At 37.9% G+C, this 137469-nt stretch overlaps 24 protein-coding genes and 2 pseudogenes across 41 annotated transcripts; 16 read left to right on the top strand and 10 right to left on the bottom strand.

Moving 5' to 3' along the window:
- The window catches only part of LOC121769104, a 5637-nt pseudogene extending 2268 nt beyond the window's left edge, over positions 1–3369 (bottom strand).
- Positions 3370–3556: 187 nt separating this feature from the next.
- Positions 3557–5750, bottom strand: LOC121769102 (probable prefoldin subunit 2). The gene is made up of 2 exons (XM_042165790.1): positions 5498–5750; positions 3557–4152 (listed from the first exon to the last, which is right to left on the bottom strand). The coding sequence occupies exon 2, from the start codon at positions 4141–4143 to the stop codon at positions 3706–3708; it is 438 nt and encodes a 145-aa protein (XP_042021724.1). The 5' UTR covers positions 4144–4152; positions 5498–5750; the 3' UTR covers positions 3557–3705.
- A 132-nt stretch (positions 5751–5882) lies between these two features.
- On the bottom strand, positions 5883–9169 carry LOC121769101 (putative late blight resistance protein homolog R1B-16). The gene has a single exon (XM_042165789.1). It carries the CDS (start codon positions 9004–9006, stop codon positions 6388–6390), a length of 2619 nt encoding a protein of 872 aa, XP_042021723.1. The 5' UTR covers positions 9007–9169; the 3' UTR covers positions 5883–6387.
- Positions 9170–14810: 5641 nt separating this feature from the next.
- LOC121769103 (EPIDERMAL PATTERNING FACTOR-like protein 6) lies at positions 14811–15671 on the top strand. The gene is made up of 3 exons (XM_042165791.1): positions 14811–15080; positions 15184–15224; positions 15310–15671. Exons 1-3 carry the CDS (start codon positions 14894–14896, stop codon positions 15508–15510), a joined length of 429 nt encoding a protein of 142 aa, XP_042021725.1. The 5' UTR covers positions 14811–14893; the 3' UTR covers positions 15511–15671.
- A 2074-nt stretch (positions 15672–17745) lies between these two features.
- Positions 17746–25208, top strand: LOC121767134 (probable phospholipid-transporting ATPase 4). Of its 2 annotated transcripts, none has more exons than XM_042163330.1 (12): positions 17746–17966; positions 18492–20438; positions 20540–20650; positions 20745–21021; positions 21108–21196; positions 21289–21367; positions 21461–21673; positions 21781–21906; positions 21998–22096; positions 22169–22360; positions 22710–23401; positions 23993–25208. In XM_042163330.1, the coding sequence occupies exons 2-11, from the start codon at positions 18634–18636 to the stop codon at positions 23388–23390; spliced, it is 3672 nt and encodes a 1223-aa protein (XP_042019264.1). In that variant the 5' UTR covers positions 17746–17966; positions 18492–18633; the 3' UTR covers positions 23391–23401; positions 23993–25208. The 2 variants fall into 2 exon arrangements, with proteins under 2 accessions (XP_042019264.1, XP_042019263.1); XM_042163329.1 differs by having other exon boundaries at positions 18431–20438.
- LOC121767135 (casein kinase I-like) lies at positions 25078–28268 on the top strand. Of its 2 annotated transcripts, none has more exons than XM_042163333.1 (15): positions 25078–25219; positions 25394–25434; positions 25602–25671; positions 25761–25909; positions 25988–26083; positions 26185–26255; positions 26343–26404; positions 26487–26550; positions 26632–26716; positions 26797–26923; positions 27019–27101; positions 27181–27235; positions 27381–27505; positions 27599–27889; positions 27979–28268. In XM_042163333.1, exons 1-15 carry the CDS (start codon positions 25144–25146, stop codon positions 28108–28110), a joined length of 1527 nt encoding a protein of 508 aa, XP_042019267.1. In that variant the 5' UTR covers positions 25078–25143; the 3' UTR covers positions 28111–28268. The 2 variants fall into 2 exon arrangements, with proteins under 2 accessions (XP_042019267.1, XP_042019265.1); XM_042163331.1 differs by having other exon boundaries at positions 27596–27889.
- A 2435-nt stretch (positions 28269–30703) lies between these two features.
- LOC121768596 lies at positions 30704–31021 on the bottom strand. The gene has a single exon (XM_042165127.1). The coding sequence runs from the start codon at positions 31019–31021 to the stop codon at positions 30704–30706; it is 318 nt and encodes a 105-aa protein (XP_042021061.1).
- Positions 31022–31563: 542 nt separating this feature from the next.
- Positions 31564–34292, bottom strand: LOC121766343 (eukaryotic initiation factor 4A-10-like). The gene is made up of 5 exons (XM_042162608.1): positions 34147–34292; positions 33330–33398; positions 33132–33241; positions 32564–32994; positions 31564–32454 (listed from the first exon to the last, which is right to left on the bottom strand). The coding sequence occupies exons 2-5, from the start codon at positions 33395–33397 to the stop codon at positions 31819–31821; spliced, it is 1245 nt and encodes a 414-aa protein (XP_042018542.1). The 5' UTR covers position 33398; positions 34147–34292; the 3' UTR covers positions 31564–31818.
- A 1422-nt stretch (positions 34293–35714) lies between these two features.
- On the top strand, positions 35715–38016 carry LOC121768949 (glycylpeptide N-tetradecanoyltransferase 1-like). Its single transcript, XM_042165566.1, has 2 exons — positions 35715–35874; positions 36519–38016. The coding sequence occupies exon 2, from the start codon at positions 36530–36532 to the stop codon at positions 37823–37825; it is 1296 nt and encodes a 431-aa protein (XP_042021500.1). The 5' UTR covers positions 35715–35874; positions 36519–36529; the 3' UTR covers positions 37826–38016.
- A 1045-nt stretch (positions 38017–39061) lies between these two features.
- Positions 39062–45138, top strand: LOC121769472 (dihydrolipoyllysine-residue acetyltransferase component 2 of pyruvate dehydrogenase complex, mitochondrial-like). Its single transcript, XM_042166289.1, has 18 exons — positions 39062–39205; positions 39878–39965; positions 40423–40591; positions 40676–40716; positions 41431–41486; positions 41568–41642; positions 41744–41836; positions 42216–42461; positions 42568–42640; positions 42797–42894; positions 43243–43328; positions 43411–43486; positions 43789–43856; positions 43928–43994; positions 44097–44192; positions 44278–44380; positions 44470–44565; positions 44653–45138. The coding sequence occupies exons 1-18, from the start codon at positions 39170–39172 to the stop codon at positions 44721–44723; spliced, it is 1638 nt and encodes a 545-aa protein (XP_042022223.1). The 5' UTR covers positions 39062–39169; the 3' UTR covers positions 44724–45138.
- Positions 45139–46493: 1355 nt separating this feature from the next.
- On the bottom strand, positions 46494–47475 carry LOC121769482 (mitochondrial import inner membrane translocase subunit TIM23-1-like). The gene has a single exon (XM_042166301.1). It carries the CDS (start codon positions 47384–47386, stop codon positions 46811–46813), a length of 576 nt encoding a protein of 191 aa, XP_042022235.1. The 5' UTR covers positions 47387–47475; the 3' UTR covers positions 46494–46810.
- An 886-nt stretch (positions 47476–48361) lies between these two features.
- Positions 48362–50470, top strand: LOC121768960 (uncharacterized methyltransferase C3H7.11-like). 2 transcript variants are annotated; one of them, XM_042165575.1, is made up of 10 exons: positions 48362–48668; positions 48743–48838; positions 49016–49120; positions 49206–49313; positions 49418–49489; positions 49591–49641; positions 49763–49825; positions 49906–50030; positions 50125–50243; positions 50331–50470. In XM_042165575.1, exons 1-9 carry the CDS (start codon positions 48375–48377, stop codon positions 50162–50164), a joined length of 954 nt encoding a protein of 317 aa, XP_042021509.1. In that variant the 5' UTR covers positions 48362–48374; the 3' UTR covers positions 50165–50243; positions 50331–50470. The 2 variants fall into 2 exon arrangements, with proteins under 2 accessions (XP_042021509.1, XP_042021510.1); XM_042165576.1 differs by having other exon boundaries at positions 49206–49317; positions 49437–49489.
- On the bottom strand, positions 50376–54200 carry LOC121768959 (U-box domain-containing protein 52-like). Its single transcript, XM_042165574.1, has 7 exons — positions 53970–54200; positions 53659–53747; positions 53229–53350; positions 52977–53156; positions 52492–52912; positions 52322–52420; positions 50376–51948 (listed from the first exon to the last, which is right to left on the bottom strand). Exons 1-7 carry the CDS (start codon positions 54127–54129, stop codon positions 50848–50850), a joined length of 2172 nt encoding a protein of 723 aa, XP_042021508.1. The 5' UTR covers positions 54130–54200; the 3' UTR covers positions 50376–50847.
- A 10562-nt stretch (positions 54201–64762) lies between these two features.
- Positions 64763–68437, top strand: LOC121768673 (annotated as a pseudogene).
- Positions 68438–71230: 2793 nt separating this feature from the next.
- LOC121768595 lies at positions 71231–72652 on the top strand. Its single transcript, XM_042165126.1, has one exon. It carries the CDS (start codon positions 71231–71233, stop codon positions 72650–72652), a length of 1422 nt encoding a protein of 473 aa, XP_042021060.1.
- A 1038-nt stretch (positions 72653–73690) lies between these two features.
- Positions 73691–77904, bottom strand: LOC121768394 (aminopeptidase M1-like). Its single transcript, XM_042164893.1, is given in 18 exon segments — positions 73691–74030; positions 74115–74176; positions 74266–74343; positions 74411–74478; positions 74550–74664; positions 74735–74769; positions 74771–75080; positions 75164–75346; positions 75449–75562; positions 75629–75745; positions 75828–75932; positions 76069–76223; positions 76305–76397; positions 76479–76668; positions 76867–76969; positions 77208–77292; positions 77524–77690; positions 77801–77904. Coding segments are annotated over 17 exon segments (1962 nt in total). The 5' UTR covers positions 77597–77690; positions 77801–77904; the 3' UTR covers positions 73691–73954.
- On the top strand, positions 77844–80152 carry LOC121768392 (glycylpeptide N-tetradecanoyltransferase 1-like). Of its 2 annotated transcripts, none has more exons than XM_042164890.1 (2): positions 77844–77950; positions 78682–80152. In XM_042164890.1, exon 2 carries the CDS (start codon positions 78708–78710, stop codon positions 80001–80003), a length of 1296 nt encoding a protein of 431 aa, XP_042020824.1. In that variant the 5' UTR covers positions 77844–77950; positions 78682–78707; the 3' UTR covers positions 80004–80152. The 2 variants fall into 2 exon arrangements, with proteins under 2 accessions (XP_042020824.1, XP_042020825.1); XM_042164891.1 differs by having other exon boundaries at positions 77912–78046.
- A 456-nt stretch (positions 80153–80608) lies between these two features.
- Positions 80609–82808, top strand: LOC121768393 (glycylpeptide N-tetradecanoyltransferase 1-like). Its single transcript, XM_042164892.1, has 2 exons — positions 80609–80746; positions 81330–82808. The coding sequence occupies exon 2, from the start codon at positions 81340–81342 to the stop codon at positions 82603–82605; it is 1266 nt and encodes a 421-aa protein (XP_042020826.1). The 5' UTR covers positions 80609–80746; positions 81330–81339; the 3' UTR covers positions 82606–82808.
- Positions 82809–83627: 819 nt separating this feature from the next.
- On the top strand, positions 83628–88604 carry LOC121768167 (putative late blight resistance protein homolog R1A-10). The gene is made up of 4 exons (XM_042164547.1): positions 83628–83979; positions 84518–86812; positions 87433–88248; positions 88361–88604. The coding sequence occupies exons 1-2, from the start codon at positions 83670–83672 to the stop codon at positions 86809–86811; spliced, it is 2604 nt and encodes an 867-aa protein (XP_042020481.1). The 5' UTR covers positions 83628–83669; the 3' UTR covers position 86812; positions 87433–88248; positions 88361–88604.
- A 903-nt stretch (positions 88605–89507) lies between these two features.
- On the bottom strand, positions 89508–92595 carry LOC121768168 (glycylpeptide N-tetradecanoyltransferase 1-like). Its single transcript, XM_042164548.1, has 2 exons — positions 92442–92595; positions 89508–91594 (listed from the first exon to the last, which is right to left on the bottom strand). The coding sequence occupies exon 2, from the start codon at positions 91582–91584 to the stop codon at positions 90301–90303; it is 1284 nt and encodes a 427-aa protein (XP_042020482.1). The 5' UTR covers positions 91585–91594; positions 92442–92595; the 3' UTR covers positions 89508–90300.
- Positions 92596–96452: 3857 nt separating this feature from the next.
- LOC121767540 lies at positions 96453–101366 on the top strand. 3 transcript variants are annotated; one of them, XM_042163826.1, is made up of 3 exons: positions 96453–96621; positions 96982–97780; positions 100872–101366. In XM_042163826.1, exons 2-3 carry the CDS (start codon positions 97026–97028, stop codon positions 101344–101346), a joined length of 1230 nt encoding a protein of 409 aa, XP_042019760.1. In that variant the 5' UTR covers positions 96453–96621; positions 96982–97025; the 3' UTR covers positions 101347–101366. The 3 variants fall into 3 exon arrangements, with proteins under 3 accessions (XP_042019760.1, XP_042019761.1, XP_042019762.1); XM_042163827.1 differs by lacking the exon at positions 96453–96621 and adding an exon at positions 96783–96871; XM_042163828.1 differs by lacking the exon at positions 96453–96621 and adding an exon at positions 96815–96871 and having other exon boundaries at positions 97016–97780.
- A 1879-nt stretch (positions 101367–103245) lies between these two features.
- LOC121769425 lies at positions 103246–105917 on the top strand. The gene is made up of 4 exons (XM_042166227.1): positions 103246–103338; positions 103609–103633; positions 103721–104515; positions 104592–105917. The coding sequence occupies exons 3-4, from the start codon at positions 103764–103766 to the stop codon at positions 105787–105789; spliced, it is 1950 nt and encodes a 649-aa protein (XP_042022161.1). The 5' UTR covers positions 103246–103338; positions 103609–103633; positions 103721–103763; the 3' UTR covers positions 105790–105917.
- A 2094-nt stretch (positions 105918–108011) lies between these two features.
- Positions 108012–110585, top strand: LOC121769424. The gene is made up of 4 exons (XM_042166226.1): positions 108012–108071; positions 108350–108374; positions 108462–109246; positions 109324–110585. Exons 3-4 carry the CDS (start codon positions 108492–108494, stop codon positions 110510–110512), a joined length of 1944 nt encoding a protein of 647 aa, XP_042022160.1. The 5' UTR covers positions 108012–108071; positions 108350–108374; positions 108462–108491; the 3' UTR covers positions 110513–110585.
- Positions 110586–111109: 524 nt separating this feature from the next.
- LOC121767553 lies at positions 111110–115581 on the top strand. Of its 11 annotated transcripts, none has more exons than XM_042163852.1 (6): positions 111110–111398; positions 112212–112300; positions 112750–112775; positions 113160–113221; positions 113878–113925; positions 114192–114255. In XM_042163852.1, exons 1-5 carry the CDS (start codon positions 111321–111323, stop codon positions 113899–113901), a joined length of 279 nt encoding a protein of 92 aa, XP_042019786.1. In that variant the 5' UTR covers positions 111110–111320; the 3' UTR covers positions 113902–113925; positions 114192–114255. The 11 variants fall into 11 exon arrangements, with proteins under 11 accessions (XP_042019786.1, XP_042019785.1, XP_042019782.1 ...); XM_042163851.1 differs by having other exon boundaries at positions 113860–113925; positions 114192–114247; XM_042163848.1 differs by adding an exon at positions 115191–115581 and having other exon boundaries at positions 111112–111398; positions 112750–112799; positions 113160–113925; positions 114192–115095.
- Positions 115582–116424: 843 nt separating this feature from the next.
- On the bottom strand, positions 116425–128266 carry LOC121768593 (pectin acetylesterase 7-like). The gene is made up of 15 exons (XM_042165122.1): positions 128178–128266; positions 127098–127228; positions 126336–126418; positions 126131–126257; positions 125964–126043; positions 125800–125886; positions 125581–125705; positions 125445–125505; positions 125297–125350; positions 125133–125210; positions 119633–119738; positions 119406–119551; positions 119277–119330; positions 116969–117053; positions 116425–116519 (listed from the first exon to the last, which is right to left on the bottom strand). The coding sequence occupies exons 1-15, from the start codon at positions 128264–128266 to the stop codon at positions 116425–116427; spliced, it is 1401 nt and encodes a 466-aa protein (XP_042021056.1).
- A 3690-nt stretch (positions 128267–131956) lies between these two features.
- LOC121767363 (pectin acetylesterase 11-like) lies at positions 131957–133947 on the top strand. 2 transcript variants are annotated; one of them, XM_042163622.1, is made up of 10 exons: positions 131960–132145; positions 132227–132309; positions 132390–132516; positions 132605–132684; positions 132760–132846; positions 132941–133065; positions 133141–133201; positions 133296–133349; positions 133436–133513; positions 133618–133947. In XM_042163622.1, the coding sequence occupies exons 1-10, from the start codon at positions 132025–132027 to the stop codon at positions 133843–133845; spliced, it is 1044 nt and encodes a 347-aa protein (XP_042019556.1). In that variant the 5' UTR covers positions 131960–132024; the 3' UTR covers positions 133846–133947. The 2 variants fall into 2 exon arrangements, with proteins under 2 accessions (XP_042019557.1, XP_042019556.1); XM_042163623.1 differs by lacking the exon at positions 133436–133513 and having other exon boundaries at positions 131957–132145; positions 133514–133760.
- The last annotated feature ends 3522 nt before the right edge of the window (positions 133948–137469 follow it).

The following is a 137469-nucleotide window of genomic DNA, read 5'->3' as shown; positions in this document are numbered from 1 at the left end:
TACATATATAATTGTTGGTCAAGAAATCCATTAAAATCCACCAAATTATTTTCTTTCAGGAACTATAACAGACATGTTTAAAAAGCCCTTTTCCTGTTGCCCAACAGGCAACAGATAGAGTTCATATAGGCATGATACCCAAGTTTGGGCTAATAGCATTCCTGAACTTTATACCGTAAAATTAAAATACATACCTTGCTTTGGTAATATGATGAAAACTGTTTGTTTTGATTCCTTTGCGCCAGAACTAGACTGTCATACGCCCATGGTTTGTTTATTTGATCTTCTACCTGAATTTGAAGGTCATTATTACCATAGTACTCTTGTTGATCTTCTACCTGAATTTGAAGGCCACCATTCCCATAGTACTATTGTTGATCTTCTATCTGAATTTGAAGGTCATCATTCCCATAGTTCTCTTGTTGATCTTCTCGTATTTTTGTAGCAGAGGCGACAGCAGAAGTGCAGCAATCAACCAACTTGATTGACTGAAGCGTTGGTATTTCACCAATAGATAAAGGGATCTCCTTCAATATCAAATGTTCAAGTTGAAGGTGCTCAAGGCATGGAAAGTGGGTGCTTTCTGTTGTCCAGTACACCAAGTCACAACGATCAATCTGCAAGTATTTGAGTTGGCAGAACTGCCTTTCAACTGTTTCCCATTCAGATCCAATGAAAGAATCTCGTTTCAGTTTGAGAACTTGAAGATGGGGTAGCCAGCCTATCGTTGCTGGCATGTCTTCCCAACGGATTTGAGTGCCCAACAAAGTTAACTTCTTAAGAGAATAAGGGAGGCCGAGGTTGCTCCAAAACTCCAATAGAGTTGAGTGCTGAAAAAAGTCAGCAAATGAAGTGATTTCAAGAGATTCAAGTTTATGCAAACAGGTAAGATTGTTGAGATAGGTTACAGACGAACTCTCCAGTTTGCACAGATGAATCTTGAGTTTCTTTATATTGGGAATTCTTTTCAACACCTTTTTGCGGCAGTCCCAAATAGTGACTGTACAGAGAGTCTGTAGGCTCTCCAAAACAAAACCCTCAATGGGACAATCTGGTAAAGAGATGCTGTAGAATTCCACATGCCTAAGTAGAGGCATTTTCCATATTTCAGGTGGAGCAACCGCTGTGGTATTCCTAGCAGTCAATGTATGCAAATTCCAGAGGCGGCACATTGGAGGGGAAAAAGTGTGCCCTGTCGGTGGGTAAGAAATGTACCTCAAGTTCAGCAGCTTAGATACACTATCTTGGAAATATGCGCATTTCATTTCGTCCGTAGAAGATGAATATCTATGTTTAAGATCAAATATTTTAAACACCCTCAACAGTCTGAGATTTAGTGACTCTGAAAGTCCTTCAAAATATCCCTCAAGCTCCCCTTTTGAAGAAGTATAAGAACGATGCCCAAAAGAATCCCATATCAAAGAACGAGCAGGTGCCACATACGCGGAAGCATCTAGGAAAGGATAAAGATGATAATTATAAGAAAGATCGTCGTAAAATCCAATATAAAAGAGAGCTCAGCAGGTGACATATTGGAGGCATTATATCTCTCTTTTGATCTGTGTCGACGATGAACAAGAATGCGGCATTGGGTAATTCTGGCATCGGGATTCCTCTGCCTTACAACACCAACAAACTTTTGTTTAACAGCTTCTTTCAAACAAATATCCCTCAGGAGATCGTGAATTTTGCAAGATTTTACCTTTCCATTGGATCCCCACTTGTGAACTAAAATAAGATTCCTCTCAACAAGTTCTTTCAAGTACTCTTTTGCAACTTCAACCAAGCTTTTCCCATCAATTGGCCGAAGAAATCCTTCTGCAACCTATAGTTTGATAAGCTCAGATGCATTGATCACACTGTCCTCTGGAAAAACTCCTATGTAAAGAAAACATGGCTTTAGATGAACTGGTAAATGATTATAACTTGTGTATAGTATTTTTAAGCAGCGCTCATCTGCTTCCAAATTCACAGTTGCAATTAGATCTATTGCAATGCGTTCCCAATATTCTAGGATCTTCTCATACATTGTCAAGAGCCCTCCAATTACAACAATAAACAGAGGCAGCCCTTCACAATTTCTTGCAATTTCCTTCCCGATACCCTCCAACTCACATGGGCAACTTTCATTTCCAAACACATACTTGCAGAGCAAATTCCAACTGTCCTTCTCATCAAGAAAATTCATCTCGTAACTGTGAGAACCGCTTAATTGTACCGCCAAGTTTGCTAGTCTAGTGGTGATCATGATTCTACTTTGGTTCCTATTATTTGGAAAGATATGTTGTAATCCATCCCACACCTCAACATCCCAAAGATCATCTATCACAATCAAATACCTCATACCACAAACTTTTGTATAAAGTTTCTCCTAATTCATCCTCACTCATCTCACTCAAACTTTCCCTACTCATCCCTTGGCTCTTTCTCAGACAAAGAACAAGTTGTAAAAGTATATCTTCCATTGTGTATTCTTGAGGTATTGTAACCCAACCCAGAATATCAAAATGATGCTCAATCATCTGATTTTCATAAATACTTCTAGCAAGAGTGGTCTTACCAATCCCACCCATACCTGTTATCGAGATGGTCTGTCGACCGGACTTTCCACTGGTAAGCGTATCCATCAATTTCACCAATATCTCGTCAACTCCTATCATCGCAACGTCAAGCCCTGAGCCAGCCGGCACTGATGAGAGTCTTCGTAGCTGGCCTTGATTTCCCCCTTTCTGCTTAACCAACATCGCTTCCTTCTCAATCAAATCCATCTCCCCTAAGACTCTCTCCAGATTTCGACCGAACTCAATACAACTGATTTCCTCACCATCACTCGACGTTCCCGAACTAGCGAGAATCCGATCGACTATATGCCCCTCAATTACATCTTCAGCGGCATGAGCTGCATCAGCAATTCGACACTCCAATTCGTCAGCTTCGTCGCTGATTGATTATTCTAGTGAGTGATTGAGCGTGTTGATTGTGGATAGAAATTGGAGGGTGGGGATGGAGGCGGAGCTGATCTAGAACATGGTTAACGGAACTCAGAGCTGCATAAGCTGCTGCCATGATCCCTAACTTGCGTATATTTCAGCGAGTGGTGGAGAAGAGAGATTAAAGCTAGGTTTAGTCCTACTTTCCACCGATCAAACGAAAATTAAGTTGACAAATCACTAACCTTAGCTAGCAACCTCTACCACCACCGGCGCCTCTTTTGAGAGATTCGAGCTGCGAATGAGTGATTATGAAAGCGGTAGTGAGAATTGATTTGATCATCGTTTCATCGCTTGAACGTTGACTGGATAGTAAGGATCACGTTGATTTCTTTTTATCAATTATTGTAGGCCCCACGTGAAATTTTGATTTTATTCATCAATTCATGATGAAAATTACCAAGTTAGTTCGCAGAAGAGCGGGGAAGCTTGAAATGCTAGCTAGCATGAACGAATGTTCGGTAATTCATTGAAACTTGATTGTTTCTAAATTTAGATGTTAACTTGTTAAGGTGTATTTTATTTACATGGACATATTATTGATATTTTTTTTAAAAAGGGGAAAATAAGAATAAGAAGTGTAGTAATTTTGATAAACTACTCAACCCATGATCATGACCCAACCACAAGTCCAAAACACCAGAAAAAAAAACCCAAGAAAAGCATCAAGATTTTTAACAAGCAGCACACCCATAGATATAACCTTCAACTGCTATTAATTCGATCCGGCAGGGCCAACGAGGACGCCCTGCGCGTTCCCTTCCTTCTTACTTTCATCCTTCATTTCACCATCGCCCTTCCGGATTCTGATTTTGTACTTGGACTCGAATTCGGCCAGGTCCTTTTTCTTCTTCTCGGACGCTTCATTGAGCCGAGCAATCACCTCTTCAAGACCCTCCTTGTTCCTCTGCACAGCTGGTAGAACTTCTCTGATTGTTCTTTCAACAAGGACACCTCCAATCATCCGGTAGCATCGCCTTGATGGATCAAGTGGTTTTATGGCGTTGACCACGAGGGAGTGCTCGCTGACCTCCATTTCAAGCTCGGTGATCTTGGAGTAGATTTGGTTGATTTCGTTCCTCATGGAAGCATACACATTTGCAATGGCTTGCTCATTCATCGGTTCTTTGATATCACCTTCAGCCCTGGCCATACTATTAATCTGAAGATAAAAGAAACGTTGGTAACAATCAGGGATCTTCCACAGGATCACAATATAGCCATTACTTTTTTCAAGGAAAGATGAAAGGGAATCATTTAGTATTACAAACATGAAATTGTTTAGTTCGATTAAATACCCGTAGGCACAGCTCAATAAGGAGTTGGTACAGGGCCTACAGATCTTTCTTTTATATGCTTATCCCACCTCAACCTCTAAGTTTCTAACCACCATAATAAAAATCAAAGTGATCTAAGTTCCACACTAGAATGCTACGTTGAGACAGTATTGCACAGTAGTCGAAGCAAAGACAAGGTTCAGTTACTTGTAAAGAGGTGTGAATGGTTCGTTAGCCAAGAACTATGGCAAGGTCTTTTAATAAAACAATCGCTAGTTCTTATCAAGCAAGCCCGAATGTGATAAACCTGAATGAACTTACAATCATCTATTTTGTTTCAAAAAAGAAAACAGTTTGAATATGTGATAACCAGAACAAAGAGAGCTAGATTCTCAAGATGACAAGAAACAAAAACAATGCTTGCTATCAATCATACCAATAGATTCAAACAATCCAATAATTTATACCTGAACCATAAAAAAAAACACAAGAATAAACTACTGTCTGCAACCAGATCGAAAAGACAACCACGTGTGCCATATTTGGGCTAGGAAGTCGTAGCTGATTTCTGGTCAGGCTCAGGTTCAGGAGTCCAGTTTCAACCAACGAAATATATTGACGCCTAGAACACACAGCCACTAGCTCAATCAATCAAAGCTTCAAAAAGCCAATTTCATCACAACTCCTCTTTTAATTTCTGAAGATCTCACTCGATCATATTCATCCATATCCAAAAACGTAGGCATACTCAAACTCAGACAATCTAGGTTTCATTAATCCTCATCAGAACTCTATGGTAACTAAACTCTAAGCAAATGCTCCTATTCCTATCCATCACTAACAGTTTCCAGAAAATCAACTGCTACACTAAACTTGCATCACAGCTCATCTCTGAATAAATGAATAATTCGTATATTTCTCATTCACAAAGGATTTCAGCATACAATGAATATTCAATTGTTTAATTTTCTGGTAGTTTCAATTAAATCTGTGCGCTTTACTAACCTAGATAATTACCCTTCCATTTTGATCGTTCTTAAAAGTTACAGCATAAAGTAGTGGCGAATCTTCCTCGGAGATTTGCAAACTATCTACGGACTACGGTTATTCAATTCATTATAACCTCCAAACACAGTAAACGCCATTTTTACTCGAAGTTCCGCATTCCACAAACCCATATTAGTAGGAACGATCATTTGAAAGAGGTGAAAGTTAACCGACAATACTCACCTTGAGTTTAAAATCGAGATACAGCCTACTTCTTCCGAAACACGGCGGCGGAGGAGGAGGCGGGCGGCAGCGAGGTGGAGACGACGTAACACAGGGGTTCGGGAGGAAGGAGAGGGTTTAAGCTGAGAAGTACTAATATTGCCCTTTTAAATTCGAAAAAGGAAATTAAAATATTAATTGAAAAAAAATAGAAGTTGTAAAATTGTGTTTATTGAAAACGATATAATCGTGTGTGTTTAGAAATATGAATTGATTTTCAATTTTTTCTTCTATTTTCTCATTTCGCACAGTTTCTTTCATCAACTATAATATTGTGATCTTATTGTTATGTATAGTAGTATAAAAAATAGTACTACTAATACTATTCTCTTGTAATTTTGGTTCATTTGAAAAAAATAGTTTCACTTTAAAAAAAAAACCTTTTCCACCTGAGATTGCACACTGATACATTTTGCATTAAAATTGTATCGATTGTAATGACGTCCTAAAAATGAAAATGTGTCATGATCAATCTGGCCCTCAGCTAGCGCCACCGATGCTGATCGATGAAGGGATGAAGCGTGCAGCCACCGGCCGAGAGGCTTCTGTTGTCGCTCACGAGCTCAATGAAAGCCCCTGCGTATCAGTTCTCCAAAGTAGTCAACCGCTTCTTTTTCTCAGTTGATGCAAAGCCTTCAACAACCCACCATTGCAGCATCAGCCTCTTCTTGATCACGGCTCCTTGGGGGATGATAGAGAAGCACAGCAACCATAGCTTCACATAATCGCCAAGGTCAACGTAACGAGCCTCAAAGTCTTTGAACTCCATGCTTGTCTCAAAAAACAACACTTTTTTGCAGCTGAGGCATGATGTTCATTTTGAAAAGGAGACAAATTCGATCCTGGCAGTATCAGGTTTCCACTTGGATGTTGGGGCTTGCTAAGCTCTCCACCAACTTGTTCTTCCCCAAGAGCAAAACTCGAACTCGAAGGACATCATTTCCAAGCTCCTCTTGTTCATCCAGTAATGTTTTAGCAGAGATGACAGCAGAAATGGTGCAACATTCCAACTCAATTGATCCAAGTGTTGGTATATCTCCTATAACCGAATCAATCTCTTTCAACAACCGTAACTCTCTCAAAACAATGTGCTCAAGGCGAGGAAAGTGGGTGCTTTCTGTCATCCACTGCTCCAGATCACAGAACTCAACCAACAAGAATTTCAAACTGCGGAATTTCCCTTCAACTGTTTCCCACTTGCGCCCGACGAAGGATTTCCATTTCAGTTTGAGGACTTCAAGAAGTGGCAACGAGCCTATCTTGGTATTCAGGTCGTCCCAGTGTAGACGAATGTGGCCTATCGTTAATTTCTTGAGTGATTGTGGGAAGGTGAGGTTCTGCACCAAGTGCCTCCGAGTTTCCACCACATTGGGGAAGGGATCAATGACTATGCCAAGTGATTCGAGTTTATGGAGACGGACAAGATTGTCAATGCAGCTTCGAGGAGGCCCTTCTGTGAAGTCCTCATAGTATATCTTCAACTTCTTGATGTTCGGAATTCTCCTAACCACCTCTTCAGTACAGTTGAAATTATGTATCTTCATGAGCGTCCGTAGATTTTCCAACACAATGCCGCCATCTTCTACAGGAGGATCTGGGAGCTCAGCTTTGCTGAAAATGACATGCTTGATTAGAGGCATCTCCCAAATCTCAGATGGTACAGTTGCATTAGTATCCCAAATTAGTATCTGTAGATTCCAGAGGAGGGAGATTAAAGAAGGAATACTTCTAGGTAACAGATTTGATACTTGATCAGTGAGAGAGAGATAACTCAAATTAACTTTCCCGAAAATAGCCACAGGGAAACTTTCAACAACTGATGAGCATACCCTCAGCAATCTAAGATTGAGTGACAGCAAGGGTTCTTGAGACTTCGATATCAAAGACCGGGCAAACTTTGCAGATCCCAGGGCATCAAAGACTTCATCAGGGGAATTTTCTTCCTCTGATTTATGTTTATTAACAACAATACGGCGTTCAGAGCTCAAATCTAGTGGAAAACCCAGACTCTTCTCTGTTAGGGTACGAAAAAACTTCTGCTTTTCGACTTCTCTCAAGCACAAGTCCCTTAGCAGATCATGCATCTTACACACTTTCACTTTTCCATCATGACCATATGAACTTGCTAAAATGAGATTCCTATCAATAAGTTCCTTAACATAGTCTTCTGCAACCTTTTCATGGCTTTTCCCAGTAACTGGTTTCAAAATTCCTTCTCCAACCAACAGCTTGACGAGGGTTGAGACACGAATAACACTATCTTCATGAAACACGGCCATATAGAGAAAGCACGGCTTCAGGTGCACCGGCAACTCCCTATAACTCAGATGCAATATTTTCAAGCAGTGCTCGTCATCCTCTGAATTCACAACTGAACTCAAGTCTCCCAAAATATACTCCCAATATTCTTGTGTTGGTTCGGACTTAGCTAGATGCCCTCCAACAACAACAATTGACAGAGGAATTCCACTGCAATTTTTAGCAATTCTCTTTCCAACTTCCACCAATTCAACAGGGCAATTTCCCTCTCCAAATACATTCTCACGACGTAGATCCCAACTTGCATCCTCATCTAAGAATTTCACCACATGCATATAACAGTTACTTAGCTCATATGCCAAGTTTGATTGCCTAGTGGTGATCACAATTCTACTCCCATTTCTGTTATTTGGGAAGAAGATTCTAAGCTGTTTCAAAACCTCAATATTCCAAATATCATCCATCACTATCAAATACCTCCCTCTCCACGAACTTCTATATATAATTTCTCCTAATTCATCTTCATTCATATCTTTCAAGGGTTCCCAATCTGTCGTAATTTTGACACAGAGAAGATGTAAAAGAGACCACACACTGTATTCCTGAGATACTGTAATCCAAGCTAAAATGTCGAAATGGTAATCAATTAGCTCATTCTCAAACAGAGTTCTAGCAAGTGCGCTCTTACCAATACCGCCCATGCCAACAATGGAGATGATCAGGCAATCAGAGCTGTTTCCTCCAGTGAGCTTATCCAGCAATTCGTACAATGCATCATCTATCCCCACCGCGACGAATTTCTGCTCCGTGTAAGCAGATCTCGTCGATCCAACGGCAATCGAAGTCGAGCAGCTTCTCCCTAACTTCTTCTCCTTAATCTGGATCGCCTCTTTCGCGATCGAATTCATGCGTTGTATCGCACCTTCGAAACTGCGGTGGAAGTCGGCGGAATTTGTTTGATTGAGAATTCGATCCGCGATTGCTGATTCGATAACATCTTCGGCAAAGTGAGCAGCGGTCGCGATGCGCATCTCCAAGAGCTGAGCCGCTTCTTCGCTGTATCCGGCGAGAGAGGTGTAGGTTTCGAGAAATTGTTGCAGGAAATTGAGGCTCTGAGTGAGGGCATCGACTTGTTGCTTGTCGAGAGAGAGCGGAGGGCGGATGGTGCTCGATTTGGTGTATGATATGAGTGAGGGAAACCAGAGCAGCATACGCCGCCGCCATCTTCAATTCCTTGCTTCAATTTTGCACAGAATTTGATTTTTGTTTGAGAAGTTGATTGGGGAGTGGATCCCCTGCTGTGGTGGGAACACAGCAGTCAGCAAGGATGCTGTGCTACAAAACGTCGACGTTTCTCCCAGCTTTTGCAAACTCTATCCAAATATACATGCAATGCAACTCAATGCACCAATAAAATATTAGTAATGCATATTCCAGCGATTTTACGTAGTCAATAATGTTATTTGAAGGATTAATTAGTAATGAACTACTCATTTCGTGGGTTATTTATTTTACTAATTAACATTTCATAATTTTATAAATCCCATACCATGCTCATTTAAATTTTACGTATTTAACTATTAATATTATGATAAATTAATGTAATCTCAAGAGATTATTAGTATTTAAAATTATATTTTTATCTTATCGATTTCAATTGGGAGTTATCAGTTCTACTTATACTTTATTTCAACTGAAAATATCAAATTTGAAAAATCATTTTTATATTTAAATTTATTAATCTCAATTAGTATAATATATTAATATCACACTACAAATTCATTTAAAAAAATAATTGAAACTCCCTTAGTTTTATTATTTAAGGTATTTTTTAGTGTAATACTAAAGGATAATTTTATTTTAAATCATAATTTTGTGTTGACTTCTTGTCGATCTCATAAATTGAAATATAAAATCATAAAATACCCTAAATAAAACTAATATAACAAAATCAAATACGATAAGACAACAATCAACAATCTGACGTTGTGTTTTGACAAATTGGTGTCATTGTATTCAGTGGCGGATCTAGGGGGCAGGAGGGGGCGGTCGCCCCCTCCCGGCCATTCGGAGAGCCTAAACTTTCCCTTGAATCGAGCCGAAAATAGCATATCCGCCCCCTCCATGGAGTGTAGAAATATACTTTGATTTCAATAAATGGAGTAGTCTAATGGTTTGAGTTTTAGTTTTTTTCTAAGAGGTCTAGGGATCAACTCTTAACAAGAGCATATTTTTTTTCATTTTTTACTCTTTTAGTTTATCAATTCATATTTCTTTCTTATCATCAAAATAATACCTTTAAATACTTTATAAAATCTAAACTTTTACTAATTTACATATATTTTACCGTTATATTTATTCTTTAGTTAAAATTATTTTTAATCTTGTGTTAATATTTTTTTTCCTAAAGTACTTATAATTTGTGATCCATGCATCTTAATTATTCTCGATGTAACAAAATAAACATTTAAATATTTTTGAAATCTAAATATTTACTGCTCTACTTATATCACTTTTGTATATAATATTTACGATGATTTTGAATGTATATAATATTTACAATAATTTTATATTTTTAAATGAGTAATACATATTTGCAAGCTAATGCATGTTTATATTTTATTAACGAAGCTAGTGCTACTTAAATATTAATATAATTTTATTTATTTTATTATTAAAAATAATATTAAATTAAATATTTAATATTTAAATATTAAATTTTCGCCCCTGCCATTTTCGAGGTCCGGATCCGCCACTGATTGTATTTACAGTATAAATCAAAATATGTTGATATAAAAATGACAGTTTTATTGGCATATCATTTTTTATTTTGTTATAGTATTAGTTTCAATTTTAACCATCATAGGCCAATTGAGTAAATTGAAAATAAATTATAATTAAAATTAATAACTATCTATTGCAGTCAATAAGCTATAATTGGGATTTTAAATAATAACGTATTAATATCACATTAATTTATAATAATATTAGTTAAAATGTTTTTAAATGAAAATTTTAATTGCTAAAGATTACTCCCCAATCAACAAAGTATTACTACTATATAAATATAATCACTATTCAACAAATTAATAATTAATTCTATTTCATTAACGGTGGTGTGGACATTAGAGTAGTGCAAATGTATTAACTCAAATCATTGATCAAATCAATTATGGATACTACCACCACAAGTGTTATTAAAAAAAGTAAGCAAATGTAAGTTTAATTGATAAAGAAAGGGCTGCAGTAACTGGATCAAAACGTTGCTGTTTTAATTAGTGCAGCAGGCGATGTCGTTATTTGATGGGAGAGGATCTCCTGCGGTGCACAAATCACAGCAGGGCCCTGCTGCCCCATACAATACAATTTTTTATTATTATTTTATTTATTAAAAAAATATATAATTTAATATTTAAAGAATGTTTGTGAGGGGCCGCAGGGCCTGCTGTGATTTGTGCACAGCAGGGGATCCTCTCCCTTATTTGATAGAGTTTGCAAAAGCTGGGAGAAAACGTCGACGTTTTGTAGCACAACATCCCCTGCAGTGTTTCCATTCCACCACAGCAGGGGATCCACTCCCGTTGGATTGTTGATACTGTGATCACTCTACCAATTCTATATTTTTTTAAATAAAAGAAAAGAAATGAGTGGTGGTTATTCAGTTGATCATTTAAAAAAAACTAAAGAAGTTTCTAGTAAACTTTTGGTGAAACGTTTCTCCTTCAGTCATTCAGTTGCGGATCAAACAAGTCACTTAATATTATCATTGTTAGAGATAATTCATCGAAGGAGTGTGGCTCGGTCACGTCACGATTTAGATTTGAGAAACGAGCTGCAATAAAAGTCACGTGATTCATGTAAAAAGGAATGGCATAAAATCATTGCCAATGTATAAAAACTTCAATGTTATAGAGGTTTCGGCACATTGTGCTTATGCATATGTCATGCATGCATCCGACTCGACCAATGGCATCAATGACCTTCATCTTCCATTGTTTTTTTATCATCTTATCTTCAAATTTGAGCCTCGACCGCAACGGCACCAATCACCTCGGCTGTGATAGGATCATTTGATATTTCTCTTTGTCAACCTTTAATCGACTTCTTTTTATTTTAACAAATTCAACATTTGTAAAACACACTAAGAAAATATATACTCACAAATTTTATTATTGGAATATGTTTTAAAGTGGTAATTAATCTTCACAATATGACAAATCTACTCGTATGCTTATTCATAAATTATCTCTTAATTTACTTTTTTTGATAAAAGCAAAAGTGCTCATATAATTCAAATTCTCGACTGAAAAATAGCATGACAATATGTTGAATGTAAATAAACTCATTTTAACTGCTTTAGAAAAATAACAAGTACTCGTACGCAGCCTTTGACTATCTGTCTTATCTGCTACTACCAATTTAAATTACTTTGCATTCAACATTCTTATTGAACTTTCTTCTATTGCAAATTTGTAGTTCAAAGAACAAAAGTAGGAGTATTCATTTTTTATATATCAAATTCTATCTAAAATCTTAACAATATCGAATTCAAAAAATATAAATTACGCGATCGAGGACAACAGAAAAGGTTGTAGCCTCTATTTGATATTAAAGCAGTAGAGATGGTGCAACGGCTATCACCGGTAATAGAGGAGAATAACATAAATGAACCTCAACCCTGATGGTTGGCACTAGAGATGCCCAAGGTTTTCGATTCCGGCGGTTAACCGTGACTTTTTCTTGAACCGGAACCGCCATATTTTGAACCGCCGGTTCCGGTTCCAAATTTTACGAGCCGAAACCGTGCCGGAACCGCCGGTTCTGGACGGTTCCAAACCAGAACCGTGAAAACCGTGAAATCTAGCCGGAACCGCTAAGATTCGCCGGAAACCGGCCGTTCGGTACCGTGAAAAACCGTAAAAAATCGCTGGAAAACCGGCAGTTCGGAACCGAAATCGGAACTGTGAAATAGCCTCACGGTTCGTTTCCGGTTCTACATTTCTCAAAATCGGAACCGGCGGTTCAAATGAAGAAGAAAATGGAGTAGTATTATTTAGTATTTTTTTAATAAGAATGTGTTAGAAATTGTATGACTAAATTTGAAAATTTTATATAATCTTGTTTTTAAGATAATAACATACTATCAGTCCCAGAACCTTAATAGGGTAATTGATAAACTAATTTACTAGTGGTAATTTTCCTTCTAAAACTCATGAAATAGAAAACACTGTACACTCTTCAAAGTACAATTAATGTTACTGTATGGGGTAAAATATTTTATTCAAAATTAGATATGCTTTAATCACTCTCGGTTCCAACACTAGTCAATTCAATTATTTCATTTTTATGCATATAGTATCTGTCATCTGCCACCTCAGGATTTAACCTTTAAATCTTTTTGTCAGAAACATTCTGATTACTTTCGCATGGAGCATGACCAAAACAGTGCTTCAACTATTAAAATATTTAATTACTACTTTATCATCCATCAAATTGCATAATTTTTTCATATATTCATTTGATTTATGTTTGATCACAAATTCGTATGATCGTATCCCAATCTTTTACTACTTGAATCTCTATTATGTCATTATGTGAGGAGATATATGGTAAATTGGAGGGGCCATATATGCCCACCCAAATAATTTTGAATTTATAGAAATATTTAATAATATGTGTTATAAATATACTCTTAAGTCTAATTAATTTTTTTCTTGAAAACCAGACAAAAATTGGGTTCTTGAAATTGAAGTGAAACGATAGAGACAGAGAGTCAAAGTGTACGATGCATGCATTTTTTCAGTGTATCATCAAATCCCTGTGACTTAACAAAAAAAAAGCACACCATTTATCACCGATAGACAATTGAGAGACTTACACATTTGCTCTGCTGTATACCAATTTACTTGTATTTATTTAGTACTCCCTCCGTAACTGGCTACTCGCCCCTTTCCTTTTCGGCACGGAGATTAAGGAATGAGTGTATAGGAAAGTCAAAAATGACGGCTGAAGGTGAAAATTTTTACTAAAAATTGAAAGAGTGCAAGTAACTTGGGACGCCCAAAAAGGAAATAAGTGTGAGTAGCCTGGGACGGAGGGAGTATTTTCTGTAATATTTCAATCTACAGTCCATCAAATATTTGGGGGACCCTTTTTGGGTAATTTCAAATGTCAATCACACATCTCAAATATGATAGAATTAATTCTGTGAACTAATTTCACTAATCCCAAGACCCTAATTTACAGCCTATTTTGCTCAGGGCTGATTGCAAAGATTGAGATGATGTGGTTTGTTAATTAGCTGTTTTTTTCATGAAAAAAATTGAAATAAAATTCTAGCTAGAGTGTTAAATGCTGCTTAACAGATTTGATCTTGTCAAAATTCTTACATGACAAGTGAGTGATCATTGGCTCTTAATTCTCTCATTATAAATGCTGTCTTTCATTTCCAACAAAGTGATTATAAAAAGATGGGAATTTTTTTTCTTGGATTTTGATTTATCACAATTTTGCCAAATTTTATACGGGTGATAGGATTAATTGACCTTTAAACAAATAATTACACTTTTATTATCATCACATGCATGACTAATTCAACCTCAACAATAAAAAGCTCAATTTATAGATTATTCATTAAAGGAAGTCACTATTTACCCATAGTGTGTCAAGTGGTAATCATCTACTAATGATTAACCTTATCCCAAAATATGGTTAAAATTGTAGCTTCTCCTATTTCAAAACCTCTTGTAACTCATACTTATGGAAACGTGACAAGTCCCATAAATAAAAATTGCGGCTCTACATTCCATGCATTCTGCTTCAATTCCAAATTAGTATTCCCCATTTCATTATTTTGTCATTTATGGAATGACTTGTATTGATGATTCAAGCAATTTAAGATAAAAGGTTGGGTTGATTCCTGTGTCATGTGTCAGCTATATTTGTCAAACTATATAGGATAGAAAGAAAAAAAAAGTCTCCACTCAGAATTTAGAATCACTTGTTTCTAAAGCAACCCCTTCCCTTCAGCCTACCACCACTCTATACACATAGAGGAGAGAGAGTATTGGGAGTGGTGATCAATTTTCCTACTTATATATGCTTGCCATCTTAAATATTCAAGAATTGGCACTCCTTTCTCTTGAGGGTTTTGAAAAGATGAAGAGGGCAAGAAGAATCTATGGTTTTGTTTTCTTGTTTGTGATGTTGCTCAATTTGGATGGAGCAACAAGTAGGAATTTCCCACTAAGGAATACTACTACTACTACTACTAATAATATTCAAGGTTTCTTTTCATTGCATTTTCCAATTTCTTCTCGTTTCTTACTACAAGAAGTGAAAATCTATTCATTCTTGCAATAATTTTGTTTGCATTTGTGATGTGGCAGGCTATGTCAAAATCCAAGCCAACTCTTCAACCCCTATTGAGGTGCATAAATTAGCATAATGTGTTACTATAGTATAGTGCTGATTATTAAATTGGTTTTGATTTATTTGTGTTTTTGAATGTGAAGGGGGTGGTGGAGAGAGAAGGGAAGTACAAGCAATTGAAGAAATTGGGGTCAAAGCCACCAAGTTGTGAGCACAAGTGCTATGGGTGTAAGCCATGTGAAGCAATCCAAGTTCCAACCACAACACATTTTGGGGTTTTATACACTAATTATGAGCCAGAGGGTTGGAAATGTAAGTGTGGGCCCACCTTCTACAGCCCTTGATTCAATTTGAGAGAGAGAGAGGGAGAGAGAGTGTATCATCAATTTCCAATTTTATTTCATCTTTGTGAAATTAAGATGGTAGAAGTAAGTAGCTAGTTAGCTCTAGTAGTTGTATTAGTTTGTATAATGATATGCTTTCATTCTAATCTACAATTTAAAAATAAAATAGCCCATTTTATGTTTCAATTTACCGATAGCTCGAAGCCCGAGTTATTGAGTAGAGAGAAATAGTCTTAACAACTAAGTTACGCTTCATCGACAACGGCCCATTTAAGTTGCAAAGCTAAACTCATAGCAATGGAGTAGTAAAATTTTTTTTTACAAAAAGTGTCTTTGCATGTCTTGGTTTTTGTAGCATAAACGAAATATATATGCAATTATAAAAATTGTCTGGCATTTAAATCCTAAAAGGATTATACAATGTCCAAAATCCAAATTGTTTTGCTACTGGGCCCAAAAGCCCATTAACCTCTCTTTTGATTTTATTTGTAGCTTATATTTTCAACGAATACCAAACAATGGAATTTAGTAAAATTGTGTATAATATTTATATTTTGATGATATTTCTATATAGGAAAACAATAAAACCATGAATTTGTTTGGATTTGTCGGTGGATATTTTTTTATACCATGTTTACATCGTGGGCCCAAAAAACCAGCATTTCCATACAAAAATGTGGGCCCAATAAACATGAGAATATATAAACCATATGGAGGCTGCGAGATGGGTGCACTTTGGATTTGCGACTAATTATTTTTTATAATATTATAAATAAATAGTAAACGAATTTAAAATGTGCATATCTTCCATAATTAAAATAGTCACTTTTAACTTTTAGTTAGTTCAATTTCATTAAAAATATAATACCAGACATACATGATAGAATTTAAGTAAAAATGAATTCAATATCTCTTACTAAAAAGAACTTTGTGATGTTTCAATTTTGTTAATTAGTTAATATTCATTAAAAATATAACACCAAATATATAGATGGGAAATAACTATATCCAAGTAAAATTAATCTCTTTAAAAGGACTTTTGTGTTATGCCATCTAGTTATAATGAAAGTAAATTTAATTTGTTTTATATGAATTCGTTAGAATATAGTAATTTTATGAACACATGTGTGGTTCAACGTTCAACAGAATGATGAGCTCTATCAATATAGGAGTATTACTTTTATTTCTTCTTTATCTGAATTAATTGATTTAGAAGAACTCTTTTGTTTTTGAAACTATTATAGGAGACAAATATATTATGATTAAAGATTATGATTTCAATACCAAATCAGAACGTCAATCATTGCTTGTTAATTTCATTAACGCGTCAGAATAGTATTAAATGTATTTTAAACCAAATTAAGAAAATTAATTATCTAAATTTTATACATCTAAGTTACATGTTCTGGTTGAAATTTGATGTATCTAAGATTAATTTGTCCCAACTAGGAAAATAATCAACGATAGATGACTCAATCACTTTAGATTATGTTCCATACTGTTATAATGAAAATAAATTTAATTTGTTTTATATGAATTCGTTTGCCCCATTCATCATAAAATTTCTTAAATTTTAAATGTTGGCATGCTTAACTTGGACATATTTACACCCATCAATAATAAATGTGGGTTGTTACTTGTTAGTTTAGTGGTAGAGCAGTTAATGTTTGAGATTAAAAATTTTATATTCGAGTTTCCCATGCAGCTTTTACATTATCAAACTTATCTATAAACACAATGTAAAATTATTGTCACACTCGACTCGAGTAGTATATACTCATAACTAATTATTGTCACCCTAATTAATAGAGTAACTAATTAGCTTAAAATTAGGGTGATTACAATAAATAAACTCGTAAAATTATGTTTCTCGCGTTATTTCATAAGGCGTCTAACGTGCTCATGGAGCGTACCAAAGACCTCCCGCTACTTTTCTATATTTTCGTAGTGGTAATAGGAACTTTTGCAACGATTCGCGTAAAAGTATTAAAGTTTTGTAACTATAATACCATTAAATATTTTTCTCATTAGTCATAAATAATTTTTTAAAAAAACTTATTTTCCAAGAACTACTTAAATTAACATCATTAATTATGCCAGCTAATGCAATCTCTAATTAATATCGAATTATAATAGTACTAATAAATAAATAAGGAAAATAACATTTAATAAATAAATAAGGAAAATAACATTTATTCTCTATTTTCCATTTACATTTTGTGATGAAAACTCAGGCAATTTAGAGAGAGAAACAGGAAGAACTTTAGAGAGAGAAACGACGTCTTCAACAGAACACAGAAGACACTATTTTTCCGCATCTCTCTAAAAACTCTCCCACTCTCTCTTTTCCGACCCACCTCTTCTCCTCCTCTTCGTTTTCGCTATCTTTCTCTTCTCCTCAGCTGATATTCCATCTGAGTTTGCCCCACATTTCCGTTTCATCATTTTCTGCTCAGGTAAAACCACATCAATTTGCCGACGATACCGTTTAATTATGCGCGAATTGTGTTTTGTTTTTGATGGATTTGTTTCGGCGAGAAAAAAAACAGTGAATGTGAAATGCCGCTTTACCTTTTGTTAATCTGTATTTTGGAGCTGCAGATATAGAAATTTTAGCTGGCATTTTGCCTAATTGAATTGCGGTCTGTTTTTGTTAATTCTGCCGAATTCTGTGATTAATTTGTTGTTTGGAGGAATAATCGTCGTCAATTTATTGCATTCGAGCTGATTTTGTTTCTGTATTGAGATCCATGCTTAAATTTGGTTCGGCGATTTTGTGATTATATATGCATTAATCATGTTGTTTAATTGAATTTATGTGTGGATGCTAATTTATACGATTGTGTTGGCTATGCAGTAATGCAAATGATGGTGTGATTTTGAATTGTTTTTTAAGGAGTATGATTTAATTTTGTTCTAGGTGGTGGTACATTTTTAGGATTCTTCGATTCAAATATTCAAGGGTTTGGGAAAATTTTCAGGAGGGCAAGTCAAGTTTCCATGGAGAAATGATGGTTGCATAAGCAAGCCTTTCACTTGCCTTGACCGGGCAAGTGCTGCGGGTTTTGTTTGCTTGATTCTCTCAGAAAGCTACGTGGAATTGAACTCCGTGTTAGTTAGGAAATGGCCGGAGGAAGAATAAGGGAAAAGTTCCGCAGGAGCAGCCTGTACACGTTTGCTACGTGCCACAGGCCGCACACTTCTGAGGAAGAAGAATTCAGCCTTCCTGTCGAAGGGCCTGGTTACTCGCGAGTTGTTCAGTGCAACAAACCGGATCTGCACGATCATAGACCTCTCAAGTACTGCAAAAATTACATATCCACAACCAAATACAATTTCATTACATTTCTTCCAAAGGCAATATTTGAGCAATTCAGACGCGTTGCCAATATGTACTTTCTCCTGGCTGCAGCCTTGTCGCTGACTCCCGTGACACCTTTTTCTCCTCTGAGCATGATTGCTCCTTTGGTCTTTGTTGTGGGGTTGAGTATGGCTAAGGAAGCTATGGAAGATTGGCGCCGGTTTATGCAGGATATGAATGTTAACTTACGGAAAGCGTCTGTGCACAAGCAAGACGGTACTTTTGGTCCTAAGCCGTGGATGAAGATTCGGGTAGGAGATATAGTGAAAGTAGAAAAGGATCAGTTTTTCCCTGCTGATCTGCTTTTTTTATCTTCTAGTTACGAAGATGGGATTTGTTATGTCGAGACTATGAATCTAGACGGGGAGACTAATTTGAAGGTGAAACGAGCGATGGAGGTGACACAAAACATTGAGGATGATTCTTCTTTGAAGGATTTTAGTGGAACCATCAAATGTGAGGATCCAAACTCCAGTCTTTACACTTTTGTGGGGAAAATGGAATATGATTGCAAGGTATATCCCATTGATCCAAGTCAAATACTCCTTCGAGACTCGAAGCTTCGGAATACGGCCTATGCATATGGAGTAGTTGTATTCACTGGTCATGATAGCAAAGTTATGCAGAACTCCACGAAATCTCCTTCTAAGAGGAGTACGATCGAGAAACAAATGGACAAGATAATTTACATTCTTTTCATTGTTCTAGTGGTCATTTCACTTCTAAGTTCCATCGGTTTTATTCTGAAGACGAAATACGATCTGCCAAACTGGTGGTATTTACAGGTTCCGGACGAAAAACATCTTTATGATCCTCAGCAGCCGCTGCAATCGGGGTTCTATCATCTGGTTACTGCTCTTATGCTGTATGGCTACTTGATACCGATATCCCTCTATGTGTCGATTGAGGTCGTAAAAGTCCTCCAAGCACTATTCATAAACAAGGATATTCAAATGTATGATGAAGAGACCGGAACTCCAGCTCAGGCTCGGACATCAAACTTGAATGAGGAATTGGGGCAGGTTGATACGATCCTATCAGATAAAACTGGCACTTTAACATGCAACCAAATGGATTTCCTTAAATGCTCGATTGCTGGCACTGCATATGGCACTCGTCCTAGTGATGTAGAACTTGCTGCTGCGGAGCAGATGGTGAGGGATATGGATGGTCAGGGTCAAAGCGGAATGCCCCAATCGACGGACAAAAGTCAAGAATTTGTGAAATCGGAGATCCAATTGGAGACTGTCGTTACTGCGAAAGATGACATGCTTAGGCTACCGATAAAGGGGTTTAGCTTTGAGGATAACCGCCTCATGTCCGGGAATTGGTTTAACGAGTCGACTGCTGATGACATCTTGCTATTTTTCCGAATACTATCGGTTTGTCACAGTGCAATTCCAGAGCAAAACGAAGAGACTGGAATCTGTACCTATGAAGCAGAATCACCTGATGAAGGTGCATTTCTTGTTGCTGCCAGAGAATTTGGTTTTGAGTTATGTAAAAGAACACAATCGGGTGTACATGTACGCGAGAGATATCCTTCCTATAAAGAGCCAGTTGAAAGGTTAGGCGACGAGCAATTAGCTTTAACTTCTGCGTGGAAGAGTTGCTCTGTATTTAACCATGTTGTGACATGTGTCTTGTACTATTTACCTCTGATTTCAGGGAGTACAAACTTCTAAATTTGTTGGACTTCACTAGCAAGAGGAAGCGAATGTCTGTAATCGTTAGGGATGAAAATGATCAGATTCTTCTCTTCTGCAAAGGAGCTGACAGGTGCGATTCTTTTTGCAAATTCTGTTTTGTGTTTATTTGACTACCACTTTCAAGATCTCCCAACTCTTGTATCTAAAGCATTTGTGTGATACAGCATCATTTTCGAACGCTTAGCAAATGGCGGGAAAAAGTATTTGGATGTTACCACAAAGCATTTGAACGATTACGGGGAGGCTGGATTGCGAACTCTTGCACTTGCTTACAAGAAACTCGATGAGGCGGAGTATAATGCTTGGAATGATGAGTTCACCAGAGCAAAAACCTCATTTGGTGGTGATAGGGAGGCGAATCTAGAGCGGGTGTCTGATATGATGGAAAGGGACTTGATACTTGTTGGTGCGACTGCTGTGGAGGACAAATTACAGAAAGGAGTACGTCTTATAACCTATCAATGCTTATGCTCGTTACATTGCAATATCTGAAAGTCGTTTGCTTATTCTTTATTGGTGCTCTATAGGTGCCTCAGTGCATAGACAAACTTGCACAAGCTGGTTTGAAGATTTGGGTTCTGACAGGTGATAAGATGGAAACTGCAATTAATATAGGGTCTGTTGGCTGTACCTATTTATGGTAATTCCGTAAGTCTATTGTAAAATAATTTTAAAGCTTGAACTAAAATTAGTATTGCTGCAATGCAGATTTTCTTGTAGTTTGCTTCGGCAAGGGATGAAGCAAATTTGTATAACGATCAATCCTGAAATGTTCGAGTCCACCGAGGTACTTTCCTGTAGGAATGAATGGATGCTGAATTATATTTCGCGAAGCTAATCTAATTATGCTGTCTTGCTCTTCTTATTAATTTTTTCCCAGAGTTCTGCAAGGGATGGAATCTTAAAGCAAATTATTGATGGATTCCAAATGGTGAAGCAAGAAAAAGATCCTAATGCTGCGTTTGCATTGATCATTGATGGAAAGACTCTGGCATATGCACTGGAGGATGACATGAAGCATAAATTTCTGAGTTTAGCTGTTGAATGTGCTTCGGTCATATGCTGCCGAGTCTCCCCTAAGCAGAAAGCTCTTGTAAGATGCTTTAGTTATGCTCTCGAAATTTTAGGTTTCCTGCCGGCTATTCAGTCTGTTGGCTTATATTTCTTATCATTTGACACCTTTTATATATGGCTGATTAGGTAACAAGATTAGTGAAAGAAGGCACTGGAAAAATCACATTAGCAATTGGTGATGGTGCGAACGATGTTGGCATGATTCAAGAAGCTGACATTGGAGTTGGCATCAGCGGATGTGAAGGAATGCAGGTCGGTCACGAATCCTTCTCACTGTAGAATTGATTGGGTTATAACATATCTCGTTTGTGATCAATGCGTGCATCGTTCATATGATTTGCAGGCTGTGATGGCTAGCGACTTTGCTATTGCTGAGTTTCGGTTTCTAGAGAGGCTTCTAGTAGTACATGGGCATTGGTGCTACAAAAGGATTGCTCAAATGGTAAATAATTATTAAGGAAAAGCTCATTTTACATTTGATTAGTTCTAACCACACTGCAATTCTCTGTTGCAGATTTGTTACTTTTTCTACAAGAACATTGCGTTTGGCCTCACAATCTTCTATTTCGAGGCGTTTGCTGGTTTTTCCGGACAATCAGTGTATGACGACTGGTATATGCTGCTATTCAACGTCGTTCTCACTTCGCTGCCTGTCATTTCGCTTGGTGTGTTCGAACAGGATGTGGATTCTGAAGTATGCTTGCAGGTGAGTATTCTCTTAGCTTTCTACAAACTAGTTTTACTAAGGTTAAATTACCGGAAAAATCATGAAATTTGAATTTCATCTGAATTATCCCACTACAAAAAAAATACCCTAAGTATAATGTATTGATGATGTTTTTCAACCAAACAATGCCGTTGTGTTTATGATTTTCACCTGTCATATTGGATCCAATATCACCTAATTATTTCGACATGGGATAATTGAGATTAAATTCAAATTTCATTGTTTTTTCGGCTGATTTTAAAGTTGTTGGACGAATCAGAATTTGATCAAACTTTATGGTATTTCGGGCAATTTGCCTCCTTTCTAAATTAAACTCTGGTTGTGGCAGTTCCCGGCTTTGTATCAGCAAGGCCCGAAAAACCTGTTCTTCGACCGGGTGAGAATATTCGTGTGGATGGCGAACGGTCTTTACGCTTCCCTCATTATCTTCTTCCTCAACATCATCATCTTCTACGACCAAGCTTTCCGCTCCGGCGGCCAGACGGCCGACATGACGGCCGTCGGGACTGCCATGATGACCTGCGTGATCTGGACAGTCAACGTCCAGATCGCGCTGGCAATGAGCCACTTCACTTGGATCCAGCACGTCCTCATCGTCGCCAGCGTAGCCACGTGGTACCTCTTCCTCCTGGTCTACGGAGAGCTTCAGTATGCCCTCGAGGTGAACGCGTTCAGGATCCTCCTCGAGATCCTCGCCCCAGCCCCAATCTACTGGTCCACGACCCTCCTGGTCACGATCGTATGCAACCTCCCGTACTTTGCCCACATCTCGTTCCAGAGGTCGCTGAACCCGCTGGACCACCACATCATCCAGGAGATCAAGTACTACAAGAAGGACATCGAGGACGGGCGCATGTGGAGCCGGGAGAGGTCCAAGGCGCGGCAGAAGACGAAGATCGGGTTCTCGGCGAGAGTCGACGCGAAGATCAGGCAGCTCAAGGGGAGACTGCACAGGAAATGCTCAGTAGTGATCAGTGGCCATTCTTCTCCTGCAAGGAAACAGACTTGATATATACATACATATATATATATACATATACATACATATATATATATATACATATATACATACATATATATATATATATGGGGAGATGATCAAAATAAGTATGTGTTTAAATCCAGAAATGCAGACCAAATCTTGGCCCTGTGATTAGATGATCTAATGGTCAATAATTAACCAAAAACACGGAAGGTCATAATTAAGCAATTTTAGGTCATATTATAATATTTGGGTTTAATGTCATGATAAGATCGTTTTAGGTCATGCTTTGTTAGCATGACCTAAAAATTACCTAATTATGACCTAAAAGTGACCTAATTATGATATTGTTCTGTGTTTCTGTATTTAAATCTAGTTTTCATAGATCAAAACCCTATATATATATATATATATATATATATATATATATATATATATAACGATCTTAGCATGACATTAAACTCAAATATTATAATATGACCTAAAATTGCTTAATTATGACCTTCCGTGTTTTTGGTTAATTATTGACCATTAGATCATCTAATCCTAGGGCCAAGATTTGGTCTGCATTTCTGGATTTAAACACATACTTATTTTGATCATCTCCCTATATATATATATATATATATATATATATATATATATATATATATAAACTCATACAAGCTTCATGAAAAGGAAAATATGATGACCTGTTTCTTGATGTAAAGGTCTGCTGTATGTAACATACATATATATATATGTATGTATAGATTCTTTATCATGATATAACAGTTCCATATTTGGTGTTTCATTATTGAGCCTTTTATATATCATTTCGAAATGCTGATTAAGTCATGAAATTTGAACATATCTCATTTTTCCAATAAAGATCTTTTAGTGCTATTTTTCATTGTAAATAGCTGCTTTTTCTTTTGTAATTTTAGTAAGAAATCATATTGCATAATCTCTAGTGTGTTAGTGATTGATACTCCCTCCGTCCCACAAGAATATGCACTATTTCCCTTTTAATCCGTCCCATAATAATATGCACTTTCTAATTTTAGAAATTATTTTCTCTCTAATGTGGTGGGACCTATTCCATACTAACAATACTTTAATTACTTTTTCTCTCTGCCTCTCTTTTACTTTACTAATTTTGCATTAAAACTCGTGTCAAACCCAAAGTGCATATTCTTTAGAGACGAGAGAGTATATTATTAATAGAAAATCAGATTCACTTATCAAAAATAAATAACCACCAATTTTGGTAAGTGAATATGAGTATTTTGTAAATAGAGTTTTTTTTAAAATCTTAAAAATGAAATTATCCAAATCCCATTGGATTGGAAACGTACGAACGTTACAAATTTAAAGAAAATACCATTATTCTTTACCATAAATAAATACATTTTCGACGGGTTGGCCCATCAGCCCACCACCGGGCACCCGTACCCGACAAATACGGGTCCGACGTCACGACGTCGTATTTAAGCCAATTGTGTCAGTCTTCCTCAGTTCTAAAAGAGCAGAAACAGTAGAAAACAAAAAAGCAGAGTAAAAAAAAAGAAAAAAAAAAGAAAAAAAGGAAGAAACAGATAAATCATTGGAACTTAGGTGTGAACGGAACAAAAAAAATCTCTGGATTTCTTGATCAGATCGAAGAAACGAGGAGCTTTACATGGATTAAACTTGTAATTTTATAGATATTGTCGCTCTTTTTCTATCCAGGAATTTGCAAGATTTGACTGAGTTGAGGTGAAAAGAGGAGTGGATTGGGGTTTCCACTGTTTGAACTGTGATGGAGCCCCGAGTTGGGAATAAGTATCGCCTCGGCAGGAAAATCGGGAGCGGCTCCTTTGGGGAGATCTATTTAGGTTCAATTTTGGAACTGTGTGTATGTGTGTGTTTTATTCTGGTTTAGGGATGTTTAATTGATTGAATTAGGCTGATTTAACTGTTTGAATTTGATGCCTTGTGTGTGTTCTGTGTGTAAATTTTTTTCTTCCTAAAATAGTTGTCTGATTTGTTTTTGTGTTGCTTGTTTGCAGGAACTAATATACAGACGAATGAAGAAGTAGCTATTAAGCTTGTCAGTAATTTAATTTGAAATGTTTTTTTCCTGATCTTTTTTCATTTTTTGATGATTATTGATGCCTATCTTTGATTATTGTATGTGTATATGTGTGTGTGTGGTGTGTGTATTGTTGGAATTTTGATTTCCCTAGCAAGCATTTTACTTGTGCTGAATTTGCTTAGGAAAATGTGAAGACGAAGCATCCGCAATTACAGTACGAGTCGAAACTGTACAAGTTGCTTCAGGGAGGAAGTAATGATCTTTGCTATCAATTTGATCCTTTGCATTGCTGTATCTGTGGCATTCGCGTCAATTGGTATTCTTTTATGCTTTTTTGGCAGCTGGGATTCCGAGTATTAAATGGTTCGGAGTCGAAGGAGACTACAATGTGCTTGTGATTGAATTGTTGGGGCATAGTCTTGAAGACTTGTTTAACTTCTGTAGTAGGAAAGTGTCTTTGAAGACTGTTCTCATGCTTGCAGATCAGATGGTATGATGTTGTAATCGTTTACAACTGTAGATGGTTAGACGTTTCGATTTTAAGCTTGAAAGGTTGAGTCTTTTTCAGATTACTCGGGTTGAGTATATCCACTCTAAATCATTTTTGCACCGAGACATAAAACCCGACAACTTTCTCATGGGATTGGGGAGACGCGCCTTTCAGGTTGCTCCCTTTGCCTTACTTAAATGTTTTTGTAGTGTCCTTATAATATGCCGTTTCTTTATTATGCGATCTTTAGGAATTTACTACTGCTTTATGTGTAGGTTTATGCTATAGATTTTGGACTTGCCAAGAAATATAGAGATGCCTCAACTCATCAGCACATTCCTTATCGGTAGGCTGACTTCCTCATGCATCCGTTCAGATCCTTAAGAACATGTTATACATTGCTAAATAACATTTTTTTGGTCGTATGTTGCAGAGAAAATAAAAATTTGACTGGGACAGCTAGGTATGCAAGTATGAATACACATCTTGGCATAGGTATGGATGAGTTCAGTTTTAACATTAGGATGTCTGTTTTTTTACTGTCTATGAATTTATGTTTGATTATGTGAATGCATAGAACAAAGTCGCAGGGACGACCTAGAATCACTTGGATATGTTCTCATGTATTTCCTAAGAGGAAGGTATATCTATTGGAGTCGACCTTTTCGAATCCTCAATGTTGAGTTCTTGTGATGCGTATATTGATTCTCGGAAATGTGTAGCCTTCCTTGGCAGGGGCTGAAAGCTGGAACCAAGAAACAGAAGTATGATAAGATCAGTGAGAAAAAAGTGTCAACTTCGATTGAGGTGATTGACACTTTAATCTATTGCCTGAAAATTGAGTAAATCCAATTGCATGATACTGACATTGGTTCCCTGTCTTGCAGTCTCTATGCCGTGGATATCCTACTGAGTTTGCTTCTTACTTCCATTATTGCCGTTCACTTAAGTTTGATGATAAGCCAGATTATGCCTATTTGAAGAGGAATTTCCGTGACCTATTCATTCGTGAAGGTTCTAAAACCCCCTTTCATTTCGACTTTATGTTCAATTTTGCATCTTTTTACATACTTTGTTTATCCATCCTTTCTTCTCCTGTCCCATTTCAGGTTTTCAGGTCGATCATGTATTTGACTGGACAATTTTGAAATATCAGCAAGCTGATTTTGCCAGCCCTCCATCTCGTGCTCTTGTTAGTAACAAAATTAATTTTTGTTTTATGCACGTACCTTTTTCGCTCAGAAAAAAAAAACTAACAAATTTTGGGACAGGGAGCTCCTGCTGGAACAAGTTCAGGGATGCAACCCCCCAACATTGGCAGACCAGGTATTTCTCGTGTTTCCAGCTATATTACGTTATATCTGCTTGCAGTTGTTTTTCTCTCCTCTTTACTCGCTTCTAACTTCTAAGCTATCTCTATAACTTGTGGTAGATGCCGTATCTAACTAAATATTATTTCGACTATGTGCAGGCCGTGATGAAGATGTTGCTCGTGGTTTATCCGCCAATGGTAGTCATAGCAGGAACTTTCTGAATTCTGGGAACTTTTCTAGACAGAAAGGTGTAACCGCAAATGACTTCACAATGCCTAAAGAAGTAAGCATGCTCGACACTTGCACGGAATGATGCAAGCTTAATCTACCCGATTTTGTGTTTCCATTTTGCCTGATCTTGTTGCTGTTGTAGCAGATATCTAGCTCTAACATCTTCCGGCAAGCTGGAACTTCAAGGAGGCCTACTGTCTCCAGCAGTCGTGACCTGGAGATTTCTGCCAATGGTAACAATGACCCTCCTTCCACCCGGACAGCAGATCCCAGCCCAAGAAAATACGGTAATAGCTCCATTGCAGCGCAGAGAAGCTCACCGGTAGTGCCATCAGGCCGTAAGCGGTCATCTTTTACGAGAAACACCTCGAACGTGAAGAGTTTTGAGTCCACGCTCAAGGGCATAGCAGGCCTGAAAATCGGCCCGGATGAGAGGGTACATTATTAGCCGGACTGCTTGTTTCTACTATGAGAATTCGATTACATATATAGCATTCGGAAACTTGAAATTGTTATTCGATGCAGAGTCTTGAAAGAGCACAGACACAGAGTGAGCAAGACATAGTGAAACAAGGGACGAAATCGCGGTCGAACCTGGCTATGTTGTATCAGCAGTTGAAGAGAAGAGGTGGTAGTCTCACTAAAGACATGCATTGATTTCTCCCTTGCTGTGTCCCTGATTTATTTGTCTATACAAAAAAAGGGGTGTGTTTATATTCTGTAATTGCTGCAAATTCATTGCCAATTTTCTGATAATGGCATACTCAAATATTCTTGTTTTATTGAGTGTGCTCACTTTGAGTATTTTTGGGGAATTATTATTTGCTGTCAGATTTTCATCAGATCAGTTGCATTTTGTTCTTTTGGTCTATAGTTGGTTTTATAAATTCAAAACCACTAATTCTTTATCAAAAGACTTGAATCCATTGTTTCAAGGGGGACATTTCAAAAACAAAAAACTCATCATTTAGAGTGGGCATAATGAATAATTAACTCATTGATTTTAGAAAATACCCTTCTTGCAATGTTACATTTCAAACATTTTTCTTAGTATGCATTGTTCTTCATCCGTTCATGACTAAAAGTCATAATTTATAGTACTATCATTTTGGGATGTGTTCACAACAAAACTTAGGTAAGTAAAACTTACATTTCACTCACTCGATACAATTCACATTTTGGTATAAAATTAGTACTAAAATAGTGGAATTCGCGTTTCATTCACTTATTTTACTCATAACCTAGTCAATTTATTAACACTCATGTCATAAAGCAAATGAGATTTATAATGTATATCGAATAATAAGTGAAAAATTGTAAAAGATAAATACAAAGAAAATGCCTCTTTATTTTTTAATTCTCAAATAAGCATAAAATATTTAAAGTTCGCGACACAGCTAACTAAAATCCTCTCTTTTGTTGGTCAGGTGGAACTATATATCTTTGACTAGGTGTTATGGTCTTAGCCTTGCAGTCATTAAATGGAAATAAATGGCCATGAAGATATATAAATAGTTGTTACATAAAGTGGTTGGGCAGCTTTAAATTTAATTATACCCTACCATATCTCCCATTTAAACTCTTACCTAACTAAGAAAATTCCCACTTTTTTTCTGAAGGGTGTTATTATAAATAATTTTTCTGTCAATTTTTGGTCTTAGAAAATTTTAAGGTGCTAAAGAATTACTCTATCCGCCCGATAACAGGAGTCTTACTTTTTCCGACATGAGTAATAAGAAATGTGAATTGAAAAAAAGTAGTGGAACATTGGTCTTATTTTCATATGTTAGTTTTATAATGAACTGTAAGTTAAATAAATTAAAGGAATATGTAATCTACTATCATTTATAGTAAAAGTAAAATGAAACTTTTACTACCGGACAAATTAAAATGATAAAATAAGACTTCTTACTAATTTAAGGAGGGAATAGTATGAGTAACAAATTGCCTATGTTTTATAATAATGATTTAGGGGGAAGTGCCTAAGAATTAGTATGGCATTCAACTAATTATACATATTACAATTTCCATAAGAATATTTTCCTAAATGGAGTACTAACCTTTACCAAACATATAAATCTATATGCTAAAGAAACAATCATCTACTTTTGAATGTATATTTGATCATATTTGTTTAATCTTGTCTAAGATTGACAATTATAACTTTTACAATGAGCCCATTTATCCTTTCTTCTCTTTGAAGTAACGGAGGAGCTCATAATTGTGATTAGAAAAAAAAACAAAAAAGAGACATTTTCTTGAAAAAATAAGGAAGCATAAAAGTGATTTTGTGACTTTGTCTGTTTCTATCTTCATATGAATACATCTCTTTTGAAGTCAATATAACAAAGCATGCCTTAACAAACATTTCTCTCATCATTTCATGTCCCTATTTTATCATTGTACCCACTCAGTAACAAATGCAACAACATCTCATATTATCTCATATTTACTAAATTCCATAAGGTTAAGATTTTGATCTTGATTTTTATATCAATTTTTCTATGCAACTAGTAGAATATTTTTGCTATGAATAGTGTCTCATTTTCTGGGGCAACAACAATGTTACATTATACACGCAGTGTCGGATCCATGATTTTGAGTTCGGGTGTGTGACAAAGCGTTGCAGGATAGGCGTGAAGACGTCGAAGATTAGAAAGAGTCACAGTGATCAAGTTATTTTTTAATAACTCAAAAAATAACACACTTCTATGTATCTTACAATTCTAACACTTCTTTTTCCCCATCTCGCTCTCTTTCTTATCGGTGGCATCGCCGCCTCCTTCTCCGTGAAGGTCGTAGTTGTCGGACGCCTCCATTGTCACAACTCTTCTCTTCCTCGGTTCACATCTATAACTCTCACTTCTCTTCTCTATCAAATATATATGTGTGTATGATCAATATCTTCTAATACTACCACTTTTTATTTTATTGGAGTACAATTGTATCCATTTGTTCTAACATACGCTACTAATCGTTTGCATGTGATTGTAAAGATATATGCTATTCTTTTCACTTCATCGGAATTCACAAAATATCTCAGTTTGATGATTCTTACAAAAATTTAAAAGCCAAGAACTAAATCATTCAAATAAGAATCATATCCACAAGAAATCTTGATCAAACAAGAATTCATGATTCCACCATACAACCTTATTTTCAACACCTTACATTCTTCTCATCAACAACTTCACAAATACTCAACATAGAAAACCCCAAATAACTACATAAAAAAGTAAGAAAACCAAAATCACCAAATTCCATGAACAAGTTGATTGCAAGAATCTTTGATCCATCTAAAGCTCTTCCTCACAGAGCCCTTCATCTTCCCCTCAACAGTGTAAGCTTTGTAGAAAGCAACCCTCTTCTTCCTCTGCAGCTCAGGATTATCCACACCAAAATTCCAATCAATTTTGGTGGTTTTGCTTTTCTTGAATTTGGAATTGTTGTTGGGATCATCAAATCTTGGAGCTGGTGTTACAGAGGCACTAAAACTCCTCAGACCATTCATGCTCCTTGGCTGCCCCACACCTTCTCTACTAGAACTGGATCTTGAATATTTCTCCATGTTTATTTGAGAGAGATAGAGAGAGAGAGAGATTGGCTTGAGGTGTAGTTTGAATTGGTGGATTTGTAGCTTTTTATAGTGAGTTATTTGGCTGTGTGTAGTGTGTTTAAGGCAGTGCTGTTTCTACCCAAAGGTTGTCGCCGACATCGTATGGCAATAGGCATTGTTGTCGGTGAATGACAGAAGAAGAATAAAAGTGAATTTAGCCTCGAAGGATTGATAACACGAGTAGAGTTTGTGCTGTTTCTTAATTGTAATGCATTGTTTTGCATAAATTATAAGAATTTATATTAATTCTAATCAAATTGTGTAAAAAAAATTTGGTTACAACTTACAAGTTAAATGGAATGAAAATGTAACCATAATATGTTTATAAAATACCTAAATCTAATCAAATTGTGTACTGCATAAGATTTCTAGTATCCAATTTAATGTGATGTACTGATGTTTATGATTTTCGCGAGAATTAACTCGCGGCAAAAATAATACTACTAGTACAATACAAATGATTATTTTTTCTTTATAAAAAACAAACTTGCAAGGATAAAAATTAATGATTAATAAAAAGTGAAATAAGATGTGACCAAAATTTGGAGCAAAGAGTTTAAATACGTTACAGAAATACCTACAGACAAAATTGCAATAGTATATATTTACACCCAAACGATATGCTGAATGCATATATCTATGCAAAAATAAATAGTAGAAAAGGAACATGAAGCAAAAAGTAAACTAGCTAGAACAATTTAAGAACTTCAAAAGCACAATAAACCAGAGAAGAAAAAAGAGGGCAGCACTCAAAGCAGATCTGCTACGTTGGCGGGGAGTTCCTCGATGACGACGTTGTAGAACTTCTGGATGTCGTTGAGCATCTTATCGTCCTCATTTGTCATGAAGTTGATGGCAACACCCTTTCTCCCGAACCTTCCACTTCTACCAATACGATGGAGGTAGTTCTCAGGCTGGGTAGGGAGGTCGTAGTTTATGACAAGGGACACTTGCTGCACGTCAATACCACGAGCCAGGAGGTCAGTGGTGATGAGGACACGGGAAGAGCCTGAGCGGAACTCGCGCATGATGATGTCTCGGGTGTTCTGGTCCATGTCTCCGTGGGTGGCTGAGACAGTGTGGTCGCGGCTCCTCATCTTGTCGGTCAGCCAGTCGACCTTCCGCCTGGTGTTGACAAAGATGACGCTCTGGGTGATGGCCAGGGTCTCGTAGAGATCGCAGAGTGTCTCCAGCTTCCACTCTTCCTTGTCGACATTCACGTAGAACTGCTTGATACCCTCGAGGGTTAGCTCGTCCCTCTTCACCAAAATCCTCACTGGTTTGTTCATGAACTTCCGGGTGATTTCAAGGGCTTCAGGGGGCATTGTAGCTGAGAAAACTCCGACTTGAACCTTGGATGGCAGCAACTGGAAAATGTCGTAAATCTAGCAGAGCACAAGGATTACATAGTCAGTAGCATATCCAACAATGAAAACGAGAAATCATGCCATAGTTCAAGAATCACACACAATGAACAATGTGAAAAAGATGTACCTGATCCTTGAAACCACGAGAAAGCATCTCATCAGCCTCATCCAAAACAAACATCTTGATATATTCAGCACGAAGTGACTGCCTTCGCAGCATATCAAACACACGACCAGGGGTTCCAACAACAACATGAACCCCAGCTGAAAGGATCCTCTGATCCTCACGAACACTGGTTCCTCCGACACAAGCATGAACCTTGACACCGAGATAGTCACCAAGTGCGCGCATAACCTTCTCAATCTGTTGTGCAAGTTCTCTGGTAGGTGCCAAAACCAAGGCCTGGCATTGAACCACACCGTAATCAAGCTGCTGCAGAATTCCAGAACAGAAGGTAGCAGTTTTGCCAGTTCCAGACTGAGCCTGCTGGATAACATCGAGCCCCTTGCAGAAGGGAACAATGCCCCGTTGCTGGATGGCAGAAGGCTTCTCAAAACCTGAACAAAAAGGGAAGGCAAAAACATTATAAACCACATTCAATAACAAGAAATATTGATCAAAAGTCTATAAAATATTAAGAAAATTTTAAATTTTCTTAAAGCCTTGCACAAAACAGAAGCCATAGCAGACATACCATAGGCATAGATTCCCCTCAGAAGATTCTCTTGAAGACCCATAGCATCAAAACTGTCGTAAACCTCATCATAAGAAGTAAAGAACTCATCACCACCGTCAACTTGGAGCCTGCATCAGAAAATTGAGCTCATTCAACATTCACAGCTCCGTATCAAAATTGAATACTGAGCGAAGAATTCACACAGAGGCAACTTACAATTCACTCATCTTGGCATCGAACTGACGGCCATCAAATTGTGATCCTTCTGGTGCCAAACCTGCCATACTGCAGTATACTTCATGTATAAGTTAGTCCGCACCAATCAATTGACGATAAAGAAATCGATTACACACACAACAATTTGCAATAAAAGCAATGACATAATAATAGCAAGATCCTACAATTTTCAAAGAGAACAAATGTCACAGAATAGCCAAACTTGGGCACCATACATTATGGGGTACAAGCATTAAAATCCTGTTTTAATGTCTGGGATAAGAAAACACTATCACAATCAAAGACTATAATGTCAATATCTGATAGCAATTATAATACTCATCCCCAAATTCTACAGATATAAACCTTTTCACAAGATACAACCTTATCTTTTCAACGAAAAAATAGAAACTAGCTCACCAACTATTATCAGCAAAAAAAATCTATAGATCGCTTCAACCCCAACAATGTCACAGATTTAAATTAAATCTAATGGAGTTACAGCAAAAAACAAAAATAATCCTGGCCAACGATGCGAATCAAAAAACATACAAAACCCCTAATATTAAGATCTCGAGCATAAAGTAAAACATAAAATCAAGGGAAATCAGAACCCTAACCAGGCGTGTTACATAAAAGATTCAGCCATTTTAAAGTATGTTAACACAAAATAACAGATCAAACGCGAAATGAACTCAGAAAACCCAACATGATAAACCTACAAATCATGGTACAATGAAATCCCCCCCACCCCCCAAAAAAAATAAATTAAAAAATTGAGCAGAAGAAATCAAACAAACAAAATTACAGATCGTACCTTTGAATCGAAAAGGAAGACGATGATTGTTGAAGGATTGATTAACGTAGCACAAACTCCCCGGATCGGCGCCGTGGAGTTGAAGAAGTAGGGAAGTGAGAAATTAGCTTGTGTTTGCAAAGCAAAATCAATGGCTGCTATCAACTTTCTCCTTTTTATAGTAAATTCGTCTAGGGCAAAATTTCAGCAAATTATATTATTATAATAATCAATTCTAATCTTATTTTACCTTTTTAAAGTCGGTTTCGTATTATTTTAATAATGGCAAATTTTAAGTTAATGCATTCGGAAATACTATTCCTATAATTTTTTGGTTTTCAATCCTACCTTTTCTTAAATTAATAATGATTTATTTACTACATATTTAATACTCCTATTACTTTATGAAATAAATTCTAAAAATATTGTTATACTACATATTAGTACTTTTGTAAAAAACATTTTTGATATTGTATGGTATTGTTATCATCATTAATAATTAATAATGTTATTTGTTCCGCAATTAATAATACTTTAATGATTAGAATTAAAAGTTTCGCATGGTTAATATTTAATAAGAGTGTGCTCATTCTAATATTATGGTGGGTGGATAAAATATCTCATCCTTAGCTTAATCGTAAATAAATTTAAGATTGATTAAAAACACAAGAGTTAATTTTAAAAAATTGACACATTCTTATTCAAGAATGGAAATGAAAAATTAATAATCAGAAAATATAAAACTCCTTCTCGTCCTATAGAAATAGATTGAATTTTCTTTTTCGTTCATCTCATATAAATATTTCATATCCATTTATTGAAATGATTTCTCATTCTCTACATTATCATTTATGTGTCATCCACACATTATATTAACTCTTTTTTCTTATAGTAGCAAAACACATTACAACCCGACATGCTCCACTAGTTCATCGCTAGCCACCCTCTGGCACGGTGTGATGTTCGCTTTCAATCCTTACCGATGCTTTAATGGTACTCGGTGTGAGTGTGCTATACAACATGACATGAATGATTGATAGTAGAAAATTAGAAATTAGAGTATAAGAGTATCCACTATGGGATAGCCGCAACTATAGCCCCCGCCGAGGCGATCTCGGGGCTATTATAGTGGGGCGACTTCCGCCCTGAGGCGCCCGAAAAAATTGGGGCGGACGGTCATGCAGTGTCTTCGGGGCGAGGACGCGCCGGTCCGGGGCGGACGTGGCGATTAGGCGGGGCTATCCATAGTGGGGCGGCGGTCGGCGCGCCGGCCGCCCCCTTGAATTTTATTTTTTTATATAATTTTCGACATTTTTTTAGAGATGAAGGAAAAAGGAATTTTTTTTAATACACGTTTTTTGTTATAATTGCTTATAATTGGTTATAAAATTTCGAGGCTATTGGAAGTGTCCGCCTATAGTGGCGGAAACACTTTTTTAGGTGCGGATAAAAAAACTGGGGCTGTGTAGGGGCGGGGCTATTGAGGACGTCCGCCTCACTACCCTAAATCAAAGAATTGAAATGTCGCATTTTGAAATATCAAAAATGCCCTTGCAGTTTTTGGTTAGTGGAAGAATGAAAATGATCCTTTTCAAGTCACACATTTGACATTTCCACTGCTTTACCTCAAAATCCATGATTTCTTCCTTCCATCTTCTTTGATTCCATCAACCATTTAAATTAATCTAGACTCATTTCGACTTCTTTCATTAATTGCGCTCGTTGCGCAGCTCGCGAATCGGAGTTAAGGTGACTCATTCCTTCAACTCCATACTTCCATTCGTTATAAGATTGGAATTTCACAATTTGGGTTAATCCAGATCTTTCAGTATGAACTTCCCATTTTGTAATTTATCGGCTCGCACTTTGTTTTTTTAGCTGATTGTTTAGCTGTAGTATCCTGTAGGGAGAACGTAGTGAATGATCGGGAGGTTTTGTTCGAAAATTGTGTGATATCGAAGATATATGGTTTATTGCTTGTATAATTGAATTGGGAATTTATGATTCAGATATTCAATTTGATGTGTTTATACACTATTTAGCAGTTGGAATTGGTTAATTATGATATCAGATTTTCTCCTAATTATATGTTCTATTCCATGCCTAAAGTTGACTGTGATAATGTCTTTGATAGTGCTTCTTAGTGCTAAATCATTAAATCTGGTGATTTAATTAATTAGTTTCGTATTAGTGTGGAAGTGAAGGTTGTATTGTAATTTTTGTGCATTACAAAATTCGTGGTGGAATTCGTTGTTGTTGTAGAACCTGATTGGCTATTCCTTCAACTTGAAAAGGTTGTATTGCTAAGCTGCTTAGATGTAGTGAGGATTTGATTGGTTGATGGCTCATTTGGAAATATGATTTGTGTTTATATCTTGTGTATGTGAGAGTAGGTTTGTTGAGAATGGCTGATAATGATGCTCCTGCTGAAAACGTTCCCTCTAACGAGAATAATACGCCTTCAGAGAGTGAAAGTGAGACGTCAATTGATGCATTGGCAAGAAGGGTTCAAGAGTCACTCTCAGTCTCAAAGAGGCATAAGTTTTGGGAGACCCAACCCGTAGGCCAGTTCAAGGATCTTGGAGACACGAGCCTGGCTGAAGGTCCGATTGAGCAACCAACTCCACTTTCTGAAGTCAAGCAACAGCAGTATAATCTCCCAGCTCCCTATGAATGGGTCACATGCGATATGGATTCAGAGGAGGTGTGTAGTGAGGTGTATACTTTATTGACCAATAACTATGTTGAGGACGATGAGAACATGTTCAGATTCAACTACTCGAAAGAGTTTCTTGGATGGGCACTTCGCCCTCCTGGTTACTTCCGGAGCTGGCACATTGGGGTTAGGGTGAAGACTACGAAGAAACTGGTTGCGTTCATTACTGGGATCCCTGCAAAGATACGTGTCCGTGATACTGTAGTACTGCTTGCAGAGGTCAATTTCCTGTGTGTTCACAAGAAGCTCCGAGCAAAAAGACTTGCCCCCGTCATGATCAAGGAGGTTACTCGGAGGGTTCATTTGGAAAATATATGGCAGGCAGCTTATACTGCCGGCATTGTTTTGCCCACACCAATTACAACTTGTCAGTACTGGCACAGGTCGTTGAATCCGAAGAAGCTTATTGATGTTGGGTTTTCTAGGCTTGGTGCAAGGATGACAATGAGCCGAACTATCAAGTTGTACAAGCTACCAGAGCAAACTGCAACCCCCGGCTTCAGAAAGATGGAACCCCATGATGTTCCTGCAGTTACTCGTTTGCTCAGGAATTACTTGATGCAGTTTGCTGTGGCACCAGATTTTGATGAGAATGATGTCGAGCACTGGCTGCTCCCCAAGGAGGACGTTGTGGATAGTTATCTAGTCGAAAGTCCTGAAAGCCACCAAATCACTGATTTCTGCAGTTTTTACACACTCCCCTCTTCGATACTTGGCAGCCAGGCCCACTCAGTTCTGAAGGCGGCCTACTCCTATTACAACGTATCCACCAAGACTCCATTGCTTCAACTGATGAACGATGCCCTCATCGTTGCCAAGAAGAAGGACTTCGATGTTTTCAACGCGTTGGATGTTATGCAAAACGAGTCATTCTTGAAGGAGCTCAAGTTTGGCCCTGGGGACGGGAAGCTTCATTACTATCTCTACAACTACCGGCTAAAGCACGTTCTGAAATCATCAGAGCTCGGCCTTGTGCTCTTATAGATTCATCAGTCACGGGCGAGCATTTTTGTACGAGTGAGTTTTTTTCTCTCTTCTTGGAAGACCTATATATGCTGCTATCTTTGGTATTTCTACTTGGTTTCAAACCAAGAGATTTAGATGAATTTTGTAACTGAACATTTGTATTGATCTTCCTCTACTTCACTCATCTCTTGTTGCTTGTCGTCTCAAAATTTTGTTATCTTGATTAGTCAGAAGTCTAGCTTATTGATCAAAGGTCTCGTATTCAAATCCAACCGTTCGACTCTCCCAAAACTCGAAAAGCGTCAAGATCTCATTGCTGAAAATAAAAGATGAACAAATATTCAGACGCAACTATCAAGGAAAGCTAATTTTCATAAGCGATTTATAGCATGGTTAAACTGGAACTGCTAGTTTGGGTCGAAACAAACCTTCGACCAACTCAATCAAAACCGGCTTATTGTTTTTATCAGTCCAGTTCGTGTTCCAATACTTTCGAAAATCGCCGATTTTGATCCCAAATTGGAAAAATCGGAGAAAGCTGTCGAATAACAAGGAAATATATATATGAAATTTGTTGGTTTTTAAACAAAATACAAAGTTCGATTCAAAATAAGAACTGCGATTTTCTTCCTAGGCTGGTTTCGAAATGAATTAGTTCGAAACCAGATAATTTTTGAACCGGTGGCATGACTAATGCATGATGACAAATAGTCTATTCTCATGCGCATGCGCTATTCAATTATATTTACAATACTATATTATGCATTATTTGAACATCTAAAAAAATCAAACAATGTTTGCTATAAGATGTTACAACATTCCTTTTGCTAAATTAAATCTTTTACTCCGTATTATTTTCTCTGTGGTATAGTATATACACATGAATATAGAAGTCCAATTGAATGTATATTTATTTATTATTTCCAACAATTTAATGCAAGGCTGATGCGTACCCCCCCCCCCCATCTTTTACACCAGAGCTATTGATCATAAAAAGTTTCATTAGGTGGCTCATTTATATCATATTGCCAACTTTAATTATTTGTATGAATTTATAAGTAGCATAAACATTTTTATTTGCTTAAATAAGTAAGACATGAAAAAAAAAGATGCTTTGTGTTTTTAATTATGCAGAATTTGGAATTTCGATAAATGGCAATAATATATGCTGACTTATACATTTCCGCACTATTTTACACACACCAACCGAATCTGCAGCGCTCCCACCCCCCCTACACCCACCCCACCCACCCACCCCCCACGGCCTACCTTTTTCGACTGGTGAAAAGCCAACCCCAAAGCTCCAATTAATCGACGATTTGATTTTTCATTCGGAGAAGATTTAGCCCTATTCCGGCCACGATGTACTCCGCTCGAATTGCGCATCACGCTAAAAAGGTTTCTTCATCTCGTTTTCTGATTCCATTTCGTGCTTCTGCGATTGAATGGTTTTTATTTGAATCCGGAGCTTGCATGAATGCGTGTGCCTGTTTGTTGCTGGTGTTGTCTTATTTTTTCTGGTTTGGCTGGGGAGGGCTTCGGAATGTGGAGCTCAATCTCTGGCGATGTGCTGTCTGTTTGGGATCTCACGCTGGGTAGCTGGAATTGTGTTTTGTTTTCTCTAGAATTTTCGATGCGTGATTGATTTCGGAAATTGATTCATTGTTAATTAGCATATGGTGAAGCTTAGTTATTTTGAGTTGACATGGGATATGGATAACTTGAGCCCCGGTTGAGAGTGGTTTGCTGCGAGGAGATGTCTTGCTAAACTGTTTAAATTTTGTCTTCATTTTAGATATAAGTGGCCTATGGTGGTGTTGATGGACTTTTAGTTGGCTGAGACTTTCTGATTAATTCAGATTTCAAAAGTGTCTCTGTACATTCGTTGCTATGTATCTGAAGATTCTGAACTAATGCTAATCCGTTAAATAACTTCCTCTCCTTGAATCTGATAATGTTAAAAATTTGTTTTTTTTGAAGTGAGAGTAAAGACAAACCATGGACTATGGCATTTCTTTTTTCATGTCTGTTGATAGTTTTGAATGACATAACAATGCTTCATACTTACAGCTCAGACAAGGCTCTAATCTTATACGAGGTCGAGCAATCTATGCACGCTCTTTTGTAAATGATGCGGGATCGGTTGTCAAATCAGATGGTAAGTCATGAAATTTGCATTCTCTTCCTTTTGGCAAGATTGGCCTCTTTCCTTTGTTGCTGCATGACAGCACGAGGCAAGAATTTGGACATGATGTGCTTCCACAACTGACAAGGTTTACACTTGAGCTGATGCTGGCTAAGTCACACACTGAATAGGGATAGTTGGTTGATATAGTCTCAGAACCTTTAATCAAGCAATCCATTAATGTTCTAGCTGGAATGTTTTAAAAACTTTGTCCCTGCTGCCTGAAAACCTATTGCCTGATAGAGCACATTAAACAAAGTCTCAAAAATGTTATAATCTTAAAATTTGTTGGCACTATCCGAGCATGGCTCACTATGTTAGACAAGTAAATTCACATATGGATTTTGGCTTAGGCTTGTGGCATGGACTTTCAGCCTTGCCATGTTGTGCTTATTTGTTGTTTGTCGATGTGGCGTTCATTTTGGTACAGATATTCCAAGACATGGTGGTCTTGGAGCTATGGACAAGAATGGCTGTCGAAAGTTCTCCAGTATTGGTTCATTCAGCGCCAATCACGTGCCAGTCAGTAAAATGAGCAATGGAAATGCTTTCTGGACAGCCAGGAATACTGCACCAGCAATAGGCATGAACTACAACAGGTTCTCCATATCTTTCAACCATTTATCATTTCTTGTGAATATACATTTCTCTTTAACTGCCCTCTTTGATATACTTATTTGCAGCCAATCTGAAAGAAGTGCCAGACAGTTTTCAACAGATTCAGGTTAGTTTGATATTCATTTTAAGCAATGTTATCAAATAGCAGATATGGCGGTGCCATGGCGCTATGGCATGGCGTTCGGTGATGGAAACGCTATAGTACCATGGCGCTGCCATAGCACCGCCATATCTGCCATTTGACAACATTGCATGTGTACTGCATATAGGAATGGGGCATTATGCAAGAAACATGGAGGTTAGAGTTGTATTTTATGCTTTTTTAATTGTTTTAATAGTTTTAGATGTTATATTTTTATTATTTTCTAATTTTTGAATTATATATAAATATATAAGTATTATTTTATTTATTTAATTATTGACCGCTATATCCGCCATACTAATACGCCATATCCCTGTGGCGGTTTTTAGGCGAACCGCCATAAGCCGCCGTACGAGATTGATAACATTGATTTTAAGTATACTTAATTTAGTGCTTACTTAGCACTCGAAGAGATACAATTAGTTGTGTGGTGTAGTAAGGTTAGGAGATAGGTTACTCATTCACTATATCACGAATATACAATTTCTCAGTGTATCCATTTGACTTGTTTTTACAAAGTTCTATCAGTAGTTGAATAAAAAATAATATTATGATTTTTTCAATGTTCTTTTCCAGCACGTGGGGGTGAATGTTTTATCATGTTTTAGTAGACCTCCTTTCTCTAGAATTTGGGTTGATGCATATCAAACTACATCTAAACATGCCACTGTCTTTCAGGTCTTCCACCACACATTGAAATTGGAATGCCTTCTCTCTCACCTACGATGACAGAGGTAATCATCACTCTCATAATCATCATGTTATTTGCTATCTTCAACAATCATACTAAGGGCTGTTTGTTTGGTGTAATGTAGGGTAACATTGCAAGGTGGTTGAAGAAAGAGGGCGATAAAGTTTCTACTGGAGAAGTGCTTTGTGAAGTGGAAACTGTAAGTTCTGTCGGTTGTCTACATACTCAATTTTTACTGAACATGATACCATGCTCTCCTGGTAATCTGATAACTGATTGTACATCAATTAACATCTCCAGGACAAAGCAACAGTAGAAATGGAATGCATGGAGGAAGGATATCTTGCAAAAATTTTGCGTGGGGATGGATCAAGTGGTGTTCAAGTTGGCGAGGTATCTATCCGTTATTTGGGTATCTGACTTTATGTTCATTCTATGTCTTTGTACTTCTGTTCTCATCTTTCTTAACATATCTTAGAACAAAGATAGAACACGAATCAAGTTAAGTGCTTGATTTATTAAGAGGTTCTAAGTCTTATTCTTGTCATGGATTGGCACCCGTCTTCACCTTGGCATATATTTTCTGTGCTATTCTAATAGTTTTTGCTATTATCTTAGTTAATTTGATTGTCTTTGGCATGTTGCTTGATGTTGTTGGCTAGAAAATCTATTCAGATTTTTGAACTATATATTGAAGGAATCTAGAAGTATTCATAGGCAGTTGATTATTCAACCTACTTTTGGTGACTGATCAAAGTGTTATTTTGACTAGATAATTGCGATAACTGTTGAAGGAGAGGGGGATATTGCTAAATTCAAGGACTATAGTCCGTCATCAGATGCTGCTCCAGCAACCCCGCCCAAAGAACCGTCTGCTCCAACTCCACCAAAAGAAGCCGCGTCACAAGTATCTGCTGCTCCAGCAGAGCCTAAAGTTTCCAAGCCTAGTGTGCCTTCTTCATCTGGAGTTCGTATTTTTGCCAGTCCGCTTGCCAGAAAACTTGCAGAAGATCATAATGTAAATTAGATGACCTATCTATGATATTTATCTGACTAAACTAATAGTTTTTTTTGTTCTCATGTTACATATGTTAAAGCATTATACTTGCACAACATTAATGCAGGTTTCTCTTGCAAACATTAAAGGAACTGGTCCTGATGGACGCATTGTCAAAGCAGATATTGAAGATTATCTTGGTAGGTATTTGGAGCTGTGTTTATGTGATTTGATGCCATCGAAACTATTTTCTTACTTCACTCAAATAAATTGCTTCATTACCAACTTACAACTTTTAGGCTTGGAGTTTATTTGAAACCATAATTTAAATTTGTTATACGTTCTCCTCCTTACAGCTTCAAGTGGTAAGGAAGTTTCACAAGCTCCTAAGGCTGCTACCGCCTCAGTTGCCAGTTTAGATTACACTGACATCCCACACTCGCAGATCAGAAAGGTAATATTTCCACATTGCTGGCACAAGCTCTCTTTCTCTCTCTCAATGTGTGTAGTTCTAAGATCTTACTGTGCCTAGGAAGGTGGGGGATATTTTTACACATGCTCATTTGCTACTATGTACTTTCATTGGATGTTGGGGAGATGTTTTTTCATGTAACATAGTAAAAAATGATCTGACCCAATATAGTATCTTAGTTGGAATAAGAGCGCCTTGTAATTGTTAACACACACAACCATATCTATGGCATGTGTAATATGCAAATGTTCTCAAATCAATTATATCACATCGTGAGTTTTGACATGATTTACTGTGCTATGTTGCTAACATATGCTATTTGTGCGACAGGTGACAGCTGCACGGTTATTGCAGTCAAAACAAACTATACCACATTATTACCTGACTGTAGATACATGTGTTGACAAACTTATGGAGTGAGTGTGCATTCTTCTGCAAATGAGAACGGCCAATCAAAGTTATTTATGCCATTTGTTTTAACCTCTACCTGATCTGCAGATTGCGTTCCCAGCTAAACTCGTTGCAAGAAGCTTCAGGCGGGAAAAGGATTTCAGTTAACGATCTTGTTATTAAGGTATATTCGGCCTTCTTTGAGGGAGTACCACCTTGTTCTCATCATGTGATGGAAGATATATGCGTGCTCATCTGCACTTTCTCTTCTTTATCCTTAATCAAGTTCTTTCTCTTTGTGAGAACTTACTTCCTCTTTGTAAGATATAAGATTTGCTTTAGGAAACATTTTAGCTGTTTTTTTATTTATTTTCTAGGTCGTATAGATGACTCTCTTGGAGAATTACATTTTCTTTATGGGCCTAAATATAGTGTTTGGATTGATTTTCCCACCAACAATTCATTAGAAGACTTTTTTCACTGCAGGCTGCTGCCTTGGCCCTTAAAAAAGTCCCTCAGTGCAACAGTTCATGGACCAATGATTATATTCGCCAGTAAGTGTACTTGGTGATAAGGCTGTAGTTTAGCACATGCTTCTTACTTGCGACTTCTTATGTGCACACAGGTTCAACAATGTGAATATCAATGTTGCTGTGCAAACAGAAAATGGATTATATGTGCCTATAGTCAGGGTAAGTCATCTTAGGAGTTTAATGCTTATCACGTAATGGGGCAGCCCCTTCCCACTTGATAGGAATGATCTGACAATTTTGCCTCTTTGCCCAAAACTCAAGGACGCTGACAAGAAAGGTCTTTCAAGGATCTCTGAAGAAGTTAAGCATTTAGCTCAAAAAGCCAAGGAAAACAGCTTGAAGCCAGAAGATTATGAGGTGAAAGTTGAAACAGGAACTTCAACGATTATTCTGAAAGACACAGTTGCTGATCATATCAATCTAAACTGTATTTGTTTTGCAGGGTGGTACGTTCACAGTATCAAACTTAGGAGGTCCTTTCGGCATCAAGCAATTTTGTGCCATTATCAATCCACCCCAAGCTGGCATTCTCGCAGTTGGCTCCGGTAACTTGAGCTCTCTATCTTATTATAGCAGTACAGCTTTTGGTAGTTGCTAATTGCTGATGCTTGATGTCCTTACTCTGCATTAACAGCTGAGAAAAGAGTGGTGCCCGGTGCTGGCCCTGACCAGTTTAAGTTTGCCTCATTCATGTCTGTGACACTGAGCTGTGATCACCGGGTCATTGATGGTAAGTAGCTAATTGCTGATCGGGTCCTTTATGTTAGTATTATTTTAAGGTTCATCTTCTCTAACATGCTACTGATGCTGTGTATAGGTGCTATCGGAGCCGAATGGCTGAAGGCGTTCAAAGGTTACATTGAAAATCCAGAGTCGATGTTACTTTAAAGTAGGCAATGATATCCTTTGCTGGATGGATACAATCCCATTTGTTCACTTCAAATCCTTCTTTTGTCCCAGAAGCAATTTATACCGTTCCTCTGCTATTTTTATTCACTGAGAACCGTGGGTAACATATTTTCGAATAACGGGTCCTGAGGCAGTATGGTATGAACCAATTTTTGCTGATATAGAGTGTAGAAATCTACCCAGCATGAGATGATTTCCTTGCCATAAACTCTCTCCTCTGCCTTCTTGAACATATATATGTGAAGGAAATAAAATATTTCTGACCACCCTTTTGTAATTTGTTTGTCCATGTCTCTTCTGAACAAAGTTATTAAATGACATTTATTTGCTGTCCGGAGGTTAGTCTTTTGGATGGTTCCAAGGCATATTCTCTATAGATTTGAGAATGTTTCAAGGCATAATTTTTCATATTCTATTATGCTAATACTGAAAATTTCAGATCCGAACACAAACAGAATTTCGATGGTTTGATCATTCCCTTTGCACATTAATGAAGTCCAAGAAAACAGTAATCCATATGCACAAATTTTAACCAAGTATTATCATCTGAAAAATCACACTTTAACTGTACATCAACAGAAAGAACAGCAGCTTCAAAGCAAGTCCACAGGAGGATGTTGCTAAGATATCACCATTCTTACAACACTCGGAGCAGTAGCCCGAGCGACCACCTCAGTGTTGTTGTAGGTGGAGATTTCTATAAGCATCATCTCCTGAAGTAGAATAACTACGTTACAGAACGGATACTTAACTAACCACCCATAGCAATATGAATCATAACATGAAATGTTTTACGATGCTAAGTTACAACAGCAACTACTGGCAGCATTGCGTACCTAGACTTGCTTCAAAGACCAGCTACAAAAAATGCAAACAAGACTTGACTAGACCATCATTTCAAGTAGAATTTAACACAAACACACAAATAAACAAGCTAGCTAGATAGATTGATAGCAGGCCCTAATGAGTACAGAGGTTATACCACCCAACTATCAGATTTCAACATTGTCACAGCTTCAAAGTAGTTATGCACAATAACTTAAATCCCCCTCAAAATCACCTAACCTCACAAATAGCACACCACTAATAATTATGGAGTGAAACTGTTGAGATAATTATGCATAACATGCAAAGCATATGTGGACAAACACAAAACCTAATTCAAATGATGCAAGTCTTCATACAAATGTAACAAGCAAGCATGAACGTGAGGAAAACCGAAATCCATATATAGCAGCAAGAGATATGGAGACGTAACTTCAAACATGTCTGTTCAATAAGCTACCTTAGTACCTAGCCACATGTATATACAATTCCATAAAGAGCAACCTACTCAAATATGGCAAACCCATATCGTTGTAAAGCACAAAAACTTGCGCAATTCATATATACCGCACAGAGCAGGTTATCAATCATACAACAATCAAGTAGCACACTAATGAGAGGACGACAAAAAACCACACAAAACAGTTGAACAAAAGGTAACTTGCAAGGATCCCCTGTAGCAAGAGAAGCGGACACATAAGTCATAACTTCAAGCATGCCTGTTCAATCAGCTAGCTATCTAACTACATACAATTCCATGAAAAGCAACCTAATCTCAAATATGGCACACCCCTATTGCTGTAAAGCACAAAAACTTGCACAATTCATAGATTTCGCGCAGAGCATTTATCATACAATAATCGAGTAGCACACTACATACATCAATTCTACAAAGCATCCACTATAAAAGCATTGAATAGAATATGCAAAACAAAGTAGACTACATTACAAGAAAATGAATATTAAGGATAGCAGTAGCCAATGTTTCCTGGGCATTATTCAGGAACCTGATTTCTCATCCTACAACACTAACAAGAGGAGTAAAACATAGATATCATATACTCACTACAAATTGCAAAAGTGTGCCCCTTTAAGCCAAGAGACTCAAATATCAACCGCCACTATCAAAATTGCAACTCTAAACAACATTAAGCCATCAATTAATTAATCGAAGATCACCAGCAAAAACGTAAAATTCAAAATCCCCAATACCAGAAAATTTAAAAAATTAAAATCACTGATCACAGCGGGATATATCGTTTCAAGTAGGGTTTTCCAGCCACAGCAGCTCCCACCACCACGCCTCCAAGCGCTCCCGCCAGCGCCGCCGCCCTCGGCCCCGACGCCGCCTTGTACAGCGCTCCGGTGGCCAGCCCCGCCACGACGCTGTTGATCACGTCGTCCGTATCCCTCCACGCGACCATGCCGCTCTCGAGCCCGGCGTACATCAGCCCGATCACGCCGCAGCGGTTCCCGATCTGGCGCCCCCTGTGCCCCGAGCCGTTGAGGATTCGGTTGATTTTGAGCTTCGTGGTGTCCGTCGGCTCGATCGCCTTGACCGCGGTGGCGAGGCCCTGGGCGGCGCCGCCCGTGGCGCCGGCGAGGTAGCCGATTCCGGTGTAGTAGGTGATGTTCTCCCCCCAGGAGCGGCGCTGCGCGATTGATTCTTCCTGGAAGAGGAACTCCGGCTGCGTGGGGAGGTGGTATAGGGTTTGGGAGGGGAGGTTGAGATCCTTGTAGGGGTTGTAGAGTCGGCGATTTGAGGTGGTTTCGTCGTCACTGTGGCTGCGATTGGGGGATTGAGGTGTGTACGCCATGGGAGGAGAGGGGGTTCTAGAGAGAGAAAGGGCGTAGAGAGAGAGTTTTAGGTTAAATTTTTTGGGGGTTTTAATGGAGAAGAAGGGTATAAAAATTGGACCGGTGAAGCGAAATAGACGTGGCAATTTTAGGTCTTTTTCTGGTTTACTTGTTTTGGGGGCTATTGCATGTAGCTTCCTCACTTTCTTGTTTATTTCACTTTTCTCCCTATTTTTGACCAAAACTTAATACTCCTTCCTTTAACAATCCTTTTTTTTTTAACGAGACACTCTCGTGAGTGCAGACTCACGAGATGTGCGGATCCGACACTGGGACGATGAGGTGACGACAATGGTGAAGGAGGGGGAGATGGCAGCGGTATAAGAGGGGTACTGATGCTAGCAACTAATGGGCGATGGAGGATGGGGAGGAGACGACGATAGAAGGGGAGAAGGAAGTCCGGTGATAAGCACCCAATAAAACACTTACTTGTCTCATGATTTACTCATTACGTATTAAAACTCATACTACTATACAATTTAAGACCCTTTTGTCAATGAGAAGAGATAATATTTAGGTAGTTAAGACACTTTCCCAATCAATAACGATATTATTTTAAATATATTATTTTTTTCATTTCAATAGAATTGGTTCATATTGTGCTTTCTCAAAAATAAATCTCTCTTGCTACACTTATTCTCTTGTCTCTATTTATTAAAAAATTAAAATACATTTTCTCTTAACTAAAAAATTCCATCTAAAATCATAAGTCATCCAATAATATAGTCATCTTAAATGTAACAAGGAACAGTATTTTATTAGTATCATTTTAATTAATGTGGTAATTTAATAGAAAAACCATCCTATAATATAGTCATCTTAAATGTAACAAGGAATAGTGCCATCATTTTAATTAATGGAGTAATTTAATAAGAAAAGTCTACAATAGGAGTAGTAGTAGTATTGATTTATTATTTGTATTTAACTAAAAATACCAATCAATTTGAGATGTTGCATCAGTATCTGCTACAGATGACAGTTGAAGCAATGAACCGGCCGCCGCAGTGGAAGCAGCTTCTCCGCCACCTACCGCCGCCCCCGAGCATAACGACCGCCACTGCATTGCCACCAATCACACTCTCACCATTTTCAATTGGTCATAAAGTTTCCACCCTTTCGCCTAACAATCAATTCAAGCCATTAAGCTGCAAAGCTCAAGGCTTTGCCGACAGTGATGAGCATTACTACTGCAGAAAGTCGCTCAAATATTGGGAAAAATTCTACCAGCGCCATCAAAACAAGGTTTCTTTCAATTATCCTTAACTATCCTAGCTTCAGCACTTGCAATTTTGATTAATTTCCCTTTTTGGTTGCAGTTTTTCAAGGACAGGCATTACTTTCGTAAAGATTGGGGTAAATATTTCTGTGGTGATGAAGAAGGGGTTTCTGCTGATGGGAAAGTGCTTTTAGAGGTAAAGGTTGGATCTTTGTAACTATTAACATATGAGGTGATTTTCAAATAGGTAAACGGAAATCATGCAATGACACCAAATTGCTACCTATTTTACTTGTGAATCGTTTCATGATTGGAGTTGTGAGCTGAAATTGAAGATGATTGTTACATTGAGGTGTATTTTGATGATTGGCAGGTTGGTTTTGGTGCTGGTAATACTATTTTCCCTCTGGTTTCTGTCTATCCTACGCTTTTCGTCCACGCCTGTGATTTTTCGATCGAGGCATTGAATCTTGTTAAGGTTTTGTTCTCTTTCTTCATTGCTTTAGGGGAGTAGAAGGTTTATATAGCCATTTGTCTCACTTTTGTTGTCCAAATAAATGCAGTCTCATTCAAATTTTGATGGGAAACGGATGAATGTATTCACTTGCGATGTTACGAAGGAAGAGCTCTGCAACAGAATCCTGCCTTCTTCTGTTGATCTTGTAACCTTGGTTAGTGAGTACAGTAAACTGCTCTGATTATGTTGTGAAGTATTTGAGAAGCTATTGCATATCATGTTCTTCGTGTGAGCTTCTCTACTCGGATCTTTATGCAGATTTTCATGTTGTCTGCAGTTTCTCCTAAGAAGATGCCTTTCGTGCTACAAAACCTGAAAAAAATACTGAAGGTTTGTTGCAATTAGCATCCGCTTTCGTGACCATTTCCCTTTTCACTCTTCTAGCTTCTGTTTTTTTTTGTGCAAGGTTAATGTGTGGCTTGTTTTCGCAGCCAAATGGTCACGTTCTAGTCAAAGACTACGGTGTTGGAGATTCTGCACAAGTAAGAAAACTGATATGAAATTACTTGTGTTCAGTATCTTGAGAGTCACCGATTATGATATGTTTCAAATTAGTCCCATTTCCACCTATTCATATTCGTATTAAGTAGCTCAAATTTTCAGGTGAAGTTAGAGAACAGAAATCAGATGATCAGCGATAATTTTTATTATAGAGGCGATGGCACCGTATGTATCTGCACCGTTCTTACTTTTGTTCAGCTACTTTTTGACACTATGAAGTTCCAATGTTGTTGGTTCGTTTGCAGTGCTCGTTTTATTTCTCTGAAGATTACTTATCAAATTTGTTTGCGGAAGCTGGTTTTTGCATCGTGGATCTGGATACACACTGCAGACAAGTAGTGAACCACTCTCGAAACATGACATTTGACCGGTATAATCAGATTTTGCTACTTCTGTCAATTCTGTATTTGGTGCTCTGTCAGACTACACTCAGTGATTGTAATTTCGTTCTTGCTTTCCATTAGGCGCTGGATACGTGCCATATTCAAGAAGATCGACTCGTAGTTACTTTTTGTCAATTTTTAACAGCTTCTAAGGGTTTTTAATCCCAGTCGTGATTGATACAAGAGATGATGATTACAAGGTAATTATACATTTTTCAATTCTCAAGCAGTTCTTTTATTGTAACTCGTTAGTATACATGTTGATAACCTAAGATACTCCATTTCAGGGAATATGTCAAGCTTCACATTAATGGATGAAAGCAAGCAGACGATGGGCCTGTTAAAATTTGCTGATATTATGTTTAAGGAAACAAATCATCCATCAGTTCTTATGTAAGAGAATATTGAAACGATAAGTGCCTTTGTAAAGCTGGCAGGAAAATTAGTCATGGTATTTATCTCCGTGAACGTTGTAATTCCTACATAAACTAATTCAAACACTGCCAAAACAAGATTTTGACAGCCCCATTTGGTTTGCTTTGCTGTTCCGTTTATACATCGGCACCAAACCCCTTCTCGTTTTGGTAATCTCTTGCTCGCTCTTTCTCTGTGTATAAGCTCAAGTTTCAGGTTCTGCAGAAAAAGGAAAAAGGTAAAAATGTGCGTCTCTCGCCTCGTCTAAGGTATTTGCAAGCTTCATCTCCATCGTAAACACATTCTGTTTATTGATTATGTTCTCATGTAGTCGTGTCGGCCGATCTGAGGCAAGCCATCTGTACAGATTTGAATTGGTGAATGCATTTATTAGAATCTGTCTTCAGGTTTGATCTGTGAGTCTGTTTCTCTTATCCTATGCAGTTCAGGTAATATCACCGAATCAAGATCCGGCCGATCTCTCTTCCTCAGTTCACAGCATTGTAAGGCCAATTTCGCCATAGCTAGGGCCGCCTCGACTGGCCAGTCCTTCACCGTCCGATCAAGCACCTCCGCAAACTTGCCATCCTCAATTGCTGAGTCAACTACATAGGTCAGTCCCATAGCTGGCTTCGCGGTAAGAATTTGCAGCAACACCACACCGAACGAATACACGTCCGATTTTGTTCCCAGCATTCCCGTCTGCTGATACTCAGGATCTATGTAGCAAAACGTGCCCGCTGCTGCAGTCATGCAGCATTGAGTGATGGAATCAGCCACTGCTGGTGGCACCAGCCTGGATAGGCCGACATCACTGATCTTGCTCACGTAATTTCTGTCCAAGAGGATATTGGCCGGCTTGAGGTCACGGTGCACGAGGGGCTCTGGTCTTGTCCGGTGCAGAAAATTCAGAGCGGTGGCGATTTCTACGGCTATCCTGAAACGGTCTCTCCACGACAAGGGGGGGCTGCCGTTTAGGCAGTTTAGCCTGTCTTCTAAACTTCCGTTTTCCATGTGCTCGTACACGAGGCAACCGTACTCGGGGCAAGCACCTAACAGGATAACCATATGGGGATGCCTCATACGGCTCAGCACCTCGACCTCTCTCTGGAACTGCTTTTCTCCTTGTGACATGTCTGGCCTGAGAACCTTAATGGCAACGCGTGTGTGATCAAGACTCGCTTTAAAGACAGGCCCGTATCCGCCCTCACCGATCTTTTCTGAACCAGCAAAGTAATTTGTCGCTTGTTGGATCTCTTCCATCGCGTACTTCCTGTACTGGACCTCGGTATGTGCTAGCGCGTGAATCGCCTTCTCCTTTTCTTCGGCCTCCACTCTGAATTTCTGCTCCGCAGATTTTCTCTTCACCGACTCCAGCTTTGCTATGCGCTGTGCCGTCTGTGCTAGCTCGACTGCGGCCTGACACTTCAACTTCTCCCTCTCAACCATGGCCATCGCCGTCTCTTTGGTATGGTCACCGTTGATGGCGTCCTGCGACAACACAACAGGTAAGTATCATGAATACCTAATGTTTATTTACAAAAGAGTAATGGCCAATTTTTGTTCTAAACATATGACCAAAATACGAATTCGGTTCAAAACATTCAATTTTTGAAAAACAGGTTTATAACAAATGAAAATATCGACGAAGTAGTCATTTTTTTGGACGGTTCCGTCAAAAAACTAATTGTCAACGCTAATTGCACAAAGGTTTGACCGTTAGTTTTTTGACGTATAAAGATTTCATTTGTTATGGACCTGTTTTTCAAAAGTAAATGTTTTGGACCAAATTTGTATTTTGGTCATATATATTTAGGACCAAAATTGACCTTTACTCTTTACAAAATTATCTCCATTTACTTACCTTATCCGAAGCCGTCTCAGACTCTTGACAGACTGCATTATACATCATTGTGATTCGCTTCATGTCGTGTTTCAATCTCTTGAGCTCGTCCTCTACGTCCTGTAAATACAGAGGTTCGTTGTTGAGCGCGCTACTATCTCTTTTATCCTTATAATGACGTAAAAACTTACAGCGGTTTGTGAGCAGCTCGAAGACTCCGCCATCTGGTACTGGTCTAGATGTTCGTACGATACGTCCGAAGGGAAACTCTGTATATCCGAATTATCACTGAAAGAAGCCATGGAATACGGTGGGCTGACGTCTTTGGTTCGAACTTGCTGAAGATCGTGGTGCTTCATCGACAGTAGGACGTCTGGTACATTCGAGGCGAGCTTCTTCGGTCGAGGCATTTGCCTGCTTTCACCGTCGCTGGACCCGGAGAAATTGCTTTTGCTGTGATAGCTGTGGCCTAAGCCCGTAGATTCGTAGCTAGCGTTTGCTGACTCCCTCGGCGTCATCTGACGAGATTCTCTGCTGTTGAAAGTTGACGACCCGTACCTGCCCCCTTCCAGGTCGGACGTGTAAGAGAAGGAGCTTTTCCAGCTCTCCTGACTGTAAACAGACATTGCCAATCAAGAAAAGAAACAAGAACGAAATCAGTACACAAAGTTCTTACGGGCGAAATTTTGCCGGAAACGGGCTTTCTTGCGAGCCAGAGCTGGTTGTGCTGCCGGGAGTTCTGGTTTCGCTGGCAGATTTCACTTTCTGCGCCTTCACCTTCGACACGGAGTACACGTTGCAGAAATCGGGCGCGATCTTCATTAAAGAACTCGGGACATCGGGGTTCTTGAAGGCCCTGAGAAAGAGAAGAGTTCAAATCTGGCATGGAAGAATGTAACCAAATGATGAAGCTAGGGGTGCTTGCTACCTTGCTATGGCACCTCTACTCGAAGCTCCTACGACCACGTTCACGATGGAGTTCCAGCTGGCGTACTCTGCGAGCGTCGTTGCCACGTCGTTGCCTTGCAGAACCACCTCTTTTACATGAATCTGCAGCCACCAAGATAAAAGAAACAAGGTAAGTTCATCGTGAAGAATTATGTAGATGCAACTAGAGATGTTGCACAATGATGCAATTACAGTGGCGGATTTAGGGGGCGGGCTTAATTTTCCGTTAGGGTCGACCAGAAACGCCATGCCCTCACATATGGAGAAATTTGTAAACATTTTTCGCTCTTTGTTCGTTCACTTCTCACCACAAACAAATTCCATCCAATGGATCCGATCCCAAAATTATGTTTTAGATCCGCTAATGGCGCATTAGAAGTTCTAGTTCGGGAATTAGGTTTGTCGTTTACCCCTTTTCGAGCACAGAAACCGCGATAAGTAAGGAATATTTGTTGTGCTTCAGCTGGAGTTGGGTCTCTCCCCTCTCTATGAACACCATCTGCAGAATACCAGAATTAGCAATGGCTCCAGACTTGATTAGAGAATTAATAAAACAAAATATGAGGATTAGACAATTACCTAAGATTTTAATCCTATTTGAAAATTTCTCCCATTTATGAATTACTTTTACATCGAATTCCAAATATTTTCCCTATTCTGAATCTATCAAATCCAATAACCTAATTAATAAAAAAAAATTTAAAAGAGATGAAACACATACGTGAATCAAAGCCTTGTTGAATTTTAACGTGGGCAAGGAGAATGTGGTTGTCTTTCAACCTCAGTTTTTCGAGGGCCCATTTCACAGCGGCTTGGCTGTTCTTGTCTTTGTCGATGCCCACCGCCGTCGATATTCGGCCCTCTTCATACATATTTGCCATTATTTATATTTATATCGAGATGCGAGGGCAGAGCAGCGGTAGTGCTGGACAGCGGCGTGGATCTATGCTGGTTGTGCGCTACCGCAGCTGCTCGCCCATGCACGTGTTGTTATGTTTTTATTGACTTTTGTGACTATATTTGGGGTAGGGGTTTTACTCTCTATGGTGTTCCTTAAGACATGGGATATCACAACATCATTCTAATTTCTAATACAATCAATGTTACTAATATACTCATTATAAGGGATCATTTCATATAATTACTTATAATAGCAAAATATATATATTTTTCTTAGAGACTTACATGATAGATTATGGGTTGACTTAGAGACACTCACTAGATTATTTGTCAGTTATGATAATCGAGAGAAACCATCTGTTAATAACCAATTCACACGTATTAATCAACCATTAACTGAATTAATCGATAACCAATTAACCTTTTAAGCAACCCTACATACATTAGCTAGCAATATTAGGGCTGCATAAACTAATACGAAATTTGCAAAAGACAACCCGGTGAATCAAAATGTAGATATTTAGATTCAAAACTCTTATTCAATGATAAATATGTAATTTTGAAGGTATTTGATAGTATTTGAATTCAAATAGTATGATTCTTGAAACCCATTTTCACTCGTTCTACAATTTTACACAATACTTTTTCTACAATATTCTAATCTGCTTCAACTACTAGTTTATTACATAACCATTTCACACTAGATAGTCGTTATGAGCAAAAAGGAAAGAAAAGAAAAATTACAAAACCCATATGAATGGGACTTATATAAATATATAATCATATTTAAAGTTGAATAAAGTCCAAACAATCATGGAGAATATAATTTATGCGTCGAATTTAGATTATTTAAATCTTAGTGATGTATTTATCAAAAGATTATACATCAATAAAAAGTATTCTTGCAGGATATAACTAATAATCACATCTTGTATTTAAGTGAACCAAAATCCATATGGTGGGGTGATGGTTTGGCGAATTTTTGATGGTGATGAATGCAGGAAAATACAGATCACGACACCGAGATTTACGTGGTTCGATTTACTGAGGTAAATCTACGTCCACGGGAAGAAAAGAGGGCAGAGTTGTATTGCTTGATCTGTTTTCTACAGCTTACAATACAGACTTGCTATTTGATATTTTATCTCTAGAGAACTCCCTTCGAACTTAACCTTCTTTATCTGATCTGAGTTCTATTTATACCTTGAACTAAGATCGTGGCTTGCATCACCACTAATGATGGTTGTGGATGTCGTGGAGGTCATGGAGATCCTGCATGGGTCCACTATCTTGCATGAGATCCTGCATGAGTCCACTATCTCTGTACTTGGTCCACTATCCTGCATGAGTTGACTATCTTCCAGTTCGGTCGAATACTGAGACCGAACTGCTGAACTATTGCCGAGCAGCTTTAGCCGATCTGAGAGTAGAGCTTGACTGGTCGGCTTTTACCGAGCTGTAGGCTAGGGCCGAACTCTTTGGTAATGCCGAACTGATACTCTTCCTTGGGCTTTGGGCTGATGGGCCGTCACTGCTGTTGGGCTTGTTTAGTCCGTACCCCATCACTACCCCCCCGAAAGACGAAGTGAATCACTTCGGCGAAGCGAGTCACTTCGGCATTCTGGATAAAGGTACGGGGGAGGCTGACGTCAGGGGACGTGCCTTGCGCGTGACTGCATTAAATGCGACAGTAAAATCCGGCCGTTGAATCCTAAAAAGGTGGGATTCGAAACAGTGCGATGATTTTGAAATCTTCTCCGAATCTGATAAATACGTCCTTTCTTCATCAGTTGAACACTTTTGCTATAGCTTCTTCTGCACTCTATCTCCTTTGCGTAAAAATTTCCTTCCGCTTTCAAGAATTTCTTCAGAATTTCTTCAGATTTTGCAAAGAGTAAGAACCATGTCTTCTTCTTCTTCTTCCGAGTTAGGTAGCGGTAGGAAAGGGGGCAAGGGGTCTTCTAGCCGGAAAGAGTCCGGGGAGAAGACTGTAGAATACTTTCACAGCGTCTTGAGTAAGGACACCGTGATATCTCTACACGAAAAATATCTTCTTCCCGGGGGGAAGGCGGTGGTTCCCGACGATGATCATAGGGCTAACGACCCGCCGGAGGGTTATGCCACCGTTTACGAAGCCTGCTTAGAATGCGGGCTTCGTTTCCCTCTTCCCCCACCTTTTGTAGAGCTTCTTGATTTTTTTCAACTCCCTTTAGGTCAGGTGACTCCGAATTCTTGGAGGCACTTGTCGGCTTTTGCTGCCGAACTCCGTAGGCTAGATAAGGATTTGTCTCTGCGGGCAATCCTTAATTTTTTCCAGTTTAAAAGGAAGGGATCTTGGTTTTACTTGATCCCCTTACAGCCTTTTAGGGCCTTCTGCAAAACCAAGTGGCCGAAATGGCAAAACCGTTTCTTTTTTTATAATAGGACTTCGGCTCCGGGCTTTCCTTGGAGAGGGCCGAAGTCCGTGATTCCCCATCCTCGGTTAGAACCGTTGGCCGAGCTCGAGGGCGAGCTCAATAAGATTCCTATGATTAGGAAACAATACTCGGAAACTGAGCTCGTCAAGGGCGACCTCGTGTTCAATATCTCGTCTTCGGACGAAGAGACTGAGGGTGAGGATTTGTTTTTTATGCCTTACTGCTTTAGCGGCGAAAACTAACCTTGTTTCCTTGTTTTTCGGTAGTGAACATATTGAATAAGCTGAGCCGCAAATCTTCGGAGTCCAAGGAGCCGGAGAGGCCGAAAACCACCAGCTCGGCGTCTGATGCCGAGAGGACTCCGAAAAGGCAAAAAACCTCTTCGGATCCGAAGAAGCCGGAGTCGACTTCGGCAAAGGGGAAGGGGAAGGCCCAGAAGCCCCCGAGAGCGCCAGAGAAAGACGTGGTCTTGGCGCCTCCTTCGGAACATATCTGTGAGCCGTTTTTATGGCCCACGGACTTCGCCGAGGTGAATTCTCTTCTTGATTTTCTGGCCTTGCTTTTTTCCTGTATTTTTTGTGGCCCCTTTGTTGACTTTTTTCTTTATCCATTTTCAGAGGAACGATATGCTCTCCAAGCTCGTCGCCGTCGAACTCTCCAAAGCGTCCAATGACTATGCTGAGATGCAGAGGAAGTTGGCGGCTGCTTGTCATCGGGCCGAACAGGCTGAGGCTAACTTTGAGAAGGCCAGAGCTGCTAGGATTTCGGCCCAGGATGAAGCTCAGTTTGCCAAAAACCAGCTCGTCATCCAGCGAGAGCAGACGAAACGGAGGGATGCTGCTGCCGTGGTTGCCCAAGGGGAGGTTCTCCGTGCTTTCGCGGAGAAACTCTTTCTGAGCAACCAATTTTCAGCCTTTGTCGGTGATCTGCTGAAACTGATGACCGATAAAGCCGAGCAGGGTCCCGAAGTCATCCTGCCGCTGTACGGCCGAGAGATAGCAGCTCGGCTTCAGAGTCTGCCGGTGCTTGAGGAGCTTGCTTCGTCCTCGGTCCTGCTTTCTGCAGACCAAGTTCGTAGTTGCCGAGCTGACCGCGATGAGAACATGGAGGCTATCTTTGCCTCCATAGGGTCAGTTTCACCCGCTCCAATTTTCCATGGAGAGGGTGAGACCGAGCAGCATGAGCGGCAGACCGGTGATGAGCAGGCCGAGCAGGAGGCGCAGCAGATCGGCTACGGTGGCGCCGAGCAGGCTGGGGAGAGCAGGGAGGCCGAGGCTGAAGCTGAAGCAGACAAGGAGAAGGAAGCTGAACCTCACCGAGAAGGCGGAGACGAAGCTAGCGGAGTATGATTTCATCTTCCTTCTCTTAGTTTAGTTTCTTCCTTCTTGTAAAACGGCCTTGAAGCCCTTGTGTAGAAAATTTTTTTTCTTATGAATGAAAAAATTCTTCTTTCTGCTCTTGTGTCTTCGTATAGCCTTTCGTACTCTCTTACTCCTGTTGTGGTTTACTACCTGCTCGGTAAGCTGAAATGCCGAACTGACGTAGCTGCTTTGTATTCTTAACTCTCAAGGAGCTGGAGGTACTTCACTGGAAGCGGCTGTACTCTTCGGCTTTAGACGAAGCTGAGAAAAGAGCCATAGCTGACCAGGTGAAGAATGACGAACTCTTGGCTCGTTCAGTGAAGCTGGAGGCCGACAATAAGGACTTAGAGTCCGAAAAGAAAGATCTGGAGGCCGAGCTGAATACCGCCGTCGCTGAGAGGACTGCGTATGAGGATTTCATCTGCAGGCGCGGGGGAATGACCATCTCTGAAGTTCAGGAACGAGTTGACGAACTGTGGGAGGAATATAATGTACTCCGGAGGAACAATGCGCTGGAGAGCTCGGCTTGCCAACAAGTCGTGAAATCATTGCGGCGCTGGGCTTCTCGGTACGACATAGTTCTTTCCCGGCGTCCCTCAATTGAGAGATTCCTCAGGCATTTCCCGCCAACAGATGCTAGTACTCCAGCTCAAACCTCTGATTCACTTGCTCAAAACCCTACTCCAAGTCAGCAACGAACTCAGGGACAACCAGAGACGTCAAGTCGAGGACGGACTGAAGTTCGCAGAGGAGCTGTGGTTATGAGTGAGCAAGATCGGCAAATGCTTCGTGAAGAGACTCTTCGCCGCCGAGGTGCTAGGGCTTCCCGGGCTCAGAGAAGAGGTGGCAGGTCGATTAGAGCATCTCGTCGACCTGCTTATTCTGCAGCTGCCTGGAACGCCCGAACTCAGCTTCACGAGGATTTTGTGAATAGGTGGCTCAACTTTAGCAACCCTGGACAGTAGAATAGTCCTTTGTAATAGCGTAACGCCATTTTGTAGGGTAGCGGAGTTGTATGCCGAACAAGATTTAAAAAATGAAATCTTCATTTCGCTTCTAACACTGCGTATTAACAGCTCAGCGAAATAATTTCATCGTACTTGTCCTCGGTCTTATGAAGTAAACTTCTTTGACCGGACATGGTCCTCGGTCTTATGAAATAAACTTCTTTGACCGGACTCGTCTTCGGTCTGATGAAATAAACATCTTTGACCGGACTCGTCTTTGGTCTGATGAAATAAACATCTTTGACCGGACTCGTCTTCGGTCTGATGAAATAAACATCTTTGACCGGACTCGTCTTTGGTCTGATGAAATAAACATCTTTGACCGGACTCGTCTTTGGTCTGATGAAGTAAATTTCTTTGACCGGACTAAGCTTGTGTCCTAATTTGGCGAGTTTTATCGCTTGGATCGGACTTTCCCTTGTCCTAATTCGGCGAGTTTTATCGCGTGGATCGGACTATCCATTTGTTGCAGTTCGTTTCAGACGAATTGCTTGTTTTTTTTAAGCCGAATTGTGGTCTTGTATCCTCTTTAGAAGCTTGGACTTCACAATCGTTGGCTTATTGCAGTTCGTTTCAGACGAACTGCTTGTTTAAGCTGAATTGTGGTCTTGTATCCTCTTTAGAAGCTTTGACTCACAATCGTTGGCTTATATATGTTCTAAAAAGGGGATCAGCCTTTGAAGAACAAGATACCTCAGTAACATTTGTAAGAGACGACACGCACATAGACAGACAAAACACACCTAGACAAATAAAAAGCACATAGAGACAAAAACGCACATAGCCTTAGGACCGAACTAGACACAAGACAGACTGACCGGACTGTCTCTTACAAATGGAACTTTTTGAGGTTGGAAACGTACCATGTTCGGGGTACTTGTGCTCCTGACACGTGAGTCAATTTGTAAGACCCTTTGCCGAGGACTTCTGACACCCGATATGGACCTTCCCATGTGGGTTCGAGTTCGCCCAGCTTTTCTGCTCGGCTTACTTCGTTGTTTCTCAAGACGAGATCTCCCACTTGAAATTGCAGCTTTTTCACCCTTTGGTTATAATACCGGGCTACTTGCTCCTTGTACTTGGCTGCTTTTATGCAGGCCAATTCTCTTCTTTCTTCGGCAAGATCTAGTTCGGCTCTCAGTCCGTCACCATTCATTTCTGAGGAGAAATTGAGTTCGGGGACTGGGTATGCCGATCTCAACCGGAATCACGGCTTCAGTGCCGTACACCATCGAGTTCGGCTCCGGTGTGACTTCGGTCATTTCGCCTGCCTCTGACTCCGGCTGCTGTGATTGCTATGCTTGATGGTGCCGAACTGATTGCTCGGCACTTTTAAGCGCAATCTGCGAACACACTTGCTCTTTTTCGATCACCTCGGATGACCGCTATCCCTCCTTTGGTGGGGAAGGTGTTCGGCGAGGAAGCCTCTGATCGCTATGATCGGGCTTCTTTTTGTCTTCTCTAGATGAGCTGTCTAAAGACCGTTTTCGACGGTCTGCCTCATCGGCACGAGAAAACTTGTCCGCAATGTCCCACATCTCTTGAGCTGTTTGCGGACTGCATTCCACGAGCTTTCTGTAGAGAGCTCCGGGCAGGATTCCATTTTGGAATGCCGAAATGACAAGTAGATCGTTGAGATCATCTACTTGTAGGCATTCCTTGTGGAATCTCGTCATGAAGTCGCTGATCTTTTCGTCGCGACCTTGACGTATAGAAAGCAGCTGAGCCGAAGTGATCCGGGCTTCCGCTTTCTGAAAGAACCTCCTGTGGAAAGCATCCATTAGATCTCGGTAAGATCTAATGCTGCCTTGGGGGAGGCTATCGAACCACCTTCTCGCGTTCCCGATAAGCAGCTCGGGGAACAGCTTGCACATATGGACCTCATTGAGACCCTGGTTCGCCATATTATACTGATAGCGTCCCAGGAAGTCATGAGGATCCACCAACCCGTCATAAGTCATCGACGGAGTTCGGTAGTTCTGTGGAAGGGGAGTTCGGGTGATATCGTCCGAGAACGGAGTCTTCAATGCTCCGTACATGGCGAACCCGACATCTCTTCGGTATGGAGGAGATGGAAATCTCCTGTGATTTCGGCACCGAGGAGGGACAGGAATATGTCGGGGTGGAGGATTCTTCTTCCTGGAAGACACGGCACTACTGCGGTAGTGACTTTCATGTCTGGAGGAGGAGGGAGAATCCACCGTTTTCGTCTTCGGCTGTTGGCTCTTTTGCAGGAAGGCTAAGAACTCATCCTGCTTCTCAGCCAAGAACAGCTTGACAGCCTCATTCAAATCAGGCTGCTGGGAAGACTCGGTGTGTGGACCTTTTGAGCGGCTTGTTCCTTCATCGTGAAAACTGGAAGTAGCTGTCTCCCGAGGCTGTTTTCCGGACCTGCGGGCTGGGCTAGCTTCCTCATGGTTTTCACGAACGGTATTACGGGTAGTATGTGATCTGGTATGCATTTTTTTGGGGTGGAAAAAGGGTCAAAAATTCGCTTTATCACAAATTTGGTTCTCTGTTTCCCACAGACGGCGCCAGTGATGGTTTGGCGAATTTTTGATGGTGATGAATGCAGGAAAATACAGATCACGACACCGAGATTTACGTGGTTCGATTTACTGAGGTAAATCTACGTCCACGGGAAGAAAAGAGGGCAGAGTTGTATTGCTTGATCTGTTTTCTACAGCTTACAATACAGACTTGCTATTTGATATTTTATCTCTAGAGAACTCCCTTCGAACTTAACCTTCTTTATCTGATCTGAGTTCTATTTATACCTTGAACTAAGATCGTGGCTTGCATCACCACTAATGATGGTTGTGGATGTCGTGGAGGTCATGGAGATCCTGCATGGGTCCACTATCTTGCATGAGATCCTGCATGAGTCCACTATCTCTGTACTTGGTCCACTATCCTGCATGAGTTGACTATCTTCCAGTTCGGTCGAATACTGAGACCGAACTGCTGAACTATTGCCGAGCAGCTTTAGCCGATCTGAGAGTAGAGCTTGACTGGTCGGCTTTTACCGAGCTGTAGGCTAGGGCCGAACTCTTTGGTAATGCCGAACTGATACTCTTCCTTGGGCTTTGGGCTGATGGGCCGTCACTGCTGTTGGGCTTGTTTAGTCCGTACCCCATCATGGGGCAATCTTTATCTTCATAATATGGGCAAGAACCAAGTAGAAGGCCAATGTGATAATTATTTTTTTCTTTTGCTTTTGGTTTATTTTGTAGGAGTAATTTTTTAGTATATCCACAAACTAGGTCCCAGTATGATGTAAGACTAATGACGTAAAACGATGCAATTTATGATTTATTCATTATTGAAAAAACCATTCTATTTGAAGTACTACTTAAGTAGGAGTAGTTAATTGGACAAATTTATAGTAGTAGTACATAAAAAAATTAGGCATACCACATTTTTTCATTAGTGCATAAAGGGAACAAGGAGTACAATTTTTGCCCCAATTTTTATACATTATTATTATTATTATATAGTAATATATGTGCCACAAAATTCATATTTTCTTTGTTTACGAAAAATAGATTCATTTTTCAATGTTTGTACGTCCAACAAATTAGTTCCATTTCTATCTATGGAAACTTTTTACCGGGTTTTATTTTTATTTTTATACTTTACTTATATTTACATGGACAATCTTTGAATGATTATTTTAGCCACTTTTATTATAAAAAAAATACTAATACGTTTCTACAAATTTCTGTTGACAAAGTTATCATTGCTTGGAAGAAACAAAAGACTCAATCAAAAAATAAAATAAATATTGTGTAATTTGCTTTTGTTTTTGTATTTGAAATGTGTAACTTTGAAATCTAACAATGTTTCAAAATATAGTAATTTTAGTATATTTATTTTTTCATAATAATACTGAGAAAGCACATTTTTCTTTTTAAAATGCATTACTCTAAATGACACATTCTTAAAATGAAAACATCACTCTCTCAATTTTATTCTTTCTTATAACTTCACTTTATTTTCTTTTCCCCCAACTCATAAAATAATACTACTAATATCCCGTGCCAAATAAGATTTGCTCTATTTAAAATTAGCAGGAAGGAATAATTATTTGTCACACGATCCACATTAAAATGAAAGTCATAGATGCACCACTTCATTTCATGGTCTTTTCTATACTATTTACATGAGTGTAATTTAAACTAGTACAGTACAATTTATTTTCGGAACCTTTGAAATAATTTTCTTTGTAACCGAAATTAGTTGAAAATTGAAAAAAGTGAGAAAAAATTAGGTTAATTCTCTCTCCCTCTCTAGTTTTGATTGGGCCACGTAGACACGAGTGTGGGGCGGTGGGTCTGTGTCAGACAGTCAGTCACCATTGGATTTTTTTGATACACCAAAATAATTAAAACTTATTTAATGATCATGTACATGTCTATTCTTATTTGAGCAAAAAATATTTAGTGTCTTTTCAATCTTAAAATTTGTAAGTTGAATTTCTTGAATTGAGTTAAGATTCTAACGAATAGATTCTGCCAACGTGGGGCGTTTTTAGTTGGATTTCTAAAAAAGCGAATTATGATTTATCGTAGTTAGAACAATAAATTAAGAAGGTAGAGTTTGTAATTAGAAATGAGATTTCTTTAATAAGTGTAGAATCACACATGCTGACCTCCAATTTGCATAATATTTTGTGATGAAGACATTAACATTTTTTCAACTTTATGTAATGAAATTACATAATTTTACGTTTATCTTTTATTAAGTTAAAAAAAATATACTTATCATTTTCTCGTTCGTTCACTACAAATTACTGTAAATCATTTTCACCAAATCAATTAATTTCTTAAAATTATATTCTAGATCCACTACGAAATCACGGATATAATAAAGTCTATTAAATGAAAAGTTCATTAAAAATTCTAGAAAAAAATGTTTGCATAAAAAAATCACTGTAAAGCAATATTTATCGTCAAATTTAAGCATATATAAAACCATTTAAGATTAAGTGTCTCAGTTGGAAATTACACATAGTACAAGTTTTTGTCAAAATAATGAAGTCCCATTCATGAATTTGGGTGAATACAATTTTCAAGCACAAACTCAACTATATTGAAACAAATTCTTACAACTCGAACAAGATGAAAATAGAAAAAAGGAATATTGATTTCATATGGCTGGAGAATGGCCTCCTCACCTACAACCACAACCTTGCATTTAAAATTAGCTTATGGAAGATTGCATCTGTTATTTTTTTTAAATTTTATGTTTTATTCTATATATAGTAGTGAGGACAGGTGGTGTGCTTCATGTCCATGTCATGAAGAGGCTGAGAAATATTTATTGTAAGCACAATCCTAAGAGTATTTTGTCTCCTTTTTTTTTTTTAGACTGCTGCTAAATGGTCATAATGTGACCGGCCATAAAGAGTTAATTTAGTCCATTTACATGTATAAAAAAATTAGAATTATCGATATAAACTTATATGTGTGTAAATGGACTTGTGAGTTGATACTTATCTTTGAATTCCATTACGTAAAACACATTAATATCACGAATTACTGTATACGTTAAGCAACAATCAAGAAATGACAGTAGTAATAAGTTGAGCAAAAACTACGAAAGAGCAACACCAACATGTTGAGCAACATATAATGAAGATGATATAAAAGTAAAATCAAGTAGTATTAAACCAAAAATTTGAAAAAAAATCATTTTTTTTATTATTTAATTAATTTATGGTTGGCCATAATGTGGCCGTATACCATTATTCTTTTTATAATAGGTAATTTTCATTTCCTTTTCTACTCAAAAGCATTGATTGGAGTAAGATAATTGAGTCTACACGTGTCCATTGTAGATTCTTCAATTCCTAAAAGCTTTTCCACACACATCTCTTTCTCTCTCCACCTCCTCTCTCTCCTCTCAATCCCTCAAGCTTGAAGCTTGAAGGATGTGAACACATAAAAAAATTAAATCTGCATTATTGCTGAGCTAACCCTTGAGTCATTTCTATTCTTGGCATGTTTGTGATGCTTCACATCGATTCTTGGTAAGATTCCTTCATTTTTTCATCTTTTACTTCGATCCCAGGTGAAAAAAATTGGTTCTTGGATGTGATAGTTCAGCTCCTTTTGTTATTAATTTGTGGGTTTCCTGCTTTATGAAGTAATTGTTGTTAAAGATTGAATCTTGATTGTTTTTGGGGGGAAGTCAGAGATTTGTTTGATTATAATTGAGAGGCTGAAAATTGTTGCATTAGATCCATGAAACCTGTATTCCATGTGGCAAAAAGCTAGCATCTTTGTGAGTGTTTTCTTGTGAATCTTGATGAGTTTGGTTTCCTTTTTCTTCCTATGTTGTTTCTCACGAGTTTCGTTTCCTGGATTCGGATAAGGGTTTGTTATTTGTCCTTTTCTGCATCTCTTGTGAATTACTGGAGTACTATATAAGAGGGTTGTGATTTCTTGTTGAAGAGGAAGAATTTGTTAGCTTTAGATATCAGATTCTTGGAAAAAAAAGCTGTTCTTTATATATCTGATTTATTTCTGTTTAGATCTCTGTTTTATGAAACTGTGATTAGTTTGTTCTGTTGTTTCATGGGAATCTGTTTTGTTGATTCATGTGGTTTTTAGTTCTTTGTGAGGTGGGATATCAGCTTGTTAGCTCTCAAATCGTTGCGTTTCAACCTCGTGATCTGGCTAATGCATGTCTCCGAGAGTCCTCAAGGTTCGGTTAGAAGCTTGCGTAGCCTCAAGAGAGCTAATTGATGGACGAGATGTGTCCAACGATTGCAGTTACAGTTAGCTTAGGTAACCCCGTGTGCGAAAGTCACAAGGAGACTGCACGGCTCAAGCTTGAGACAGCCAGCGATGGTGCTGGACGGTATTTCTCGTTCTAGTTCGGATAACACGGAAAGCAGCAATGTTCCAGTAGTGCCCCGGGGAAGTGAGGCGAAACGTGATCTGTCAGAGACGATGGCTGAAAATTGTCAGTTCGGTAGTGATGCTCAGGAAAGTGAAGAAGACGAGGTTCTCTCAATCGGGGAAGGCCCTGACTTGAGTAGTGTGGAGTTGGTCCCCTTAGATTCTTGCTCAGATCTAACCGTGCCTTTAGATACCGCACCGGAGTCCAGCTTACCCATTGCTGTCGAGATCGAGGGTGTTGATAACGGCCAGATAGTTGCAAAAGTCATCAGTGTGGAAGAAAGAAACACTAAGCGGAGGTTATCTCACGATAACCTCACAGTAGCTACTACACAAGATGAAGAATGCTTGAGTGGGCCTACTATAAAGGCGTCGGTAGTTTCTCTCAAGTTATCGGGTGAAAAGGATCCTAGCAAAGGTGGGGTAAAGAGTGTGTACGAGTTGGATTGTCTGCCTCTTTGGGGTTCAGTTTCCATCATTGGACATAGGCCGGAGATGGAAGACGCTGTTGTAGCCGTTCCTCATTTCATGAAAATTCCCATCAAGATGTTCATCGGTGACTATAAGATAGACGGGATAAGTCAAACTCTGACTCACCTCACTTCACACTTTTTTGGGGTATACGATGGTCATGGTGGATCACAGGTCTGTGAGGCTTCTTTATGTTGTTTTTTTCTTTCTCGTCCCAGATGTCATGATATAATAAATAAATAGTCGGTTATAACGCAATTTTTCTCATGTTTTCATGTGAGCAGGTTTTTGTTTGTGTATATATTGGTATTTAAATTTCTGTTTTTGCTTTATTTATATATATTTTTTGGTTGGCCGCACTCGTTTTACTATTATAAGCCTTTAGACCGTTGCATAAGAAATAGAAGCCGAATTGTTTAGTTATATTTGTAGAGATTGGGAGGTGAGTTTGTTGAGAAGACGATTACTTATTCTCCTTTTATCGATTCATTGCTAATAGCATCAGTTTTATAGGTCGCAAATTATTGTCGTGAGCGTCTCCATTTAGCTTTAAGAGACGAGATAATAAATGTCAAAGATAATCTGGTTAACGGGAGCAGCCAAGCCTCCCAAGATGCTCGACAAGTGCAATGGGAGAAGGTGTTCAATAGTTGCTTTATAGAGGTCGATGACGAGGTCAGTGGAAAGGTGAGCCGAGTTATACCCGTAGAAGATGCAAGTGTGTCTAATTGCGCCTCAGAACCCGTTGCACCTGAAACTGTTGGATCCACAGCGGTTGTTGCAGTTGTTTGTTCATCCCATATTATAGTTGCTAATTGTGGAGATTCGAGGGCTGTCCTTTACCGTGGTAAAGAGCCAATCGCACTCTCGGTTGATCATAAAGTAAGCTTTTATGTTTTTCTTGCACACTGTCGTTTTCCCGGTCAATTTTTGTTGGCCACCCTTGATTTGTTCGTTGCAATTTCACTTTTCAGCCAAATAGGGAGGATGAATATGCTAGAATCGAGGCGTCTGGTGGCAAGGTGATACAATGGAACGGACACCGTGTTTTTGGCGTTCTCGCGATGTCACGGTCTATTGGTACGTCGCTTTCTATGAATGTTTCGTTACGTCTTCACTTACGTTTCTCGTGCGCGTGCTTATAGAAGTTATATTATATTCTTCATCAACGTATGCAAGATCCGGTCCGGAATTGCGGCGATTTTATATTGTGAAATCGGTTTCGCGTTTTGTTTGTTGTATTTAAGAGCATGGTCTATTGATTAAGTTGATTCTCGAAGATTTGATCGTAATTTATTATCCTAATCTCCGTGCAACTCGACGTCGTTTCGGAAGATAATCAAAATGTTTAAAGACTTCTTTGATTGCCTTTTACATATTTCTAGAACACATACAACTTCGTAAGACGGTCTGCCGTGTCGAGGCCTGGTTAGTCGAGACATCGAAATCCGTTGGATGCCTTGAATATCGGGATTCAAGTCATCACCCGTCCTAGGGTATTATTGTCTCTCCACATTTTTAACCTCGTTTCGCCTAATTTTATTGATTGTTTCGTTCGTGCAACAGGTGACCGATACTTGAAGCCATGGATCATACCGGAGCCCGAGGTCACGTTCGTCCCTCGAGCCAGGGAAGACGAGTGCCTCATCTTAGCCAGCGACGGCCTATGGGATGTGATGACGAATGAGGAAGTATGCGACCTAGCACGGAAACGGATCTTAATCTGGCACAAGAAGAACGGGACGAACCCATTACCGGACCGGGGCCAAGGAGTCGATCCTGCAGCACAAGCAGCAGCGGAGTACCTCTCGAACGTAGCCATGCACCGGGGGAGCAAGGACAACATATCGATAGTCGTCGTCGACCTCAAAGCCCAAAGGAAGTTCAAGAGCAAGTCTTGATCAAGCCATGGTATGATATTAGGCTCTTTATATACAACACAATATATATTACTATCTCATTATTACATAACTTGTCCATTTATTTTTCATATGGGCTTGACTTGTTTATGAGAATATAGTGTATCAGTTTGTAACATAGATGCAATATGAGAAAAATGACCTTTGTATGAATTTTTGGCTACCATCAAAATTCTGTGTAAATCTTAATATATATGTCTTGCTTTGTATGTGGGATTTTTCATAAATGTCTTATACTTTCAATAATGGTAAATTTCATTTTAAAAGTCTTGTTGAATTATTTGAGAATGTTTAGCAAAGTGAAGATTTCATAAAAAATGATGCAATTAACTATTTCTACCACATCAAACTATAATAATGATGCAACACATTGAACTTCTCAACTGTGAAAATTATAAATTGCATTAAATAAGAATAAAATAAGATAAAGAAATAAAATAAAAATCAGTTAAAACGGACTGAGTAACGAGATGCCTGCACGTTTTCGTCATCTCAATATAGAAAAAAATACTAATAATAGAATAATATGCAATGTTTTAATTTAATGTTATTTAATTTTTTAATTTATTGGCAGCTATTATTATATTTATGTTTGTGTATTTTTTAGAATATTTGAGTGATAATGATAAAGCTATGGACCGTTGCAGCAAAAGACTACAGAATCGTCTTGTCTCTTTCAATCCTTTCTCATAATGTCTCATAATATCTTTATTAATCAAAGTTGGATTATGATGAAACCTATATCAACTTTAAATGGTTTTATTAATAATTGTATCCAAACAGCTAAAATTTATCAATTTTGTTCGAGATTTTTCAGATTAATCTATAACCTTTAATAACTGTAATAATTTAATAACTGTAATATACAGTTATTAAAGGTTATAGATTAATCTGATACTATCATTTTAAAGTAATTTTTTAAAACTATTTTTTATTAAACTGAATTGAACTATGGAAGTATGAATACTCAATCAATTTTCAGGGATAGTAAAATTGATTTCTCTTTATATCTAATTTGATTGGTACCAAATAGTTGTGTCCATAATCGAAAAGGTGAATAATATTTGTTCACAAATTATGTAGCACTATTTTTTAAATTTTTGTGTCAAATTGGAAAAAAGAATAATTTTTTTAAAAAAAAGTGATAGTAGCCTCAATATATGTATGTGAATACTAAATACGTACATTTTCTGAATGGAATTTGCTATTGTGTACAATATATCTCTAGTCAAGAAAGGAATATCTAGCTACCTAGCTAAGATTTTTATTATTGTTTCTATAATAGAGATGCTCATCTTGGTAAATTACATATTACACAATTTAATTTTCTACAATCTTCAACCCATAAAAATAGTTTAAAAATATTTATGTAAAAAATGACTCGTGTCCAAACTTTCTATGCAAGTGTTTATAACAACAGTATGGGCAATAGCTGGCAAAAATTTGACATTTGCTATTTTTCATGTGATAACAACTTTGATTTGAAGATTGCTTATGAATGGTTTAATAATAATTGACTTAATTCACATAAATCCAAAGGAGATTGAGTATTAGGTGAAGCAATTATGTAGTAGTAGATAATTTTGACTGTAGAGATAATTTAGTAGGAGTATAACTTCTTTCCAATTTTAAGATGTACTACTAAATTTATCTAGACCTTAGGTGTTAAATTTATAAACATATCGAGAAATACTATTTTTTGTGACATTCTTTGAGCTGGATTAATAAATTATTGCATTGATTTGTTCAATAATTTAATGCTTTGTATATATTGTAAAAATTCCATTTGATACCATTAGAAAAATAAAATTCCGCGTATTGATTTTACAATCTTAATGGATGTTCACATTTGTTCACATTAGAATTGCCAAACAAAAACTTTATGGTTAACTGATATTTAGTTTTGTATCAATATGAATATAATTCTATGTATAATCAGTATAAAATGAAATGCTATGCTATGTAATTGGAGTAAGAGATACTTATAATAATGTTGAGCAAGAGATAATTAATGTCATTATGAGTCTCAATATTTCAACTATATTGCCAATTAAATGAAAATTTGCTTTTGATACCCTTTATTTTGATTCTCATCTTATATTATTAGTTTCACTATCATACGTTTAGATTTACACGCTTACATCTCGAATCATCGAAAAATCATAAATCCACCAATATTCGCCTCAATCACTTTGCTGCTAGACGACAAGACTTACTGTGGACCACTGAATAAGCATATAAAAATCATCTCTGAATCCATGTAAAAATTAATGCTTCATCAGTCCACGATTATGAATCTTATTTTTTGACAAATGTTTTAAGAAATTAGTATCAGTTTGATAAAGATAGTCAAATGTTGATACATTTTTATATATTTTTTCCATTCCCTATAAAATAATACTACTCCATTTTTTTTTGTCATTTTAGAATGTCTTAAAAAATTATTTCATTTTCTATTTTTGATTTTTTTTCATTACACATTACAATATATATGAGTCTCATTATTCACCATTAATTTTATAATAAACGTTAATAGAATGCGTTAATATAAAATGAGACTTTTATTAATAGACGAATAAAAATATTAGTAAGAAACTCATCTTTCGTACGGAATGAGTATTTTTCTACAAATCAAAAGATCAAAACAAGATTTTTGCAACTATACAATAAAGTTGGGCTGTCATTCTTACAATAACATGCAATCACCCAACACGTTAAATGCCAGTTTGGATTCCAGAAACACTACACTTTATGCATATATATCCTTTTCCAAAAAATAAAAAATTACAGATTTCAAGAAAGTATTCCAATTCCAACCCCATAAATTATTTATAAATAAACAATTCCCACTACAATTCCATTTCCATTTCCATTTCCATTTCCATCTACACACCCTTAATCCAAAAACCCATTGCAAAAACATCCCCAAAACCTACAAAAAGCAAAAGTTGCCAAACAAAACAACCACTTTTTTTCCACTAAAGCAAAAGCAACCCCAAAAAATGGAAGAAGATGGAGATTGTGGTGGGGAAGACCTCACCCCCTTTTGGGTCCAAAGCACCACCAATCTCCGTCGCTCCGACCGCCTCCGCCGCGGCGTCGCCGCCGTGTTCTTCAGCTCGGGGCTGGTGGTGTTCCTCCTCTTGGTAACAGCTGCTTTTTTCTTGGCTTTTGTAGTGCCCTCAACCATTTCTCTTAGTGCCAACATTTTTAAACCTAATAGTGTCAAGAAAAGCTGGGATTCTTTGAACATTGCTCTTGTTTTGGTTGCTGTAGTTTTTGGGTTTCTTAGTAGAAATAGAAATGAGGAGAGATCCCCATTGTTTGATGAGTTTCAGCCTTCTCCCATTAAGGAAAATCAATCCCAGAACCCAATTCATGAGGAAAAATCGAGTCTTTATGATTATCATCAAGAAAAATCGAGTCTTTATGAGTACCATCAAGAAAAATCGGATCTTTATGAGGAAAAAAATTTGAATTTGAGACGAAGCAGCAGTTCATATCCTGATCTGCGTGAATTCTCATCTTCTTCTACAAATTGGAGCTATGGGGATCATCAGAGGAGATTTTTCGATGATTTTAATGTCGATTCGAGCCGGAGCTCGGATGCGGCGGAGATCCACCACCACCGCCGCCACCGGAGCTTGGAGCAAGTTGATTATCTGGCTTCGCCGCCGCGGATTAAGACTGTTGTTGTGGATACATTGGTGTTTAAACCCACTGCGGGAGGAAAAATATTTCCGGCTGAATTGGCGGCGCCGCCGCCGGGGGAGGAGGAGGTTGCGGAGAGGGTGGTGGGTGATGGTGCGGCGGTGAGGGAGGGGAGATCGAGCAGGAGATTTTATAAAGATTCGAATTTGATGAATCCCGTCTCGGCGCCGAAGCCGCCTCTGCCGTCGGCGGAGGAAGCTCCGCCGCCGGAATTTCAAGAAAGTGAGAAACGGAGCCGGGAAAGAGCGGCGCGGAAAAAGGAAAAGTCGAGCAGAAGGCAGGTTTATAAAGATGCGGAACCCACAAATCCAATTGCGACGCCTCCACCGCCACCGCCACCTCCGGCACCGCCGCAGCAGAAGAGCAGCAAGAGTGAGAGAAGACGCGGCGGCGTGGCGGCGAATTCGACCAAAATCTTCTTGAATTCTCTCTACGGCAAGAAGAAGAAGAAGCAGAGGCAAAAGAGCGTAGAAAATGTGGATTCTCTCCTCCACGAAGCTCCTCCGCCGCTAAGTTTTCAAATTCCGCCGCCGTCGCCGCCCCCCACCACCGCCTCCCCCACCACCGCCTCCCCCGCCGCAGCAGCCGTCATCGGTCTTTCACACTCTGTTTTCATCCAAGAAGCCCAAAAGAAAAAGAACCATAACCGTCACAGTGGGGCCCCTCCCACCATCTCCGCCACCAGAATCGCCGCCGCATGCGGCGGCGCGTGACCCATCACCCACATCCCACGCGCCACCGCCACCAACTCACAAGCCGCCGAAGCCTCTTAAGATGAACAACTTCGACAGACTAGAAGAAGCCTCGAACAGCGGCGGCGAGTCCCCGTTCCGCCGCAGTCCGCCGCCGCCACCGCCGCTGCCGCCGTTGCTCTTGAAAACTCCGGCGTGGAGGTTTGTGGTGCAAGGCGACTACGTGAGGGTGAACAGCAGCAACAGCTCGAGGAGTGGCTCTCCGGACCTCGATGAAACGGACTCCGACGTCACGCCGTCGGCGGAGGGCGGCGGCGGCGTGGCGGCGGTGTTCTGCCCGAGCCCAGATGTGGACACAAAAGCTGAGAGCTTCATCACTAATTTTAGGGCCAAATTGAAGCTTGAGAAGATCCATTCCATGAAGAAAAGAGATGTAGGCCCATCTACTCTTGGCCCGGGCCCAAATAAGATTTAGTGCTTCTTTTAGTAATAAAGATTTGATTTTTTTATTTATTCCAATTTTGGATTTGATATTTACATATTAATGTAGAGTGGTTGTTTTGAGTGTGGGATTTTTTTGAGTAATCTCGTAAATGTTGCATCAAATCCAATTTCATTTGGCTAGTATTAATATTTTCATTTTAAAAATTGAATCTTTGGTCTTATGCAAACAAAACTAAATCTCCGGTGTTTCCCTTGACCCTCATTTTCATCAAGTGTTGCCGCTTGTTCGGAATCACCGGTTACGGTTTCATTTGGTTTCTAAGGAATCACCGGTTACGGTTTCATTTGGTTTCTAAGGAAATGGAACCGTAAACATGAAAATCAGCGGTTTCAGATTTGGTTCAAAATTAGCAATTTTGACTGGTTTCATCGGTTCCCCAAGGTTTTTGTTAGTGTTGGAACTAGAACCGGACCGTGTAACCCGATAATACAGTTATGATTCGACCGGGAATGCCAGTTCCGGTTTAGAACCCGCAAACAGCCGATTAGGCTGTTATAGCTAACCAAGCATCCCAATTTTCTTCAGCTTCTCCACTTTCTTCTACCCAATAGTCGTTGAACTAATAAGTGGAACATATTCCTTAAAATATAGTAGTAATATTCAAGATTACATAATAAGTTGTACTAGTAATATTAATACTCCATTTAAGTGGTAACTGGTAAACGATGGATATTACTATAACACATCATAATTAAAGAAATGGAGTACTATTTTGGTAGCCAATTTCTCCACCAATGCTACAAGAAGTTGTGTTTCCTCCTTTATGTGTTCAACCCATCTTGCCTTGATCCTCACTTTTTCCAGGTTTTGCTTCAGATTCAGTGCGATGGAGGGAAGAGCGTCGTCCCCACCGAAAAACGCCTCAGCTTTGTTCGCCATATCATCGCTGCAGAACTGGAGACACAGCAAGTGTGCATGATCAGAAGAGTTCTTCCAAATATATACACGCACTTTGGCGTGGCTGCGTTGGTCACTTACCGGTGTGATAATGTCTCGTATGAAATGAGTAAGAAGCATCTCCGTTCCAGATCCCAGTTTTCCTGCATAGATTGGGAAGCAAACAAGATTAGTACTAATCATTCTTTTCTGACAGTTTTGAGTGTCGAAATACAGTGAGCTAGTCGCGTACCTTAAGCCACGCCCATGCTGTGGCGCGGCCTTCCCAGCTTATAACCCAAAGAACATAGATTATATCTTGTTGAGGAACCTTAATAGGACAAAAAAGTGGAGTATTAATAAAATGCTGGATAAAGCAAAGGGAAAAAAAGGGGTACCTCATCTGATAGCACGAAGTCGAGAACTTCTGAAACTATAGCAGGGTCGGGAGAAGAACCGACGCAGCCTGCAAAAGGCGACCCGGTGACAAATGTGAAGCAGTTGGAGTTTGTATGAAGGTTCTAAACTAGATCTTACGCAAAATCCGTGTCTTTTCTTGAACTGCATCGACTTCTTTGTACAGCTTTAGTAGCCACTTCAACCCGGTTTTATCTGCAATGCTCGTATTTCTCATCATTGCTACGTAAGCAGCCTGTAAACATGCTCGAGGTTAAAAGGACAAACATTGGACTGGGACAAAAATATTTGTTGTTAGTTGTTACCTTTCTGGTGTTAACTGGAAGTAATGGGGTGTTTTTATCCTCTAAGAATGCTCGGAGGCGATTTGTTGCTTCCTCTTTCGTCTGATGCTGATAAGCAATTGCTAGCTATAGCTTTGCGTAGTTGAGCTTCAAGACTTTCGTCGTATTTCACCCTATAGAAACCAGCTTGGTGGACATTAGTTTTGATCCACCAATTCTCCTCATCATTTTCAAGGTCTCCAATGTCCAGCTGCCCATATTTCGCTTCTAGAAGAAATTTCATTTGGTTTTCGTATGAAGCCACACAAAGTGTCACCGGAACTATCCATTCAGCATCAGAATCCAATGCTGAAGACAAAAAATGGGCCTGAAATGGCAGAGAAGCATGAGGTTAACTGTTCCAGTTTTCATAGCAAAACAATGGCATTTTCGACTCTTTAGAAATCAAACCTGTTCGAATTCGCAAGTAGTACCCTTCAGCTTTACTGCTATAACAGGGTAACCCTTTTGCTTTGTCCACATGTTCATGATTTTGTCGACTTCGACTCCTGAAGTTTCGGAGATAACCTTCCATAGATCTTCTGTCTTGGCATTGCTGAATCCGAACTTCTTCATGTACGAAGCCAATGACTTCTGCCTCACAAAAAAGCCAATCAAAATCAGCAGTTGGTTCCCTTTTCTTGATCATACGTTTCAAACATGCAATCTTGAAAAATGGACGATAAAGCAATGCACCTGGAATATCTCGTCACCAAGAAAATTTTCTAACATCCTAATAACTGAGCACCCTTTTCTATAGCTTATGTCGTCAAAATATTCAAGAACTGCTCGAGCTTGAGGTATTTCAACCTGCAGTATATTATCTCGTGTTACTCAACAGAACGACTACTCATGGAAGGCTTCACAGAATGTTACCTCAATTGGATGGGATTTTTCCAATGCATCCATTTGCAAGCTGTCTTCCGTTTCTTGAAGAAATAGATTCCAAATGTTCCATTCAGGGAATAGTTTGTCAGTAACCAAATAACTTACCTAATAGCATCAGCAATGGCCAAATTAGTAAAAAAAGGGAAAGCAACAATCTTCATCTCTATAAAGGAAATCGGAAAATTACCCATGTAGCAAAGCCCTCATTAAGCCATAAATGAGTCCACCATTCCATTGTCACCAAGTTACCGAACCAGTGATGAGCAACTTCATGAGCCAAGACGATTGTTTGCTGCCTCGTAGAAAAAATGATACGAATAAACAGGAGATAATATGACATGTAAGAAACAGGAATCATGAGTGTGTCATAGACACTAGACAGCATAAGAGAGCGAAAAAGTAGTTTCAAACATGTACTTCTCACATACCCTCTGTATGTTAGCTGCTGCGGAATGCAAAGCATCCAGAAGAAGCTCGCTCTCTCGGAATGTAATTAAACCATAATTCTCCATGGCTCCACCAGCAAACTCGGGAACTGCAACCATATCCAATTTTGGAAGTGGATAGGGTGTTGAGAAATACCAGCGGAAATCCCATCAAGTGGAAATCAGACTGTTCTGTTAATCTTGATTTAAAAGAAAGCAAAGATTTCTAGTCTCTTACATTTTGAAAAAACTGAGTGTCTTGATAGCAATATCTAGAGCGAACTTTCCCTTATCAATTTTACCTACCGGACAGTAGGACCTGACTTTGATTCCTGCAAGGACAGATGGGAGTTAATTCACGAAAGATAGAAAAACAGCGATGTATTGTTAATATTGCTTGATTGTTCGGATACCATCTTCTGTTGTGTCTTCAACATAGTCGAACAAACCAACTACAACAGCCACTAAGTGAGTAGACATGAGTATCGACTCTTCAAAGTGAACCGTCTTGAGATTCCCGTGGACTTTTTCCTCAGAAACCGGCATGTTGGACAATGCTGTCAATTCGGATGGAATGTTTTCCAACGTTATCTCGAAGGTGGCCTGCAGAGGTGGAGATCAAAACAAAAAGAAACCAAAAGGAACCAAAAACTGGATATAAAAGCATTCATTTTACACCAGAAAAGAAAATTTTACTATAACCAAAATTTCACTCATGTGGTAGGATTCACTGCGAAAATGATTTCAGTGTTTCAATCTATCAGCTCAAGACAAGAGATGGAGAATATTTCATCAGTTGACCTTGAGAGCAGGTTCATCCCAACACGGAAAACATCTACGCGCGTCTACTGCTTCGAATTGACTAGCGGCCATATTCTTCTTCTCTCCTTTATCAGAGTAAGTACTGCAAGTTATATACTGCTAAGATCAGTATGCAACATTTTTACCTGTTTAGTTGGATCCAAGATCCATATGGTCTCATGACAACAACAAATAAGGATTCCTCATAAATTAGAAACATCGTTAAAAAACACCACCTCTCAACTTTTGTAAGCCTTCCTCAAATGACTATAGACACAAAATTATCTGATTTTATTTTCCCCACATTTTATACCTACAAACGATACACGGGGGAAAATTACCATCTGTATAGGCCTTTGAGGTGTTCATTTAGCACCCCGGAAAACTCAGTCTCCAATAATCCATATCCCACTTCCAATACTTCTTCTAACACCAAAACAAGAATCTCATCATCACTATCCACCACTATATCACATGGAACATATTTCTCTAAGAAAACAAACAAAGCAAGAACAGGAATTCATGATCATGCGAAAACACAATGATCATACTCAATTAAAGTTAGTCTTCCAACAGGGTGAAGAATAATCTCAACATAATAAATTAAAGAATGATAAATAACAGGGTGAAGTGGAATTTCAAGAAGAATAATCTCACCGTAACTGTTGGTGTTTGTGTTCTGGTTGATTGGCGCAGTGAGGCAGAAAATGAGCAGCTCAAAAATTTGCATTCATGACTTGTAGTCATATGGTTTTTCTCCGCCGTTATGGAATTGGAAGTGTACTCCATTGTTTCTCACTTGTTCGTCGAAATGCGCCAAAGACCTTCGAAATAATTAAAACAATCATATTAATGTGAACGGGTTAAATAAATGATTCCGAACAACAAGTTGATAAGTTGTCAACTTTTCGAATAAAGAATGCATCCTTCTTACTTGATAGTAGTATAAATTCTCATTTGACTTCTGACTTTCTCAGTGGAAATGGTTGATTTCTCTCGAAATTACCCAACTTTTTTTCCCCCAAAAGCTGGGCAACGTTGAACTCCATTGCTCACATTGTGCTGCTTGCGAATCGGGCTTAAGGTGACGCATTCTTTCAACTTCATGTCTTCCTTCATTGTATGGGTAGAATTTATCAATTTGGGTTGACACGGATCTTTCAATTTGAACTCTGTTTTGGTAAGTTATCATCCGCAGTTTTTTTGGCTTTAGGTTACTTGTTTATGATCGGGATAAATGCAGGCTCTTTGTGTTTGCTGTGAAGTGTTGTGTTATCTGAAATTGTGTATATTTTTAGGTGGAAAAGTGATTTATTGGTTTAGTAATGGATCGAGCTTCTATGATTCTGATATTCCATAAAATGACTGTCCAGCTAGTTTTGAATTCACGTGAACTGGTAGAAAATGGTGTCAATTTCTTTTTAGTTATTTATCTGTTCGATTTTATGCTTAAAGTTTACCTTGCTATTTGGGAATTTGTGTAATTTTTGGATTTAAAAGTGATTTTTGCTTGAGTAATTGAATTGAGCTTCCATGATTCAGTAACTGGATATGAGGATTGTCCAGCTAGTGTTAAAATCGCTTGAACTGGTTCAAAATGGCGTCGATGATTTCTTTCCATTTATGTATCTGTTAGATTTCATGCCTAAAGCTTACTGTGATCATGGTTTTATATGCTGTTTCTTAGTGTTAAACCAGTAAATCTTGTGATTTGATGAATTAGTTTTGTATGTGTGTGATTTGATTTGAACCTTATGGTTAAGCTGCATACATGATGTTAATGAGGGTTTGGTTCGTATCTTATGGCTTATTTAGATATATGACTTGTGCTTCTTGTGAGAATGGCGGACAATGATGCTCGAGCTGAAAATAGTCTCCTTCACCAAAGCAATGCATCTTCGGAGAATGAAATAGATATGTCAATTGATGCTTTGGCAAGTACGGTTCAAGAATCCTTCTCAGTTTCAAAGAGGCATAAGTTCTGGGAGACCCAACCGATTCTCCAGTTCAAGGATCTTGGAGATACGAGCCTTCCTGAAGGTCCGATTCAACACCCAACACCACTAACTGATGTCAAGCAAGAGCCATATATTCTCCCATCCGCCTATGAATTGGTTACATGTGATCTGGATTCTGAGGAGGTGTGTAGTGAGGTTTATACTTTATTGACTAATCACTATGTTGAGGATGATAGTCGTATGTTTCGATTGAATTACTCAAAAGAGTTTCTTAGATGGGCACTTTGTCCACCTGGTTATTTCCGGAGCTGGCACATCGGGTTAAGGGTTAAGAATTCAAAGAAATTGGTTGCGTTCATTAGCGGGATCCCTGCTAAAATTCGTATCCGTGATGCTGTAGTGCTGCTTGCAGAGGTCAATTTTCTGTGTGTTCACAAGAAGCTCCGATCAAGAAGGCTTACTCCAGTCATGATTAAGGAGCTTAGTCGCAGGGTGCGTTTGGAGAATATATGGCAGGCGGCTTATACTACTGGTGCTGTCTTGCCTACGCCGATAACATCTTGTGAGTACTGGGGCAGGCTGTTGAATCCAAAGAAGCTAATCGACGTTGGGTTTTCTAGAATTGATGCATGGGATACCATGGCCCGATACATCAACTTTTACAAGTTACCAGAGCAAACCACGACCCCTGGCCTCAGAAAGATGGAACCCCACGATGTTCCTGCAGTTGCTCGTTTGCTTAAGAATTACTTGAAGCAGTTTGTTTTAGCTCCAGATTTTGATGAGAATGAAGTCGAGCACTGGCTGCTTCCCAAGGAAGATGTCATGGATACTTATGTGGTCGAAAGCCCTGAAAATCACGAAATAACTGATTTCTGCAGTTTTTACACTTTTACCTGGTCTATATTTGGTAGTCAGGACTATTCAGTTCTGAAGATGGCGTATTCGTATTACAACGTATCCACCAAGACGCCCTTAGTTCAACTGATGAGTGATGCCCTCGTTGTTGCCAAGAAGAAGGATTTGGACGTTTTCAATGCGTTGGACGCTATGCTCAACGAGACTTTCTTCAGTGAGCTCAGGTTTCTCCCTGTAGATGGGAAGCTTAATTACTATCTCTACAACTATCGGCTGAAGCATGTACTAAGACCATCGGAGATGGGCCTCCTGCCCTTATAGATTCGTCTAAGTGAGTTTTTTCTCTGTTTTTGGAATATTATATTTACTCTGCTATCTTTGATAATTTTTCAACCAAATATTTTGATGGATTTTGTAACTCAACATTTATTCGCTGCTTGTTTTCAACCAAATTGTGTTTATTATGCCCACACCACTTGTGTTACAGACATGTCCACTTCATACAGTGTCAGCATTTGGTAAGGCCAAATCGATGTTTTAGGGATTCTATTTATATACCAGTAATATAGTACTACTAACTAAAACGATAATTATATATGACGATTTAATTAATGAAAGTAACCCTATTTACCATACGTACTTACCCATTGGCAAATGTATAGTATATGTGTCCACATAATCCAACCGACATCAACTCAATCTACTAGATTATTAATTGATATTCAAGTCGATTAATTGTAGTACATTTCATTAAATCTCTCTTATAATTTCTTAAACTATAATTCCGAACTAATTTTAATTAATGTAATAGTGAAAAAATTGAATGAATTATAACATTAGATTTGAACTATCAATTTGAATATCTAAATTCTAATTCAAAGCAATAGCAGAATAATTAAACGAAATAGAACTCCCGGATAAACAAATTCAAATCAAATCTTAGTGTTGACTTCATCTTTAATTTATGACTTTGGACTTCCTTTATCTTAGGACTTCATAGCAAAAAAGTTTGAATCCAATGAATTCGATCGCCATTGCTGCTCTGCTTGCGAATCGGAGCTAAGGTGACGCATTGCATCTCCCTGTTGGAATTTTACAATTTAGCTCGAGTACTTGGATGTTTAAATTTGAACTTTGAATCTGGAATTTACGGCTGCGCAGTTGTTTGATTTTAGTGTAATTGTTTAGCTCTAGTATTAAGCTGGAAGTACAAACTGAATGATCGGCTATGAATTGTGCGTATTTTTCCAGCTGGGGTTTAAATTACTTGAGCTCGTACACAATGATTGCAATTAATTGGAATTTTTGTGTGATTTTTTATGGAAAAGTGATCTATTGCTTGATTAATTGAATTGCGCTTCTATGAATCAAACTCTCCAGCTAGTGTTGAAGTCACTTGAGCTGGTGGATAATGATGTCAATTTTCCTTCGAATTAGTTATCTGTTCGATTTCATGGTTGTGAATCAAGTATTTTGATTGTGCTTCCTAGCGTTAAATCATGTGGTTTGATGAATTAGTTTCATATGTGTGTGATTTAACTTAAACCTTATTGTTAAGCTGTATAGATGATGTTAATGAGGAGATGATTGGTACCTTTCGGCTTATTTCAGAAATATGATTTGTGCTTCTTGTCTTTTGTGTATAAGCTTTCTGAGAATGGCTGACAACGAGAGCAATGCATCTTTGGAGAAGGAAATAGAAATGTCAATTGATGCATTGGCTAGTACGGTTCAAGAGTCTTTCTCACTTTCAAAGAAGCATAAGTTCTGGGAGACCCAACCGGTTAGCCAGTGCAACGATCTTGGAGATACGAGCCTGCTTGAAGGCCCGATTCAACAGCCTACACCACTATCTGAAGTCAAGCAAGAGCCGTATATTCTTCCAGCTGCCTATGAATTGGTTACATGCGATCTGGATTCTGAGGAGGTGTATAGTGAGCTTTATACTTTATTGACCAATCACTATATTGAGGATGATGATAGCAGGTTTAGATTGAATTACTCAAAAGAGTTCCTCAGATGGGCACTTTGTCCTCCTGGTTATTTCCGGAGCTGGCACATCGGGCTAAGGGTTAAGACTTCAAAAAAACTGGTTGCATTCATTAGTGGGATCCCTGCTAAAATTCGTATACGTGATGCTGTAATGCTGCTTGCAGAGGTCAATTTTCTGTGTGTTCACAAGAAGCTCCGATCAAGAAGGCTTACTCCAGTCATGATTAAGGAGCTTAGTCGCAGGGTGCGTTTGGAGAATATATGGCAGGCGGCTTATACTGCTGCCAATGTTCTTCCAACACCAATAGCCACTACTATGTTCTGGCACAGGACATTGAATCCAGAGAAGCTAATCGATGTTGGGTTTGATAGACTTGAAGCTTGGATCACCATGGCCCAGTATATCTACTTTTACAAGCTACCAGAGGATACCACGACTCCTGGCTTCAGAAAGATGGAACCCCACGATGTTCCTGCTGTCACTCGTTTGCTTAGGAATTACTTGAAACAGTTTGTTGTGGCACCAGATTTTGATGAGAATGAAGTTGAGCACTGGATGCTTCCCAAGGAAGGTGTCATGGATGCTTATGTGGTCGAAAGCCTGGAAAGTCACGAAATCACTGATTTCTGCAGTTTTTACACTATTTCTTGTTCTATATTTGGTAGTCAGAACCATTCAGTTCTCAAGGCGGCGTATTCCTATTACAACGTATCCACCAAAACTCCCTTACTCCAATTGATGAGAGATGCTCTCGTTGTTGCCAAGAAGAAGGATTTCGACGTTTTCAATGTGTTGGATATTATGCACAACAGGACATTCTTTAAACAGCTCAAGTTCGGCCCGGGAGATACGAAACTTCATTACTATATCTACAACTATCGGCTAAAGCACGTGCTAAGACCATCTGAGCTTGGCCTAGTACCCTTCTAGATTCATCGGTCATGCTGCCCCGGGCAAGCATTTTGTATGTGTAAGTTTTGTCTCTGTTCTTGGAAGACAAGTTGTGCTGCTACCTTTGGTATCTCTACTTGGTTTCAAACCAAAAAATTTAGATGAATTTTGTGATTAAACATTTGTATGTTGCTTGTTATCAAACTGATATACTGTAGTTGGTGAATCATTTATCAGTTAAATGCATTCATGCCTTGTAGCTTAGTTCTATATATTTTTAGATTAATAGTATATTTTTATCATGTAAAATTTTCTAGTTATATATTGTAGCAATGCTTTTTTCAACATACGATTTAATATTTGAGAACTAGAATTGTGACCATAAAATGCTAGTTAATGAACATGTAAAGCTTAAAACAAATATGGATATGCCAAACGATTCTTGCGAAATTTAATGTCCAATGTGAATCATTAGTAGACTTTTTTTCGCCTCATATAAAAGATACTCAATTTATCCCATACAATTATTCTTCTTTGTTATTTTAGTCTAACATCAAAAAATTAGTTTATTTGTACTTTTTTGAAATATTTCCACCGTATATTATATACTGCTTATGAAATGAATACGAATAATACTTTTTTTTAATCTTTTTTTCCTTATATTTTATTAATACTATATTAAACTTTATATCATCCTTAAAGTTCTCATTTTTAGGAGACTGAAGAGGTACATTTTTTGAACATTTTATTCAAAGTTAACACTTTGGAAAGTAGATTCTTTATCATTTCACATTCTTTATGTTCTCTTTTCAAGACACAAAATAATATCCTTATCCTCTTTTGACATTTTGTCAACGATTTAAACTCTCATTTATTTATTTTTATTTTGATAAGTAATTTCTATATTTATTATAAAATTAATACAAAAATAATATTTCATTTCTCTAAATTTTACTGATTTAATTAAGTAATATTTTTACAAAATTAACAATTCCATAAAATCTACACCTAAGCAATACAAAGAATAATTATGCATAAAATTTAGTTTCTGCCATTTTGAATTGAAGAAACAAGTTACAGGAAAGTAAAGAAGAAGATTGGAAATGGCAGCCTATGCCGCTCTCGTCTCTGTAATGCAAATCGTTGATCAAATTGAAAGTCATCCTCTCCCTCCAATCTCTCTCCACAAAAATCAGGTTGAATCTCTCACTCAATCAATTACTTTCCTCCAAGATTTTCTCGAGCATTATTCTTCCCAAGGTGGCTACACTGAAGAAGAAGATATTTGGGAGATTCGCATAGCAAAAGCAGCTAACGCAGCTGAAGATGTGATTGAGTCTCATATAGTGGATCAGATTCTTGCTCGATCAACAAATAATGGCGAAAATACCAGCTCCACTGAATTCTATCAAGGTATTGTTGATTTACAGTAAAAAATTAAAAAAAATTGTTGATTTAATTTAGTAAGCGCACTTAGCTCTGTTATTGATTTACATTAAAAATTAATATAGTTTATTGAATTTAATTAGTGTGCAAACTAGATCTCTGTTGTTTAATTTACAGTGAAGAAAAAGATTGTTTCTCGAATATAATTCAATGTCACACTAGATCTCTGTAATAGATTACAATCAAGAGTAAACTAGTTTGTTGAATCTAATTTAGTGTTACAGTAGATCTTTGTTGCTGAATTTACAGCCAAGAATATAAATTCTGTTGAATTGAATTTAGTGTCACACTAGATCTTTGTTGTTGAATTTAATTTTGTGTGTGCTCTAGACCTCTGTTGTTGAATTTACAGTGAAGAATAAATTTGTCTCTTGAATTTAATGTAGTATGCAATCTAGATCTATGTTGTTGGACACACACACTCACTCAGAAAGCACACTACAAAAGTTAGCCTCATCTCTCCAGAAATTTTTAAAAAAGTTGGTGGTAATATTGCATTCAACAGGTCTGCAGAAGGAGATAGAAGAAATGAATTCGATACACATTGAGATTAAGGAGAAGATGGTAGTCCAAGATAGAAGGCGCATCATAAAGTCAATTACCACTGATGCTGCAGGCTCGTCTAGATCTACTTCCGGTGCTCAGAAGGTTACCATGGTTGGTTTTGATGATGTCTTGTATCAAATGCTGGACAAGATCACCGGAGGACGACCTGATCGCCAAATCATCCCGATTGTTGGAATGGGTGGGATCGGTAAGACGACCCTTGCTCGAAATATTTATGCAAATCCACTTGTCTGGCATCATTTTGATTTATGTGCATGGTCCACGATTTCTCAAGAGTATAATGCAAGAGAAATTCTCAGACAAGTTCTCGATCATCTAGGCAAGGGGAACACGTGTGATTTGAGTGAAGAGGAATTAGGAGAACAATTGTACAAATATTTATTCGGTAGGAGGTATTTTATTGTGATGGATGATATGTGGGATATTAAAGCATGGGATGGCGTTAGGAATTTCTTCCCTAATAACGACAATGGGAGTAGAATAGTAGTGACTACAAGGCTGTCAAACTTGGCTTCTAACTTTAACTACTCGAATGGTCTTGATATGAAGTTTTTGGATGAGGCCACTAGTTGGAATCTGTTTTCCAAAACTGTGTTTGGGGAAGAAATTTGGCCTTTTGAGTTGGAGGACGTAGGAAAGAAGATCGTGAAAGGTTGCAAAGGACTTCCATTGTCAATTGTCGTGATCGGGGGACTCTTATCAAAGTCTGAGCGAACACGAGAGAATTGGGAGTCTATTCAGCGAAACTTAAGTTCAGTTGTGAACATGGAGGATAACGAAAGTTGCTTGCAAATATTATACATGAGTTATGATAGTTTGCCGGTTTGTATAAAACCGTGCTTTCTTTATTTGGGAGTATTGCCGGAAGATGACGAGACCCCAATCTCTCAACTAATCCCAATATGGGTTGCTGAGGGATTTCTAAAACCATTTGAAGGGAAGAGTTTAGAAGAGGTAGCAGAAGAGTACTTAGAAGAACTTGTTGATAGAAATCTGCTTTTAGTTGAAAAACGCAACCATTATGGAAAACTAAAATCATTCAAAATCCATGATCTCTTGAGAGATGTATGTTTGAGAGAAGCAGGGAAAATGAACTTTTTATCTGTGCTAAGAGAGCAGAGCTTTCATGACATTCCACAAGGCATATATCTACAACGCCGTATTCTGAGCACCTTATGGGAATATCCGAAAACACTTCTCCAATCTCTGGAAGCGGCACCACTTGTCCGCACTTGGATAGGGGATCTTCCGAAGAGTTTGTCGCGTAATTTTAGATTGCTGAGGGTTTCCTTTTCTGATAAGTACTTTGAGGAAGAAAGTAGTGAAAATTATGGAGAATTTTTACTTCGGTTAGTTAACTTACGTTTCTTTGTTGTCGATACCGATGAGCATCTTTCTAGAATTCCTTCTGCCATCTCTTCTCTCTGGAATTTGCAGACACTAGTTCTATATAACATGGGTTTTGACTACATTTTCGAGTTTTGGAAGATGCCTCAACTTAGGCATGTCATGACCTATGAGGGGACACTTGATGCTACACACGGTCTCAATGGTGATATGAATGGGAAAGATGGAGTGTTCGTATTGGAAAACCTACAGTCGCTTTTTGTAATGAGCAATCTCAACTTCGGTGAGGGGGTGGTTAGAAGAATCCCCAATATCAAAAGGTTAAAGTTATATTATAATAAAACCTCAACCGAGGGATGTGATTGCTGTCTCAGCAATCTTCAGTATCTTCACAAACTCGAAGTTCTTGGCCTTCGTTACTCAAATAATTTCCATAAATATTTGGAGTCGGAACTCATCTTCCCGTCTTCCCTCAAGAAGTTGACGTTGGAAAAGACCAAGCTCCCTTGGGAAGACATGGAGATAACGATAGGTTCGTTACCTCATCTTCAAGTTCTCAAACTGAAAATGGACTCCTTTGTTGGGATTGAGTGGGAAACATTTGAAGGTCAATTCCTTAGTCTCAAATTCTTGCTGATTGAAAGTTGCGATATAGAGAGCTGGACGACAGACAAGACCCACTTTCCACGCCTCGAGCACCTTGTCCTGCGGAAATTAAATTGGTTCTGGGAGATTCCTTTGACAATAGGAGACATACCAACACTTCAATCAATTGAGTTGGAAGATTGTAAGGCTAATGTAGTGGACTCGGCTCAAAGAATAGTAGACGAGCAAGAGGAATTCGGAAATGAAGGCCTTCAACTTCGAGTGCAAAAGAATTTGTGAGGTAAGAGCTCAACCTTCTTTTTCTTCCTGGCTTCATTTCTGCAAGTTTCGATCATTTCGAAACATCCTAACGTTTGATTTTTCGAAATTGTTGTTTGATTGGTTCTCCATAAACGTAGTTCAATATCGATTAATCTTGTCTTATTTATTCAAGGTAGAATTATATAAAGATTTCGTCAATTCTACAAAATTAAATGTTCAAAGTTAATAGAAGGTCCACATGTTGCTTTGTCTAGAATGTTAATGCTCTATATTCCTTACTCTCATGTACAACTAAGGTGAGAAGGCCCACATATTGCTCTGTCTAGAATGTTAATCCTCTTTCTTCTTTACTTACATTTCATGTATATCTAAGGTATATTTTTTGTTTGAATTTTACGTTATATATAGTGGTTTAATCATGACTTGTTACACATTGTACTCCATATCTCTCACTCAAATTTTCTTCTGATTACATATACACAGATTTTGCACTGTTTCTGTGGATACATGTATTTCTGAGAGAATTCGAACTACTATATGTTTGTCTATACTTAAAACTTTTCATTTTCATTGTTTAGTTAATGTATGCTTATATTACTCTCACAAACTTATATTGATATTTTGCATGCTCATTTTCAGTTATTTTGTACCTGTTCTCGCATTGCACCATAGAGATTCAGTCATGGAGAAGAAGGTTATCGATTGTTGCGACCATGAACATCCTTTGATTCTCGCTGAATTTGTGAGTGAAGATGAGACTCCAAATTGTTATGGGTGTGGCATTCCCGTAAATGATTTGGAGGTGGCATATGCTTGCAAGGTGCAAAATTGTCCGAATAGGATTATCCTCCACAAGAAATGTGGAGAATTGCCTATTCAAATTTTGCACCCTAAACACTCTGAGCATCCCATTCACATGTTTGATTACTGCCAGCTTTTGGGTGCCTGGTGTGATATTTGCATGTGCGATCTTGGTAAGGTGTTTGGCTACCGATGTCCAAGTTGTGATTTCAACGTCAACATGGGAAAGAATAAGTATTGATGGTATATTAGGGGGGGAAAGACAAGTAGAACACCCGGGGAAAGACAAGTAGAACACCCGAGTCACCCTGATCGCCCTTTGACACTAATGAGAAGGCCATTATTTCCATTTCATTGTGATGGTTGTGGCGTTAGGGATGTAGACTTGGCTTACATATGCTCGGCATGTGAATTTATGGTACACAAAACTTGTGCGTTGTTGCCCCTCATTCTCCCCATAAATTTCCGATACCACCACCACCATCTTTCTCTTGCCTTCAGTTTTCCAATGAAACATTGGAAAGATATATACACTTGTGATGTCTGTCACAAAAGATTAGACAAAACAAGTTGGGTGTATTTTTGTGGCGATTGCAGATTCTTTGCCCATGTCAGATGTGTTACTCCATCTGCCACCGAAGGAGACTCAAACTTGTAAGTTTGATTGTTCCTCATAGCAATATTTTTGTTTCTGTTTGATTTGTTAACTTACACAACACTTTTGATTAGTTAACACTAGATAAAATATCTTATTCGATCATTTCAGACGGCATGATGAGGATGATTCCAACGTGATTGAATTTCCGCTACATGCCCATGATGTATCAAAGACGTTGATCACACCTTTTGTGATGAGAGAACAAGGTCTTGACAACATCCCGGATGTAAAAGACATGCCAGCAACAGTGAAGATGCCAGAGACCATAGCAAGGTTTTCATTTTTATTCAATTATCACAACCATCCTTTGAGTTTGGTTTCAGAGTTGTCCAGTAAAGATGATGAAGTTGATCTCAACAATATGATGGATGAGAGATGATGATGATGATGATGATGATGAGTTGAAGATATGTGATGTGTGTCACACCCATACTTTCTCCTCCGTATTACGAGTGCGCTCCTTGCAAGTATCTTCAGACCTGTGTGGTGATTGCCCAAAAACACAAGATAAAAACCACAAATTCACTCTCTATACAAGCTCAAGCCTTATAGATATGAATGCAAATCTTTGCAAGTGTGGGGTTTTAACAAACGGGATGATGTACGTGTGTGAAGAGTGTGAGATGAAGATGGATGTAAAGTGCGCTTCGCTACCAAGAACTATCAGACACGCGTCTCATCCGCGTCATAGATCGCTAGTCTCGACTAGAATACCAGCAGCAGAATGTGGCAAAGTGAAATTTTGCCATGGCTGCAAAATTTTGCTGGACGACTGCATGGTGTATTGCTGCAGCGACTGTGACTTTGCGTTGGACTAGAATTGTCCTATGCTGCCTGCGAGCATAACAAGGCGTGAATGGGACAAACACCATTCGTTGATGTTGTCATTTGATGCCTCTCTCGACCATCCCTCCGATTTTATCTGACTTATGTGAGAGAGATGAATCCAAAGTGGTGGATGTATCACTGCCGCCAATGTGACCTCTCTTTCCACCTTTTTTGCCTCGACACTGCATCCGGTGGGTACAGAAACATCAAATTCGGGCAACGATATGTGTTGGATGGGATTCACCCTAATCACCATCTCACATTCAGTGACATCACTATCAAGAGAAGATGTGATATTTGTCATGTTGAAAATTACAGCTACTGTGGGTTAGAATGTGCATCATGTTACTATGTTGTGTGCATAAGTTGTGGTTGGAGAGAGTTAGCTAAAATGATGTAATATTCAGCTTTTACGTGTGGAAATAGATACTGATAATAATGTGCATATTAGCATGAATATGCAATGTACAAATGTTCAGTGACAGAATTCATCTAATTTTTTTGGTTTGGAACCAAAATAGAAATACCAAAGATAGTAGTCTTCCAAGAATAGAGAAAAAATACCACTTGTACAAAATAATTGCTCACCGGTGACAGCATAACCTATGAATCTATATAAGAGCACGAGGCCAAGCTCCGATGATCTCAGGATGTGCTTTAGCCGATAGTTGTAGAGATGGTAACGAAGCTTCCCGTCCCCGGGTCTAAACTTGAGCTTCTTCAAGAATGTCTCGTTTTGCATAACATCCAACGCGTTGAAAACGTCAAAGTCCTTCTCCTTGGCAACACTGAGGGCATCGTTCATCAATTGAAGCAACAGAGTCTTGGACCTCACTTGCCAATGCATCCATTCACATTACTCTTGTTAGAGGGAATGTTTTCAGCTGGAGCATCTTTGTCGGCCATTCTCAGAAAACTTATTGATATGATTCTCCGTCAGCTTGTTTGAAGAACGACGAAGAATCTATGAAGAACCGGGGCGGTAGCCATGATATGGGTGGATGAATGATGATATATACACAATAAAGATATAATCTAGAAAGAAAATAAACTCCTACTTGTTAAAGAATATCAAAGCCAAAATATTGGTCAATAATTTTCCACCTACTTATAACAAAGCATTTACTTCCACACACATAAAACTAAATTATCAAATCATATGATTTAATGCTTCAGCAAACACTAAAAGGCACCATCAGAAACCATGATCACAGAAAACCTTAGGCATCAAAAACCACTAGGCCAAGCTCCGATGGTCTTAGCATGTGCTTTAGCCGATAATTGTAGAGATAGTAATGAAGTTTCACATCTCCGCGGGTAAACTTGAGATCCTGAAAGAATGTCCCGTTACGCATAATATCCAACGCATGGAAGACGTCAAAATCCTTCTTCTTGGCAACAACAAGAGCATCACTCATCAATTGAAGTAAGGGAGTTTTGGTGGATACGTTGTAATACGAATACGCCGCCTTGACAACTGAATGGTTCTGACTAGCTAATATAGAACTAGGAAGAGTGAAAAAACTGCAGAAATCAGTGATTTCGTGACTTTCTAGGCTTTCGACCACATAAGTATCCATGACATCTTTCTTGGGAAGCAGCCAGTGCTCGACTTCGTTCTCATCAAAATCTGGTGCCACAACAAACTGCTTCAAGTAATTCCTAAGCAAACGAGTGACAGCAGGAACGTCGAGGGGTTCCATCTTTCTGAAGCCAGGGGTCGCGGTATGCTCTGGTAACTTGTAAAACTCAATATATTTGGCCATGGTCATCCATGCATCAAGTCTAGAAAACCCAACATCGATAAGCTTCATCGGATTCAATGGCCTGTACCAGTACTGACAAGATGCTATTGGTTCAGGCAAAAGAACGGTAGCAGTATAAACCGATTGCCATATATTCTCCAAACGCACCCTGCGACTAACCTCCTTAATCATGAATGGAGTAAGTCTTCTTGATCGGAGCTTCTTGTGAACACACAGAAAATTAGGTTCTGCAACGAGCACTACAGCATCACGGATACGAATTCTTGCAGGGATCTCACTAACAAACGCGACCAGTTTCCTTGAAGTCTTAACCCTTAACCCGACATGGCAGCTCCGGAAATAACCAGGTGGACGAAGTGCCCATCTAAGAAACTCTTTTGAGTAATTCAACTTAAACATGCTACCATTAGTCTCAATATAGTGATTGGTCAATAAGGTATAAACCTCACTACACACCTCCTCAGAATCCAGATCGCACGTAACCAATTCATAGGCGGCTGGCAGATTATAAGGCTCTTGCTTGACGTCAGATAGTGGTGTTGGTTGTTGAATCGGCCCTTCAGGAAGGCTCGTATCTCCAAGATCGTTAAACTGGCCAACCGGTTGGGTCTCACAGAAGTTATTCCTCTTTGGATGTGAGAAGGTTTCTTGAATCTTACTTGCCAATGCATCAATTGATATTTCAATTTCCTTATCCCAAGGTATTCTACTCTTGTTAGAGGTAGTGTCTTCAGCCATTCTCAGAGAACTTACATGCATAAGACAAGAAGCATGAGTCAAATCCCCATTAACTATCATCTATGCATCTTAACAATAAGGGTGTGTTTGAATTGAAGTTTATCTTTTATTTAGATAAGAACACCACCATTTTGAAACAATGTTTTTCTTGGTTTCCCATTTTTATTTGTGGTGTTTGAATTGAATAAATGTTATCTATAGTAGTTCTTAATAACACATGTTTGGTTTGTCATATAAAGCCACGTTTTAGTAGGAATTCCATGTAATTTATCATTGAAATAGTGTGGCATAGATTATTATCACATAATTTTTCATGATAATAAAACAGTCATTTTCAGCCTTAATTCAACAGGCCACACAGAAAATTTAATCAACAAATGAAACACTAGATCCTATCTACCGATTCAAACACACCCACCCTAAGGTTCTAATCGAATCACACACGTATGAAACTAATTCATCAAATCACAGGATTCAATGCTTCAACACTGAGAAGCACCATCAAGAACCACAATCACAGTTAACTTTAGGCATGAAATCGAACAGATAAATAATTGGAAAGAAATTGCATCGTTATCTATCTCCAGTTCATGTGGAATATTTGAATCATTGAAGCCCAATTCAATTACTAAAGCAATAAATCTCCTTTCCATCTAAAAATTACACGATTTTCAAATACTAACAAACAGTTCAGAGCCGAACGCAAACAGCCAGCCATGTTTTCCGATCATTCACTGGGTATATACTTACTTCCAGCTGAATTTATAGCTAAACAATTAGCCTAAAAACACAAAAACTGCGCAGGCGATAAATTACAAAAACAAATTTAAATATCGAGAGTTGAAAGAGATTTGTACCCAATTCGCAAGATTTGTACTCCGCCAATGTTGCCGAAATTTTTAAAAAATAATAAAAAAATTGTTTCGTGATTTTCCTGATGAGGAAATGAATTGTATTAAGCATTGAACTGATTAAAGAAGTTCGAAGTCAAAAAAGGCGAAACACGAAGTCAAATGAAATATTAAATCATGTAAAAAGTAAAATAGTACTAGTAGTATTTTTTATCCTTTATACGAAAAGTCAGCACCAATCATTTAGTGCCGAACAGCTCTCATCAATTACGTGTCGGCATAGAATTTATTTAATCGCATTTTAAGGTCTAATTACACGAAGGGGGAGATGCGACAATTGGTTTATTTTGTTTTAATTCAAAGTTTTGAATTTTCTTTTTCGATAAATTCACTCGGTGGGAATTATTTTTTCCTTCTATCAACACTATATAAATCGTTTTCATTCATTCTTCCCCAATTATATCAGTGATGTTTTATATTTAACTACTGAACTTTAGGAATTTATGCAGAGGCACCGCATAAAATACAATGATTCATGATTAAGCACACGAAGAACTTCAAATCACAACTTCACGAGGGTCATAAAATTTTGAGATATAATCATAGCGTAGTCTCTTCATTATACTAACATTTAATTAATATTAAGGGTTATAATAAGATTTGACATTTAATTAAAAAAATTATTATAATATATTTCATAATTAATCCAACTAATAATTCAATAATAATGGAAATTAAGGGATCAACACTATTAGGTTAATAAAAAAAGTTTTACTTTAGAAAAACTACTGGGAGTTAATTTTTTTATACATTCTTATTCTTGAATTCTGTATTTCTGTTTATCTCCCAACAAATTTTTAATCCAACGAATTTTCTGATGAAAAAAAGTTGAAAAGTCAACGGTATGCAAATTGGATAGCGACATTATAAAATCACAGTTGTGAAATTTTCTGAGTTTGAAATACTCAAAAATCATATTGAAATCACGTTCTCTCTTAATTGGGAGAACGTGAAGGGTGGTGGAGGTTAATTTTGGTCCAAACGATGGACAACTTCACGTTTGTGGCACTACTTACAGCCATGCGCATACAATGTTCGACGAAATGATTGACTGAAATGGTGTTGCTTGGACGGAAAACACAGTCTATGTGGAAACTAAAAGAGTATATTTGTGGAATAAATAATTCCACATCAGATTGTAATCCGGTATAAAAGTAGTGTTAATGTTATAGTTAAATATCATTGTAAAGTAAATATATGCACGAGTCATTTTATTTATACTAGTATAAAACAATAATTGAAGAAAATAGAGTAAGAGCATCCGCAATAGAGGCGAGCGCACCGGCTCGCCGATTTTTGGCGCTCGCCGGTCCGCTCGCCGAACTATTGCAAACTGCGAGCGCCAAATCGGCGAGAATTTCGCCGAGCGCACGCCGATTCCTAGGCGCTCGCCGATTCGCTCGCCCCTATTGCAGCCTCTCGATCGGCGAGCGACCGGCGAGCGCAATGTTGTTTTTTTTTTAATTTTCGAAACTCTATATACACGCGATTTGAACTTCATTTTCATTCACACCATTTCATTTTCATTCACACCGATTTTCGGGGTTGTACACCAACGCCCTCCGAATGAAGTCCAGCGACCAAACTGACGAGGACTGCAGGAGGGAGGCGGAGAAAGAGTTCCCCGTGCCCGGGCTTTACAAGGACTTCACCTACTGGAACTGCTACGAGGTGCTAATGGATTCTGAGAAGTTTCGGGCAGGTGTCGATGCGGGCTGGCCGAAGAAGCAGCTCCTGAACTATTTAGGTGATTAAGCCGGCGGTAGCAGCGACGGTTCCCACGACCTCCCCGAAGATGCTCAGGAGAACCCGTCCCCTCCCGCGTTTACTCGTCCGGTTGGTCAAAGGTGGGCGCAACGCGCTCGCCAGAGGTCCCAGGAGGTCCTGTCGGCATCCCCCCTGTTGGCAGCTCGACAGCCGACCTCGTCTTCTTGGCGCGTCAACAAGCACGGGCTCAGATGATCAAGATCATAGATCAATGGAGGAATGCAACTGACCCCGAGGAGAAGAGTTTTTTTAAACTCCGTGCTCGTGAGTATGGGAGAGGATTTGAATCCCGGCGCAGCACAGGTGGGGGGGCTCTAACACAGGCTCAGATGCCGTAGATTTGGGGGTCCCGGATAGCGGCGACGACGGCGAGGAGTGAGGCGGCGGCCGAGGGGGGGCTCGTGCGTGGATTAGGAGGTTTTTTTTTTAAAGTAATGTAATTTTTTTTATTTGACTTTTTTTTTAATTAATGTACTTTTTAAAATTTTAATATTATTATTGAATTTTCCCGTATATGTGTCGTAAATTTAATCCCGTATTTTGTGTGATTGTTTAATTATTTGTTTTTAGTGTTGATGATGTGACAAAGCTATGGCTGGGCTATTGCTTGTCCAGTTGCTTGTCCAGTTGGTTGTCCTGCTGATGTGGCAGGAGGAATTTAGTGCTGCTGATGTGGCAGAGGAGTTTGTGGCTGGGCTATGGTTGGGCTATTGCTTGCCCATGAACTATTGTGGATGCTCTAAAACGTCAAAAGTTAAAATTGTGGGACTAATACACAATACATAGAACTAAATCAATTCGCATCCGTTTACTTTGAAGAGAGCATAAACGTTTCTTCTGTGCTTTGATGTAAAACCATTTTGTCTATACTTGTAATGTTTTCTATTTTCTAAGTCTAAGCTGTCTAGTAGTCCTCTTTATTCCTTACTTTGATGTATATCTAATGTCCACATTCTTCTTATTGGCAACAACGAGAGCGTCATCTGCAGAAAATTGACCTCTGCAAGCAGCATTACAGCATCCTTCCCGGATACGAATTTTAGAATGCAATCAGTTTCTTCCAAGTCTTAACCCTTAATCCTATATGCCAGCTCCGGAAATAACTAGGAGGCCAAAGTGCCCATCTAAGAAACTTTTTTGAGTAATTCATTCTAAACATGCCACCATTAGCCTCAATATAGTTATTAGTCATCAGACCGCAGGACTTAATGCTTCAACACTAACACACCCTTCTTCTTGGTATGATGAAACGGAACGTGAGTGCAAATAAGTCATTCTATCGCCAAAAAAGTCGTTCTATCGTCACAATTTTTGCAACTGTAATTGGCGATTGATCGATCTCCGGTTGAAAAACCTCTCCTCCTCCTGCTACTTAGCGGCCGTGATACACCGCCGGCGACGCGCTACGTATTTTCTCGTGGCAGCAAAGTCACATCTTTTGATCAGGAGAAATTGAAGGCGGTTGAGTCTGGATTAGTGAGCGAGCGGCAGATGATGATGCAATTAATCTCCCAACGTTTCCAGGTGATAAGGTTGCTGACAAGGTTAATTTCGGTCGACGCCTTCTTGTTTGTGGTGCTGCTTACACTCAAGCACAGGCTATGTTCGACGGAATGCGTAACAGAAATTGTACTGCTTGCTATCCAAAAAGTCTATATATGTGGATACTTCAAAAGTATATATGTCGAATAAATAAAATAATAACATTAGATTTCCGGTGACCGGTGATCAGGTATGGCCTTGCTACATATTAAAAGCATTGTTAATGTTATAGTTAAGCTGTCACTCTTACTTTTACAAATTTGTGTCTGTTTTTATATCATTATAAGTTAAATATATGCTGGAGTCATTTTAGTTATACAACAATAATTGCATATAAAGTATAATTAATGATTGATATAAATAAAGTTGGGACTAAAGTTGTAAACATGTATAGAACCAAATCAATTCGAATCCCTTTAATGTTAAACCATTTTGAAGAGAACATGAATATGCTTTGATGTAAAACTGAGGTATATTTATTTTTTTGTCTATATGTACATACATAACGGTGTGATTCTTGATTATCTAGAATGTTTAGTGCTCTTTATTCTTTACTTTCATGTGTATCTAAGGCAATACATGTGATTTGAGTATACATTATATATAGCGGTTTACTCATGACCTGTTACACATTGGACAATTCAACACCTCACAGTCTAATTTTTTTGTCTGATAACAAATATACAGATTTTTGGCTGGGTAGAAAATGGTAACAAAAGATACTTTATGCAGAAGAAGAAGATATGAAAGAGAATGAGAATTTTCTTAATTGAAAATCAATCTGCACAAGCTGGTGAAGCCATCATGTATATCTGAGGTTAGAAGGCCCACACATTGCTTTGTCTAGATTGTTAATGCTCTTTATTCTTTACTTCCATGTATATCTTTGTCTGGAATGTTAATGCTCTTTATTCCTTACCTTTATGTATATCTAATGCATACATTTGTTTGAGTTTTACATTATATATAGTGGTTTAAGCATGATCTTTTATTGCACAACTCCACATTTCACACTATATTTTTTTACTGATTACATAGATTGATTTGCACTGTTTCTGTGGATACAGGTACAAAAAACTTTCTTTTACCTAATATTTTTTCAGTTTCGTTGTCTAATTGTTGCATGCTCATATTTCTCTCACGAATTTATATTCATATTTTGCGTGCTTATTTTCAGTTATATTGTGGCCTGTTCTTGCATTGTACCATAGGGATTCAGTCATGGAGAAGAAGGTCATCGAGCGTTTCTACCACCAACATCCTTTGATTCTCACTGAAAATGTGAGTAAAGACGAGACTCCAAATTGTTATGGCTGTGGTATTCCCGTGGTAGATTTGGAGGTGGCGTATGTTTGCACGGTTCAAAATTGTTCGAATAGGATTATCCTCCACAAGAAATGTGGAGAATTACCTAGCCAAATTTTGCACCCTAAACACCCTGAGCATCCCCTTTACCTATTTGATTACCACCCAGTATTGACTACCTGGTGCAATAGTTGTATGTGCGATATTGGTAATGTGCTTGGATACCAATGTACAAGTTGTGAATTCGATGTCGACTTAACATGCGAAAGAATAAGTATTGATGATAGTTTAGAGAGGAAAATTCAAGTAGAACACCCGAGTCACCCTGATCACCCTTTGACACTAATGAGAAAGCCCTTATTTCCATTTTATTGTGATGGTTGTGGCGTTAAAGATGTGGACATGGCTTTCATATGTTCAACGTGTGAATTTATGGTACACAAAACTTGTGCTTCGTTGCCTCTCATCCTCCCCGCAAATCTCCGATACCACCACCACCATCTTTCTCTTGCCTTCAGCTTTCCAATGAAACATCACAAATACATACACGATTGTGATGTTTGTCATGAGATATTGGACAGAAACTGTTGGGTGTATTATTGTGGTGATTGCAGATTCTTTGCGCATATCAGGTGTGTTGCATCCACGACTGCTGAGAAAGACTCGGATTTGTAAGTTCTTACAGCTCATCTTGTTGTCTCTCTCTTGTTTAATTGGTTTGTTGATTTACTACCTAATCTTGAGATGTTATCATAGGGATATAATACTATGCTAACTAATTTTAAAGTGCTAACGTACATTCAATCTCGTGCTGCCACGTGGCACAAAACATGCAATATTGTAAACATTAAAATGCAATATACATTTGTAAAAGTGATAGATGGATTTCAGCATATTGCATTTTAGTTATTGACAAATTGCATTTTTTATTGTTGAGTTTTGCATTTTAGATATAGACGATTTAATTTGCATTTTGTATATAGACGGATTGCATTTATATATAGTTTATTTTGCATTGTAGACCATTTATGTTAAAATGCAAAACTCAACAATATAAAATGCAATCTGCGGAAATGCATATACATCTCCAAATGTATATTGCTTTTTAGTGTTTACAATATTGCAATTTACGTACCACGTGGCAGCACGAGATTGGATGTACGTTAGCACAAATCTAGAATTGAGTTGTGGGATTGAATCTCATGAAACAAATACACTACATATTTAATCTCGAGATACAATCTTGCAAACCAAACATCCCCTATGTGTAGTATTTTGATACGAACCTCTATTATTATTATTTAGTTTAGATATTATAGGGATTTAGCATATCTTTTTCTATATCTTTGTTTTCTTGTTCGTTAAGTCAGTAGCATTATAAATAGGATAGACTGTTATCTTTTTTATTCATTCAATCAATATATGAAATTATCATTCTTTTGGCTCAATCGAGTAGCAAACAAGAAACATCTCCTAAGGTTGCCGACGAGGCTGATCTCGCGCTCAACCGCCCCTTTTTGCCGTCCAAGTCACGACCCAACGTTGGGCGCTCGACAACGACGACATCTCGTTTCTTGATTTTGTGTGGAAATCGACGTTAAGGATTTAGGTCCTTAACAACTGGTGCTTTCATTGAGAGCTGACCCTCCCACCATCTCGAATCGAAGCTACACCGCCACCCGACGGAAAACATTCCGCGCACAGCAACTGCTTTGGTTGTCGATTCCCGCCTGTCCGCCGAGCTCTAGCCGCAGGACAACACTACTTCTGCAACGCCCGACGGGAAGGATTCCCGCGTGCCGCGTCGAAGTCAGACAATCATCATCCACCACAGCCACGCCTCAGTCCGTCAACATGTCATACGACTACGCCGGCTATTGCCGTCGTCAATACGACTTCCCTCAGTCCACACAGCCATGCCGTCCCTACCATCCGGCCCAACCTCGCCGTGTAACCAGTTGGGACCCTCCAAGCATCCGGGTGGAAGTACTCCGCCCGCCGTCATGGCTTGATCCAGAATCACCCTACGTCTCACACCACTTGGATCCACCTGATCGTCGCCCACGGCCGAGATACCAGCCCATCGAGTACCGCGATGGCGCGCAAGACGCTTGGCCACGACACCGCGGCGGCTACGTCGAGAGAGGTGGCCACCTATCCGATCGGGGAGAGCATCAGACCCAATTACGGTTTGATCGCTACCCGACAACCGCAACGCAGCGGCACCGCCCAACGTGCTGGGACCCACCGGCGCAACAGCAGGACCGCGGCTACCCGACCGTTGACCGGCCCCGACGCTCGGAGACGTGCTGGGACCGACCTCGCCCTCGGGAGGAGGTGAGAGCGCGAGTCCAGCCCGCCTCCCACCAGCCCTACTACTCCACCGAAAATCCAACGCGGGACCTGTACAGTCAGCCCGCACGTGTGACCAGTCAAACTCCAGAGCAGCCACGCCTGCCGCTAATACGCGTCTCCCAAGCGGAGAAGTCAGAACGGTCCAGGTTGGGTCTCTGCTGGCACTGTCCCGAGAAATGGGTGAGGGGACATGTGTGTAAACAACGCATTCTATGTTATGCGGATAATGGGGAGGAGTTTGAGGAGAACATTCAAGATGAGAATTTAGCCGAAGAAAAAACTGATTATACTCCCACGATAGTATTCGTTGATGATGTTCCCAATGACATTACCGATGTTCACAATGATGGCGCTCCTCTTGATGTTCCAAACAACGAGTCCCCTGGAGAGTTCGTCAAGAACATAGGGATTGTCAAGAACGACAATGAGTCACCGCAAGTGCTCGTTAGGGTATATGATGAGAAGATTGGTGAAAAGGAAGAGACATTGCTAGAAGATAAAGAGGAATATGGTTCTATTGGTGAAGTGGCGAAGATAATCGCCTCACTCAATGTTGTTCAAGTGTCATCCAAAAATGTTGTTGCAAATTGTTGGGGCAAGAAAGGAGATGGTACTTACACCGATTTGCCCGTAATTGCTTGTGTCTATGTGGATTTGAATGTCGGTGATGTTCCAAGTATGAATCATCGATCAACATCGCTCGACAAAGATGCCAGGTTGATCCCTCCGAGTAATGACATGCCATGCTTGGGCATTCTGGGAGGCGTGGACAAGTTTTTCGATTTGGCAAGGAATTTTTCCGACAAAGTTGGGTCTTCTTTGTTGATTTTTTATGGAAGTGAAGAAGGGAGACATCCATCTGTTCGATGTGTGTTTGATCCAGGAGGAGTTGCCTCGCCGAAGCTTCTGCTTTCAACTCTCCTTTTTGCTTCGTGGTTCCCACCTTGAGGACAATGTGGATTTTAACCGTGGGGGAGTTGATACGAACCTCTATTATTATTATTTAGTTTAGATATTATAGGGATTTAGCATATCTTTTTCTATATCTTTGTTTTCTTGTTCGTTAAGTCAGTAGCATTATAAATAGGATAGACTGTTATCTTTTTTATTCATTCAATCAATATATGAAATTATCATTCTTTTGGCTCAATCGAGTAGCAAACAAGAAACATCTCCTAAGGTTGCCGACGAGGCTGATCTCGCGCTCAACCGCCCCTTTTTGCCGTCCAAGTCACGACCCAACGTTGGGCGCTCGACAACGACGACATCTCGTTTCTTGATTTTGTGTGGAAATCGACTTTAAGGATTTAGGTCCTTAACATATTTTCACTTTCTTATATAGAATGAGTATAATAATAACCGATCTATGTATGTATAAATATAATCTACCATTGGTGATCATTTCAGGCACAGCAATGATAAAGATGGTTTGAATGTGATTGAATTCCCGCTACATCCACATGACATATCCGAGAAGTTAATCACACCTTTTGTGATGAGAAAAAAGGGTCTTAACAACATCCCGGATGCGAAAGGCATGCTAGCAACAGTGAAGATGCCAAAGACCAAAGCAAAATTTTCATTTTTATTCAATTATCACAAGCATCCCAAGTTTTGGATGTATCACTGCCGCCAATGCGACGTTTCGTTCCACATTTTTTGCCTCAACGCTGCAGCTGGCGGGTATCGAAACATCAAATTTGGGCGACGGTTTGTGTTCAATGCTGTCCACCCTAATCACCCCCTCACATTCAATTGTATCACTGTCAAGAGAAGGTGTGACCTTTGTCATAGTGATGTGTATAACTTGGGTGGGTTTGAATGTGCATCATGTTACTATCTTGTGTGCGTAAATTGTAGTAACAGGACAAGAGTTAGATGAAATGATGCAACATTCTCAAGTTGTCATTATCATCCATCTATTTGATTTTACTTGTGAATTTGGTGAGGATGATTAAATCTCAAGAAATGGTTGTATTTGAATTTGGTGAGGATGATTAAATCTTAAGAAACATATGCTCTAGTCATTTAGTTATAAAACAATAATTGCATATAAAGTATAATTAATGATTGGACAAAATATAGTAAAAGGGAAAAATTTTAAATTGTGAAACTAAAGTAATAAAGACATGTAGAACCAAATCCATTCGTATCCCTGTTTCTACGTATTAAATAATTTTGAAGAGAGCATAAATGTTTGTTCTTTGCTTTGACACTCTTTATTTTTATGTATAACTAAGTTAGAAGGCCTACAATCTACAATCTATTTTTGCTTTGTCGTGATTTTTATATTTTTTTGGTATTATATTTTCACGAATTATACATGAAACAATGCAATATTTATCCTAAAGTTAATTGAAAATTATAAGTTAAATAATAAATTTTATCAAAATTTTAATTGCATAAGACAATAGAGAAATGTGAAAAAATGAATTGACTAGAAGCCAATTCATTTAAATAACAATTTTCCAAATTATTGAACTTGAAACCAAAACTGAGTCTCACTGCTGAACCAAAAAAACAAATTATCTGTTTAGTTTATGTTCACAACGTGAGTTGTCAACTTACAGATTTGACCTAAAATCTTGAAAAAAATTCACTGGAAAAATGGAAATATCAGCAAAATCGGTATTTAAATTGGAATTGGAACAGTCGATTTTGGAATCGGAATTGGCGGCATTGTAGTTTGAATTGCAGGTAGCAAGCATATAGCATAAAAAGTCAAATTCATGAGCAAGCTGCAAATGAGGATACAATTATTCTCCCAATGTTGTTGAATCTGTGCGTGATATTGAATCTGTGCTTGGGTACGAATGTTCTAGCTGTGATTTCGATTATGATGTAACATGTGGAAAGATAAGCATAGATATGATACTAGCAGAGAATAGGCAAATAGAACACCCAAGTCACCCTGATCACCCTTTAACACTGATGAGAAAGCCTTCATTTCTCTTTTAACTGGGAGAACGTGAAGGTGGCGGAGTGTGGATGCATGCACAAACCATGTTCGACAAAATGCCCGACTGAAATGACGGTGCTTGCTATCCAAAAACAAATAATCAGGTATGAGCTTGCTACAGATTAAAAGTGGCGTTAATGTTATAGTTAAGGTGTAACTCTTACTTTTACAACTTTGTGTTTGCTTTGGAATCGTGTTATAATTTTAATATATTTCTCCAGTCATTTTAATTACCTAACACAATGATTGCAAATAAAGTAAAAGATAAAATTGTGGGGCTAAAGTTGTGAAGATATATTGAATCAAATACTTGTGGGACAAAAAAAGGTTTCGAACCAAATCAATCTGCATCCTTTTCACATTGTAAACCATTTTGAAGAGTGCATAAAAATTTGTTCTTTGCTTTATCTTAAAAACTAAAGTATACTCCCTTTGTCTGCCATTAGGAATCCCACTTTTTGGCAGCACGATTTTAAGAAATATTAAGAAAAGTGGGTTGAAAAAAGTTAGTGGGGTATGAGTTCCACTTGTATATATAATTTTTAAATGAAATGTGAGTGGAATAAGTTGGTGGAATGTGAGACCCTATTACCATTTATGGTAAAAGTGAATCGGGACTCCTATTCGCGGACGGACTAAAATGGAAAACGGGACTCCTATTCGCAGACGGAGGGAGTAATTATTTTGAGTGCATATATATATGCATATACATACATAACAGTGTGATCCTTGATTGTCTATAATGCTAATGCTCTTTATTCTTTACTTTCATGTATATCTAAGTTAATACATTATATATAGTGGTTAAATCATGATCTGTTACACATTGCACAATTTCACATCTCATACTCTATTTTTTTTTCCTTTTACACATACACAGATTTTTTCAGTGTTTCAGTGTTTCAGTGGATGCAGGTAAACTTGAGAGAATACAAGCTATATGTTTGTCTATAGTTGTAGTAACATTTTCAATATCTTTGTGCCGTCTAGTTTGTTAATACTCTTTATTCTTTGCTCTATATTCCCACATTACTTGGTCTACAATGTTAATGCTCTTTATTCTTTGCCTTCATGTGTATCTAAGGTATATTTTTGTTTGAATTATATATAGTGGTTTAAGCATGGCCTGTTACACATTGCACTCCACATCTCACACACTATTTTTTTTCTGATTACATAATACAGATTTTGCTCTGTTTCGTGGGTACAGGTATTTTTGAAAGAACTAAAACTTTGTCTATTTATGCTCATATCACTCTCTCAAATCTGTATTAATATTTTGCTCTCTTATTTTCAGTTATTCTGTACCTGTTCTGGCATTTCACCGTAGAGATTCAGTCATGGAGAAGAAGGTTATCGACTGGCTCAACCACGAACATCCTTTGATTCTTGCTGAAAATGTGAGTAAAGACGAGACTTCAAATTGTTATGGGTGTGGTAATCCTGTAACTGATTTGGAAGTGGTATATGTTTGCACGGTGCAAAATTGTTCGAATAGGATTATTCTCCACAAGAGATGTGGAGAATTACCTAGTCAAATTTTGCACCCTAAACATCCTCAACATCCCCTTCATCTATTTGATTACCACAAGTTATTCGGTCTCTGGTGTGATAATTGTTTGCGTGATATTGAATCTGCGCTTGGGTACAAATGTTCTAGCTGTAATTTCGATTATGATGTAACATGTGGAAAGATAAGCATAGATATGATACTAGCAGAGAATAGGCAAATAGAACACCCAAGTCACCCTGATCACCCTTTAACACTGATGAGAAAGCCTTCATTTCTCTTTTGTTGTGATGGTTGTGGCGTTGAAGATGTGGACATGGCGTATATATGTAGCATATGTGAGGTGTGGATTCACAAGAGTTGTGCATCGTTGCCCCTCATTCTCCCCTTAAATCGCCAATACCACCACCATCCTCTTTCTCTTTCCTTCAGTTTTCCATCAAAGTATTGCGAGTATATATTCGAATGTGATGTCTGTCTCAAAAGATTAGATAGAACAAGTTGGATATATTTTTGTGGTATTTGCAGATTCTTTGCCCATATCAGATGTGTTGTTGCATCCACCACAGGAGACTCAAATTTGTAAGTTTCAATTGTTTGATTTGTTACCATACAACACTTATGATTCGTACTTTTTTTTTATATTTGACCATTCCAGACAACATGATGAGGATGATGGTTCTGACGCGATTGAGTTCCCGCTACATGCACATGACATATCGAAGGAGTTAATCACACCTTTTGTGATGAGAGAAAAAGGTCTTATCAACATCCCGGATGTAGCAGACATGCCAGCAACGGTGAAGATGGCAGTGACCAAAGCAAGGTTTTCATTTTCATTCAATTATCACAAGCATCCTTTGAGTTTGGTTTCAGAGATGTCCAGTAAAGATGATGAAGTTGATCACAACAATATGATGGACGAGAGAGATGATGATGGTGATGATGCGTTGAAGATATGTGATGTGTGTGTCACACCCATATGTTCTCCTCCATATTACGAGTGTGCTCCTTGCAAATATTTTGTGCACTCCATTTGCTCCTTGCTTCCAAAAACATTATCTTCTCCTCATGTCCTGTATAGTGGTTGCCCAGAAATGCATGATACGAACCACAAACTCACACTCTACTCAAGCTCATTATCCATAGATATGGGTACAATGCCTTGTAGGTGTGTGGCTTGTGGATATATCACAAACGGGATGGTGTACGAGTGTGAAGGGTGCGAGATGAAGATAGATGTCAAGTGCGCTTCTCTACCGACAACTATCAGACACGCATCTCACCCACGCCACGGATCACTGGTCATGACTAGAATACCACCAAGAGAAGAAACTGGCAAACCGAAACGTTGCTCTGGCTGCTTATATGTCTTGGACAACTGTATTGCATATTGCTGCAGCAGCAATGACTGCGACTTTAAGTTGGACTTGAACTGTGCTATGCTGCCGGCGAGCATAACGATGCGTGAGTGGGACAAGCACCATTCATTGATGTTGTCATTTGATGCCTCTTTCGACCATCCCTCCGACTTTGTTTGTGATCTTTGTGAAGTGGAATTGCATCCCAAGATGTGGATGTATCACTGTCACCAATGCGACGTTTCATTCCACCTTAATTGTCTAAAAGCTGCATCTGGCAGGTATAGAAACATCAAATTTGGGCGCCGATTTGTGTTGGACGGGATTCATCCGAATCACCCGCTCACTTTCAATCACATCACTACCAAGAGAAGATGCAACCTTGGTGATGCGGGTGTGTATGACTACTGTGGGTTTGAATGTGCATCATGTTACTATGTTGTGTGCTTTGTTTGTGTTAGGAAAGAGTTATCTAAAGTGGATGTACTAATTTGAAAGTTGTTGAGTTTGGTCTTTCCTTCGGTTTTGTATGCTCTCTCCACTTTTTTAAGTTTATTTTTCAATTATCCATCACAACCAACTCACAACATATGTTTAAAATAAATGAGACTCTTATTTCACTCTCTTATTATCTTTTGCTAGCTAAGTCAACTAAACTGTTAAACGAGTGATAAGTTATTGTCATACAAGTGGTGGAGGTTGACTCAACTTATTTTAACACAAGTAATACCCGCAAGTGTACGGGGCTAGTGTAGCAATTAGTAAGCAAGAGTATCGTATCCCACAGAGACAAATTTATGTCAACTTAAATACCACGAACAAAAATCAACTACTATCTAGACAATTAAGTGCAATTTGGTTTGTTCTAACAACTAATAAAAAGCATATAATAAGCAAGTAACGATTAAGAGCAAGAAAACACGGTGTGATAATAATATGAAAGAAAATATGGAGAAATTGTAGAACTCAATGATCCGATGCACAATTCCAAGCTCTTACCCAATTGATTCGCCTTACCTTTTGGTGTCTCTAGAGTTACTAAGTCAACCACGATTATAGATTAAACCCCCTCCCGATGTGAGAAACCTGTAGATTAGATGCTAGAATTGAAGTCACCTTCTAATCCTAAAACCTCTAACTCCCAAAAGTTCGATTAGGTTAGTGACCTCACTCAAAACCTCAACTCTCCCGAGTTCTATTGTATTAAGGTGTGAATTATTCTTCTTTCCGGATTAACTATTTCATCTCCCGATTAATCTAATTAATCCTACACAATCAAGTGGTGATCAAGCAATTGAAAGGAATAAACCCAAGAATAATCAAATAACTATAAGAGCAAGGCAAGAACAAAATCAATCGGATAAAAACTATGAAATTAGTGCATCATCACCACGAATTCTACAAGAGATGTTTAGCTACTCATGTTCATGACAAAAACCATGTTCAACACATAGGAATTCAACAAAAACATGAAATAAAGATACTAAGTACTCCTGTGAGATCGATCTATGGAATGAAGCTTCAATCTTCCGATGTGGACTCTTCAATCTTCAAATCTCTCTCTCCAAAGTGTTCTTGGGGTGTGTGGTGAGTGTAGGAGGCGTTAGGTGTTGTGTGGAATGAACCCTAGGCTTCTTCTCCTCTCAATCCCCTTCAAAAATCGCGTTTTTGGCATAAAAATACATCAAAACAACGTACCCGGCCGGGTGGAATTATAAAGGGTAAAATTCACCCGGCCGGGTGATGATTTTCGACCAGATTCTGCTCAATTTGCGTCACCCGGCCGGGTTAATTTACAGGGTAATAATTCACCCGGCCGGGTGAGATTTTCTGGACAACACAGTGTTCGTAAAACGGCCATAACTTCTTCTACGGGGCTCCGATTGAGGCGTTTAAGATACCCACGCGAAGCTCTTTCGAAGACGAAGAGAATGATGTGCATTGGGGGTTGATTGGACTTCAAAATCTCTAGTAAAATTGTCTCAAACCTAGGCTGCTGCACATCCACCTATTTTGCACCTTTTTCTACACATGTGGTGCATTATTCGCAGATACCAAAATGTGGCAGTTACTTTTCCGTCAAATGTCAATAATAACCCTATAATGCATACAACCACCTTCTATAATGCAACACGGAACCAGTTTTATAGAATCAATCTGATCCGTTGATGCCTTAGATCTAACGCATAATATTAAGAAGGAAAAAAGATCTAAGATGTGAAAAGGAGAATAACGCTCCCATATATATATATATATATATATAGAGTTTTGATCCATGCAAAACCATTCTTAATACAAAAATGCAGAACCAAGCATACAAAAGTCATTTTTAGGTCATTGTAAGCTTATTTTTACGTCATTATAGTAAGGATGACATGAAATGATCTTAACATGACCTCAAACCCAAAGTTTATAATATGACCTAAAACTGCTTTACAATGACCCTCCGTGTCTTTGTTTAATTATTGACCATTGGATTGTCAAATCTCATGGTCAGGATTTGGTCTGGATTTTGTATTGAGATCAAGTTTTGTATTGATCATTTTCCTATATATATATGCATATATATATATGCATATACATACATAACAGTGTGATCCTTGATGGTCTATAATGCTAATGCTCTTTATTCTTTACTTTCATGTATATCTAAGTTAATACATTATATATAGTGGTTAAATCATGATCTGTTACACATTGCACAATTTCACATCCCATACCCTATTTTTTTTTCCTTTTACACATACACAGATTTTTCAGTGTTTCCGTGGATGCAGGTAAACTTGAGAGAATACAAGCTATATGTTTGTCTATAGTTGTAGTAACATTTTCAATTTCTTTGTGGCGTCTAGTTTGTTAATACTCTTTATTCTTTGCTCTTTATTCCCACATTGCTTGGTCTACAATGTTAATGCTCTTTATTCTTTGCCTTAATGTGTATCTAAGCTATATTTTTGTTTGAGTTATACATTATATATAGTGGTTTAAGCATGGCCTGTTACACATTGCACTCCACATCTCACACTCTATTTTTTTTTCTGATTACATAATACAGGTTTTGCTGTGTTTCGTGGGTACAGGTATTTTTGAAAGAACTAAAACTTTGTCTATTTATGCTCATATCACTCTCTCAAATCTGTATTAATATTTTGCTCTCTTGTTTTCAGTTATTCTGTACCTGTTCTGGCATTTCAGTCATGGAGAAGAAGGTTATCGACTGGCTCAACCACGAACATCCTTTGATTCTTGCTGAAAATGTGAGTAAAGACGAGACTTCAAATTGTTATGGGTGTGGTAATCCCGTAACTGATTTGGAAGTGGCATATGTTTGCACGGTGCAAAATTGTTCGAATAGGATTATTCTCCACAAGAAATGTGGAGAATTACCTATTCAAATTTTGCACCCTAAACACCCTCAACATCCCCTTCACCTCGTTGATTACCACCAGGGGAGTGAACTCAGGTGGTGCGATGTATGTTTGCATGATCTTAAACCCGTGCTTGGGTACACATGTTTTAGCTGTGATTTCGATGTTGATTTAAAATGTGAAAGGATAAGCATAGATATGATACTAGAAGAGAACAGGCAAATAGAACACCCAAGTCACCCTGATCACCCTTTAACACTGATGAGAAAGCCTTCATTTCTCTTTTGTTGTGATGGTTGTGGCGTTGAAGATGTGGACATGGCGTATATATGTAGCATATGTGAGGTGTGGATTCACAAGAGTTGTGCATCGTTGCCCCTCATTCTCCCCTTAAATCGCCAATACCACCACCATCCTCTTTCTCTTGCCTTCAGTTTTCCATCAAAGTATTGCGAGTATATATTCGAATGTGATGTCTGTCTCAAAAGATTAGATAGAACAAGTTGGATATATTTTTGTGGTATTTGCAGATTCTTTGCCCATATCAGATGTGTTGTTGCATCCACCACAGGAGACTCAAATTTGTAAGTTTCAACTGTTTGATTTGTTACCATACAACACTTATGATTCGTACTTTTTTTTTTATATTTGACCATTGCAGACAACATGATGAGGATGATGGTTCTGACGCGATTGAGTTCCCGCTACATGCACATGACATATCGAAGGAGTTAATCACACCTTTTGTGATGAGAGAAAAAGGTCTTATCAACATCCCGGATGTAGCAGACATGCCAGCAACGGTGAAGATGGCAGTGACCAAAGCAAGGTTTTCATTTTTATTCAATTATCACAAGCATCCTTTGAGTTTGGTTTCAGAGATGTCCAGTAAAGATGATGAAGTTGATCACAACAATATGATGGACGAGAGAGATGATGATGGTGATGATGCGTTGAAGATATGTGATGTGTGTGTCACACCCATATGTTCTCCTCCATATTACGAGTGTGCTCCTTGCAAATATTTTGTGCACTTCATTTGCTCCTTGCTTCCAAAAACATTATCTTCTCCTCATGTCCTGTATGGTGGTTGCCCAGAAACGCATGATACGAACCACAAACTCACACTCTACTCAAGCTCATTATCCATAGATATGGATCCAAAGCTTTGTAGGTGTGAGGCTTGTGGTATTGTAACAAACGGGATGGTGTACGAGTGTGAAGGGTGCGAGATGAAGATAGATGTCAAGTGCGCTTCTCTACCGACAACTATCAGACACGCATCTCACCCACGCCACGGATCACTGGTCATGACTAGAATACCACCAGCAGGAGAAGAAGCTGGGAAACCGAAACGTTGCCATTGCTGCAGATATTTGTTGAAAAAACGTATTGCATATTGTTGTAGCGGCAACGACTGTGACTTTGCGTTGGACTTGAGATGTGCTATGCTGCCGGCGAGCATAACGATGCGTGAGTGGGACAAGCACCATTCATTGATGTTGTCGTTTGATGCCTCTCTCGACCATCCCTCCGACTTTATTTGTGATAATTGTGAAGAGGGATTGCATCCCAAGAAGTGGATGTATCACTGTCACCAATGCGACGTTTCATTCCACCTTATTTGTCTAAGAGCTGCCTCTGGCGGGTATAGAAACATCAAATTTGGGCGCCGATTTGTGTTGGACGGGATTCATCCGAATCACCCTCTCACATTCAATCACAACACTATCAAGAGAAGATGCAACCTTTGTGATGTGGGAGTGTATGACTACTGTGGGTTTGAATGTGCCTCATGTTACTATGTTGTGTGCTTTCTTTGTGTTAGGAAAGAGTTATCAAGTTGTTAAGAGTGTGTTTACTTGTTCTTTCCTTAGCTTTTGTATGCTCTCTCCACTTTTTTAAGTTTATTTTTCAATTATCCATCACAGCCAACTCACAACATATGTTTAAAATAAATGAGACTCTTATTTCACTCTCATTATCTTTTGCTAGCTAAGTCAACTAAACTATTAAACGAGTGATAAGTTATTAAGTGTCATATAAGTGGTGGAGGTACATAACTATGCATAAATAACACATATTATTCCTTCCTTCTAGTAAAAAGACATTTATTTTGAACACAAAATTTAAGAAAATTATGCAGTGAGTTAAATGAATTATAAAATAAACGATAATAAATAGTCTAATAGGAGAAAAATTGAGTTAGGATTAAATGTTTTTGTTTTTGCCATAAATACAAATAGCTTAACTAACTTAGAAAATCCAATGGCTAGTAGTAAATGTAAACATAAAATCTACATTCATAATTGAACTTTACGATAAATCAATTTATAAATATAAATTAATTTAAAATATACATACTATATTGCAACAATTTATGAAATTAGAATTTTAAATTAAATATCTACAAATTTAAATAATTTTTAAAACTTAAAAGACTTGATCAATTTTATTTATATATTATCAGTTCCTAGTCAATCCCATGTAATTCGCCCCCTTCAACCTCGAAAAACCTCTTCTCCCGCCACTGAGCGGCCGTGATTCACCGTCGGCGATTGACACGACGCTCTACGCCCTCTCTCTTGGCAGCAAAATCACATCTTTCAACTGGGAAACCTTCTGGCTTTTACCGCTGCTGACATTCATGCCCAAATTATGTTCGACACAATGCTTGAGAGAAAAGATGTTGCTTGCTATCGAAAAACAGAATCTATGTGGAAACTTAATAATCAGGTATGACATTGCTACCGACTAAAAGTATTGTTGCAAGTGTCATGTACTCTTTGATATCAATTTGAATTTAAGTAAAGTGTAAGAAGTTAAAATTGTAGGACTAAAGGTGAAAAGATATGTACAACCAAATACAAAAGAGTGTGAACCAAATCAATTCGGATCCTTTTTCTACATATTAAAGCAGAACATAAAAATTTATTCTTTGCTTTGATGTATAAATACGGTATATTTATTTTAAGTGTATTGTCTGGAATGTTAATTCTCTTTATTCTTTACTTTGATGTATATCTATGGTTTGAAGGCCCACATAATACTTTGTCTAGAATGTTTATGTTTATTATTCAATCATGACCTGTTACACCTTCCACAATTCGACATCTCACACTATTTTTTTGTCTGTATTTCTGTCTTCTGAATACTATATACATATTTTACATCTTGTATTTTTTTATGCTTGTTAGTACAGATTCAACAGTTCTTGTTATACTGTGTTCTCTTGTTTTCTTTCCTTAGCTTTTGTATACTCTTTCCACTTTTTAGTTATCATAATTTTCTTTTTGGTTCATTAACAAAATATTTTAACTTCCGTTTATAGTAACATACATGATACACCTAACCTTTTTTAAGACCAAAATTAACTTTTACTCTTTTACTCTTAAATTAAATGAGACTCTTATTTCATTCAAAATACCTTTTGTTATCCAAGTCAACTAAGCCACTGAGCGTTCGCCATGACGTTTACTCCTTTTATCGTGGCAGCAAAGTCACATCTTTCAATTGTAAATCATATTTTTTAACTGCGAGAACGTGAAGGTGGTGGAGTGTGGATTCATGCACAAACCGTGTTCAACAAATGGCCCGACTGAAATGCCGGTGCTTGCTATCCAAAAACACATAATCAGGTATGGGCTTGCTACAGATTAAAAGTGGCGTTATGTTATAGTTAAGGTGTCACTCTTACTTTTACAACTTTGTGTTTGCTTTGGAATCGTGTTATAAATTTAATATATTTCTCCAGTCATTTTAATTACCTAAAACAATGATTGCAAATAAAGTAAAAGGTGGAAAGATTAATTTGTGGGGCTAAAGTTGTGAAGATATATTGAATCAAATACTTGTGGGACAAAAAAGGATTCGAACCAAATCAATCTGCATAAAAATTTGGTCTTTGTCTTTGCATATATGTACATACACATACATAACGGTGTGATCCCTGATTGACTATAACGTTAATGCTCTTTATTCTTTACTTTCATGTATATCTAAGGTAATGCATTTGAGTATACATTATATTACACATTGCAAAATTTCACATCTCATACTCTAATTTTTTCCTATTACATATATACAGATTTTTCAGTGTTTCCGTGGATGCAGGTAAACTCGAGAGAATCCAAACTAGTATGTGTTTGTCTATAGTTGTAGTAACATTTTCAATTTCGTTGTACCGTCCAGTATGTTAATGCTCTTTATTCCTTACTCTCATGTGGAGTATGTGTTTATTCTCTTTACCTTCATGTGTATCTAAGGTATATATTTGTTTGAATTTTACATTATATATAGTGGTTTAAGCATGGCCTGTTACACATTACACTCCACATCTCACATTCTATTTTTTTCTCTGATTACATAATACAGATTTTGCTCTGTTTCGTGGGTACGCACAGTTATTTTTGAGAGAACTAAAACTTTGTTTAGTTAATGCATGCTCATATTACTCTCTCAAAAATTTATTTTAATATTTTGTGTGCTCATTTTCAGTCATGGAGAAGAAGGTTATCGACTGGGTCAACCACGAACATCCTTTGATTCTCACTGAAAATGTGAGTAAAGACGAGACTTCTAATTGTTATGGGTGTGGTAATCCCGTAACTGATTTGGAAGTGGCATATGTTTGCACGGTGCAAAATTGTTCGAATAAGATTATTCTCCACAAGAAATGTGGAGAATTACCTAGTCAAATTTTGCACCCTAAACATCCTCAACATCCCCTTCATCTATTTGATTACCACGAGTCATGCCTTTCCTGGTGTGATATTTGTTTGTGTGATTTTGGTAAGGTGCTTGTCTACCGATGTTCAAGTTGTGAATTCGATGTTGACTTAACATGCGGAAGAAAAAGTGTTGATGATATATTAAGGGGGGCAATACAAGTAGAACACCCTAGTCACCCTGATCACCCTTTGACATTAATGAGAAAGCCATTATTTTCATTTTGTTGTGATGGTTGTGGTGTTAACGATGTGGACATGGCTTATATATGCTCAACATGTGAATTTATGGTACACAAAACTTGTGCATTGTTGCCCCTCATCCTCCCCATAAATCTCCGATACCACCACCACCATCTTTCTCTTGCCTTCAGTTTACCTATGAAACATCACCAATATATATTCTATTGTGATGTCTGTCTTGGGAAATTAGATAGAACAAAGTGGATGTATTATTGTGGTGATTGCAGATTCTTCGCGCATATCAGGTGTGTTGCATCCACGACAGCTGAGACAGCAGAGCAAGACTCAAACTCGTAAGATCTACAAGTACTAGGTTCATCTTTATTTAATTTGTTTCTCGACTTACTAACTAGTGTTGAGATATAATCATAACCAAAAAAATGTATATAGAGAAATTAAGGTTCAAATAAATAATTTCAATATTTTCCTTATATTGAGGTGCAAATACTTTTACATTCAGTCCAGATTTTGTTGTTCTCACATTGTTAAGATAAAACTACTGTCGTAATAATCTCTATGCATGTATATATATTTAATAAATTGTTGGTGATCATTTCAGAGACGGTGATGATAAAGATGGTTTGAATGTGATTGAATTCCCTCTACATGCACATGACATATCGAAGGAGTTAATCACGCCTTTTGTGATGAGAGAAAAAGGTCTTAACAACATCCCGGATGTAGCAGACATGCCAGCAGAAGTGTATATGCCACAAACCACCGCAAGTTTTTCATTTCTATTCAACTATCACAATCATCCTTTGCGTTTGGTTTCGGAATTGTCCAAGAAAGACGATGAAGTTGATCGCTACAAAGTGATGGATGAGAGAGATGAAGATGATGAATATGATGCGTTGAAGGTATGTGATGTGTGTGTAACACCCATACATTCTTCTCCATATTACGGGTGTGCTCCTTGCAAATATTTTGTACACTCCATTTGCTCCATGTTTCCGAAAACTTTATCATCATCTTCTTCTTCGTCTGGCCTGTATGGTGATTGCCCAAAAACACATGATAAAAACCATAAACTCACACTCTTCACAAGCTCAAGATCTATAGATATGGATCCAGATGTTTATAGGTGTGAGGCTTGTGGTATTATAACAAACGGGATGGTGTACGTGTGTGAAGGGTGCGAGATGAAGATAGATGTCAAGTGCGCTTCTCTACCGACAACTATCAGACACGCATCTCACCCACATCGCACACCGCTAATCTTGACTAGAATACCAGATAAAGAAGCTGGCAAACCGAAACGTTGTCATGGCTGCCAATATTTGATGAACGACTGTATTGCATATTGCTGTAGCGGCAATGACTGTAACTTTGCGTTGGACTTGAGATGTGCTATGCTGCCTGCGAGCGTAACGATGCGTGAGTGGGACAAGCACCATTCATTGATGTTGTCATTTGATGCCTCTCTCGACCATCCCTCCGACTTTATTTGTGATTTTTGTGAGGTAAAAATTATTCCAAAGTGGTGGATGTATCACTGTCGCCAATGCGACCTTTCTTTCCACCTGTTTTGTCTAAAAGCTGCATCTGGCTGGTATAGAAACATCAAATTTGGGCGCCGATTTGTGTTGGACGGGATTCACCCGAATCATCCTCTCACACTCAATCACAACACTATCAAGAGAAGATGCAGCCTTTGTCGTGTGGTTCGGTATAACCACGGTGGGTTAGAATGTGCCTCGTGTTACTATGTTGTGTGCATGGATTGTGGTTTGACAGAGTTAGCTAAAATGATGAAACTTGCAACTTAATCGGACAACATCTATTTGCTGAGAGTGTTTATTACATCTTGTATTTTTTATATATCAGAATCGAGATGTAAATCTCGTTAGTATAGATTCACAGTTCTTGTTAGAGTGTGTTTTCGTGTTTTCTTTCCTTAGCTTGTATACTCTCTCCACTTTTGGTTTATCATAATTTTTGTTTTACTCTCTCCACTTGAAAGAAATGATGTTGCTTGCTATCGAAAAACAGAATCTATGTGGAAACTTAACAATCAGGTATGACCTTGCTACAGATTAATTTGTTATCAATTTGAATTAAAGTAAATTGTAAGAAGTTAAAATTGTGGGACTAAAGTTGAAAAGATATATACAACCAAATAAACTCGCATCCTTTTTCTACATATAAAAGCATAGCATAAACATTTATTCTTTGCTTTGATTTATAACTAAGGTATATTTATTTTAAGTATATTGTCTGGAATGGTAATGCTCTTTATTCTTTACTTTGATGTATATCTATGGTTTGAAGGCCCACATAATACTTTGTCTAGATTTCATTTGTGAATTTTGTGAGGAGGAATTTATAAAAAATACCACCAAAATGAGTCTATATATGAGTTGCTATTTTGGTTTTCAGTTGTAATAAAATCGGAAATTTTAGTTAGTGCAATTGTGCTCGCTAAATTTAGACATTATACTACATATGTACACCTGAATAATATATTATCTTGATTTTTTTGGTGGTGTTCTTTCATTCAAAATAAAATACAAATGTGTATTTCTATTCATTTTACAATATTTTTCTTAGCATTAACAAATTAATAAACACACAAACTTAACGTAGTTCAAACGTAGATTTCATCTTTACCTTTAATTTCTAGTAATAAATCCCAAACAGATTGTCATATAGTAATTGGTAAAGTGAGAATAAAAAATTAATTTATGTGTTGTTAGTGAAAAAAATTGGACTTACCTTATTAGCCTTATTAGAGAGAGAAAAATCACCAAAAATAGATAAAGACTAATTTTAATAAACGATCTATATTATTGCTAAATCCTAGAGTTGCACTCGCGCAAAAGTTGGTAAGCCTGAAAGTCGATGTAATTGTCGTATACAACGCAAGCGTCGCGTGCAGCTGCTTCGTCTGCGAATTTTAAGATGCACTTATCATAATCCAGAGACTTATAAATCTTGCAGCAAGCATCATGGTTTTAGTTTTGAATGTAAAAATATTTTGAAAGATGGGGTTGTGAGTCTTGTTAATTATAGTACAAAGAATCTAGAGGGTGTTACTATTCAATTTAATTTAATTTGATTTGATTTATGTCGACTAAATTCAAAACGTTTCCAACCTTTCTTTTAAAGAATAACTAAAATTGTTAAAGTACTAAGAATTAATGTGCTGTATATATTTCATGTTTCATACACCACAACTTCATCAATAGTTTTTTGTATCTTCTTTTCATAACACAATGTCAAACAATATATTATGTATGAATTACCTATTTGTAATTTATAACAACCCATATGCAATAAGGAAACTAAAATTATTAATTTATAGATAACTAGCTATTTACATACTACTTCAATTACAATTCTCTACATAATTAGAAGAGGTAACCAATGCAACTGAATCAGCTCTATCGAAATACCAATTACCAAAGGCCTCCAATGTAGTCTGCAAATATTTATGAAATATAAATAAATTAACATTCTTCTAAACATTAATTAAAAAAAATATGAATTTTTCAATAATTAAAGTATTTTGTATTAGAAAAACTCACCAAATTTCCCAATTTGAGTGTGGAATTGGGTTGACCAAAATTTCTCAACCCATGCGACTGAATGAAGGTAGCATGAAGCTATAAACATGCCTCCTGAAGGATTCTTGAGGATTTGTGTAACACCTTTGAAAAATGCATCCCCAAAATCTATTTCCAAAACTAATTAGTCTCATCAAATAATAATATTAATACCAAAAGCAAATCAACTGTTTATCAGCGGTTGTACAAGTGAAGTAATGAAAGAGTTATGTGAATACGTGCTTGCATGAACATACTTAATCATTAAACATTATCAATCTCTTAATTTATGTAATTAAGTAATTAGCTATCCAATTTCTTTTGGAAATATAAGTAATTGCCATTGTTCGGCCCAATTGTATTAGTTAATTATCATTGCTCAGCCCAATTCTCATTGGGCCGATACATTATCTGACCCAATGTGGATTTGATTGACGGCCCAATTCTCAAACCAGTGCAATGGATTTTGGACAATGAATCATTTGTTTCTAAAGCAAAAATAAATTTAATAAAAAACCGATATCCTTCCAACAAAAAACTTATCAAAATCTTGACGTGAAGATGAAAATATACATTTTTTGAGGTCGAAAAGAAAAGCAATTGATTTGTGATAGTAAAAAAAACACTCTTGCGTAAAAACAGTTTCCCCGTTACTTATACAAACAAGGCTGAAACACTAAAAAATCGAAAAGGAAAATAGAAAAATACTAAGAAAATAAAATAAAATTTGGATTATAGTGACATTTTTAACCCTCAACAACTTCTTATAACCAAATCAATCATACATCAACATTCAACATTCCTTGCACATTTTGGCTAGCTTTGTATTTATATAAATCAATAATGAAAGAATGCCACACAACAAATGCACATTTTGCACATTGTAATTGTAATGTACCAATAAATATATATACCTGATTTGCTAACACCATTGTTGATAAAATAAAACGCCCAAAGCCGAAAAAACGGCTAATTTATATAATAGAGGTTGTAGGTTCCCTTAGCCCGGTTATGGATTTTGTTGAACCGAACCGGGATTTCATGAAATCTCAATTACGAGGTTTAATAGCAAAAAGGGGTATTGTGTTATCATGGTTATAATTGAAAATTATGAGCTCCAAAAAATTAAGTTTGCCTTCTCCCTAGCTAGTTGTTTCTTTGCTGCTAATTTAGACGCGCCTGTGGTTCAGAAACTGTCGGTTCTAGTTCTATTAAATGTTGATTTGTCACTGGCTCATCAATGATTTTGAACCAAAACAGGTGACCGGAGTCACTATTTTTTGATAGCTTAAGATATTTTGTACACATATTATAACTGACTTTTATTTCCATAAATTCTGAAAAACACTCAAATATTTCTTTATTACTTTTATAGTAAAGAAAATTTATTTCATAAATATATGATTATTGGTTACAGACGGAGGGAGTATGTACCATTAAATCCTAGAGTTGCACAGATGCACAAGATCGTCAGCCATCCGGCCAACGTAATAGTCGTATAGAACGCAAGCGTGTCGTGAAGTAGCTTCGTCTGCGAATCTATGGATGCAACCCGAGTCAAGAGATGCATAAATCTTGCAGCAATCATCGGATACGCGCCTCTCAATCAAGTAGCAAAAGGCATATAAAACATCTTCGAAGCAATTATGAATTGTCCTTAACTGTTGATAGCATGGATCATTATATGGTTCCGACGACATTGCGATTGTTGCTACACCAATCACTACGAAACTCATGAGCATCATCCTATTCATTATACACATCGTGATGGTTTTATTTTTGTATGTAATTAATAATATTTTTGTTTCTATTTATATATGAATATATGTAGAGGCTGTTACAATTCAGTTTAATGATATCAATTGTAACATATGTATAATTAATGTGACCAATTCAAAACGTTTCCGACCTTTTAAAATGAATAAAGATAATGTTTCATTCACCACAACTTCATTGTATCTTCTTTTCATAACACAATTTTAAGCCAAGCCAAGCCAAGGCCTCCCACAACTAAAACTACTACTAGTTTATAGTAGATAATTAGCTATTAATTACATACTTCAATACGTACAAATCTCTAAAAATTTAGAAGAAGTAACCAATGTGACTGAATCTCTATCGAAATACCAATTAGAAAAGGACTCCAATATGGTCTGCAAATATTTAGAAAATATAAATGAATTAATAAAAAAAAGATTTTTTCAAAGAATTGACAAGAAAAAACTCACCAAATTCCCCAATTTGACTATGGAATTGGGTGACCAATAGTGCTCATCATATGCTACTGAATGAGCGTAGCATGCGTTTATAAACATGCCTACTGAAGGATTTTTGAGGATTTGAGTAACGCCTTTGAAAAATGCATCTCCAAAATCTATTACCAAAACTCATTAAAGTAATTAGTCTCATCTAATAATAATATTAATACTAAAAGCAAATCAAGTTGGATATTTACCAATTATCAACTGTTTATCAGCGGCTGTGCAAGCGCTCAAATTGTTTACACACATATTCCATCTTTGCCAATCAGGAAACGATGTAGGCACCAATTGGAATCGAACCTAAAAAAATTACTGTATATGTTGGCATTTTTAGCGTTACACAACATCAGCCAAAGTTAGTTAAGTTGGTTGAAGTGAAGGTGCATGAAATTGCATATGGACGTGAGCACATAGGAATGCATCTATGTGAAGTTAGTTGCACTGGATTCTATAAAAGGGATCATGCACACTTCATGATAACAATCAATAAAGTGATTACACATTTTACAAAGAGGGAGATCGAGAAAAGCAGAGCATTCTGATATTCATTGCTCAAGAAAGAGGCAAGAAAGTGTCAACCGGGAAGTGTTGCAGCTGGAGTGTTCATTCTCAGATCTCAGCTTCGGTTAGTTCGATTGCTATTGAGTTTAGCGGATAGATCGATCATATGAAGTGTTGTATAGATTGTGTAGCTCTTGGTGATTGATTGTGTTGTATCCTCTCATAAACTTCATCAATAAGAATCTCTAGAATCCTCCCGTGGATGTAGATCTTTTATGGATCGAACCACGTAAACCGATTGTGTCGTTGCTTGTTTTCTTTTCTTGGCGTTTTTCTGTCGCGTGTGATTGAAGAACTTGGATACATTGTTACAAATTGGCGCCGTCTGTGGGAACTAGTGAACAGCAATGGCCGCTACACGATTTGATTTCGAGAAGTTTAATGGTAAAAATGACTTTGGGCTATGGAAAGTCAAGATGAAGGCCATGCTTATTCAGCAAGGCCTTTGGGAGGCGATGAAGTACCAGAAATCAGAGAAGGATACGGATACTGAAGACAAAGATGAAATCAAGAAACAAGATCTGATGGAGAGAGCTCATAGTGCGATCATGCTGAGCCTTGGAGATCGTGTGCTCAGAGAAGTGTGCAAGGAGAAAACCCCATCTGATGTATGGAGCAAGCTGGAGTCGATTTATATGACTAAATCCCTTGCAAACAGATTGTTCTTGAAACAAAGACTCTACTCTATCAAGTTTCTTGAAGGAAAAGGCATCATGGATCAGCTAGATGAATTTATGAAAGCTGTGGATGACCTCGAATCTGTGGATGGAGATTTGAAGGATGAGGATAAGGCCATCATGTTATTAAACGCTCTGCCTAAAAGTTTTGATCAACTTAAGGATGCAATATTATATGGAAGGGACTCTTCACTGACATATGAAGAGGTCCTTACTGCGTTGAAGGCAAAAGAATTCCAGAAAACTTCCAATCCTAGGCCAACAGATCAAGCAGGTGAAGCCATGATAGTCAAACCCTCTGATAAAAGGGCTGCCAAGAAGAAATGGAACAAGAAAGCAAACTTTGGGAAGAAAGAAGAGAAAGAGACTAGATCTTGTTTCTATTGTAAGAAGCCTGGACATCTGAAGATAAACTGCCATTCTTGGAAGAAGAAGAAAGCAGAAGAAATGGAAAGAGTCAACACGGCTGATGTTGCTCAGGAGATGGAGATGGCTCATGCTCTCAACATTGCAGATGAAGACATAAATGAGAAGTGGATTTTGGATAGTGCTTGCAGTTTTCATATGTGCCCGAAGTATGAATGGTTTCACAATTTAAAGAGATCTGATGGATCAGTGTTGCTTGGTAATAACCAAGTCTGCAAGGTGAGAGGAATGGGGGACATCAAGATCAGATTAGAGGATGGTTCTCTCAGAATTCTGACAGAGGTTAGGTTCATTCCTGATATTAAGAGAAATCTAATTTCGCTGGGAGCACTTGAAGCAAAAGGATGCTCCTTCTCTTCATCTGATGGAGAGCTGAAGGTGAAAAAGGGATCTCAAATAATGCTTCTTGCCAAGAGAGTGAACAGCCTATACTATTTGCAGGCAGAAGTGATAATCAATCAAGCTAATGCAGTTCAGATGCAAGATGCAAATATATGGCATCTCAGATTGGGGCATGTTTCAATTGATGGTGTAAATCAATTGATAAAGGATGGGGTGATAAAGGCAAACAGAAAACTCAACTCAAGGGAATGTGAGATATGTGTGCTAGCCAAAAGCAAGAAGTTAGCATACTCATCTGGTAAACACACTTCAAAGTCAGTGTTGGACTATGCACACTGTGATATATGGGGGCCTGCTCAGACTCCTTCAATAGGTGGAGGTAGATATTTCCTATCTATAGTGGATGACTACTCCAGAAAACTATGGCTATATATCATGAAAGAAAAATCAGAAGCATTCATCAGGTTTACAGAATGGTGCAGAGAGGTTGAGGTGGAAAAAGGTTCTACACTGAAATGTTTGAGAACGGATAACGGATTGGAGTTTCTTTCTCACCAATTTGAAGATTTTTGCAAGATGAAGGGAATTAAAAGGCATAGAACTGTTCCAAACAATCCTCAACAAAATGGTGTAGCTGAAAGAGTGAATAGAACCATCCTTGAGAGAGTGAGATGCATGCTAATATCATCGGGGTTGTCACATAGGTTCTGGGGTGAGGCTGCTTCAACTGCTGTCACACTAATAAACAAATGCCCCACATCAGCAATCAACCTTGAAACTCCAGACTACAGGTGGTATGGACATCATGGAGATTATAACATCTTGAAGCCTTTTGGATGCAGGGCCTACTCACATATAAGGCAAGGGAAGCTGCAACCAAGAGCAATAAAATGTGTGATGCTTGGCTACCAGAAAGGAGTGAAAGGATATAGATTGTGGTCTCAAGAGGATGGAAATCAGAAGATAGTTATTAGTAGAGATGTGATATTCAGAGAGTTAGAGATGCCTTACAAAGAACAAAAGGAATCTACAAGATCGATTGGCTCTGATGATCAAATTGAGGTGGAGTTTCTGAGCACAGATCAGAATCTTGTGCAAGGTGAGGAGTCAGAATCTCCTGATACAGAACAACACGATCAGGGCCCAGATGAAGATGAGGAACAGAACATGGATGAAGGTGGAGCATCTTCAGAAAATCTCCATGATTACATGCTTGCAAGGGATAGGCAGAGAAGATCAAATATCAGAAAACCAGCAAGGTACAGCAATGCTAGCCTTGTCTACTATGCATTTTGTGCAGCTGAAGATATTGAGTCCAGTGAACCAAGCACCTATAAAGAGGCTATCAAATCCAGAGAAAAAGACAAGTGGATCAAGGCAATGCAAGAGGAAATAGATTCACTACTTAAGAATAAGACATGGATACTAGTTACCAGAAAGAGATTGCAGAAACTTATTGGGTGTAAGTGGATCTTTAAGAAGAAGATAGAGGCTTCAGAGGGAGATAGAATAAGATATAAGGCTAGGCTAGTAGCTAAAGGTTATAATCAGAGAGAGGGCATCGATTATAATGAAATATTCTCTCCGGTGGTGAAGCATAGCTCAATAAGAATGCTTATGGCATTGGTTGCAAAGAATGACTGGGAGCTACATCAGTTGGATGTTAAAACAGCTTTCCTACATGGAGAGCTTGAGGAAAGTATATTCATGGAGCAGCCTGAGGGATTTGTGAAAGCTGGAGATGAAGATAAGGTATGCCTACTCAAAAGAAGTATCTATGGTCTCAAACAGTCCAGCCGGCAATGGAACTTGCAGTTTGACCAGCATATGAGGATGATTGGTTTTGAAAGCTCAAGTTATGATAGCTGTGTATACATTAAGAAGAAGGATGGCAGATTAGTAGCATTCTTGCTCTTATATGTCGATGATATGCTTGTCACAGGATCAGACATTAATGAGATTGAAAGAGTGAAACATGATCTGAAGTGCAGATTTGAAATGAAGGATTTGGGGGAGGCTAAAAGGATTCTAGGAATTGATATCATTAGAGATAGAAGAAGAAGGCTGCTGTGGTTGAGTCAGCAGAGCTATATTGATAAGCTGATTCAGAAATATCAGATGAATGAATCCAGGATTGTGTCAACTCCATTGGGACAACAATTTCAACTCAGTGCTGATCAGGGGCCCAAAACTGCTGAGGAGCTGAAAGAGATGAAAAGCATACCATACGCAAGCATAATTGGGAGTGTGATGTATGTGATGATCTGCACCAGACCAGATCTTGCTCATGCTGTGAGTGTCACAAGTAGATATATGAGTAACCCGGGAAAGATTCACTGGCAGGCACTGAAATGGTTGCTAAGATATCTGAGGGGGAGCTCTGGATATGGGATTTTGTACAGAGGTTTTGGAGATCAGACTAAGGAGGTTGTGGAGGGATTCTGTGATTCAGATTATGCTTCCAACAAAGACAATAGGAAGTCTCAAACCGGGTACATATTTACAATGTTTGGTTCTGCAATATCTTGGAAATCAAACTTGCAATCTGTGGTGGCATTATCCACCACCGAGGCTGAGTATATAGCACTCACAGATGCGGTGAAAGAAAGCTTTTGGATCAGAGGTATGATGGAGGATCTCGGTGAAAAGCAAACAAAGATGGCTGTGAATTGTGATAGCAGCAGCGCGATATGCTTGTCCAAGCATCAAACATTCCATGAACGAAGTAAGCACATTGACGTGCGTTTACATTTCATTAGAGATGAGATCAAGAAGGGAATGATTGAAGTAAGGAAGATAGCCACGGAACACAATCCAGCGGATGCCTTAACAAAGATAATACCAGCTTCCAAGTTCGCTTATTGTTTGGAGTTGGTGAATGTAATGAAGAGGTGAAGAAAGCGGGGTTTGGAGGATTATGACAGAGAGCATTGATGTTGGAAACGAGGTGGAGATTTGTTGGCATTTTTAGCGTTACACAACATCAGCCAAAGTTAGTTAAGTTGGTTGAAGTGAAGGTGCATGAAATTGCATATGGACGTGAGCACATAGGAATGCATCTATGTGAAGTTAGTTGCACTGGATTCTATAAAAGGGATCATGCACACTTCATGATAACAATCAATAAAGTGATTACACATTTTACAAAGAGGGAGATCGAGAAAAGCAGAGCATTCTGATATTCATTGCTCAAGAAAGAGGCAAGAAAGTGTCAACCGGGAAGTGTTGCAGCTGGAGTGTTCATTCTCAGATCTCAGCTTCGGTTAGTTCGATTGCTATTGAGTTTAGCGGATAGATCGATCATATGAAGTGTTGTATAGATTGTGTAGCTCTTGGTGATTGATTGTGTTGTATCCTCTCATAAACTTCATCAATAAGAATCTCTAGAATCCTCCCGTGGATGTAGATCTTTTATGGATCGAACCACGTAAACCGATTGTGTCGTTGCTTGTTTTCTTTTCTTGGCGTTTTTCTGTCGCGTGTGATTGAAGAACTTGGATACATTGTTACAGTATAAATTAAAAATACTATTTCTAAACTAATTACAAGTTAGAACTCTGTTTAATTTCCATCATTTGACTGTCACAGCTAATTCACCAAATCCAACTATTGGATATATTCATAATTTGTACTTCAAGTATAATTGCATAATGTGCGTCAAATTAAATACTATAACAAAGTAGCGTACCTGGAAATAATCAAATGCACTATTCAGTATAAATAGTGGAGTTCGAACATGACCGACTATATTTTCTGGAAAGAGACACTACAAAGTTTTTTTTGTAAAAAATTAGTTAATAAAAATTTTTCATTTTGTTTTTTAGTTAATACTAATAATATGATGTCACTTACCAAATCCGGATCCATTCTTTTTGTGCATGTGGCGGGCAAAAATCTGGATATTTCCTTTAATACAAGATTATGAATTAATGTTGATTTCAATAAAGAAAAATATCACAAGTTATTAAATTACGTGTAAAAAGTGACATAATATACATACGTGGAGCATGATGGTCGAGGCAAAATATTGCTCTCTATAGTCCGCGTTAGGGACATTCTCACTACAAAAAATAAACACAAGAAAAGTTATAAAATGGAAAATATAAAATAACTAGTGTATAAATTGGAATTCTTACGCTCGGATGAAAAATCCCGAATCTGAAAGGCATTTCACCCTACCGACATCGGGGAGACGTGCTCGAAAGTTGTCACGGTGTAGGATGGTTGCTAGGCCCCCGGCGGATCTGCCGGAAAGAATTACCTACAAATAAATAAATAGGTAAAATACACTATTACTTAATTATCAAATGATATTGCACTATTTTAAAACCATTTAAATGAATTAATTAATCTACATTTTTTCCAATAGCCATTCCTTTGACCAAAAGGTCCTCCACGACAGCATCAAAAATCTTGGACCCTCTGAACTGAACCTTTTGTCCCTGAATATATACATAACAACATGAATTAATTTAATTATATTAAGTAATTAATTTCAATTATGTAGGAATTAACTTACTTGACCATCAACCTCAGTGTCTCCGAGAAATGATGACTGGTCACAATAGAACACGTAAATTCTGTTCCAATTGTAGAAATCTGAAAATAATAGTACTACATAAATATTGATAATTTGTATGCACATTATTAAAAAGGTTTGGCGTTAATTAATTAAAATTTTAATACCCGGATTTATGTCTTTGTCTGGGCTAAGAATTCCTGTGAAATTTGCGTTTCCACTTAATTTAGAACTCCCTCTAATTTCATTGAATAAGTTTTGGCATGTAGCAATATCTGCACACCATCCTCCTCCCTATATAGAGGAAATGAGAGATGATAAAAAAATGTAAAATATATAGTAAAATAAATTAGGTTTCAAATTATAATTAACCATGAGATAGATGAGCCAATTTTTGGCCCCATCTCCTGATCCGGCCGAGTAATAGTAGCCGCCCGGTGACCCGTCCATACAAACTGAAACGAAATAATTATACATGAATAAAGGCGAGTATTAGGGTGCCACCATAGTTAGAGTGACCTCCTGCCACTAATTTGATCCATCAGATCTATATGGACGCTTGAGATTAGTTTATTGAAATAGAGTCTGGATTGATGGATAATGTAGGGAATATTGCTATCTAGGGGTAATTTGGTCAATTACTTAGTTTGAAGCGTAAACAGATTTTAGGTAATATGTATATTGCAAATACTACTTAGCAATAATGCAATATTCATAGATTAACACTGCAATCTAGTAAGGTAAAAAACTATTACGAATTATGCATACACGTAACACTGCAATATTCATAGAGTAACACTGCAATGTTCATAGAGTAAGACTGCAATTTAGTAAGGTAAAAAACTATTACAAATTATGCAAACACGTAACACTGCAATATTCATAGAATAAGACTGCAATCGGGTAACAAACTGAAAATAGAGAATATCAATTTTGCCCCTAAGTGTTTTTTTATCTTCCAATTTAATTAAAATAGGCTGCCAGGTGGCAGCTTGAGAATCACACGAACTTCAGATCTAACGGTCTAAATCGGTGATATGGTGTTACAATAAAGAGTGTTGTCATATTAATACATCCCTACGAATGAATGCTTAATGAAAAAAATAAAAATATGATGATATGTATATAGGCAACCTGCTCTCCTTTCTGTTGCGTTGATGACTTGAGTGAATGGAACGAGCTCGAAGCTGCTCACGCGCTGAGCAGCTACGGCGAGTAGAAAGGCAGTGATCATACAATGCATCTTCAACATATTGATCATACAACTGTTTAATGAACAAAATATAATAAGCTATGAACCACATAATGTATACATATAACACATGATGATACTGATAAAATGCAAACTGTAAATATTGTACAAATTCCAAACTTTAATCTGGACCGTTAAAATTGTCAACAGATGACAAAATAACAGGAATAAACAATATCAACAAAATTTCAACACAGCTTGACATTGTGTTGCCATTTTTTGTTGGAGTTTGTACAATATTTATAATTTACATTTGATCACATCCCTAATGGATGCCTAATCTTGAAAATCATGGAAAAAATAAAAGAATTTTATATCTCTGTTCTCAAAATAAGAACTAAGGACTCTTAATAAAATAATTAAGAAATATGTCAATCTCTTGAACTCTATCTTAAAATGCATAACATGTTAAGTATTAAAATAACATGAAGATACATATATATAGAAACAAAGCACATAATGAGAAACCTAATACTAATTTCATTGAAAGATTTAATTTTTCTTGTGTTTTGAGAAGAGAGAAGAAGAATGACTAACATCACTTGAAAATCACGTGAAATACGAACTGCATCGATGAAGAAGATAGAAGAAATAATGCAGATTGGAAGGAGAGATTAATTTTTAAAATTGAAGAAGAAGATAGCGGCGCTTTATTAGCTTTTAGATGGGTTTGGATTGATTTGGTCAAATTTTAAATAAATGATTTGAGTCATTGATCCATAAAGTAAATAAATGATCTTAGTTACTGGGATTATTAATTTATTTTATTTAAATAATTGTCGCACTTAATAAAAGGCTTCATTTTTAATTAATATTCTGTTGAATTTAACTGGTTTCACTTAAATTATAATACTACAAAACTTAACAAAATATTATTAGGATAACTTACTTAAATTACATAAAATCAAATTAAATGACAAATAACAAAATTACAACATCTAAATTAATTTTGATTAGGATACCTTATATGCCTCTCTTGACCTATTGTTATAGCTGGAGTCACAAGCTTAAGATATTTTGCACACATATTATAACTGATTTTGATTTCCATTTCTGAAAAAACACAGAAATATTTATTTATTACTACTACAATAGCAAGAAACTATTTTGGAAATATATGGAGGGAGGAGGTAGTATGTTCTAAATCCTAGAGTTGCACTCGCGCAAAAGTTGGTCAGCCTGAAAGTCGATGTAATTGTCGTATACAACGCAAGCCTTCGTCTGCGAATTTTCGGATGCAACGATCGTAATCAAGAGACTCATAAATGTTGCAGCAAGCATTGGATACGTTCCTCTCCTTCAAGTAGCAAAAATAATTTTAAACCGAATTGAAGCAATTAGGAATTGTCTTTAACTTTTGATAGCATGGATCACTATATGGTTGCGCCGACATTGCCGTTGTAGCTCCACCGATTACTAGGAAAATAGTCACCATCATCATCCTATTCGATGTAGATATACTAATCGTGGTTTTATTATTTTTGTGTGTAGAAATATTTTGAAAAATGGGGTTGTGAGTCTTGTTAATTATAGTACAAAGAATCTTGAGGGTGTTACTACTCAATTTAATGATATCAATTGAAACATATATATGTGAGTATTTAATTTAATTTAATTTATGTGGACTCAATTCAAAACGTTTCTGACCTTCTTTTAAAGAATAACTAAAATTGTTAAAGTACTAAGAATTAATGTGGTGTATATAATTAATGTTTCATACACCACAACTTCATCCATAGTTTTTTGTATCTTCTTATCATTACACAATTTTAAACAATATAATATGTATGAATTACCTATTTGTAATTTATAACAACCCATATGCAATAAGGAAACTAAAATTATTAATTTATAGATAACTAGCTATTTACATACTACTTCAATTACAATTCTCTATATAATTAGAAGAAGTAACAAATGTAAATGAATCTTTATCGCCATATACAATAAGGAAACTAAAATTACTAGTAATTTATAGATAACTAGCTATTACATACTTCAATTACAATCCTCTGTATAATTAGAAGAAGTAACCAATGTAACTGAACCAGCTCTATCGAAATACCAATTACCAAAGGCCTCCAATATAGCTGTAAATATTTATGAAATATAAATAAATTAACATTCTTCCAAACATTAATTAAAAAATATGAATTTTTCAATAATTAAATTATTTGAGTGTGGAATTGGGTGACCGGTCGCATTGTGTCTTGCGTATGGCAATGACATGATTTTATAATAAAGTGAATTTATTTCACAGATTTAGGTCTGATGACAGGTAACCTATTCATACTGATAGATTCATTTGGGGGAAAAATCCAAAACCTAATTGCATGCACTCCCCTCGACTTTTATGTATTTGCGACTTTACCCAAATCTTTTTCAAATTTCTTTTATGTTTTATAATTAAAATTTCTTTTAGGAAATGTGGGCCATTAAACTAAAAATGGGATGTGTGCCTTCTTATAGAGTCAAGGTATAATCATACTTACCTAATTAATTTGATTAGTTTAGATAATAAAATCAAGATGTGTACGTATATTCAATAATCAATAGCATGATTACGATGCAGTTCATTATTTTTCCAAATCGATTTAATTAGTAGTTCTAAAAGGGTAAATAATCAGTTGGGCCTAACTTTGTCATTATAAATTCATGGGCCTAATCTTTCTTATGGGCTAATAATGATTTTGTAAAAAAAGTAGATTTTTAAAACAGAGATTCTATTAAACCGAGAAATCGTGCAACCGGCTCGGAACCGCCATACACTGACTGATGATTTTAACCAGAATCGGAATTGCCGATTCTCGGTTTAAAACTGAAACCGCCAAAATCCTTGATGAGCCAGAAAGAAACAACTAGGAAGAAAACGACAAACTTAATTTATTTGGAGATCATAATTTTCAATCATAACCAACACGTCATGGTTTTATTATCTAAACTAATCATAACCGAAAAGAAACAAGAGATTTTTCGCTATTATTCCACATATATCAGAATCATGCTATTGAATATCTAAACTAATTAAATTAATTAGGTAAATTATAGCTTGACTCTATAACAGAGGCTACGCTACACACCGCATTATTAGTTTAATGGCCCACAATTCCAAAAAAATGATTTTTGAATTATTAAATATTATTCTATTTTTGTAAATTAAGTTCAAAAGCAATTTCTGAATGGAGTTGTAATTTTGTAAATTTACTTTTATTGAGTGTAGTTACCTAATTTTCCATTCCATTTTGAGGGGGACTAACCCAATCCATGACACCCAATTCGGTAAGCAATAGTGGTAAGGTGCATTGTGACATCATAATTTGAAAAGGAGAGGGGTAAAATGCAAATACACAAAAGTCGAGAAGAGAGTTGTGATCGTGAGGCGTTATTTCTCGTGAAAACCCTAGTCGTGCGAGAAGGAGAAAATTAATAAAGTCGTTTATTAGATTTCTTGGGTTTTGAAAAGTAACAAACGAATTATTTATAACCTATTTCCTAATTGATCCGGGAAAGAATCCTTAAAGAAAAGCTAGACGGGGCATTATTAATGCCCGACTCAATTAAAAGGAAAACTTAACTAAGTAATAGTAAATTAAAGTTAAAAAATAAGTAAACAATTACTAGTATAAGCTATAATTAAGCATAATATATCTTGTAAATATTTTGGCCTCCGTGTTCGACACCGAGTCCGTAATGCAACCGGCTCGTCGACCACTGTCTGCAAGTCACGGTTGCGGCTTGCGTCCTTGGGTTCTCCGTTCCCTCTCGAGTCTCCTGCTCCTCGTGTCCTATCGTCGTCCTTACTCGTATCACATACATACGCAAAATCGACCGGTCACAAATAAATCAAGGACAACTTTAATATATTATGCTCTCCATCCAAGAAAATAATCATAGTAGGATGAAAATGTGTTTTGGTACAAACTTCATAAATTAAAAAAATAAAGACAGAAAGTGGTTAAAGTATGATTAACAAAATATGGAACTGACATTATTAAACAGAATAATATCTACAATACATAATAGATAGTAAAAGTTAATTTTGATGAATAAATCCATATATGTCAACAAAATTTTCAAATGTCAATTAAATAAGTAATAATGAAAAGTGAACAGGGGGTAAAGTTGCAAATAAAAAAATTCGAGAGGGGGTGAATGCAATTAGGTTTTGGGTGTTTTCAATTTCCTAAAGTGATTGTACGAAGAATGAATAGCTCAGACCTAAATAAATCAATGAAATAATGCAAAGCACGTTAATTACATCGGGACCGGTCAGACATAAATATAGGATAATTGTAAATATTATACTACGACTCTAAAACTTATTCTATTTATTGGTGCATACTTAAAATGTTATATAATGCTAATGATTTATACATGAAATTAAATGTATATTATACTGTAAACATTAAATTTTAGGAAATACTAGTAATAAATAAAAAAACACATTATATACTCTTGAATTTTAGTAATACTAGATGGGGTAAATTGTCGTAAAACACATTATATACTCTAATAGATTTATTATACTCTCCATCTATGAAAATAATCATAGTAGGATGAAAATAATCATGAGATAATTGATCATAATACTGTCAAAGTTATGTAATATAATCGGCCATCTTTAATAGAAGTTGAGCCAATGAACAAGTCCATAACATGCATGACATCATATTTCATTTTGCTTTTCTTTTATATAGTAAATTTTGTTTGGTGTGGGTTTGTGACTAAATTTTATTCTATAAGAGAGGGGTTTGTAGCTGCATAACACCACCACCAACACAACAGTAATTTCCCTCTCTCATTCACTAGATGTTCAAGATGCATTGTATGATCATTGCTTGCTTACTAGCATCCGTAGTTGCTCAGCGCGTGAGCAGTTATGAGCTCGTTCCGTTCACCAAAGTTGCCTTCGCAACCGAAAGGAGAGCAGGTGGCTTATATATCATCATATTTTATTTTTTCCTAATAGTTTTCATTAATCATTTATTCATATGTAATTATTTCGTTTCAGTTTGTATGGACGGGTCACCAGGCGGCTACTATTACTCGGCCGGATCAGGAGATGGGGCCAAAAATTGGCTCATCTATCTCATGGTTAATTATAATTTGAAACCTAATTTATTTTACTATATATTTTACATTTTTATCACCTCTCATTAATTTCTTCTATATAGGGAGGAGGATGGTGTGCAGATATTACTACATGCCAAAGCTTATTCAATGAAACTAGAGGGAGTTCTAAATTCAGTGGAAGCGCAAATTTCACCGGAATTCTTAGCCCAGACAAAGACATAAATCCGGGTATTAAAATTTTAATTAATTAACGCCAAACCTTTTTAATTAATTAGTATACAAATTATCAATATTTATATAGTACTATTATTTTCAGATTTCTACAATTGGAACAGAATTTACGTGTTCTATTGTGACCAGTCATCATTTCTCGGAGACACTGAGGTTGATGGTCAAGTAAGTTAATTCCTACATAATTGGAATTAATTACTTAATATAATTAAATTAATTCATGTTGTTATATATATTCAGGGACAAAAGGTTCAGTTCAGAGGGTCCAAGATTTTTGATGCTGTCGTGGAGGACCTTTTGGTCAAAGGAATGGCTATTGGAAAAAATGTAGATTAATTAATTCGTTTAAATGGTTTTAAAATAGTGCAATATCATTTGATAATTAAGTAATAGTGTATTTTACCTATATATTTATTTGTAGGTAATTCTTTCCGGCAGATCCGCCGGGGGCCTAGCAACCATCCTACACTGTGACAACTTTCGAGCGCGTCTCCCCATTGCCTGCAGGGTGAAATGCCTTTCGGATGCCGGATTTTTCATCCGAGCGTAAGAATTTCAATTTATACACTAGTTATTTTATCTTTTCCATTTTATAACTTTTCTTGTGTTTATTTTTTGTAGTGAGAATGTCCCTAACGCGGACTATAGAGAGCAATTTTTTGCCTCGACCATCATGCTCCACGTATGTATATTATGTCACTTTTTACACGAAATTTAATAACTTGTGATATTTTTCTTTATTGAAATCAACATTAATTCATAATCTTGTATTACAGAAAATATCCAGATTTTTGCCCGCCACATGCACAAAAAGAATGGATCCGAATTTGGTATGGGACATCATATTATTAGTATTAATTAAAAAACAAAATGAAAATTTGTTATTAACTAATATTTTACAAAAAAAACTTTGTAGTGTCTCTTTCCAGAAAATATAGTCGGTCATGTTCGAACTCCACTATTTATACTAAATAGTGCATTTGATTATTTCCAGGTACGCTACTTTGTTATATTTAATTTGACGCGCATTATTTTCATTATACTTGAAGTACAATCGCAATGTCGTCGGAACCATATAATGATCCATGCTATCAACAGTTAAGGACAATTCCTAATTGCTTCCAAGATGTTTTATATGACTTTTGCTACCTTGCGCCTGAGAGGCCCATATCCGATGATTGCTGCAAGATTTATGTGTCTCTTGATTCGGGTTGCATCCATAGATTCGCAGACGAAGCTACTTCACGACACGCTTGCGTTCTATACGACTATTACATTGGCATGATGGCCGACGATCTTGTGCGTCTGTGCAACTCTAAGATTTAATAGTACATACTCCCTCCGTCCGTGACCAATAATCATATATTTATGTAATAAATGTTATTTACTATAAAAGTAATAAAGAAATATTTGTGTGTTTTTCAGAAATTATGGAAATCAAAGTCAGTTATAGTATGTGTACAAAATATCTTAAGCTATCAAAAAATAGCGACTCCAGTCACCTGTTTTGGTTCAAAATCATTGACAAGCCAGTGACAAATCAACATTTAATAGAACTAGAACCGACGGTTTCTGAACCACAGGCGCGTCTAAATTAGCAGCAAAGAAACAACTAGCTAGGAAGAAGGCAAACTTAATTTTTTGGAGCTCATAATTTTCAATTATAACCATGATAACACAACACCCCTTTTTTGCTATTAAACCTCGTAATTGAGATTTCAAGAAATCCCGGTTTGGTTCAACAAAATCCATAACCGGGCCGAGGGAACCTATAACCTCTATTATATAAATTAGCCGTTTTTTCGGCTTTGGGCGTTTTATTTAATTTTGTCAACAATGGTGTTAGCAAATCAGGTATATTTATTGGTACTTTACAATTACAATGTGCAAAATGTGCATTTGTTGTGTGGCATTCTTTCATTATTGATTTATATAAATACAAAGCTAGCCAAAATGTGCAAGGAATGTTGAATGTTGATGCATGATTGATTTGGTTATAAGAAGTTGTTGAGGGGCAAAAATGACACTATCATCCAAATTTTATTGTATTTTCTTAGTATTTTTCTATTGTCCTTAACGATTTTTTAGTGTTTCAGCCTTGTTTGTATAAGTAACGGGGAAACTGTTTTTATTCAAGAGTGTTTTTTTTACTATAATTCTCAGTTGCTTCGATCATTCTTGAAAGACATTAGCATCTCATATACTAATAGTAGTATTAATTATAAAATAAAAGTCCAAATTAATTGTAATGGGGAGGGTATGTGATACGATCATATCCATATCCCAATTATTTAGTTGCATATTTGATTTACCATATCTTTTCCATATTTGTTTAGATATTTGTTTCTTGTTCATTAAGTTAGTAGCATTATAAATATGAGTTATTGTTATCACTTTATTCATTCAATCAATTAATGAAATCAGTATTTCGTCCAACTTGGCTTGAGTATCAAGTATAAATTTCGTTCCTTATTTGCTGCTCATCGGAGAACGTCCGAGAACCGGCAAATCGTGAGCCTTCCTTCGAGCTTGTCGAAGGATTGATCATCCTATCCGTCCGAGAAGATCGCCATCCGGTCACGTTACGGAGGACGTCCGTAACAACTGGTGCTTTCATCCCGTACTCATCCTCCATATCAAAAAAAAAAAAGAAAAAAAACAGTCGCAGCACCACCATCACAGCCACGCCTAATCCTCCACCTTCTTCATCAATAACCTATTCACCACCAATATCCTTAGTAGAAGTAGCTCAATGGCAATCTCCTCGAGGGCCTCCTAACATGAGGATGTCCAGCGCTGGATCGGATGAACGTATACCGCCGACGGGGTTCCTCACCGGAGGCAATGCGCAAGTCACAATCAGAGACTCTTCGCGCCGCGCGTCCACAAGCGCTTCACGCGGCGACGATCAGTCGCGATATCCGCGGCGCGATTTCCAGGCGGCCTCCGAGGCGCCGCACGATGTGGCAGGAACAACCGCGATTTTCTCCACCGGGTTGGAGAAGATCTTGGCGCGATTTGACAGAATGGAACTCAGGCTGGAGAAGTTGGAAGCGCCCGAACCTGATCCCCCCTATTTCTCGGACGAACTTGATGACGAAGGGTATCACTCCCCGCGCGACGCTTGGGCGGCAGAAGACGATGTCCACCGGCCTTTCATCCACGGACAACGAGACCGTGGTGGGGATATCCATCGTCGACGAGGCGCTGCCCGCGCATTACATTGGCGCGACGGCCGTTTTCCGCAGCAGAACGTTCATCGGGCGTCGTACCGCGATCGCCCCGAGCCTCGGCACCGCACGTGCTGGGACAGGCCGCAGGACCGGTACCTGGGGATGGACGAGTCCGAACAACAACACTATGTGGACTTCTATTCCGGATCGAGGCGTCGCCGGACTTGCTGGGATCTGCCCTCCCGCACATCCGGTGGACGTGTGGAAGAGATTCGCGCTCCTCCGCTGTCAGAACCACCGCCACAGCCTGTACCAGAACCAGAACTGTTCTATGGCCCGACGCATCGTGGAGCATCTGACACTCCCGCGTCAAAATACACGACGCGCCCCTCTTTCGGCCCCCGGGGCTTTCTTCACGCTGATTCAGACGTGCCGTCGCGATTCCCACTGTAATACCCGAAAATTTGTGGAATTTTATTCTTTTAATTAAGGATGAAATTTTTCTATGTTTTTGTGTTTAAAATATGGTGTGGAAAATATTTTGTGTTTATTTGATTGTTGTGGATGTGGGATTTTCTACCTAGACAAATTAAAATTTGGTTTTATTAATTCAGCTATGTTTTAAAATTCTAATTAATCGATTTAAACCTCTCTCTCCCTCCCCATTTTCGAAATCCCTTCCCCATCACCCCATGATGTTCTCAACTTCCTCCACCCTCACATAACCGATCCTTTTCTTCCCCTTTCCTTTTCTTTTCTCTTTTCGGTCACTCTCTCAATCTCTCCCTCTCTCTCTCGCAAAGTTGCTCTCTCTCACTGGTAAGTCTCCCTCCTTCTCCCTCTCGGTTTTTATCTTCTTCCTTTCACCCCCTCTTATCACCTTCTTGGATTCCTCAAGGTGATACCCTCCTTCGTCGTGAATCGGAGTCGGAAAAGGAAGTAAAGCTTTTGCGTTTCGTTTGAACCATCCGGGGAAGGTAACCCCTAACCCTTGTTTAATTCGAAAACTCATGCATATAGGACGTTTTGGTTGGTTTAGATGCTGAATAGGGTTTGTGGCTATGTGATATGGTTGAGCATGTTGTTTTCTTAATGTGCAGGTTGAGCGACGATGGGGATGACGGATGATGAGCAGCCAAAGCTGAAATAGTATTTTTATTTGGTCTTTTGGATGGTGTCGTGTCGTCATACATGGCAGCATCTGTCTTTTGGTCTTTCCGCTGCTTGTAACCCGATACAATGTTTTCCTTTAAACTCTGAATACTTTAACTTTTGTAATGTCGTCTTAAGTACAATGTTTAAAAGTGAACTTCCTTTTTTTAAATGTTTTGGGTCAAATATTCTTGTTACCCCCTTTCTTCCCCGCTTCTTTATTCCCCCCCTAGTCGCGGTCCACCGTACTTCCTATCCTTAGGAAATGCGGGCGTGACAGAGTGGTATCAGAGCCTAGGTTTTCTCTTTCTGCTCTGTACCCAAAAAAAAAAAAAAATTCTTTTTCTGACTGGAGTAAGTTTTCAAAAGTGTCATTGGCTCAACATCCGACTCATCGCACTCAACCTGAAATGAGGTAATGAAAATTTCGAAATTTTGGAAAGTGTATGGAAGTGGAGGAAATTGTGATTTTGGTGTTGAAAATGTTTTTATGTAAAGTTTAAGTAAATGTTGAGACATGTGGAAGGGTACAACGTGATGTGGAAAAGTTGGAAATTATTTGAGTTATGAACTGTTATGGTGTTATGAACTGTTGATGTATGATGAACTTATATGAAAGCATGTG

This window comes from Salvia splendens, chromosome 15 (assembly GCF_004379255.2).
Source record: "Salvia splendens isolate huo1 chromosome 15, SspV2, whole genome shotgun sequence".
Lineage (NCBI taxonomy): Eukaryota > Viridiplantae > Streptophyta > Magnoliopsida > Lamiales > Lamiaceae > Salvia > Salvia splendens.
The sequence above is the reverse complement of the archived record's forward strand: the minus strand, read 5'-3'. Positions and strand labels throughout refer to the sequence as shown.

Excerpts from the sequence above, each read along its gene's own strand:
- LOC121768593 (XM_042165122.1), bottom strand. The coding sequence starts at position 128,266 with ATGGAAATCAAAATCAGTTATAATATGTGTGCAAAATATCTTAAGCTT. Across the intron at positions 126,419-127,097 it reads CGCAACAGAAAGGAGAGCAG|TTTGTATGGACGGGTCACCG; the intron begins GTTGCCTATATA and ends ATTTCGTTTCAG. Across the intron at positions 125,706-125,799 it reads GAATGGCTATTGGAAAAAAT|GTAATTCTTTCCGGCAGATC; the intron begins GTAGATTAATTA and ends ATTTATTTGTAG.
- LOC121768167 (XM_042164547.1), top strand. The coding sequence starts at position 83,670 with ATGGCAGCCTATGCCGCTCTCGTCTCTGTAATGCAAATCGTTGATCAA. Across the intron at positions 83,980-84,517 it reads CTCCACTGAATTCTATCAAG|GTCTGCAGAAGGAGATAGAA; the intron begins GTATTGTTGATT and ends TGCATTCAACAG.
- LOC121767134 (XM_042163330.1), top strand. The coding sequence starts at position 18,634 with ATGGCCGGAGGAAGAATAAGGGAAAAGTTCCGCAGGAGCAGCCTGTAC. Across the intron at positions 21,907-21,997 it reads GCGGATGTGAAGGAATGCAG|GCTGTGATGGCTAGCGACTT; the intron begins GTCGGTCACGAA and ends TATGATTTGCAG. Across the intron at positions 22,361-22,709 it reads ATTCTGAAGTATGCTTGCAG|TTCCCGGCTTTGTATCAGCA; the intron begins GTGAGTATTCTC and ends TGGTTGTGGCAG.
- LOC121768392 (XM_042164890.1), top strand. The coding sequence starts at position 78,708 with ATGGCGGACAATGATGCTCGAGCTGAAAATAGTCTCCTTCACCAAAGC.
- LOC121767553 (XM_042163842.1), top strand. The coding sequence starts at position 111,321 with ATGTTCGACACAATGCTTGAGAGAAAAGATGTTGCTTGCTATCGAAAA. Across the intron at positions 112,301-112,749 it reads ATCCAAAAACACATAATCAG|ATTTTTCAGTGTTTCCGTGG; the intron begins GTATGGGCTTGC and ends ACATATATACAG. Across the intron at positions 112,800-113,159 it reads ACTCGAGAGAATCCAAACTA|TCATGGAGAAGAAGGTTATC; the intron begins GTATGTGTTTGT and ends GCTCATTTTCAG.
- LOC121769424 (XM_042166226.1), top strand. The coding sequence starts at position 108,492 with ATGGAGAAGAAGGTTATCGACTGGCTCAACCACGAACATCCTTTGATT. Across the intron at positions 109,247-109,323 it reads ACCACAGGAGACTCAAATTT|ACAACATGATGAGGATGATG; the intron begins GTAAGTTTCAAC and ends TGACCATTGCAG.
- LOC121768393 (XM_042164892.1), top strand. The coding sequence starts at position 81,340 with ATGGCTGACAACGAGAGCAATGCATCTTTGGAGAAGGAAATAGAAATG.
- LOC121768949 (XM_042165566.1), top strand. The coding sequence starts at position 36,530 with ATGGCTGATAATGATGCTCCTGCTGAAAACGTTCCCTCTAACGAGAAT.
- LOC121767135 (XM_042163331.1), top strand. The coding sequence starts at position 25,144 with ATGGAGCCCCGAGTTGGGAATAAGTATCGCCTCGGCAGGAAAATCGGG. Across the intron at positions 25,220-25,393 it reads CTTTGGGGAGATCTATTTAG|GAACTAATATACAGACGAAT; the intron begins GTTCAATTTTGG and ends GCTTGTTTGCAG. Across the intron at positions 27,890-27,978 it reads AAATCGGCCCGGATGAGAGG|AGTCTTGAAAGAGCACAGAC; the intron begins GTACATTATTAG and ends TATTCGATGCAG.
- LOC121769425 (XM_042166227.1), top strand. The coding sequence starts at position 103,764 with ATGGAGAAGAAGGTTATCGACTGGCTCAACCACGAACATCCTTTGATT. Across the intron at positions 104,516-104,591 it reads ACCACAGGAGACTCAAATTT|ACAACATGATGAGGATGATG; the intron begins GTAAGTTTCAAT and ends TGACCATTCCAG.
- LOC121768596 (XM_042165127.1), bottom strand. The coding sequence starts at position 31,021 with ATGGAGAAATATTCAAGATCCAGTTCTAGTAGAGAAGGTGTGGGGCAG.
- LOC121768595 (XM_042165126.1), top strand. The coding sequence starts at position 71,231 with ATGGAAGAAGATGGAGATTGTGGTGGGGAAGACCTCACCCCCTTTTGG.
- LOC121769482 (XM_042166301.1), bottom strand. The coding sequence starts at position 47,386 with ATGGCGTACACACCTCAATCCCCCAATCGCAGCCACAGTGACGACGAA.
- LOC121769472 (XM_042166289.1), top strand. The coding sequence starts at position 39,170 with ATGTACTCCGCTCGAATTGCGCATCACGCTAAAAAG. Across the intron at positions 43,857-43,927 it reads ACCAATGATTATATTCGCCA|GTTCAACAATGTGAATATCA; the intron begins GTAAGTGTACTT and ends ATGTGCACACAG. Across the intron at positions 43,995-44,096 it reads TATATGTGCCTATAGTCAGG|GACGCTGACAAGAAAGGTCT; the intron begins GTAAGTCATCTT and ends CCAAAACTCAAG.
- LOC121769101 (XM_042165789.1), bottom strand. The coding sequence starts at position 9,006 with ATGCTGCTCTGGTTTCCCTCACTCATATCATACACCAAATCGAGCACC.
- LOC121768168 (XM_042164548.1), bottom strand. The coding sequence starts at position 91,584 with ATGGCTGAAGACACTACCTCTAACAAGAGTAGAATACCTTGGGATAAG.
- LOC121769102 (XM_042165790.1), bottom strand. The coding sequence starts at position 4,143 with ATGGCCAGGGCTGAAGGTGATATCAAAGAACCGATGAATGAGCAAGCC.
- LOC121768959 (XM_042165574.1), bottom strand. The coding sequence starts at position 54,129 with ATGGCAAATATGTATGAAGAGGGCCGAATATCGACGGCGGTGGGCATC. Across the intron at positions 52,913-52,976 it reads TTTCCGGCAAAATTTCGCCC|TCAGGAGAGCTGGAAAAGCT; the intron begins GTAAGAACTTTG and ends GTCTGTTTACAG. Across the intron at positions 51,949-52,321 it reads CTGAGACGGCTTCGGATAAG|GACGCCATCAACGGTGACCA; the intron begins GTAAGTAAATGG and ends GTGTTGTCGCAG.
- LOC121768960 (XM_042165575.1), top strand. The coding sequence starts at position 48,375 with ATGTTGCATCAGTATCTGCTACAGATGACAGTTGAAGCAATGAACCGG. Across the intron at positions 49,314-49,417 it reads CTGTTGATCTTGTAACCTTG|ATTTTCATGTTGTCTGCAGT; the intron begins GTTAGTGAGTAC and ends ATCTTTATGCAG. Across the intron at positions 49,826-49,905 it reads ATTATAGAGGCGATGGCACC|TGCTCGTTTTATTTCTCTGA; the intron begins GTATGTATCTGC and ends GTTCGTTTGCAG.
- LOC121767363 (XM_042163622.1), top strand. The coding sequence starts at position 132,025 with ATGTTCAAGATGCATTGTATGATCATTGCTTGCTTACTAGCATCCGTA. Across the intron at positions 132,517-132,604 it reads AGACAAAGACATAAATCCGG|ATTTCTACAATTGGAACAGA; the intron begins GTATTAAAATTT and ends TATTATTTTCAG. Across the intron at positions 132,685-132,759 it reads ACACTGAGGTTGATGGTCAA|GGACAAAAGGTTCAGTTCAG; the intron begins GTAAGTTAATTC and ends ATATATATTCAG.
- LOC121766343 (XM_042162608.1), bottom strand. The coding sequence starts at position 33,397 with ATGGCAGGTTTGGCACCAGAAGGATCACAATTTGATGGCCGTCAGTTC. Across the intron at positions 33,242-33,329 it reads GATGCCAAGATGAGTGAATT|GCTCCAAGTTGACGGTGGTG; the intron begins GTAAGTTGCCTC and ends TTTCTGATGCAG. Across the intron at positions 32,995-33,131 it reads GAGGGGAATCTATGCCTATG|GTTTTGAGAAGCCTTCTGCC; the intron begins GTATGTCTGCTA and ends CTTTTTGTTCAG.
- LOC121769103 (XM_042165791.1), top strand. The coding sequence starts at position 14,894 with ATGCTTGCCATCTTAAATATTCAAGAATTGGCACTCCTTTCTCTTGAG. Across the intron at positions 15,081-15,183 it reads TACTACTAATAATATTCAAG|GCTATGTCAAAATCCAAGCC; the intron begins GTTTCTTTTCAT and ends GTGATGTGGCAG. Across the intron at positions 15,225-15,309 it reads ACTCTTCAACCCCTATTGAG|GGGGTGGTGGAGAGAGAAGG; the intron begins GTGCATAAATTA and ends TTGAATGTGAAG.
- LOC121767540 (XM_042163826.1), top strand. The coding sequence starts at position 97,026 with ATGGAGAAGAAGGTCATCGAGCGTTTCTACCACCAACATCCTTTGATT. Across the intron at positions 97,781-100,871 it reads GCTGAGAAAGACTCGGATTT|GCACAGCAATGATAAAGATG; the intron begins GTAAGTTCTTAC and ends TGATCATTTCAG.